The sequence below is a fragment of the Osmerus mordax genome, chromosome 18 (genome assembly GCF_038355195.1).
Source record: "Osmerus mordax isolate fOsmMor3 chromosome 18, fOsmMor3.pri, whole genome shotgun sequence".
Taxonomy (NCBI): domain Eukaryota; kingdom Metazoa; phylum Chordata; class Actinopteri; order Osmeriformes; family Osmeridae; genus Osmerus; species Osmerus mordax.
Window position 1 is genome coordinate 7276328 of NC_090067.1, and position 136338 is coordinate 7412665.

Consider the following 136338-nt stretch of genomic DNA (forward strand, 5'->3'; position numbering starts at 1 on the left):
CCTCCCTTGGCCGTGTCGCTGCGTATAAAACAATCTGTGCGCAGCCAATGCATCCCGCCCCGTAGGCTACTGTCTGTCCCTGTTCACCTCCCTATTTTCACGTCCCTGCTCAAATGCAAACCTCCACAGACCCCTGTTCTCCATATCATGGTTCATTTGCTATCCAGGAGGCCATGGCGTTGACCTGTGGCTTGTTGCCATGGGTGCCATCAGCTTGAGTGATGTGTAAAGCTCCCAGACCGGGAAATAGTAGCCTACATCAGATATGAACGGGAGGCATACCTACACGCACACGCATAGAGTAAAACGCACGCGCGCATACACTCGAACAGGATAAATAAAAAGAGAACAGCAATCTTACCATGAGCGGCGGTTAGAGGGATGAGAAGCATAAAGATGTGTAGCAGCACCTGCCTGATCCCTGACCGGTTACATCCGTGCACTGCCATTCCGGCCTCGAATTCCTCAGACACTGGCAAACACAACCGGTCAATTAAATAGGCTAGACCCCACTACACTCACTCAACTGGATACCGGCTTCGGTAGGCAAGGTTAGGCAGTGTATAATTCAAATGGTCAACGAGTTCAGATATTTCTCGACATGTTCGTTATGGCACCATCAATATAGTCCACCGTTTTCAAATAATGTCCGTTAACAGGTCTACACCGGTCTCATAGTTCCATATGGAGCTTCACTCGCTGTTAGCGCGTTTCTATGTGTCCAGCAGTGCCACCGGGAAGAGCGCGCGGCCGGTGGACGGTGTAGACTGGATTTTAATGAGCCCGGTCACTCTTGCACGAGCGATCCGTTAAGCCGCCGCTGATGCGAGAGGCACGCGCGCTGTGTGAGAGAGAGGCGAAAACGATGAGAACGTGCCAGTGATATACACATAGCTTACTCTCTCTCTTTCGCTCCCTCTCTCCCTCCCTCCCCATGTATATTACTGTAATCATTCCATGTTTGTTGGGGTGGGGGCGGGGGAGAGGGAGAGGGAAGAAAGAGAAAGGGAGAAATAGAGTATGGATTGAACATGTTTTATTTCGATTGGAAGTCAATAAACTCCATTTTAGACAGTAGCATGCCCGACAAGCTCCAGTTCCTAGCATTAAATAATAGCCCAATGGGGTTAAGTCAGCATGTGCATGTGTTGTGGGGGGCAGGTTGTTAGGGTAAACTGGGGTGCAGTTTGGGGTTTTATATAGGATGGGGAGGGTATAGATGGAGGGGTACAGACAGGGGAGGGAGTAGTCTAATCTTCTTAGCATTGGGATGGAACAGGAGGGGGGGTGGGACGGGGGGGGCAGACTGGGCAGCTGCTACCTGACCTACTACTAACCCCTCTCAACTCCCCTTCCCTCATACCCGCCCCTCGGACACTAATACCCCCACATCCTCATAACTCCCCTCCCCAAGAATACTCAATTCCCATTCATCGACCCTAAATGTCAATTTTCCTCTCAAGTACCTTCATTCCATGGTGGGTGTATGTTTTTGGTTGAGAGACCGAGGTTGAAGACAGAGGCGGGGAGGGAGGAAGAGCCAGAGCCAGATAGTGGCAGAGGAAGAGGATGAAGTCGGAGAAGAAGAGAGAGCTTGGGGAAGGCGAGGGAGATAGAAGAGAGATGGTGTTCACTGATGCGTTGCCAAACAGAGCAGAACTAAACTGTGTCTGTGCCCTCACACTGCACCCATCCCCCATCCAAAACACACACACTGGAGCACACACTGAACATTTGTGAAACTTTTGCTAGACGTAGAGTTTTTCATGATCAGCTTTCATGACACCCCTTTAATGTTCAGACACAATGACAAAGATAGAGCTAAAAAAGAGAGAGAGAGAGAGAGAAGAGAGAGAGAGAGAAGGAAGGAAGGAAGTGGTGAGTGGCTGGAGTGTGTGTGAAAGTAAAAGAGATCTGGTAGAACAGATGGATCTCGCTGAGGACCAGAGTGTCTGAATGGCACACCTCAGTGGACATGCTGTGTGTGTGCGTGCGTGTGTGAGTACCTGGGGGCGCATCATCCGCTCAGCACTCAGCGGTCTCTCCTTCTTGTTCCTGTGTTGCTCAGCATGGGGTGCTTGCAACGTCCAAGTACCCCACAAGTCAGCCGTCCACAGATCTGTGTGTGTACACGGATGTGTGTGTGTAATAGTTTGCATGTAAATATGCATTTGTACTTCAGTGTATCCTCTTACACCCTCAAACACAAAGTATGATAAGCTAATTATGAAATAGTTGAACCAGAGAATAATTGTTGTCCCTTCCTTTTCTTTAGTTTCATTGTTTTTCTTTAGTTTCATCCCTTTGTCAGAAGTAGTCTGCTTTAAATTTGTTTGCAGTAGACAATAGAAGTGGCTGAAATCCTAAGTCACTCTATCAAGAGAGAGCCTTTTTATGTGACCCTGAGAATCAAAAGAGGAGGATTTGGAACTTGAATCACAATTTTTTTTGCATTTCCCCCTGCAAAATGCCTCGGTTCTCTTGCAAAATTATGCACTGCATACAAAATATCACAAACACGTCTCAAAAGCATACATTTGTCTCATGTTGCAAACACTTTTGCCATTATATTACATTTTTGTATATATCATATACACACAGTTATTCAAAAACTAAAGCTCTTCTTTCATGAGCTCCTTTGTACATTTCTGTACAAGATTGAAAGTAAATGGCAGAGATGATGAAAAATTCATGGTAAACACGAAAACAAGATTGAAACCAAACTTATTTTCTTACTATAAGCATTTGTGGTTGTGAATACAGTATTACACAGTACAAAAGAAAGAGTGTAGTAGGACAGAAACCAAACCTAATTTTGAAAAAGGTGATTACGGAATGGTGTCTGTGTGTGTGTGTGCCATGAACTGTAGCATACAGTAATATATACTATTTTCTACAATATTGTCAGAATGTCTTCTTACAGTCACTGTACTGTTGCACGGTATGATACAGTAATCCACCAGACTGTGACCAATCATACAATGCACTGCAGTCAATGGATGCATGGGTGCTAAAATATGTTTGTGTATGGTATACTTTTAGTTGTGCTGAAACATCTATTATGTGTACATTAGAACATGTGTATATTACAGTCTATTGTTACATACCTGTTATCTTTTCTACAGTAAAGGTTCAAATTATACCCACCACTGAAAATCAACTCTATTTATAGGTCTATTCTAAAGCCATGATTGGTTGGTGTTGAGTAAAGCAATGAGTGTTTGCACATGTGAGGAGTTAGTGTGAGGCACCGATGAAATAGTGTCATTTTGATTGGTTGTGTTTTAAAAAAGGAAATCAAGATGCCTCCTGTTAGAATTGTGTGTGTTACGTGGAGAATTGTGTGTTGTGTTTTGCAAAAAGTGTTGCTAAACCTGTTCTTCAACCCTTTGAATCTGTCTCTATCCCCAGTCCTAAACGCTTCCTCATTCTCCAACCTCAACCTTTGTACTGCCCTGGTATCAACTACTGTAGACAATATCTCTACGTGGATGTTATTTGCATGTTGAATAAACAAACTTTGATGATACCAGACTTGAACATAACAGCTTCAAAGGGCTACGAATAATTGGAAACAATGGATATGGTCATATAAGTGATTTATAAGTAAGAGAAAAGTATTAACTTACAACAGTGTAAAACTATGAACTTCTGATTTTCCGCTGTACTTGTTACAGTGTCCGCTCTATTTGTACGTCTCTTTGGATTCAAGCATCGGCTTAATGAACAAAATGTAATAGTTTTAGTTTAAATGTATCTAAGTGATCATGAGCTGAAGGTTCACCTTTGAAATGGTAATACCACATTTAATTTCGTTCCAGCACCAATTTAAGGGTTGGCTTCGGGCAAGCATTGTTAACTGCGGCCACTGTGAGCGTATCCACTAACCCTTTAACCGTACTGGGAATTGTGGCAATTGTTGGGGCAGTATACTGTCTTACAAAAAATAATGGTAAGTCATGTCTGTGGAGTGTGAGTGGTGATGTGGGACATGATGATTTACCTGAAGTGTGATTTTGTATCACATCATTACAGAATTGAAGGTACAGATGGCCTGCTAAACTTGTGTTGCTTCTTTTTCAGGACATCATAGACAAGAATGACCACATCCCAAGTTTGTGGCAAGACATTTATGGATGTGTCAGCAGACATGCCCACTTTAACTAAAACATTTAAGTAAATAAAAACAATAAACATCCATGACTCATTCAAATGCTGAATCACCTCTGGGCATGCAGTAAAACCACTCCTACTACTGTAGATAAAGTTCTTTAAAAATAAAACAACTTGTGAAATAAACACAGTGCCACTAATGAAATGAGGTTTACCTCATTTAGAAAGAACAGAGGATTTAAAAAAATATTTTGTTTAATATAAAACAAACTTTATTGAGCAGAGATCAACAACTCTGGACAGAGATATGCAACAGTCATCAAACAGGCGGAGCCACAGACAGTATACACAGAAAGAGTGGGTGTGTTTGGTGAAGACTGCAGTGTCTCATGAGTCTCCTCCTCGGTGTGGAGCTGGAGGACCTGCCTGGGCTGCTGCTATCCCATCAGGCTGTGTGGCGGCAGGGTCTGAGACGGAGAGAGGAGAAGAAGAACACCTTTGTGGTGACTCACAGGGCTGGGCTCAGAGCCTCTACCAGTTAACTCATGCGTGTGCACTGCATCTAGTAGACACCATCTCAGATTAACTAGAAGGGATTGTGATTAAGTGTGTCTAACTTGAAGTCCAGGTCATTTTAAAGAGCTTTTAGCATCTCGCTGGACTCACACATGCCGTTTGGGGCTCCAGGGTGGCGTGGGGCCATGGTCTGGGCATTTCCCCCGCCGGCCATCACCCGAACGGGCATGGACTGGCCTGTAGGGGTGGGTAGGAGTTAAGATCTGACATAACCAAATCTGTGACTGTCTGCAGGTAGGTGTTTTAGTGTCCTATTAATATCTTGAAAGGTGTGATGTTGTTGCTGATGCTGTTTGGGTGTGTGTGGTGAATGTGGAATGGTATGTGCTATTTAGGTATATCTTGAAAGGTGTGGTGTTGTTGCCAACATTGTGTGTGTGTGAGAGTGAGCTGGCAGACCTGAATGTTGGAGTGAGTACGGTGCCTGTCCCTGTTGCTCCCTCTGCTGGCGAATCTTGATCTCTGCATGCTTCAGCTGCTCCGCATGGAAACTCTGCCTCTCTGACAACAGCTGCTGACGCTGCTGCTCCAACTACACACACATACCATGCACACACACACACACACACACACACACAGAGATAGAGCAGGGCCCATCACAACAGATATCACTTTAAGAAGGTTCCATGACAGCATCATACAGGATCCCTGGGAGCAGATGTATTAGTGAGCAGACAACTGGTCAGACTCACAGCCTCCTTCTCGCGGTCCATGATGGTCTCCAGCTCCTCAAAGTGCCTCAGCTTGATCTCCAGCTTCTTCATCTGGGTCTCCACCAGCAGAGCCACCAGGGACTTGATCTTCCTCTCCTCCACGGCAGCCAGGTGCTACAACACAGGAGCCCAGTCAAACCTCTCGCTCTCTCCTGATAGGCCAGTGTACGTGTCGGATGGGGCGGGACTTACCTTGGCCTTGGTGGCGGCCGAGGCCAGAGCTGCTGCTGCTGCCGTGGCGACGGTGGCCTCGGCCAGCTCCACTTCTCCTCCAGTTCTGGTCTCCTCCCCCTCTCCTATCCTTCGCAGCACACCCTCCTCCTCCCCCCTGACTGAAAGATCAGGAGACATTCCGTCAGTATAAACACAACACACACACATTATCTTGTATGTAACGTGAGCAACACACACATACACACACACCTTGTAAGTCTTTCTCTTCCGATACGGTTGACTCAGCGTTCTCTCTCTTCACCCGATCTCCCTCTGACATCTCTCCGACGCTGAGCTCTGGAACATTCTGTCCATCCACTCTCCCTGTGACCTGGTGCACAAACACACAAAACACACTGTACATTCTACGAAGGACTAAACGATAAGTATGGCACAATCACAATCTCAGCACAACCAATCAAAAGGTCTTGGTGTAAGCAGGGGTGTGGCATCACCTGCAGGGGCTGCTGGGAGTTTGTCTCCATTTTGTCCGAATCCATCGATTCTAAGTGAGAAGAGGAGTTTTACGTTGGATATGGATATTGTTTGCAACACAAAAACACCACTTAGCATCACCACACACATACAAACGCCCCACCTGTCTTTTCATGCTGAACTGAGACAGAAATAGATTCTAGATCTCTCTCAACCATCTCTTCCTGCACACGAGAGAACTCCTCTGGAGAAAGAAAGTAAAGGTTACACACACATGGTCACATAAACACTCTTACACAGACAATACACACACACACACACACTAACCAAGCGCTGCTTTGGCGGCGGCGGAAGCAACTCGCGGGTCGACCACGGAAGCCAGGAACGCCACGGTGCTCATAACAGGGTTCTCTGATTGGCTGAAAGGAACAGGCTGGTAGGCCAATGGGCCTAGGGAGGAGGAGGAGTCTTCCAGATAGGGGTCTTCTATTGGCAAACGTAGGAAGTGAAGGATACACTCGTCCTGGGTGCGAGAACCCACATGTTCCGATACCTTGTTCCAGTCATCCCTGTACACCTCCAAGGCCTGAGAGAGAGGAGGAGAGAAAGAGAGATGGAAGGAGAGCGAGAGAGATGGATGGAGATTAGATGGTATTGGTGGGAGTGAATGTTCATAGAATGATACTTCCTTTCCTCATTGGTGGAAGAGGATGATTTCTTGTTTGCTGATTAGCTCACCTCTAGCAGTAGGAGTGTCTCCTGCTCTGTCCACTCCCTACCTGCACTCGCCCCCTTACTCTGAGGACAGAGAGAGAGAGAGCGCGAGAGAGACAGCGCGAGAGAGACAGCACGAGAGAGAGAGAGAGAGATACAAAGACGGGGTGATATGTGTCAGTATTGTGGCATTGCAAGCCTGTGTGTGTGCAAGTGTAAGAGAGTGTGTGTCTGTGCGTCTGTGTGTGTGAGAGTGTCTCACCTTGGGGTGTTTCCTGGCGTAGATGTCGGTGCGCAGGCCAAAGTTCTGAATGTCTGACGGCTTGTCTCTGCTCCGCTCTGGGAAATGCAACATGTGCTGAGAGGCGGAGACCTGGTCGAGATCAGGGCGAGAGACACCGAGATAGAGGATGTTACTGGGTGAAAGGATATTTGGAGTCAAAATACAGAGCTTGGGGAAATGAAACACACATCACCCATGACAGGATTACCATCCCTAAAAGCCTGCTGCTTCAGAGTCAGGAGGTTCAGTGTCAGGAGGACACAGCAGTATGTTACCTGCAGAGGCCTGTGCTGCAGGGGGCCCAGGCCAGAGGGGGTGTCAGCCAGGACGTTGAAGTGGGGGGTGGGAGGGGGGCCCATAGGGAGGGGTCTGCTCTCTGCATCCACCTGGTAGTTCACCAGCCCCCACTGCTCCAGCAGGGCGTGCACTCTAAACACACACACACACTTAGTTCATTGCTCTCTTTCATATACACACAAATGAAGCTTGGCATGACATCTCTCGCTCGCTCACACACACACACACACACACACCTCATGACGGCACACACATCTCCAGTGAGGTTGCGTCTGCAGGATGTGGAGCTGAGGTACTCCTGGGGGTTCAGGCGGTAGGTGTCGATGATGAAGTTACGATATGCCAGGTATCTACAACACAAACCCCCCAAAAAACTTGAAATCACACAATTCCATGATATACTCAGCTATACAGAAATATGTGGAATTGCGTCTGAATAGTTCTGAGGTACAGTGCGTGTGTGTGTACATTAGTCCTGAGGTACTCACATCTCTGGAGATTTGGACTTGTTCTTCCCGTTGAAGAACTCAGGCAGGGCTCGTTTCTCAATCTGGTGAATACTGGAACATAGACACACACACGTAGACACACACACACAACTTAAAGTTGGATCCTCACTGATCATCATGAACTCTTCCTTAAAGGTGTGCACGAGAGAAAGAATGTGTGCGTTTGAGACAGTTTGTGAGTGTGGTTACCTGTTGTAGTTGAACCAGGAGGAGTAGCTTGGAATGATGATGTGATGAGTCTGTTCTGTGATGTTGTCTTCTCCTTCAGACAGACGAGACATCTCCCCCCTGCCCTCCTCCTCTTCCTACACACACACACACACACGCACACACACACGTCTTAGTCTTCATGCCATTGCAGTGTGACACTTGTGATAGGAAGAAGAGGAAGTGATGTCACGGTTACCCTTCCTCCAGGAAGTGGGAAGTCATCTTCCTGTTCATCTGAAAGAAACAAAATAGATGTTGAGAGTGAGTCATACATTTTCTCTCTAACACGCACACACACGCGCACACACACCAACACACCAAGATCAGCCATGGTTCCTCCTTTGACAGGCGTATTCTCACTGTCCTTCTTCAGATTGACTGCAGACAGGAAAAACACAGAGATAAATCAACATTAAGCTGCACACACTCCTATCTGAAGCTGTGTGTGTGTGTGTGTGTGTTGTGGGTGCGTACCATTCTTGGGCAGGATGACCTCTTCCATGTTGGGCACAGGGGTGGGGTCCTCCATGTCTTTGGTCAGGTCCTCATCTTGCTCCCCCTCCTGGTGGCCACGCCTCCTCCTGCAGACGAGAGGCAGGGTCAGAAATGATTAAACATGACCCTTCTCCAACGCTATAGGCTGGTGGGAATGCTCCGCATGAACGGCATGTACATCACTCACCCTTTCTTCCCTCCTTTCTTCTTGCTTTCTGTGGGGGGGGAGGGGGAGCGCCGTCTTTTCTTTGCTGGGGTTGCCTTGCGGTCCTGCGAGGGGGGGGGTCAGAACACTTACTGAATGGTTTAGGTAAGTCTCTTCTGCAGTATCACTCCTTGTTCTCATACAGTGGTCTTACAAAAGTATTTACAACCCCAGACAGGTAGGATGGCGATATACAAACATGCACACACACACACACACACCTGATGGTCTCTGAGATGGACACGCTTGCGGAGCATGAGGGGGGTGCTTCTCTCGTCCACATGGTAGTCTTCCTCGTTCATCCACTCGTTGAAGACATCAGTGTCCAACACCCACCCCGCATGTACCTTAACACACACACACACACAATTGCCGAAAGATATAAGATGCTGACCAACTATGAATGATTAACTCTTTCTATTTCAAGGTTGTGTGTGTGCTCACCCTCCAGGGTCTCTCGGGGAGTGGCTGTTCCTCTACATCTCCCTCCACATCACTGGAGGACAGCCAGGCGTCATAGCTGCAGGACAAGCACATTTAGGAATAGGTAGTGTGCCAGTGTGTGTTTGTGAGTGTGTATTGTGTGTGTCTCACCTGTCAGGATGCATGCCCCAGTGGACCAGGACATGCTTGTCCTTCCGCATGACAGGACGCACCCACTCATCTGAGATACAGGAGAAACATACACAAAGGCAGATAATAAACAGGATTTTATTAATAAACACACAGGGTTGCTAAATATAACTCTCTCTCTCACACACACACACACACACACACACACACACACACACACACACCTTGGTCAGTGGAGGCCAGTGAGGGATAGACATGATGAGAGGCCTGGCTGTGGTCTTCAGTCAGAGAGCCCTGCAAAAGACAACTATATTACCCAGATGCCTTTGCAACTCAAAACCTGGTTGGTGACAAGTGTGCTCGGTGCTACAACAAGACAATGACAAATAAGACAAATTTCCACCCAGTTGTCTACCGTCAGACCCCCCCACGCTCCCCTTCTCCTGTCTCTGTGTGTGGAATCTAGTGTAAGAGTTTACCTGATGCTTTAAGACAATGTCACTCAGTCTGCCGGCCAGGTCTGCATCCATATCTGAATCCAGGTACACTAAGGGTTGGGACAGGCAGTTGTTCTGTGGATGAGCAAGCGCGCGCACACACACTTATGGTTACTTAACTGCATTCACACCTGTGTACCTCGGTTGCCAACTTCATTGATTCATTTTGTCTGCTCATGTTGAAATTTGTGAGTGTGTGGCTGTCAGATACCTGGACTAGAGTCTTCTCCAGGGTGACAAACATCTCGACATTGCGTTCTGTTCTGGACGGGTTCTGCAGATCAAATCTACGCCTAGAGGTTAAGACCAGGCCAGGGGAGAAATGGGGCAACAGAGAAAGCTTGTTGGTCTATAGTAAGCTCAATGAAATCATACCATGCAATTGTCCCTTTTAAACGAGATGCTAATTTTCCTCTGGATTACAGATCAATCGTCACTCACCAGCCTTGCTCTGTTCTGAATTTGTAGGCAGAGCCAAGGATGTGGCAGAGTCCTCCTCCTGCTCCGAGGTCCAGGAAGCAGCGCGCCTGCGGAACAAAAGCACTCGTAGTACACGTACACATTCGGCTTAGAGGTCGCTAGACCCATTTATAACTGCCGTCTGAGGAACATTTTAAATTCCAATCTGCTTGGCAGTGCGGTGCACGTTAGACACTCACGGGTAGTTTTGTGAGTGTGGGGTTGTTAGACCGTCTACCGAAGGTGTCCTCTTGGAACTGCAGAAGTTGCAGAGTCAAAGCAGCCAGGGCTTGACAGGTGGGAGGGTCAACCTGCACATACTGCACAGACAGACACATACACATAACCGTTTGAATGTGGTCGCACGAAATAGTCCTCTACCCAAAGTATCAGAGTCTAGGCCCAAGTTCCCAAGGACCTACTCACGATCATCGCTACGCACAATCACTCAACTGGATCCCGAAAAAGCGTGCTTTGTGGATCCCAACCAACCAGACATGTTTCCATACATGCTAGACTACTGTAGAAATAGCTAGCTAGTTAGCTACCTTTTTGTAGTGTTTGCCAATCCACTGTCGTACCACCTCCAACTGCGCTAGGATCTCTGGGCTTTCCCAGTATTTCGAAGACGGATTGCCGTCCCTTTTCCGGTACATTCCCGTACCACTGCCCGACTGGCTGGGCCCGGGGATCGGTCCACCAGACATTGTTGCCATTATTAACGTTTGCTACTGTATTGGATTTAATAACGGATAAATTATGCAAGCTAGCCAGCCTACCCGCTTGCTAACTGCGCAACCCACGGCGGTTTTGAAATATAAAAGTTATGATTCCCGTGCTGCCCCGCGGTGTACAGATCGTACTCTATTTCACAGTCTGCAACTACAAAGCCATCACCATTTGAGCAAAACGAATGTACCTACAGTGCGGGAACATGATTTCCGGTTATTTGTGATTCAGTCCTTTCAAAATAAATTACTATTAATAAAGTATTATTGAAATACACATAATTTATTTAATGCGTTTGTTCGTTGATGGATTTTACAATGAGTTTCAGTAGTTGCCTTACAATAAAAGGAAAAACTACTCATGGTTGCCCGTCCCTTTAAAGAAAAACATTTGGGGATTTTCTCGTCTGAAATCGGGCTTTTATTTTGAAGCCAACAAGTACAATCCTAACGGAAATATCCGTACACATTGGAGAACCCTTGTCGAAACCGTCGGGTAAGGAACTAGGAAAAATAAAGCTAGAGAAAGTTTGCTTATGTTCTTATCACGCTTGTTAGCCGTAGCTGTTGTAGTTCTGACATACTGTTTAGGTAACCACGTGAAGTGTACATGCTTTTCACGATTCATGTTTTTAAAGAAACATATTTTAAGTCCAGTTTGACTGTTTGACAGTTAGTTACTGTCAAACAGTAACTAGGAGCTGCAGGTGGTTTATTGCTAGCTAACCCTGAAAACACTAAGTGAAGTCACATAAAATTGGCTTAGGCATTTCTACAGTATGCAGGTGCATCTCTTATCGAAAACCAAACCCTTTGATCTAAAGCATTGCACGACGCTCTAAGAGCTAAACTGTAGGCAACGAGCAGCGCATCTAACCTTCCCCTTTGTCCCTCTCCCTGCCTTCAGGTTATCTGGCTGTATGGGGGTGCATGGTCTGACGAGCTATGTGGAGGGCAACAGAGAATTCTTTCAGGACGTGAGGTTCAAGGAGAGTCGGCTGATCATCGACGGATGTAGTCTGTTTTTTCGGCTGTACTTTAATTATGGGTTGGACCAGCAACATGGAGGAGATTATGATGCTTTCTCTGGCCTGCTCTCTGAGTTCCTGTCAGCGCTGTCTGCCTGCAGGATACAGCCCTACGTGGTGCTGGACGGAGGTAAGGACTTTCCACTTTAGCTAACATGAACTGAAATGCATGTATACTGTATTTGTACTTTGTACATATTACAAATTGGCTTATTAAAGTGGTTGAATGAATCCAGTCAAAGTGTGTAAAGTGTGTCTGTGAAATTCTGGTTGTCATTGTGAGGTATGGATGCCAGTGATAAGAAGTTCTCAACCCTGAGGCAGCGCCTGCAGAGCAAGATCAAAGAGGCGGACTCGTTGGCCCACGGTCGCCATGCCTCAGTCCTCCCGCTCCTCACCAGTCGTGTCTTCGTCCAGGTCCTCTCCCAGCAAGGTGTACCATTGGTTCAGTGCCCGGCCGAAGCAGACCTGGAGATTGCTTGTCTGGCCAATGAGTGGGGCTGCCCAGTTCTGACCAATGACAGCGACTTTTTCATTTTTGACCTGCCAGGTAGGTGCTGCTCAGTGTTTCATACCTGATGTACACAAGGCCTTCATGAATAGTTTCTATTCAACCTTCCTTCCTTCTCTCTTTGCCTAGGTGGCTATCTGCCATTCCGTTTCTTCCAGTGGACTAACGTGAATGGAAAAGGCCCCGACCGGTTCATCTCCGCTCGCCGCTACACCGTTAACAGGTTGTGCAAGCGCTTCGGTGGCATGAACCGAGAGCTGCTTCCTCTGTGCGCCGTGCTGGCTGGTAACGACTACGCCACGCCCAAGGGCACAGACACGCTCCTCTCCCTGCTGAACCTGAGCAGGGCGGGGGGGGGCGGGGGACAGAGGAAGACCCCCCCGCCTCTTATTGAGGGCCTCCTCATCTGGCTGTCCTCCTTCAGAGGGGTGGGGGAGGTGCTGGACGAGGTGAGGAGGGTGATGGGGGGAGGGGGGGGAGGTGGGAGGGGTGGAAGGGGAGGTGGAGGAGGGAGCAATGACCTCAGCTCCCTCCTATTGGAGGGTATGAAGGAGTACCACCTGACCCCACACAGCTCTCTGGCTCGGTGGTTCTCAGGAGTTCCAGAGGTACCACCGGGGGGGCCGACTGCTGGCTCTAACCCCACGCCAGAGTGGTTTTCCAGGGCAGCGTGGCGTGGAGCCCTGTCATCAATGTTGCTGGACGTCTTGATGCTCAGAAGGGTCCTGCTTATGCCACAGGTGGAGAACAGCCGACTACCCAGCAGCCACTGCACCGCACAAGCCATACGGCAGGCTCTGTATGGGATCCTCCTTCAGGGGGACCCACCAGAGGGCGCCAAGCAGGGGGAACTAAACAGGAGTAGTGGACAAGGAGGCAACAACAAGGAGGCTCTGAGCCAAGGAAAAAATATAAGGGAAGAAGGGGACTTAGGCTTAGGAAAGAGAGGTGGGAGGGGGCGGGGGGAGAGAGGGAGGGGTGTTGGTCAGGGTGGTGTGGGTCGGGGGCAGGAACAGGGGTGTTGGGGGAAAGAAAACCAGGTGGGACCTCAGGGGTGTGGTGGGGGAGGGGCGGGTAGTGGCGGGAGTGCTCTGCCCCCTGTCTGTGTGGAGGAGTATGACAGGCAGGAGCTGAACCTGAGGCGGAGTCAGGTGAAGTCCGAGCCACCCAGGACCCAGCTGCACTTGGACACTCTTGACAAGGTACCTATGGCAACTGCCAGATGTCCATTTTTCAGTTTTCTCCAGGCAGCTATTCAGGTTTTACTTTCCTTTAAAAATATATATATTTTAAAATGTGTTACTGTAGTTGTGTCTGGTTCCTGTCATAGGCTCCTCTCCCTCAGCGACTGGGGGTCCTGTATGAGGTGTTGAGGGTGAACCCGTCAGCCCTGACCGGGGTGCCTCCTCACCTCAGACTGCCTGTGGCCGTAACAGGCTTCTGGATGAGAGAGGCAAGCTCTGCTCCCTCTCTGCCCCAGCTACAGGCTCTGCTGCTGGGCATGATCCATGGGGAGGTGGCCCGTAACAACCAGCCTGGAGGTATGCATGTTCCTCACAGCATGTGTGCCTTTGTTAAAGTGTGTGTGTGTGTGTGTTTGTCCAAATGCACTGGGAATCAAACACATTTTCTATATTTTTCTATGGAAATGCAAGATGGAACTAATTATCATTGATCATAAGAAAAAAATGGTCAGCCGTTTTCCTTGATATCTTGCCAGTTGGCCAGACAGCAGAGCAAAACATCTGGGCGGGCCTGGAACGACAGCGTATGCGGCAGGGGGAGAGGCGTGGCCTGGATATGGGAGTAGCTCACTGTTTCAGCCAATGGCAAGCCTGCCTCTGGAGCACGCTCTGTCTGAACCAGGTGCTGTTTCTCCCCCTGCCAGAACCCTGCATTGCTTGGTAATATATGGCACACACACACATCATTCAAAAATTAAAGAAATCATGCTGTCCATACAAAAACATTTTTGTGGCCCATTTCTAATGTTTTCACTTTGTGTCTGTCCCACCCCTCTCTCTCCTGTCTCATCTCTCCGTCATCCTCCCAGGTTGTTCAGTGGCACTTTGGTGCATGGGTTAGTTCGTTGTCTCAAGGGGGGTCGCCCTGCTGAGTCTTTCCTGGTCGGGGCTCCTCACTCTTGGCAGCTTTACTGCTCCCTGCTGGCTGCAGTGGGGAACTGCAACACTGGAACCGTACCCGCCTTCTCTTCATCAGAGAGGGGTAGGAGGAGGGGGGGGAGTCAGCAGGGGGGCAGAGGGAGGGGGAGAAGAGGAGGAGGACGAGGAAGAGGAGGAGGACGAGGAGGTGGACGAGGAGGTGGACAGAAAGGTCCTCCCTCACAGGAGATCAACAACCGCTTTGCTCTGCTGATGAGTGAGGAAGAAGAGGATAATTATGAATAATACTCACAATGCACTTTTTTAAATGGATAAACTTAATTCCTGCATTATTTTTAACCTGTCAGTTTCAGCGAGGGGTTTATGTAGCATGTAAAGCTTTTATTGGGGAAAAGCAGATGATGTTCTGCAGAGGAGAGGAGACAGTAAACTGATGCCTTTTTATTGTCTGTGAAGACATGAACTAGCTGCTCAAGTCATCTCAACAACCTTCTATTTTATGCAGCTGCCTTCATATTGTAATGAAATGTATAAATCTATTGAAAATCGCAATTTTAAAAATAATTTATACTTATAGATTTTGTACTTTGTATTGTTTTTTTTTAAGATGCAATCAACTCCAGAATTATTGGCACTCCTGGCAAAGATAAATAAAAAATGTAAGAAATATTTTTTATTTAGATCAATGTCACATTGGAAGAAAAAAGAGAACCGACATTCAATTGAAGTATATTTATTTTGGAGAAAAAAAAGAATCTGTTTGATTCTTTTTAATGAAACCATGTGTGCCACAATTATTGGCACTCCTACATTTCTTGCTTTGTACAACCTCTCTTTGTCAATTAAACAGCACTAAGTCTTCTCCTTATCATTATTAAGGTAGGAGAATACAGAGCTAGGAATCTTGGAGCATTCTTCTGGACAGAATCTCTCCAGGTCATCCAGCTTCCTAGATCCTCACTTATGCACTCTCTTCAGCTCAGCCCACAGGGTTACAATGGTGTTTAGATCAGGGGACTGAGATAGCTATGGCAGCAAACTGTGTTCAGTTAACCATTTTTTTGTTGTTGATTTGGACATGTTTAGGATCACTGTCCTGCTGATAGATCCGACAATAACCCAGTGTTAGTTTCCTGTCAGAGGCAGCCAGAATCACTTGGATTATTTGTATTTCATGGAGTTCATGATGCCATGTACCCTACCAAGGTTCCCAGGGCTGTGGAGGAAAAACAGCCAAACAACATCACATCAACTCCTCCATACTTAACTGGGGGTCAGGTTCTTTTCAATAGCCAGCCTTTTTTAAACGCCAACTTCCAGAGCTGACTGTGTGTGTGTGTGTGTGTGTGTGTGTATATATATATATATATATAAAATTAAAATAAAATATATATACACACATACAGTCAGTGAGACCCTGACACTGTATATATATATATATATACACACACAGTGTCAGGGTCTCAGCCCATGGTCTGCACCCTACCCAGAGAGCTCCGAGCTACAGGATGCTTTGTGTTCTAACTGGCTAATTTGTTCAAACTACAAGCTATTTATCACACACATGCACCCAGACCACATACTGTAAATTAATTTTTGTCTAACCTTTATTCTGCAAGGCTAACCACTGATTAGAACTTTTCGTCCATTCATTTATTGTACCGTTATAAAAACACAGTCCAAAGCTTAGTATCCAGCCACGTTATTGGAGGTTTAGCAGGTGTCACTCATAACACAGATCTGCAGCAGCACAACCTTCACCTTTTAAACCTTCAATTAGTTGAACATTCTGACCCAGCGGTACACACGTCGTAACAAAACCTGCCCCAACATAAAATGAATCACCAAGAAGGTCATTCAAAGCCAGACTGACACACACGTCTAACATCAACCATTTTCACCTGATTACCAGTTAATCCTAACAAATTCCTGAGACTAAAATGTCATCCTTGGCAGTTTCTAAACTTTTCCAGCCACCTCTAACCAAGTTCTATATCCAGGACTCCAAACCCATTTCCCTATTAAAAGAGGATATAAAAGCTGAGGAGTCAGCAAAAATAACAACAGCGCTGCCATCCACCAGCTCTCATTGCATGAGGGTGAGGATCGCGCACACACACACTGACAGGAAGTGCCTGGGTTAGGAGGATGCTGCTGAGGTGGGCGTAGAGGCTGGTGGCCCGGGGGGGGCGTGGCCGTGCGACTGTGTGAGGTCCGTCTCTTCTTCGTTGGCTCCGCACGTGTCGACCACGCAGATGAGACAGCTGGTGACAGGAAACGCCCTCACCTTACTGCAGGTCACCCACCTGGAGCGCACACACACACACACACACACACACATGTAGGTTCGAGAGTGAATCAAAGACGCCAAAAACGAGACGTCAAACAGATCAGGAACTCACACACACACACACATACACACACACCTGTCCGTTTCAGTGTGGTACTCTAGAAGGTGTCCAAGGCGCCCGACGCCCTGGAAGCCCGCCAGGACGTAGATCACCCCGCCCACCGCCGCACACTTCACCGTCACCCCGCGCCACGGCATCGTCGCGGCAACGCGCCACTCATTAGTGGCGATGTCGTAGTACTCGACCGAGTCCAGGCCGCCTGCAAAGACATTACATTTATGCATTTAGCAGACGCTTTTATCCAAAGCGACTTCCAAGAGAGAGCTTTACAAAAGAGCATAGGTCACTGATCATAACAACGAGATAGCCCCAAACATTGCGAGCAGCCAAAACATGAAGCATACATTGTGGAAAACCAAAGACAACACAATAACACCTGCGTTTACATCCACTGTTACACACACACACGCACACACACACAATTACCCAGTGCGCCCTGCCCTCCCACAGCGTAGATTCTGTTGTTGACAAAAACCAGGCCGTGGTTTTTCCTGGCTTCTCTCATTCCACACAGCTCCCTCCATCTGTAGAGAGAGTGGGAGGGGGCACATGTGGGAGAGTGAGAGATGTAGGCAGACAGATTCTGTATGTAGAGTATGTGTGCATGTGTGATGAGTGTGTAAATACTTGATCTTTATATGTTTGTGTCTCTCTGTGGCTTGCCACTACATACATACACACAGTGTGTGTGTGTGTGTGTGCGCGTGCATGTGCTCACAGGGCCGTGCTGGGGTCGTACACCTCACAGTTGTTGAGCACCCTGCCGGAGACGTTGTTCCCCAGAGAGCCCCCGCAGACGTAGATGAGGCCTCCGGCCTCCACGGAGCCGTGGCTGCAGCGCGGCATCAGCATGCTGCCCTTCATCTGCCAGCTCTCTGTCCGCGTGTCGTAGCACTCAAACAGGTCCAGCGCCGAGCTCCCTGCACAGGCCACACGCCGTTATGTCACGGCAGCCCCGGCAACACTGCGTGTGGGGCATCACAAGCCAGCCGGGGGCATCACAGGCCGGCTGTGGGGCATCACAAGCCAGCCGGGGGCATCACAGGCCAGCTGGGGGCATCACAAGCCAGCTGGGGGCATCACAGGCCAGCTGTGGGGCATCACAGGCCAGCTGTGGGGCATCACAGGCCAGCTGTGGGGCATCACAGGCCAGCTGGGGGCATCACAAGCCACCTTTGGGGCATCACAAGCCAGCTGTGGGGCAGGTGATCCAGACCAGACGCTCCACAAGCATGCACGGACATATACACGCACTTACAGTGAACAGTACGCAGCAGGTGACTAAACCATGGAGGCGTGGTAGGCCTCTCCAACTCACCCACTTCCGACCCCCCCGAAGTGTAGATCTTGCCCTGAGCAGCGACGGCAGCCAGGCTGTCTCTGGGGGTGGGCGGGCCCAGCTTGGAGTACCAGCTGTCCTTCACGACGTTGTAGCAGTCCATCCTCTTGATGGGGAAGAGCTGAGAACCTCCCAGGATGTAGACCACGTTGTCCCAGAAGATGGCCGTGGCGTCCCTGCGCTTCTCAAACGGGCAGCGGATGTCCGTCCAGCTGTAGTCCTGGAGACACATGGACGTAGGCACGGCCCCCACACACACGGGATTAGAAGGGTTTTTTCAAAAATGCATTTATTGGGCATTTTCTGCTTTGTTTGAGAGTGACAGTTTGGAAGAGACAGGAAAGACAGGGGGGAGAGAGGGGGTGACATGCAGTCAATGGCCCAGGCTGGAATCAAACCCGGGCCGCTGTGGTAAAGCCAATGTGGCAAGTGTTCTACCTGGTGAGCCACCGGAATGCCCCTGGATTAGAATTTGTGTTGGCTTAGTGTCTTATAGGACTGTTGCCAAGTGGGGAATATTATGTAGAAATACAGTGGGTGTAAATGTGTGTTTGTTCATACGTGTCTGGGAGTGTTTTCATATGTATGCGTGTATGTGTATGTATATATATGTATATATATACTGTATATGTACATACTGTATGTGTGTGTGCACACCTTGGGATTGAAGTATCTGCAGGACTGGGGCTGGGAGCCTCCAAACAGAGCGATCCTGTAGTCGTGCTTCCTGCGCCGTGGCCGGCTGCTCTCTCCCAAGTCCTCCCTGTCCTCTGGAGACAGCAGGTGGTAGCGCATCCCACCTGGCACCCAGCGCAGGGGGAGTTAGCCGAGTCTGCGTGGGTCTGGAAACACCATCGGAAGTGTGCGTGCCCACATGTTTGTTTGTGTGTGTGTGGGTGAGCATGACTGTGTGTGGGGTATTTGTGTGTCTGTGCGTGACTATGTGTGTGTGTGTGTGTCTACTCACTGATGACCATTTTGAGGCACTCTGGGTTGTCCTGTATGAGAGGCTCTGCCTGGACGGTCTTGGAAAGGAAGGCTTTGGAGACCAGAGGAAAGCGGACACGACCCAACACCTCCACCATGAACGTCTGTCTGTTCCCCACATCGTACTTCAGCCAGCGCACTGCCGCATCATAGATCTGGACACACACACGAGAGAGAGATAGGGAACGATAGTAAGACATAGAGAGAGCGAGAGACAAAGAGAGAGAGAAGGGGATATGTGTCTATACATGTGTATAGACCTGGTCCATGACACACACAGAAGAGTGACAGTATGCCTACATGTGTGTGTGTGTGTGTGTGTGTGTGTGTGTGTGTGTGTGTGTGTGTGTGTATGAGCGTGTGTGTGTGAGCGGGAGTGCGGACCTGGTCTTCAGCCCGGACGGTGAGTGTGTCCTGGTGCAGCAGATGTGTGAGCTGGGCGACGTCCAGCTGGAGAAACTCATCCAGCTTGTAGACCTCTGTGAAGTGGAGGTGGATGAAGTGATCAGCAGCTGCCTTCAGCTCGGGACAGTCCAGACACTCGGCAAGGGAGGAGATACCTACGGGAGACAAGCACATAGACATCTACAGCAGCCCCCTCTGCTGGAGAGGAGACCCAGGTGCATACTGACAGGGACAATGTTCTTGGTAGAGGTTACATCATATTTGGATTGTACATCTGCACTATGCTGCTAGACCAGGGTTTTAATCTTCAGCTTCAATCCCGCAACCCTATCTGTCACCCTGCTGTCCTCGCTAAGTGTGAAGTTAACCGACCAGATGACTCCAGGCCTCTGGCAGTGTGGTAGTAGCTGGTTCATTTCTCACCAAGGCAGTTGGTGGCATCAATTTGTCCTTTGAGGAACTCGACACACATCTTCTTGACTGGTTCGATCTGGTACTGGTTGGCGGCATCCAACAGTGACTGGACGTTGCTGCTGTTCACTGAGATCCTGATGCAAACGTACGTACGCACGCACGCACACACACACACACACACATGACTTCTTACAGCTCTATGTTAGATCTGTCTTGGGGGCTAATTTTGATATTTAAACAGGCATGTTTAATTTGGCATATTTCCAAGTAAGGTTACAGGGTAACAGTCAGATGTGTATTGGCCTCTTACTTGGCGGTGTAGACAAACTCAACCAGTAGCTCAATGATCTCTGGCTCAGCACTCCTTAACTCCACCTCATGGGACGTAGATTCCATCATACTGGCTGGAGATGGAAAGAGAAACGGGGAGAAATGTATTGTATTTCCTGATGAGAGACAGTGTACGAGTCGTACGTGTGTGTGCGTGTGTACTCACTAGTGAACATAAGGCTGAAGAAGTGGCTAGCAGCAGCAAGCACCACTCTGTGAGCTGGGAAGTGTTTCCCCTGAACCACCAAGGTCACGTCACACAGGGTGCCCTGCACACACAGTATGTTTTCACATGAAACAAGACAAATGTGACCAAATGTTACTTTCTTGACACAAACATGTTTTTGGCAGACGTGCAAACAGTGCCTCCCTAACCTGTTTCCTCATGTTGTTCATGACGCCCATTATGCTGGACAGCTGTCTGTACTCCTCTTTGGCAGCAAATTTCCTGTCGCTCTTCTTCTTAGACCCTAACGCCTTCTCCCCGGTCGGGGAAGCCATGCTGGTCATACCCCACTGCCCAGAACACACCTGCCAGTGGTTGTTTTGATCTACCAGTTGGCTAGCTAACGTTAGCTAGCTTTGTTTCAAGTAGAAAGTGCCTTGCAAATAAATTATATAGCAAGCAGCGTTCAGCTTTAAGATAGTCCGGTCGTTAAAACACAAACGTTTGAATGTTGGTGCTGCCACTGCAATTTAAATATAGTCTGTAAATTATTTACGTGTGCTGTGTGTGGTTTAGTATTCACTTTCTATTTTCTTCAGATTTCTTTGTTGTTAGTCACAGCAGAGATATGGCGCAGTATTGCCCTCTAGTGGATACTTTGAGGCAATACATTTTCTTCCACTCAAGTAAATTTGAAGGTGTGCTAATTTCTTCCGGATTGTATTAAATTGTATTATATTAATATGTATTTATGTATATATATAATGGTGTTCAATAGCAAAACATGAATTATACAAAAGGATAATCGCTTAAAGATAATCCCCCCCACCCCAAAAAAAACATTTAAGAATACAAACTTCTGCACATTTTTGGCCCACTGGCGACACCAATTGTCTGCTTTCCACACTACACATCTCACCTGGACGTTTTTTTTGTTTCCGCAATTCACCTGTTACTGTACTACGAGGAAAACTTTTCTTTAAATCTCATGATATTGACGTCACCAGGAATGCGGGACCGAGAAGAATTGACCTGGATACTGGAACAGCTACAAGCGACAAAATGTCCATTCTATTCTGTTGCTGTCCCTTTCTCGCTCCTTCTGAGAACAACAATGAGGTATGAGAAATACACTAGAAAACAAGCACATCACAAGACTTGAAACATAATTTTAATAGGCAACTGCATTGGATATTTGTGTCTATGACAAAGGTTTGACGTTGTTTGTGTACTAGAAGAGAAACACTATAAACTGTTGTTACAATGGATGGTATGCAGAGTTGATCGGATTAAGATGACCCTGCAATAAAAATGACACTGTTTCTTATGTGTTTTAAGAGCGGAGAGCTAAAGTGTAATGCGTCAGGGGGGTATTCCAGAAAGCAGGTTATGTGACATACCCGGGTAAGTTAACCCAGCTGACACCCAGCGTTGTAGCAACATTGCCAGTAAATTGTTGCAACATTGTGAATCAGCTGGTGGGATAACTTACCCGGTTATGTTGCATAACCTGCTTTCTGGAATACCCCCCTGGTCTTGTTTTTGTTTGTGTATTGTAGGTACAGTGTGTCAACCCACCCTTTTGCCACATCTCTGATTATGTATAATGTAAATACAGCTGCGGAATGAAAGAATAAACTATAACAGTTTACATTTTGACACTGTTCTCTCACTCTCTCTCTCTCTCTCTCTCTTTACATGTGTTTATATGGACTTTCCTTCTTTTTCTGTGTACGTGTACGTGATGTGTGTGTGTGTGTGTGTGTGCGTGTATGTGTGTTACAGAGGCAGGCCCTGCTTCAGCCCAGCACTACTCCCAGAAATCAAGAAGATGTCAAACCAGAGTCAGCTCGACAGATTCGGCCAGCACACTGCGGTCCGTTTTTAATAACTGTGTTGTTGACAGTACTATGTGTGTCTCTGTGTGTGTGCCTGTGTTGACAATACGTGTGAGTGTTTGTTCTTTACAGACACACAAACCCAGAGTCAGAGCGGTAGGTTGGCGCTACGGCGGGTGTGTGTTCCGGAGCTGGACCAGAGATTCTCTGACACTGCGGAGATCTTTAACGAGCAACAGGAGCGCTTTGAGGTCATGACTCAACACATCATCAAACTGCGACAGGCCTTTGGCTGTAACCATGACAACTCCCTGTCTCTGACAGAATGTGTGAAGAGGATCAGAGAAGAAAATGGTGAGGGACACTTGTGAACACATAGACACATAGACGCACCCACACACACACACACACACACACACACGCATACACACACACTCATACTTGCACAACTCATCAGATGTCAACCACTTCTGCCTACTCATATTGAACTAAGTGGAGGTGGCTCTCTCAGTGTCTTCATCTCTCACTGTGTAAGTGTTGCTCATTTTTCACTTCTCCTTCTTTCTCCATCTCTCTCCATCTCTCTCTATATCTGTCCTGCCCCAGAAGACAGATACAGGATTACTGTACAAATAAAGGGGTATGACTTCTCCCTCACTGTGGTTCCTTTGAGTTCAGAGACTGACCCAGAGTTGTCACTGCCTCCTCGTCTGCGATTGGCTCAGGAGGTGCTGAAGGGGGTATCCCAAGGTGCCAAAGCAACAGTGGCTTCTGGAACCAAACTTCAGGAGCTGACTGGCTGGCTGCTGCGTAGTGAGGACCGATTGGCAGAGCAGGTGAGGCAGGCAGCACCGACCTATCAGGAGCAGTGTCGTCTGGAAGAGAACCTGAAGGAGACCATGCAAGAAGTGAGGAGGGCAAAAGAGCTGTCGCTAGGATACAGAAAACAGGCTGGAGAGGTCCTTTCTGAGGCCGCTCAAATAGCAGGGGTGTGAAACAGATTAAAAAACAGCAATTTTTTTTGATGAATAGCACAGCTGGCACACTGAGTCGCACGTGACACAGGTTTTTACTTTACTACATTTTAATTGTATTGTTATACTATTTTACCTTTTTGTCACTTTTCTATTCATTAGAAATTAAGAACAGTCTTGTTTTTTGTTAACCTTTTAAGATAATTAAGTATGCAGCCCCCTTCCTGTTCAGGAAACCTACTGCATGTGAAGCTGCTGATTTGTCTCTACATGAGTTGAAGGATTAACGTCTGAGTAATAAAGGTTAATTCCGCTCCATTTAACTGGATGGCCGTGCATTTATTTATCCATTTAGAAAGTGCTCTACGATATCTGATATAATTTCATTCACATACATTTTTACTTAAATTAAAGTGATTTCTGTAAACATGTGCAACGTAGTGTACTTTTGGAATGTCTCTCACTCATTCACTACTTATGCAATCACATCAATTATGTTTTTTTGTTGTTGAGCGAGAGCTCAAGGCCTCTTTTGGTGGTCTTCTGCTCTGTCCCTGTTCAGTCAACTGTCAAACAGCAATGACAGCAACAACCTACCACAATCGTGGAAATTATTAAAACACGCCCCAACGGCTAAAGTCATTGGCTATTATTTGTAGGCGATCTTTAAATCTGCTAAACTATTGGCTCATATGTCTGTCACTCTAAACAAGTCCTCGAGTTCAAGGTAGTCTGACTGTAGAAAGTAATGAAGATGGAGGGTTTGATGTTGTTGAAATATTTAGGAGATTTATGGAGTAATTGATAGCCATTTACCTGTCGAGTCGAATCGATATCGGACGCCGAAAGCAAGAAATTGCAAGATAGTATGATAGTAAGTAAACTAAAACTTTCCTCTCTCATGATCTTAATGTGAAGAAAGCGCTTAGTCTGTAACACACTGACAGTTCAAATCAGAGTGTCGGCTTGGGATTATCCAGCACTGGTAAGCAAATTTAGCTGCTGCTCGAGTCTCTACTGTCCGCTAAGAAGCTTGTGGATTGCTGGTAGCCGAATCTGTCTCTGGCGAAGAGAAATGTAACGCATTATAGAAAGCCAACCGGCTGAATTGACAAAAAGCGATCGCTAGCTAGTCAACCTGCCAATCTACTATGGTGTAACGCAACAAAAAATACTAGGAATAACTAGCTAGCTGCTATACAAGGTAGCAAGTCCATATTCGTAAACCAAGGTTGCCAACAAACTATCTAGCTAAAGTAGCTAATATCGTTTATAATGGTATTATAATATGTATGGTCAGCATCAGTACTCTACACTGGAGATTGACACACACATGCATGTCAATGTTCAAGCTGATTGAACTTGTGATAAGCTCTGGCTATACTATGGATAAATACAAGGGACATACAATGAATGAGCATGTGCCTTTTAACCTGTGTGTGTGCTCAAATTGATTCCTCACCTGACTCCATTATTAATGTGCTTGTACATAGTCTATTATTCGAACGACCAGCCACTCTGCAAGTCTGAGTTAGGCTCGAGCTACTTCTCTATTTGTTCAGGAGGCTGATTGAGTAATGCATTGTTAGAATTTTTTCAAAATCTCTCATGTGAGACCGCTTTCCTGTTTCTATAACACTCTGCAAAACCCCTCTTCCGCAAGAGGCTGGTGAGTGTGTGTGACAGTGTGTGCCGCAGTAAGCTGACTTCAGCACCTAGTAGTCGGTTTTCTAAATGAGCTTAATGTATTTGTTTTGTTGGTACACATGTTGTTCAAAATCGAGCATGTGGGTTTAATAAGCTGTGTCCTATCCTAAGCCCCTGCTTCAGACAGGGCTATAGACAACAACTGGGCTTGTCTTATTTATTGTGGAAGCAAGCTGTTCTTTCCACTGTCTTGAGAAGACTGCCTTTACCCCACAGATGTGTGTTATTGTGTGAGAGTATTTAGTGTATGTCTGTGTCTCTGCCTAATTGCCCTCTAGCAATGGATGTCACTTTAAATATGTTATATTTGGTGGAAAGTGTGCCCATATGGGGGGGGGGGGGGGGCGGAGAAGGAGGTGAAGGAGAAAGGGAGAGAGAAGCCTGTTAAATTGAGCTGTCGTGCAGCCAGAGTGTCTGGGGTCTCTTAATGCACTGTGACAGAGTCTTCCTCAGGCAACCAGGATGCAGGGAAGGACCCGGGGTCTTTCTGTCGACAGGAATCCATTCACATGGAGGGACAGAGCAGGGATGCCTCTTGGTGCCGCTCACAGTTCTCCTCTGCTCTCAGAGGTCTGACACATCCTGACCGTTGGAACCCAGTCATCCACTTGACAGAGGCCCAACACAGAGCCTTATATGGAATTTGTCGGAACTGTTTCAGTCAAAACACACATATTGTGCATTTCATGAAAGTAGGGACTTTTCCATTTCTGGGAATCTTCTTTGGAAAATCCAGCTAATCACCACATGCGGAAGTACTAAAATTAGGACTGAAAAATCCAAATAGGAGGATCAGTAAAAGGAACTCTCCGACTAGGACTAAGCCTATTGCTGCCTGGGAGAGTGGAGAGATGGAGGCGAGAGAGACGGGGAGGGAGGCTAAGAAGAGGGAGAGGAGCGGAAGCAGGAGCGATGGTGTTGATAACGAGTAAATCACTGATCCTTTTAGGCATACCAGCTAAAGAAGAGGATGCTAAGGAGAGACAGGAAAGAGAGCAAGGGAGGGAGGGGGAGATGTTGAGAGGAGGACAGAGCGTAGGCTGCTATAAGAGGATTCCACCCTGTCAGATCCCTCTCTCGGAACCCACGGCTCTTAGACCACGCTGTGATTACACACACACACACACACTGATGTACACACCCGCCAGCACACAAACACACCCACGCACAGGTTCACATTTACAAACACAGACAATAAACAGCCTCAAAAAACAAGGGCTGAAGGCAGTGCACTTTATGTGAGAGGAGCTAAGAACCGCAACTAAAATCAGCCACTCTACAGGGAGCACTTAAGAGAAGGAGATGGAGGGAAGGGGAAAGGTGGAGTAGATGAGGTAAAAAAGGATCATTAGATGGGCAAAGGAAGGAGGGAAGGTATGGAGGTGAAAGAGAGACAAGCAGAGATAGAAAGAGAGCCAGGGACTGCCAGAGAGGTAACAATAAATCCAAGAAGTCAGGGGAGTCAGATGGCTGAGCGGTGAGGGAGTCGGGCTAGTAATCAGAAGGTTGCCAGTTCGATTCCCGGCCGTGCAAAATGACGTTGTGTCCTTGGGCAAGGCACTTCACCCTACTTGCCTCGGGGGAATGTCCCTGTACTTACTGTAAGTCGCTCTGGATAAGAGCATCTGCTAAATGACTAAATGTAAATGTAAAATGTAAGAAAGGTGTAAACATCAGCAGGACTGATGGCTGGGGAGCAGTGGAGGTTCGCGGATGCCCAGGGGCCTGTGTTGGTGTGCAGAAGACCAGTCCGACAACTCTTCCTCCTGGGCCAGAATTCCTGGTCTGCCCCCCTCCCGTGCCTGGCTCCCGTGCAGAACTACTGCCCTTCACTTCACACTGCTCTTTAAAGTATTGTTATCATGCACACAGAACCCCTCTTCATGACTCCAGTGGCGTAGTCGTTAGTTTAGTGGAGGCAGTGTAGTTGAGTCGCAGACTGGGCCAGTGAAGCCAAGTGTTGGAGTCCGTTTCGGATTGTGATGTTATTTAAGGACATTTCATCAATGTTTCTGTATGGGGCTGTAGACTTCTCTCTCTTTCTCCCTCTGTCATTTTCACCTTCTTGCTTTCTCACACACAATCTCTCTCACTCCTTCTCTCCACTCCTTTGCCAGTCCTCTGAAACAGAGCTCTCTGATTGGCTTATCCACCCCTCACTTCCTGAAAGAGGAATATATGCTCGTGTGTGCAGAAGGAAGTGTCGTAATTCTCATGAATCAAGGAGGAGTGTGTAGTGTTTCTCTTGTAGACAGGAGAGTCTAAACAGCCCCCCTGGATGTCCATAATACTGTAAGTACTCCCTGCCTCTCCAGACACCTCCGTTTATCCTGGGGTCTTAGACTGTCTGTCTCCGGGACAACTTGTTCCATTCGCCTGCTTGAAACTTATGACTCAGAATGCCTTAATTTGTCTGTGGGTGTGACCTTTCCTTTTGCAGACTGTTGTAGTTGTTATAGAGAGATTTTATCCTGTGGTCAAAAGAAACAGCATTGGATCCCGCCAGCTAAAGTTTTAAGTCTGCCTGAACAGTCTGCCGGGGTGATTTGTGTGTGAAATGTTCGAACCAGAAGATCAAAACGTGTGCTACTGACTGATACACTGCGACTGAGAGCATTTCTTACTGTACATCGGAGCGCTTTCTGCTTTGTGTGGGTCTTTATGGACTTGGACTGTGCACGTGTGTGTTTGCAGTTAGGCTGGGTGTAGCCTGTGTGTGTGTGTGTGTGTGTGTGTACGTGTTTGCAGTGAGGCTGTGTGTGTGTGTGTTTGGCAGCAGTCTGATGAGCTTAGTGTACCACTCAGTCCGAAAAACACTACCATTGTGCTCAATGGACACACACACACAGAGAAGATTAGGAGTGTACCTAACAGAGGGGCAGTGTTGGTGTTTTTGCAGGGTATGTTAAAGGATTCCTCGTCCTTTTCAGGAGAACAGAGAACTCACGATATCCTAAGCTCATTCACGAGGACTTACACTACCAAGCCAACATCTGACTGTGTGTGTGTGTGTGTTTCAGAAACGGAGGAGGAAGTTAACAAAATTGGGCCGGGGTGTGTCTGGGAACTGGTTGACAAGTTGTCTGTTCTACCTGAACAGGTTTTTTGAAACTAGAAAGGGAACATGCACTCACCTGTGATGTTCCTCAATAATCTTGCTCTGTTCTGTCATACGCTTGTCTACAGCCAGGGCCAGGCTGTCCCTTGGGTGCTAGGTGGGCTATTAGGCCTAGAAACAGAACAGAGACATACAACTGAATTAATTATCCTAACTGCTGTGTTTCTGTATGTGTGTCCCCAGATCCAAGGCAGTTTACCTCCTTGAATCCCTTTGTCAGCCAGGTAACCGGGGGCAGCAGAGATAATGAACTACCACTTCTTCTTCTTCCTGCAACTCTGTTCATCACTGTCGCTCTCCTCCTCAATTAGACCCGCCCTCTTGTTTCTGTCCATCTTTCCCTGCCTGCAACTCCACCTCCTGTGTAGATCCATCTTTCAGTGGATCCCCTCATCCATATGCTCACCTCTTCATTCTTCAGATCAGTCAATCAGTCTACCCACCCATCTGTCTAGTTACATTTACATATTTAGCAGACGCTCTTATCCAGAGCGACTTACAGTAAGTACAGGGACATTCTCCCCCCGAGGCAAGTAGGGTGAAGTGCCTTGCCCAAGGACACAACGTCATTTAGCACGGACGGGAATCAAACCAACAACCTTCTGATTAATAGCCAGACTCCCTAACCGCTCAGCCATCTGACCCCCCCCAAGTGTCTAGTCAGCTAGACACTTGGCCAATGGTGCCCTGAATAGTGTATGGTGGTGTATGTGTGTGTGTGCCTCTGTCAGTAAGTCTTAGGAAGGAGGATGGTTGAGTTTGGTAAATTCTTGGCTACTTCACCCAAAGCTATAATCACAGCTTGTCACTGAAGTTACCCTGCAATCACACACACACACACACACTGTAGCCATAATGAGGTTCCTTTTTTTTCTAGGACTTGACAGAAAGACAAAAGGAGAGAGTGAGAGAACTAGAGAGGGCAGGAAAGAGGGAGGCAGGATGCTGATTTCCCTGCAGTGGCCTGAATGTTGCCAGTTTGATGACTCACCCCTCCCCTTAAATTCCCACCATGGTACAGTCTATAAATATACCTTCCAGCAGGGAGGGGCAACTAAGTAGCAATTTGGGGTTGGGGGGTGGCCGTAGTAGATGGTCGTGAAAGGATTCGCTCTTTAAGCGGAACAAGAGAAAATACCTTGATGAAAGAGAACCTGCTACAAATGTTACAGTAGATAAATCCTATACTCCCTTCCAACCTTGTTTGGCTTTGATCCTGCACAAACAGAAACGAGAAGGAGGAGAAATGGAGATAGACAGAAGGGAAAAGGACAGAAGGGAAAGGGACATGGGGGGGTTATGGGGGACATGGAGGGGTTATGGGGGACATGGGGGGGTTATGGGGGACATGGAGGGGTTATGGGGGACATGGAGGGGTTATGGGGGACATGGGGGGGTTATGGGGGGGTTATGGGGGACATGGAGGGGTTATGGGGGACATGGAGGGGTTATGGGGGACATGGGGGGGTTATGGGGGACATGGAGGGGTTATGGGGGACATGGAGGGGTTATGGGGGACATGGAGGGGTTATTGTGGTTGTCCCTAAAGAGGGGTCCCGGGTCACACATTCCCTGATCTCATCACTAAACCTAGATCAGGACTGGGACTATCTTAAACTGAGCCTGGACCTTGAGTGACAAGGAAAGAAAACTGGAGGCTGCACATTTAGACACACCAATCCCTTTTCTCTCTTTACGGGTTCTCCATCTCTCGGTCTCACACTTGCCCCCCCCCCTCCCCAGACACACACACACTCTCTCCCTCCCTCCTTGTTCTTGCGTAACACCATTAGAGTGTAGGAAATGAAGAGGCAACCACACGCCGTCAGAGGAGAGGGAGAGGGCCAGATGAGAGAGGAGGAGGAGCAGGGGGAGGGAGAGTGTGAGATGGAGAGGACTGAGAGTTAGCGCGCAGCAGAGACACGAGGAGACACACACACAGGGAGAGGGGGAGGAAAAAGAGAGGGGAGGGGAATATGATAGACAAGAGGAGGCACACACACCATGACATGTTTTGGAGTATGATCCATTCCGCACTCATGCACAGTTAGTTATTTGTGAGCATTGCAGGTAAGCACAACGCCATCTCTTAGCCCCGCTTTCTTTTCATTTCTGTCTCTGTTGAGAGGTGGTCCACACACACACACACACACACTCATTCTGCAATCCAAGTTCTGTCTGCTGAAAATGTTGTCTGCATCGCCTCACCATTCAGCAGCGTTGTAGTGCTATACTAGGCTAACTAGCGTAATGCTCATGCTTGAATTGTTTCTGAAAGTGTGTGTGTTTGCTTGCCTGTGGTCAAATGCATGATAGCATTACAAACAACAAGCACTGACAACGGAAGGTAACCTTGAAGGTGTGTGGAGTGCGGGGGGGGGGGGGTGGTGAACGCAGTGTCTGATGGCAAGCAGCTGTTTGCAAGCATACGAGAAGAGAGGTGGAGGAAGGAATCATCAGAGGAAAACCTTTAGTGTGTTTTTAGGTCCCCAAACAAACATGTATGCCCTCACAGTAAAGAAAATGTTGTGGATGAATGTGTTTAATAATCAGACGTCCCCCCCATTCTCTCTCTCTCTCTCTCTCTCTCTCTCTCTCTCTCTCTCTCTCTCTCTCTCTCTCTCTCTCTCTCTCTCTCTCTCTCTCTCTCTCTCTCTCTCTCAGGTAGAGGTGGTCCTACATCAGATGAGGGAATATGTTGGCTATGGACCAAGGAGTGGTGGAGGAATGGCTGTCAGAGTTTAAGGTAGTGTGTGTGTGTGTGTGTGTGGTAGAGGGAAAGCCCCACAATGACTTTGCATCATCAATATTCAGCCCACTTCCCTTGTTCAGTACACCATCCGCTGCTTATCACTGTCAGACTACACACACACACAGACTGACTGAAATGATTGCAGGCTAGCTGTCAGCAAATCTAACAGCGGTGAAGGACTTCACCACAAGGAATTGCTTGTTAAAACACATTATCTCTCTCATATGCAGATATACACTCACAGATGCAGAAATTGACAGTAGACTTGATGAGATAGTAAGAAGTAGCAGTATTGCCCGTGTGTAGCTGAACGCAAAATCTACATTATAGATATGCTAATAGTACAAAATGTCAACTCATATTGTTCACATGATGGAAGGCTAGTGATGTGTGTGTGTGTGTGTGTGTGTCAGACCCTCCCAGACAGTGCTGTGTCCAGCTACTCCGCGTCTCTGAAGGAGAAAGGCTCCCTCGTCCCTGCGCTCTACAAAGTCATCAGAGAGAACTACAGTGACGTGAGCCTCCTATCCTCCTCTCGCCCTCTCTCTGACACCCTCACTCTCGGGCTCGTCCTCACGACTACGAATCTCCCTCTCCTCGTCTTTCTCACGGTCTCTCTCTCTCTCATTCGTTCTCTCTGCCACTTACTCTGCCTCTCTTTCCCAGTCTCTCTCTCTCTGTCTAGTTTCTTTGTTTTACTTCAGTCACCTTAGGCCTGCTTTAACTCTCTGTGTGTGTGTGTGTGTGTGTGTGTGGCCGTCTATTGTCCGTGCGTGTGCAGCTGCTGGAGTCTGTGTGTCACCAGCTGTTTGAGTTCTACCGTAGCGGGGAGCCCCGTCTCCAGCGCTTCACCCTGCAGTTCCTCCCCGAGCTGCTGTGGAGCCTGCTGTCCGTCAGCGCCGCCCGCCACCCCCACACCTCCGGCTGCATAGAGGCCCTGCTGCTGGGCATCTACAACCTGGTCAGTCTGGGTGTTTGTGTGGGTGCGTGGGTGGGGTTGAGGGGGTGTAGCACAGTGCTGGGAGTCATCCGCGACGTCTCACCGTCGGCTCGCGTTTGTCTCTTGGAGCTTTCACACGAGTCATTCAGAACAAGCAGCTGCCATTTTGTCTCTTTGACTTGATTTGGCTCTCTCTTCCTCTGCCCCCTCCCTTCCTTCCTCTCTGTCTCTCCGTATCTCTCTCCTCCTCTCTCCCTCCCTCTCTCCCTCCTCGACAGGAGATAGTAGACAAAGATGGACAGAGCAAAGTCCTCTCCTTCGCTATCCCCGCCCTCTCCAAGCCTTCAGTATACCATGAGGTGAGCGCACACACACAAACACCTTTCCCCCACCATTGATAGATGGCCAAGTGGTCTGAATTGTGCCTAACTCCCTACCACCACCATCTATAGCCTTCCACCATTGGCTCTCTGGCCTTGACGGAAGGCGCTCTAGCCAACCATGGTCTTAGCAGGGTGGTGTACAGTGGGCCTCACCTACAGAGAGAGACCTTCACTGCTCAGAACAGGTAAGATATGCCAAGGGCGTGTTCACGCTTGTTCCACCTTTCATGGTAGGTTTTATGGTTGCACTGTGATAAGCTCACTTGTGATAACATTTGTTCCAGTTCAGCTTCTTTACAAGTTCAAACAAGATTGCAGTGGCATTGGGGTCATGTTGCGGTTTGTGTGTGACCATGTGCCCGTGTGTCTGACCGTGTGTGTGTGTGCGTGCGTGTGACTGTGTGATTTAGGTTTGAGGTGCTGACCTTCCTGTTGCTGTGTTACAATGCAGCACTCAGTTACATGACCTCTTCTTCCCTGCAGTCACTCTGCCAGCTCAGCTCCAGGTAGTAACACACACACACACACACACACACAGGTGCATCAAATACTCCCACTGCTCAGGTAGCATCTCCTTATCAGATTAAAGGCTTTATTGTGGAAGAAAACATAGATACCATAGAGAGAGACAGAGAGAGAGAGACAGAGAGAGAGAGAGACAGAGAGAGAGAGACAGAGAGAGAGACAGAGAGAGAGACAGAGAGAGAGACAGAGAGAGACAGACAGAGAGAGAGAGAGAGACACGAGAGAGAGACGAGAGAGAGACACGAGAGAGAGACACGAGAGAGAGACACGAGAGAGACAACAGAGAGAGACACGAGAGAGAGACACGAGAGAGAGACACAAGAGACCTCAGGTCTCAGAGTGAGCAGTGTTCCCATTAGTCCAGACTGAGGAGAGAAGTTTGGTTCAGCTGTATATGAGGCTGTGTCCTTCAGTAGCATCAGCTCGGGTTGTAATGAACTTAGCAACAGATCCAAATTGATTAAGCAAGGTTTCAGTGATCCTCATTGGCTGACTGTATTCTCTTTACCTGATTGGACCGCCATGCAGGGTGTGTATCTGCGGTTACCCTCGGCAACAGCTACGCCGCTACAAAGGCATCAGTGCCCGAATGACTGTGACATCAGAGTTCCTGGTCCAGCTCATCACGGGAATACACTACGCCCTGTGAGTGCACCCCCACACACAACACACACACACATCTCAAACTGAAACTGTAGTTAACTGTAGACACACAACAACAACAACACAAACAAACTCTCTTCCTCTCCACCCTCTCTCTCTCTCTCTCCTGCAGGTGTAATGGGGAGGCTGACGTGGGTTCTAAGGCACTGGATGACGTTCTGTACAGAGCTCAGTTGGAACTGTTCCCTGAGGCACTGCTGGTGGGTGCCATGGTGTCTCTGGTCACATGACTACACCCTCTCTGGAGTGGCCGGAGGATTTGTGTTTGTTTCTAGGAACTGTGTGTGAAAGAGAAAGAGAGAGACATTTTGTGTATGTTTCTTTGGCAATGTAGGCCTATATGTAATCCAAGTAGATTACTTGCATGGTTTAGACTCAGGAACGCTAATCTGTAATCCCATTGGTCCAGGCGCAAAGGGATTGGACAGTATCTCAACGAATTACAGCAGCACAAGAGGGCAAAGGTGTATTCCAGCCAACAGATCAGATCACACATAATAGCAATATTGATGTTGTCATGAAAATGACAATACAGAAATAATTCCAGAGATGTCAGTCTTTCAGTCTACTAATTATGTCTCAAATTGCAACATAATCTATGCACAGAGCTCAGACCCTAGAGCTGAGTTTGAGGATGTGTTTTGGTCCGATTTTTGAGCGTATATAGACTAGTGGCGTATATAGACTAGTGACGTGGCCTGTGTAGCAGTTGCAGCTGACCAACAAAGGGCTTTGTTGTTTTGTGTTTGGTGATTATGGTGCTGAGTCCCTGAGTATCTGAGCTGTGTGACTGGACTTAACTTGAGGCCACCACACACCCTGGGCTAATACAGTTGTATTGGGAGCCTTAAACGTTTCCCGCTGATAGTTTAGAGATGGAGAAAATGTACACAACTGAAAATAAATGGCGCGTGTTCCTCTGTAGGTGGGCAACGCCATCAAGTCATCCCTGCATGGGGCGGCGTTGAAGAGCAACAAGGAGGGGGCTCGCAGCATCCAGGTGGACATCACCCCCACCTCCTCACGCATTTCCCGCAACGCCGTCACCTCGCTGTCCATCAGGGGGCACCGGTGGAAGAGACACGGTGAGACACACACACACACACAGTCAGAGGACTTGCAGTCAAAACACCCCCAGAACATTACCGGTAAGAACAGAATGAGAGATTCACTCACTCACGAAAACACACACAGACACACACTTGTGTCTGTAGAAGTTACCCACACAGACCTGGGTGTGTGTCTGTCGCTGTTGTGTTCAGAGCAGAGCAGAGAAGAGAGACTATCGTTACACCATCGCTTATTCATATCCTCTCCTGTATCCCACCTCCATATCATCCCTCTCTGCTGAATCTATAGATGACAGAATAGTACAGACAGGAGATCCCTCACACCCCACATAGATGTCGAGTTTCTAGATGGTGTTTCATTCCCTGTGGTCAGTCACTACCTTCTAGCTGTTCCAGGGTCCTCTATAGGAAAGGAGACACGGATCTGACGCAGGCAGCTGAGAGGAGAGACAGGCAGCAGAAGAGATGAGACAAGGGGAGGAAGAAGTTGGAAACAGCAGAGGTGCATCCAGAGAGATACCTCCAGAGTCAGAGCAGTGATTGGCTGGTCCGAGGTGTGAAGCTCCTTAAGTGTTCCACACGCAAAAGAGCAGGAAATAGTAGCCCATGGACCATTATCTTCGAATTGAATAGAACCGAAAAGTGAAGTTTCTCCTGCACAGTAAGAAACAGCTATTCATGACCCAGGCGTCTCCTCCGACCCTTCCTGTTTCATGGTCCCATGGTCCAGTCGCACTCATCCCAGACTGACCTGTCGTTCTGGTGAAATAATGAGCTCAAGTGCTTTCATCTCATCTGTCCTCTAGTCCATGTAGAGCTAGCCCCGTCATGTCGACTGTCCTCCAGGTAGAACTAGCCCCCTCGTGTCTACTGTGGGATCACTATGATTTCTGTCTTTGAACTTTTTGTTTTCTTTCAGCCATTACATTTATTTGTATTTTTTTTGTTGTTACATGTGTTGTGTGTTTGTTTTTATCTGTGTGTGTTTGTCCATGGTGCATGTGTGTCCATGTGTCCATGTCTCTGTGTTCATATACGCCCCCCCCCCCCCCCACCCACCAGAATCCCAGGAGGTCAGTATAGACAGTGACCCCGCCCTGGGGGGGGTATCTATCCCAGAGATCAATGTGACGGGGGTGAGCGGCGAGCGCATGCCCAACGGAGACTCCCTGCGACCTCGCTCCGACCTGCGAACACAGCCCGACCCTGAGCCACTGGGCGGAGCCTCCGAGGTCAGCTTGGACACTAGAGGTCACGACCCCCCCAACCCCAAGGGTCAGGAGGTCAGGAGGCAGAAGTCTGTGAGGCGATTGGTGGATGAGGGTACTGGGCCCTCCTCCACAGGGAGGAGCCAGCACTAGGCTCCACCCTCTCCTCTCCCCCGCCCACTCCCAGGGGTAACCTAGGTAACCGTGTGTTGGGACTTGGTCTGGAACTGCATGGTGAAAGCTGACTAATGTTTGTGCTGCCCTCCGCAACTCAACCTGGCCTTTTTCTATAAAGGACAACTACCTTTTTTTCCAAATCCCACTACTCCTCTCATCCTTCTCTTCTGTCCTTTTATCCAGCCTCTTCCCTTCGTTCACTTGCTCACTCTCCATCTCTTCTCCTGTAATAAATAAAGCCCTAGCCGGAATGATGATTTCCTTAACTGGAAGCTCGAATGTTCTAATACTGTTTGTGTGGGGGGAAAAATCTTGATACGAGCACCAGATTCTCCTCAGGTTCCGGTTGAAAACTGAAACACTGTTCCAAGAGTGTGACAGTGTCACCAGCAGCCGTAGGGCATTGTGGGATCAAGGACTGCAACGTTTTTATTTTTATTTTTATTATTTTTTTGTGGTCTCACTCCTGACACATTGTCACCAGGGTTGCCACGGGAGACAGACTGCCCCCTCCTGATTGGTAGCTACAGTAGCTGAGGAGGATAGGCAGCTCTTGATGAATTGGATGCCAGTTTATGTCAAAGCATACAGAATCTGAGTGTAATAGCCACAATGAGAAATCTCAAGCGAATCGGACCTTGAAAGCCCAGCCACACATGGGGCTCTGCTAAGTACAAACCCCTAAGTGGGTAAACTAGAGTCCTTTTATAAACTTCTTATTAGCTATGTGATGGACCTGCCTATCTATCAGCTGGTGACTGGTGTACAGTGATAGAATAATATGTGTGTGTGTGTGTGTGTGTGTGTGTGTGTGTGTGTGTGTGTGTGTGTGTGTGTGTGTGTGTGTGTGTGTGTGTGTGTGTGTGTGTGTGTGTGTGTGTGTGTGTGTGTGTGTGTGTGTGTGTGTGTGTGTGTGTGTGTGTGTGTGTGTGTGTGTGTGTGTGTGTGTGTGTGTGTGTGTGTGTGTGTGTGTGCCTAGTGTTAGTGTTCCTTTGCCTGTCCTTTGGTGACTCGAGCTTTCTGCTAACTACACTTCCCTCACTCCTGCTTCGTGCTTTTGGACTGTGATCATCCCTGATACCTGTAACACAATGTCTCACAATGTGTGTGTGTGTGTGTGACAATCTCACCCCTCTATTTCATAATGTAGTTGAACTCTGTCATACAGCCTGCTTCCCATTCTATCCAATACCTAGCGAAACGTTCTGGTTTTAGTTAGGTGTGAAGTAAAGACCTGAACTAGAGTTACAACTGTAATCTAAGTTCTGTGGTCTAAACCAGTTTCTATGCTCTGGGTTTCAGGATGTGGTGTAAATGACTGCGGCTTCATTTCAATATATAAAACAGGCTGAATGACAGAGATGTGACTTTCCTTCTCTTTCATGTTGTACTTACTTTTCTCTTGGTTAATATATCTCTCTCTTTCTCTCTCTGTCTCTCTGTCTCTCTCCCCCCAGACGCAGTGGATCTGGGTTCCCCGGACGAGCTGATGGAGATTTCTGAAGTGGACGAGGGGGTGTGGCCGGGTGGGGCTGGGCCTGACCTGACTCCATCCACCATCACCGTGAGCAACAGTGTACCCTCGGCAACACCCGGGGGAAAGGCCAATAAGAGAAACCGATTGGGCGGGCGAGCCAGTAAGGATAAGGAGGCGTGTCCCTCCATGGGTTGGGCGGCAAGCGAGAGTGTGGAGCTGTCATTCAAACGTCTGACGCTGACCTCCAGCCAATCGGTGCCCAAGGCAGGGGCTCTCAGTAACCTGACACGTACAGCCAGCGCCGTCTTCTCACGCTCCTTCGAGCACGCTGGCGGCAATGCCCCCCCTCCTGGTAACCACGCCATTGAGACTGGGCGCTACTCATGTAGTTTGCAGGAGGAGGGGCTAGGGTATTTAAGCCCCGTCCCCAACCATGCACAGCGCTCTCCTAGCATCAGTGTGCACCTCGGCAGTGACCTTTGAGTCCCCTCCTCTTGGAACGACATCGCCCCAGACCCTGTACCTGTGACCTGGAACTAGCCTGCCCATAGGACTAGATCACTAACAACACACACCATACACCTTTCCTCGTCCAACTTTTATTCCTCCTCCCCCTTCTCAGTTATACACTCCAGGTCACCATCCACCACTCCCTCTCCAGCCCAGGAGTGCTCTTTACTCCTGTCATCCCCACATTGAGGGTGTCTTCAAGGCCTGCTGGAGAATGGTGACTGGCATGGACAACCTACTCCTGGAACTACAGACTTACTGCCATCTGGTGATGTGTTGACAAAACTGCAGCTCGTTGAATCCCTGCCCAGCCGTCTTTGTGTGTGTGTGTGTCTGTGTGTGCGCATCACTAAAACTGTGTCCGCGAGGATTTGGAAATGTAATATTTTAATTGAATCTTGTTGTCCTGCTTGGCTTTCCATGCATCCCCCCTGACTACGCCCCTTATGATGGGGCAGACACTGTATGTACTGTGTGTGTGTGTGTTTTTAGTGTGCATGGCTGTTTTTAAGAATAAAGGCTGCTGATTGATACAAGATATGATTCTCCTGAACAGAAGTAAACTATTTTAATTACAATAACCTTCCGTGAACTGTGCCCGCCCTCGTCCTCCCATCCCGTGTTCCTGTTGCTATGGCAATTACCTGCTTCTTCATTCAGTGACTCTTAAATGAGCTAAATGAGCAAAGGTCTCATACAAGGATATGTCCTGATTGTTTACAGTAGGAAAAGTTTGATGTTGTTCTGTGAAAGCAATATGTTTCTCTGTCTTTCCCACACCCTCCCCCTGGCACCTTCTGATTGGCTGTCCACCCATAATGACCTTTGGAAGAATTGATTTTTATTTTTTTACTTGATTTGGGATCTATATAATGTTTTGTGTGATGTGTAAACTGTGGACCTTTTTGTATGAAAGAGAGAGACTGGTTGACTTGTGTTTTTTAAATCTGTGGTATTTTGAAAAAGCAAAGAATGCTTTGAGCTGTGATATTTTCCCAGAAATGGAGAGAGCGTTGTGTTTTCTGGCAGTATTAACACTCCCACGTACAGTGTTGAAAGAGCTTAATAGCCTCTGCTTGACACAGCCCTCACGCCAAAGTAGCAAGGCAACACCAAGATCCCAGATCAATCCATATGCTCCTACCCCACCTCCAAAACCACTGCAGATCTCACAGCAGGAGAAAGCAATATGGCTGGTGTTTAGCTGTTCTACAAAAGAACAAGGTGAAGAGTTCACTATATTTCTAACACCAAGCCAACCATTTACAGATCTTTACCTGTTGATTGGGGCCCCCCCCCAATCAACAGGTAAAGATCTGGGGGGGGGGGGGCAGTTTGAGGTTATGCATCCTGATTTCTCCAATCCACTCCTTTTTTAGGTGGTAGTACAATAGTGATATTGTGTTTGTATGTCTGTCAGATCCACCACCTGCTTGGCTCCCCTCCTTATTGACAGAACCGATCTGTAGGACAGACAGAGCACTGTGGAACTCTACTGTAAGACAACTCCTTCAAACATTCAGTGTTCTAAAAGATCTATCTACAGCTCCACAAGCCCACTGTCCCAGAGAAAGTGTGTTCCTTAATTATATAAGTGTTTTTAGAACTGTTTTATATCTAAGAGGAACAAATAACAATCATCATGTTTCTGTATGTTGGTTTACAGAATGTGAAAATAGGCTGGTGAGTTGTACATACTGTTGTACTAAAGTTGTTGGTTTATTGGCCTTTTTGTCTGAAGATCTGAAGATCTCTTGCTAGAACTTCTGGGAATAAAGTGTTTCTATATTTCAGACTGTTCTTATCTGTTACACACATTATAGTCCACCATACTTAAATATCTACATTGCTGGCGTATAGCCTAGCTCTTGGATGTTTGGAGTTTCCCATAATGTACATTAAATTAGCATTGGATGTTGCTGAATGTAACAGTAACTTTACAATTACTAAATGTAAATGACAATGTAAAATGTAAACTTTAGTGAATCATCATTTTGCATATTGTAGCTAATTGAGTCCACTCGGTGGCGCGCGTCGCGTTTGACCTCATATTATCTACTGTCGCAAAACAATGCGCCTCTTTACGGCCATACATCCATTAACTTCCTGTTTTACGTCATTGGCCGCTAACAAGTCGTGAAGTCTTATTTGACCTGCCAAAGCTAAAGCTCTGCTGTTAAACATGGCAAAACTTAGCAAAGAGACAAAACAGCGTCTGCAGCAGGTGTTCCAGTGCGGACAGTTTGTCATTCGATGGGGCTTTATCCCCACGGTTCTCTACTTGGGTGAGTATAGAGGCGGTGAGCAGAACTGACCACGTTCGTTAGCCAGCATGCTAAGTATTAACTAACATTTGGGCTTGGCTGAGCTGTGATGTTCACCCAGTATTAAGAAGCATGCATGGGTGAACGTTACAGCCCAGCCCAAATTGGAGTCACTCAAATTCAACTCCCAGAGCCTGATCATAGCCTAAGCATAACCTAGTTTATGGTAATGCAGCCATGAGAACATGCTTGATAGGGCCGTCAACAGAAGTACCTTAAACCTACACGGCGCAGACATACCACCATATCAGAGGCACCTGAGAGCCACAGTGGTTAGCAGTGTATCAGAGATGTTGGTGTTGTGTTGGTCAAATGGTATTCCTCTCTCTTACTGGGGTGTTCCATTAATGTTAAATACTATTTGAAAATGTACATTTAAAGTGTCAGTAGTGCTAGAAAGGAGGAAGGTGGCAGGTTTGCATCGGGCATCTGCTTACAGCAGTTGATTTGTGTGTAACGCATCCAAGTTTCAATAACTACTGAGTGTTCCTAGTTGACCTATTTAATAGACTAGTCAGAGGAACACAGTTTCCTGAGTTATTTGAGGATGCATTGTGGAAGCCAGAGGCCCTGCAAAACTTCCTTGCGTCAGTCGGAAGGCGTGATCCTTACTGTAAATCAATCTGGATAAGAGCGTCTGCTAAATGACTAAATGTAAATGTAAGTATTTTGGTAGTGAGGTGCGGTGGGACAATTTCTAGAGATGACATCAACTTGTGCCAAGTTGTCTTAGAAGAGGCTAATTGATCCCTCTTCTGTCCTTGATCATCAGGTTTCAAACGAGGGGCGGATCCAGGAATGCCAGAACCCACAGTCTTGAGGTAGCGTGTATTTCTTTCTATGTCAAATTCTTTGCATTAAAGATATGTTTTTATAATATGAGTTTTTAATATATATTTAATCGTTGTCCAGTTTGTTGTGGGGTTAAGGAGGACCTTCGCCTGACCAATCACCTTTTCTCAACATTACCCTCCCCGTCGACCATCAGCAGTTACCAAGGAAACAAAAAACATTTCATCCCCACAAACTGCAGAGCCGGCACCCATCTTACTGTCCAAGTAAACATGTTGGCCATCTTTCCACTCACTTACCTATATGTGTATGGAATATATATGTATGGAATATATATGTGCTGTTAAGGTCCCTATACATCCCCAGTAATATATATCAATATATCCTGGACAAGTGAAGGCTGGCCAATACATCTAATTTGGACTCTTGGAATCACATTGGAGTGATTGTCAGGAGCAAAGACTAGTTGACCAGAGACTCCAGTGTAATAGTGTAGCAGGTTATGCTTCTGTGGAGAAATTGTTATATGCAATGGATTCATGTATGTCTGAATAAAGTACAGGGGAATTATTTTGGTTGGGTGGATAGTGTGTCAAATTCTTTTTTTCTTTTTTATATATATACCTTCGGTGTAAGATTTTGTTTTTGTTATTCAATTTCAATCACTACTGCAACAATTAAACTCCTGTTGAGCCTAGAAAATACTTGTTTTGAGAATAAACTAATAACAAAGTGTAAACAAGCACACATGGTGTTTTGTATTCTACTCACTTTTAATATTCCTCAATGCAAATATGAGTTGCCCAAATGCGTTCAATAATAAAAAGTCAATTTACAAATAAATGATGAAAACGTATGCATTTTTTTTAAATTAATGAACACACTTTGGGTATAAATATGACTTAAATATAAAATCTATAAAAGACAGGTAACTTTTGTACATTAGTAACTGCATTTGAAATAAATACATTTTGACGTGTATTGCAACAAAATACGTTTTAGATAATTTTCTATAACCAATATGCATAAATAAATATGTGCTTCCATAATAAATTATTCTTGTATAACTTTTACATTCCTTATTCAAGTATTGTGCAAATCTGAACTACTATAACATAGGATTCAACTGCAGTGAATGGAAGTCAGTTTAAACTATAAATCACAAAAACAATATATAGACCAATGTGTTAAGTAAAAATGGATGTCTTCAGAAATGTAAATACACGAGTTAAAAAAGCACAGTTCTGTATGGCACCAATATGCTATTACTACCCAGGTCACATCTGTTCCAGAGAAGTCATCTTCTTGTTGCGCCGCTCCAACTTACACAGAGTCCTCTTGGTGTCAGTCAAGAATGCCCGTAAGTCGCGCAGGATTACTAGTTCTGTTATCTTCTTTTGCCACTCTGTGCCTTTGGACAGTTCCTTCAGCAGCTTGTCTTGGTCCTTCATGTTTAACGCTACGACCTTGGAATCCTTCCTCTGGAGAGGAACAGAACATGAACACAGAATTATACCACTGGAATTTGATACTTAAAATAGCATTACTTGAATTGTGTGCATTATTGTAGGAGTTAAAGACCATATTCAGATACAGCTTGTAAATCAATTATAGAGACAAGGTACCTGTGATATAATGTAATCAAAAAATATTAAGAAGCTTTTATCCAAAACAACTTGGTCTGCAATCAAATGCCCTATAGGATATACCCATCCACTAATATAGATATAACAACATGCAAGATTGAAGTAGGGGTCTAAATAAATTAAAACCAATACCTTGTGTTGAAGGAGGTGGAGCAAGTCCTTGGTATGGTTTATGATAGAATGGACGATTTCTGAGCTGTTGGACTCTGTCTCTGCATGCTGGAGCAACACCATGTATTCTGTTAGGCCCTCGGACAGCTTCTTCTGACAAGTCTCCTACAAAATGGAAAAGAGTCAATAATGGCATCAGCAAGACACATGCTCATTCTATTATTTAGTATAATAACATGCGTATCGTTTTTATATCTATGTTATGATTAATGCTACCCATGTCCAAATCCAATGTCTCCACCAGATACAAGGCAAAACCACGAGTGAATGTGTGCTTTATGAGAATACGCAAGAGAAGACACTACACCAGAAACTAAAAACTCTTACCTTGCTTTGGTGGTTGTTCAAACACCCTGCCTTTGGTGTGGACAGCGTGTAGTATTTAAGGGAGTCTGTTATTGAAGCATTAAACTTGTGTTCTTTGATCTAGTTTCAAAAGAACAGCATCAGTTAAATCATCTAGTTCCACCCCACATGTAGGGTGAATACAGGTAAAGACACTGAGATTAATTGAAGAAAACATGAAAGACCAAACACAGGAAGCATGACCCTTCTTTGAACCTCTGCTGACAATATTTAACAACATTTATTTGCTTCATATTGCAATGTCATTTCACATATTCATTATTGAGATCCTGATGTTGAAAAGACGCATGCCACCCCCAAAAGTGACCTCACAAACATAGAACCACGCCAATTTAGCCCTTAACCCTCAAAAGAAATAAAAGCCCTTTACCCTCAAAGGATGAACTCTGTAATGAGTTCTGATAATTTAAGTATTTACACAGAGACATAAAAGATCAAGCTTAAGTGTCCCACTTTACCTGTATTCAGTGGCAGTTCTACATTGAATTACACCCAGGGCGAGACGCCCTTCGCGCCCCCGACGCCCGACGAGATTTTTATTAATTTATTTTATGCTCGTGCGCCCCCCACGTGACATGAAAAAATGCCCAGTCCGCCCGTGCCTAAAACCGCCACTGCCTGTATTCATCCTACATACCTAACTTCAGCTGAAGCTTCAATACTTTTATAAACATTTGAATGAAATTTGCAAGGTTTGACTCTCACCCTCTGTCCTTGAAGTTCCGTGACTTCATGAACGAGAACCTTTATCTTGCTCTCCCAATTAGTCGACGCGCTGAAAGTGCAAGAGCTCGGCACATTTAGCTCGTCTCCAGACGTTTCTTCCGGAGGGACTTCGGAGACTGGAGTCGGGACCGGGCTACCAGTTGCATTTAGCAGTAGCCATGTTATCATTAAGGCGAAATGTGAAGTTTCTGTGAAGAGAAAAACCGATGCAGAGTTAGCCGTTAATGTTTGAGTAGACCACACTGACAAACAAGGAACTAGGACATAGGCGTATAGGCAACTTACTTGTTAAAGAAAACATTTTTTCTTCTATTAACCAGAGAAGGACACTGTAACCAGAGATGATGAAGGTGCATTTCGAATAGTGATGCGCTGGGCATTTATAGTCGAAGATATCCTCATGCGTAACTTGTTCCTATCTATCTGATGTAGGCTATTAACTGATAACAACCTCTTCATTATACATGCGTCACAGGGAATTAGTTGACTCATTATTGAAATTGTTGACCAATATTACCCAATTAATCCAACATTTTGGGCATGAATACAGTGAATGTGAGGTTATGGTGTGGGGTTTTTCATACTGGCCTCTTTGCCTGATTGAAAATGGGTTAACTGGAATGTGTAATAATAGTAACCATGTATGCTGGAATTGTTGTTTCTTTCACTTGCTCAATTGTTAAAGCAGGACAAGAATGCCCAAAGTGAAGTTAATGAAGATGAAATGTAATAACATAGCAAATGAATACAAATCATTAATTTAGCAGAAACTTTTTTCCAAAGCAACGTACAGGAAGAATTTTGTCCTGCAACCTCTTGATCTACAGGAAAACGCTTCCACTAAGCTGACTATCCCTAAACCAATCACAAGGTCTAACAAGGTCACCCACAATATTATACAAAATTAAGGTTTGACACTTATTCTACCATGACCATTGTCAATTGTAAAGAGAAGAAGAAAGAAACAAGGCATAACTCCTGGCCAAAGCCAAATGAGGAGGGCCAGTGGAAGAAGAGAACTGAGAGAAAACAACCAATCAGACCTCATCGTAAACCTTAGGCCGACTTATCAGTATATGGCAACGGCCTTCAGGATTGGGCTATCAACAACAATTACTGCTTGAATTGGCGTTTGCCATATTCGGACCAGTGGCTAGTGGTGCAACGAGCCATTGTTAATCCATGATCCATACAGATCCCCGTAATTTCATGAATCTTGATGCAGGGTTACAGTGAAAAAATACAGATTCAGCCCACTGTCGATTCCCATTGTGTTTGTCATATTGCCCAACTCTACTACCAATGCAACAGGAGTTATGACTCAATGGTCGCTTAACTTTAACTGTGAAGAGGATGGAGGCTTCATCCAAAGAGTCTTTACTGTTGTAATAATGGACTGCTGAAATTGACTTATGCAACTGGGGCATGCATCAGAATGCCCCCTTCCAGGAATGTTTGCAAAGTAGAGTTTAGAGGAAGCAGTTTGGTTTCAGTCAAAAAAGTACAGTGAGATTCACACCATTGATAAAAGGGTTGGTAATCAGGATGTCCTCATTTGTTAATAAAAATTACAATCAATTCATTAAAATAATGAGGTAACTTTAAGTGTAGGGCTGCTTAGTCATTTTTTGATTTTCTTTATCGAATATTTGTGGTATTTCTGGTGAACGCTCTACAACAGCGACATAGTGAACACACCCATATTGTAGACAGAGTTTAGCACCTGTGTGGCACACAGGTCCAAGATTGATAAGAATAAATGGCAAATAAATAGTAAACAAATGAAAACTTTATAAACATAAAACGTGTTAAATTACTGCTTATCCAGTATTTTTTTCTATTTAGGGGGTCAGATGGCTGAGCGGTTAGGGAATTGGGCAATTAATCAGAAGGTTGCCGGTTTGATTCCAGGTCTAAAAATGACGTTGTGTCCTTGGGCAAGGCACGTCACCCTACTTATAGGCTACAGGGAAATGTCCCTGTTCTTACTGTAAGTTGCTCTGGATAAGAGCGTCTGGCAAATGACTAAATGTATGTAGCCTACTCTTGTATTCTGTTTTTTCCTTCTATTTATAGCCTACTCTTGAAATCTAACCATCTAGATTGTTTTGCTTGATTTGGTGTTTCCATGAAACAGATCGCTGACATCTGCAGGGTTGTGAAATGTGCTTCTTTCGAACAGGTTGTAAGTAAGAGAGAGATGCGTGTATTTCTGTGGGACTGGTGACTCAAAATATTGCGGAGCTCTGGAGGAAAACTGATCCACTGCCACCCTGAAACTGTGGTTTATTTGTTTTGGCACTGCCCGTTTGTGAAAACAATTTGGCAGAATGTTTGTGATTTTATTGCAATAAATATTGATGTCCCATTTCTTTTGATGTGGAAACACTTAGTATTCGGTCTTTTAGAGGACTGTAGAGACAATCGTAATCAGGTTTATTTGATAAGTACTATATTCACAAATGTAAGTTTTCATGTAAAAAGCCTTGTTTTATTTCGTTTAAGAAAGAAATTGAGCATTATTTTGTTTCAATAAGATTCTCAATGAAGCAAAACGCAGTGAAAACTTTGAGGACCTGTAAACTTTTCAATCTTTTTATTTAATTCTACATCAAGCACCCTCTCGTGTACGATTGTTGTTATATATTTGTAATATGTGTATTCGAAGATGTGTAATAATTTTCTGTTATAAAAAAAATAATCCACTGCGTCAACAAGTTCAAGTGCTATTTCTTGGGATTTTACAGGGTTCAAAGGTTCAGTTAGGGTTGTGTTGAGGTTAGATTTAGGCTACATTAAGGGTTGGATTGTAGTTTAGGTAGGTTTTGGGGTTGATTAGGGTTAGGGTTAAGGTGAGTGTTATGGGAACTGAACTGTCGGTCCCCACATAAATAGCCACACAAAACGTGGCAATGATTTGCAACTGTGGCAGATACAGTTAGGGTTGCCAACCGTCCCGAATTGTCAGGGACATCAATAATTATGGGTGATTTTGATTTGTCCCATAAGGGACAGCTCCAGTCCCGTATTCCAATCACAGCCTCACCGGACAATAATAAGCTACTGTAAACGCGCCAAAACTCACGCAAACGTTTCTATGGGACACGGTTGTTGCTTGTTGGTGACAGTGTGTGTGAACTGGCCACTGGTGAGGAGCGTATCGTGTTTCAAAAGGAAAAACTTGTAATAATTGTCTTGACTATTACTATAAACAATACATCCAAGCGAGTATCTTACATTTGTGGTTTGCCAAAATTACTCTGAAATGAGTAGGTTTATGGTATGACCAGAGCCTGTTTAAGGACCCATATTAGACATTCTCTGGTATGGCTAATTAAAGCTTGCGATTTCCGTTAGTTGGTCAGCTGTTGGCACGCGCGCATGTGCGCACCTCGTAGAAAGTGTCCCTTATTTGGGGTTGAGAAAGTTGGCAATCCATACAGACAATCCTGAGGCTTGTTGGCTTATTTGTGAAAGTGAGAACCCACTTCTCGGGTTCTTTTTTGTGGAAGTTCCATCAAACGTCACAGATTATTTAAGGCATTACAGGCCTACTGTTTCTTGGTCCATGGGGTTGCCCACACCACATTGGCCCTTCCACGGATGAGAAACAATTTTCTCTTAGGAAACATGAGAACCCCTCGTGTTTCACGTCACCACGCTGAATTGTGGGCAAAAATGCAGACTTAACGGAAAGGGTGCATACATTCTCTGGTGCATATCATGGTGCATATTAGCCCCAAATGTCTGCAAAAGAGCCCTAGCACACTTGCCAATTTTACAGTGGGACGTACAGCCCTAAACCCTTACAGAGTTAGCGAGAACGCTCCTCTAAATCCATGATTCTGTGAGGGTGGAGATTGAGATTGGGGGTATAGGCTATGATGAGAAAGAAGTTTTGGAGAATAAGAACGACCTCCAACTGAACGGTCCGAGACCAATACAAGGAGATGTTGGTGTAGCCTAGTTTCGCAACCCCCACCTTGCAGCCGGTCGTCTGAAACAGCGATGCATTTCCATGTTAATTTTTTTTTGTAAGTAATTAATTAACGTTGCCCTTCCACTGAATGAAAAATCCCCGCCCCCCCCCAAAAAAGAAACCCAAAACAAACCTTCTATCACATAATGATAAATATATTTGTCTGAGTTTAATTATTAAGGACTGTCTTTTGGGTCCAATTGGTAGATTAGAGACATCTCGGCATCTACTGGACGTGAAGGAAACGAAGGCTAATGTGTGTAAAGTATGGTCAGAGGTTAAGGTTAATAAGAATTTAAATAAATATGAAACCATTAACCCATTGTAAACTATTGAGACGCAGCCCTACATTTAAGTAACCACTAGCCAATGACCAAGACTGTTACTGGGAAACATCTCACGATTAACCAATGGAAGCGCTGCTTATTCTTAGATTAGACGACTGGGAATTGTGATATTTTGGTCCACAGCGTAAGTTGGCGAGTTTTTTGTCATCATTGTTATGTGTACATTTTATATAAACACTTTAGTATCAGACCTACCGTTAGCTTATCATTGCATGAAAGTAGTACTCAACACTAACTACCTAGCAAAATACACCACAACAGTCAGACTAGCTAACAAATCGGAGACTAGCACAGCTATTTATCAACGCTAACTAGCTAGTAATGTCTTGTACCCACTAGCTTGCCAATACAATGCGCTGGGTTTGATTGAAATGAGTTAATAAGTGGGATTGTCGATATTCGATAGCTTTGTGTTGTCAGAGCCATAACAACCAATATATACAGCACTAAGACAATCTTATATTTAAATGTATCATTAGTAGCCTAGCTATTTGTTGCTAGTAAGCTAGCTAGCATGAATATTCGTTTGGTTCCAGTAACATTGTTTCTCACAGTCGTGACGAAATGGTTTAAAATGATTAACAACCAGGCTCTGTCATAATGAAGTCATACCCCACATGCTGAGAGGTGTGTATTTTTTTGTTGTTGTCTGTCCTTAATATTTGTTAGGAGACAGTACAGTATAGGTGCAAAGGATTTGGTTTTGAAACAGAGATTAGTTATGTCTACTAGTTTCATCCAGTTTATGACAGAAGGTTGTTTGATTTTAGGTGATGGAGACCCCAGTAACCCCATCCTCTCCCTCTCTATCCCTGTACAGATGGCTGTTTGTTTTGAACCAATGAACAGCATTGTTGTCCTTGATGATGATGATGAAGAAGAAGAGAGGCCTCAGCCATCTTCCTCCTCCTCTCAACCCTCAACAAATCCCATTACACCCCCTAGAGCCCAGATACCTGCCCCAACACACATCACCCAATCACCATTTGCATCTGCGAAGAAGGAGAGCCACGTGCTGCAGGCAGAGAACCAGAGACTATTCACAGAGGTAAATAGGCATAACTGTTGGGTTGATAGCAGCAGGTCTTGATGATGGAGGAGTACACATGATGAGACGAAGCACACCCTCTGCATAGATTGCATGTGCTTGGGATGGAACGGATGTAGCAGCGTCTATAGTTTACTCTAATGTTAATGTCTTCAGATTGCTCTTTTCTTTCCTCCTTATTGGCTCACATGTTTATGCTTTCCCTCACCCGTCTTCCAATCATCCCCCTCTTCCCTGCTGTCCCGCCCCCTATTATCTGCATGCTCTAATCTCTCCCTTCTTCCTCCCCCTTTAATTTCCTTCTTCCCATTCATCCTCCCAGTTTGTAGAACACTGCTCCAACCACACCAAGGACCACCCTGAGGTCATGACCTTTCTCCACGCCAAGCACGCCAAGGCCTCGCCGGACTTCCTGGCTTCGGTGGAGTTCCGGAACACTCTGGGGAGGTGCCTGACCCGGGCACAGGCCAACCGATCGAAGACTTTCGTCTACATCAACGAGCTCTGCACCGTCCTAAAACAGCGCACCGCCAAGAGAAGGCAGACCCTCGCCAAGGCCAAGCTCAAGGCTTCATCAGTCAAGAAGGAGCAGCCGTCCACCTCAGGACAGCCGGAGGAGAAACACAAGCAGGATGAAGGGAAAGAGAAGGTGGATGAAGATAAGGAGAAGAACACAAAAAAAGCTTCCAGAAGACAGGTAGGTTCAGGCTCTAGGTTCAGGCTCTAAGTTCAGGCTCTAAGTTCAGGCTCTAAGTTCAGGCTCTAGGTCCAGGCTCTAGGTCTAGGCTCTAGGTCCAGGCTCTAGGTCCTATAAGGCTGAGGTTCGTGTGTTTCCACGTTTGGCGTGTTCTCTCCTCCAGATAGCGTACCTGGAGAACCTGTTGAAGGTCTACAACGACGAGATTCGGCGGCTGCAGGAGAAGGAGCTGAGCCTCGACGACCTCATGGCCGATGATTCTGGGTACATCCAGGAGCACAAGCTCAAGGGCAAGGTCAGCTTTTCATACGCGCGCGCACAGACACACACACACACCTACAACCCCTCCCCTTATACCCTCTCTCTCTTCTCCAGATGATGAAGATCTATGACAAGCTCTGTGAGCTGAAGGGTTGCAACACTCTGACCGGCAGGGTGATAGAGCAGAGGATCAGCTACAGTGGCACACGCTATCCTGAGATCAACAAAAAGGTAAAGACGCACACTGTCTCATCTTGTATCAAACATGTCAGACCTTTGTAGGATTCCAGGAGGAGCCGTCGCAAGTCAAGATGGACCATTTATTATAATAGTCTGTGACTGTTGACAAACTGTCAACAAAAACAAATTAGTTGGATGTGTTCTTGGGAACAAAAATTGAAATGTCAGCAACAGTGACATTACTCAAATAGCGATCTGTCCCCCCCCCCTTCGTCCCTCAGATAGAGCGTTTCATCAACAGCCCGGAGGCCCAGCTGAACCCCCCCGACTACTCGGACATTCTGCAGCAGGTTCAGCGAGCCAACGAGCGCCACAGCCTGTCGCTGAGTCGGAAGCAGTTGGTGCAGATCGCCCAGATGGCCTTTCAAGAAACAGGCAACCGCCTGCAGGAGAGACGCCACCTCGACATGGTCTATAACTTCGGATCCCACCTCACAGACCCCTACAAACCTGGTAGGGCAGGGGTTAAGGCTACAGGATTACTGTGTGTAAGGGTGTCCATTCCCCCTCTAATCTTCCCCCCTCTCGCGCCACCACCCTAAAGCCACAGACCCTGCAATGCGGGACTCCACCCTCAAGAATAAGCTGCGCTCTAACAGGGAGGCGGCGCTGTCCAGCCTGGAGCAGGTCATCAACAAGTACGCCCTGCAGCAGGACGACACAGAAGAGGAGGAGAGGAAGAAGAGGCTGGAGAAGAAGGTGAGGACCAGGGGAGAGGAGGAGCATGGGAAGGGCTAGGGGAGAGGCATATCCTGACTGTCTGTTTTTGTCTAACAGGCCCAAAAGGCCAATGAAAAGAAGGATGGAGAGGAGGCGGAAATGGAGGTGCCAGCCGGGGCGGAGGGGTCAGCTGTAAGGGAGGGGTCAGCCGAGGGGGAGGAGCTACCTGAGGAAGAGGAGGAGGATGATGATGATGAAGATGTGTCGTCTGACCCAGACATTGAAGAGGAGATCCAGGCCAGCACAGCACAAGCTGGACCTGGTAAGGAATGACGATGATGAAAATGGTGGTTGTGGAGTTTGTGATGATGGCATTGGAGGTTTTATTGATGATGATAAAGATGGTGATAGAGAATACAAATTGTGGTGATGATGATGGTGTGTAAATAGCCATTAAAGGCAGGGTTGGTAATGTTGATATGCACTTTTGTCATTTTTCCTACATAAACTTCACATCCTGATAGCAACCAATAAATCTACAGGTTTGACAGTAAAACAAAATAAATCCAATATCTGTGGGCGTTGCAGGACTGTAATAAACACTACCAATCATTTAGTTCAGACCGATGCAGTGATTAGACAGGCTACTCCCCCTACTGCCCTCCTGGCAGTAGTCAGGCATTCATGTGTTTTGGCGGAGTGGCTTTGAAAGGAGAGGGTGGAATATTTGGGTTTGAATCCTTTCGAACAAAAGCCGAAATTGCTAGGTCCCTGGCTTTAAAATGTCTTCTGTCTTTGAATGAAGAGTTTCCCGGCTGAAGTTGTGTTTTTTCTTAACTCAGAGGACGATGAAGAGGAAGAGGATAACACAGTGCCAGTGAATGAGAACAAACAGAACGGAGTGAGGGAGCCGTCTAGCCAGGATGCTGGAGCGCTACAACTGAAGAAAGAGGGGGACCAACCAGAAACAAACGTAGCAAGTCCTGTGTCCGCACCTGGTTTCTCGCCCCTAATGGAAGACCCCTCCCCCACAGACAGTCCTAGCCAGTCAGAGCCCATGGAACTAGACGAAGGGAACAAGTCAGCGAATCGCAATGCTGAAGACGCCATTTCCTCTAATCATAAATCGATTGTGTCTGTTAGCACTGGCGTAGACACTTCCGACCGGTCCCCTCCTCTTCTAGCCAATCATGTCTCTTTGCCACCCTCCCCAGAACCGCTTTTAACCAAGAAGGAAACGAGTCAGCTAATTTGTGAGACACGGTCAGCAAATTGTAGTCCTCGCCCCCCCAGCCCCATTGCCACAAGAAAGAGAAAGAGAAGTCACCAGAAGGAGTCAACCAGGAAGTCCCAAAATGGCATCCAGACATATGCCAATGAGAGGTAAGATATCTAGTTGTTAGCCATGCATACTATTAGAAGCAATGGATGTATCCAAGAATTACTTGGATAATTTTTAGGCTTTCAGTTTTAGATTTGCCAAATATTCAAAAATGTCAGTCTGTCTTTTTCTGTCCTCCAATCTCTTCCCCAGTGAGGTAGACATCACACTGGACTCGGGTGTGGCCAATAGTCCCCTGCAGGCAGACTCCACCAGGGCAGACACCCCCCAACAGGAAGTGGTCACCAGCTCCCAGTCAACTCCACCCCCTAAAAAGAACAAGGTAGGAAGGGGAGGGGGGAAGGGGGGGCTAAGAGCAAATGGCAAAGCATATTATTTGTATATATGTACGTGTGTTTAATGCGCACTTGTTCCGGGAGTACAACAGCACTTAGGAATCCTTGGCTGGACCTGATGTTTGTTTCCTCCAGGATCACAATGACTCGTATTGAGAGACTTGTTGCTCTTGTTGGTTAGTTGTAACGGTTTCAAATTCTTGTACTCGCTGTGAAATATTTTACTGTTGATGCTCTTTTGTAAAGCTTTCTCTTGGAAGTCGCTTTGGATAAAAGCGTCTGCTAAATGCATAAATGTAAATGTTTACTTTCCAGGTCAATGTGGCGACCCAGTGTGACCCGGACGAGATCATTGTTCTGTCTGACTCGGAAGGACCCTAGACCCCAGCCTCTGCAACCTCCAAACCAGTGCCTCTTAATACCACAGGGTTGACCACCATTTCCCAACACTTAGGATTTACTTGGCCTACTGCAATGCAACCATCAGAACTGTCCCAAGAGGCCAAACTCTGGTGCGGATTAAATGCGCCTCAACTGATTTCAAGTGTGTGATCTGCTTCAGGTCTGCTTCCTAATGTGAACACAAGTAAAGGGACCAGACCAGAGAGAGTGAACTAGCCTTTTCTCATCACACATGGATGAGAAAGTAGAGCTTTAACCCCACTGTGTTTACATTTTCTATTTATAGCCCGTGCATGGGGCATGGGGATTTTTACCTGTCTGTTCCTTCAGAGTAATCAGTTGTTCCTCCCTTGATGAATTCCATTTTTTATTAAATTGGTAATTTTATTTCTGCAGTGGATGGCTGGGGGTACATAAGTACTGTATGGCCTTGCTGTGTGTAGCTGGATGTAAATTAATTTTTGAAATAACAAATGTAACACTTGATTTAAGCCTGTGTACATCCACACAGACTGCAATAATGAGTGATTAGATTATTCAGGCAATGTACCAGCTTGGTAGGGCTATAGTACTATCTGTAGTCTGTCATACTGAGGAACGCGACAGGGTTTCTGGGAATCAGAGCCTGCCTCGAGGACAACAAGGTTCACTGGGACATTTAGGGACTTTGTATTGAAATGAACTAGTAGAGAAGCACAGGGGGATGTGTTCTATGTAGGGGGTGAATGAACCATTTATTTTTGTATTTCTTTTAATATGTTGGGTATGTTACAGAAAGCACCTTTTCTTTCTTGTAAAAACCTTTTGTAATAAAAGTGGATTGCTCAACCATGTGGTCATTTGTCTAAGGCAAATGCACACAGATGACATGCATGTATTCACGCATGCAGTAATGTACATAAGCTGAAAAGGTTGCACCACTTATTTTTACTTGCACTGAAACAAGACAGTAGCTATAGCTCGTCACAATAACTCACCTGTTGCCAATATCGTTACCTCAGATGTAAATGATGCAAGTGGAAAATGACAAAGAATTAGTTGACTGTTAATGACACCAAGGGTGCATTGTAGTCTTAGTTCCCAGGGAACACACACATCAAAAGTTCCTTCTAATCACATATCGGCACGTAAATTAAAAGTCCTTTCTGAAAATCCCTTGTTTTTCAGTCCAGCTTAAAAGTAGTTTTCCTAAACCTTCTCAGAAGGTAAACATAATTCTCTATTGCACATGGTATCTATAAAGCCATGCACACAGATCCTATAGCTGAGAGCGGAGATGAATAAGGATGTTCAGACCGTGTCTATAATGTCCTATGTATGAACAACAAAACACTGCTGAGTTTGAGTTCTAAATACACCGTACTAGTACTGCCTCTGCCAGGCTGTTACATCACAAAGTGTAACTCTATGGAATTACAGTCACCGTATACTTGAAATCTGAATGGCACACAAGAATGAGAATGGTCAAATAGCAGCAGGAATGGTAGAGTTGGAGTTATGTTGTTAAAAGTAGAATTTAGTAGAATTTATCCATATACAGTAAGTGTATGTCTGAAACAAAATGGCAGTACTGACTGACAGGAAATGTAGGCATTATCTTGCTTAGAGAGGCGGTACTGCCGCAATTAATCACATCACTCACATTGACTATTACTTTCACCATATTTCTATCATTTTTCTGACAAAGTTAACAAGGACCTGTTATTTATTGTCTCTTCATATTTGGTTATCTGACAAGACATACACCATGTCCTACCCAACAGTCATTGAGAGAGGTACCTAAGAGTAAGTTTTACTGAACGATCATCTGGGAGGCTCCAGGAGTGACTGTTAGCTTATGGTTATAACTTGCGGTGTCTCTACTTTGGTTGTTATGTGACGCTGTTGTCGTTCGCTCTGACCTTACACACTTCCTCCGCACAACCCCCTCGGCCCGCCCCGACACCAAACATGGAGGAACCCTGCGAACTCTGAGAGCTAACCCCGAGGATGGTCCCTGCGCCGGACATGCTCAGACAGGACACAGCGTTGCTGACCCCCCCGCCGGCGGACATACTGAGGTGGTGAGACGACAGGAGGGACACTCCAGCCCTGCTACCCACAATGCCTTGCCCTGCCTCGCCACCAGGCAGGGGGGGGTGAGAGGGCCGGGGCGGGGACATGACCTCCCCTCCGTCTGACCCCTCCCCTCCTCCTCCTCCCCCTCCCTCCCCCCCGCCTCCTCCTCTCCCTACCCCTCTCCGCTCGCAGTGGGAGCGGTGCCTCATGAAGCTGTCCCGCCACATGAACTTCTTCCCGCAGCTGTGGCAGTTGTAGGGCTTCAGCCCCGTGTGGGTCTTCATGTGCTCCGTCAGGTGGTGTTTCATCTTGAACTTCTTGGCGCAGACGGGGCAGTGGAAGGGACGCAGGTCCAGGTGCATGTTGATGTGTCTGTCACGCATGCTCTTGTGGGTGAAGGTCTTCCCACAGTGGCACATGAACACCTTCCCTGAGAGCCCTCCTCCGCCTCCGGCCCCTCCCTCCATCCCGTCCATGCCGCCACCCAAACCCCCCTGTCCCGACAGGTGGACTGCTCCGTGCTCTAGGTTTGGTCCCTTGTATGACTGGACTATACCAGTTCCCAGGCCCAGTGGGGGTGCTGCTTCCAGAGCGGCTTGGCTGTAGAGCAGGATCTGGTTCCCCTGCATGTCTAAGGGGTAGAGTTGGGCCCTGGCAGCAGCAGACTGGACCTGGCCCAACAGGGATGAGACTGACCTGACCCCCGTGGGACCAGAACTGTCCTGGAGGTTCTGGGATTGGGTCTGGTCCAACAAGCCACTATCAAACTTGAGGTAGTCTTCCGAAGAGTGGCAGTAGTCCACCTGGCATTAAAACAGGTTACGATTAGTGAGAATTCAGACGATGAATTATTCGCCATGATCGTGATCATACCTAGTATGTAAAACATCATGTTATACCTGTGTGTCCATCCCGGTCTCTGCTCTCAGCGCTAGGTCTCCGGCCAAGGTCCTGATGTTGGAGATGTTAAACGTCCTCTCTCTCTCCCTCATCATCTCCAACTCCCTCTCCTCATCATCGTCATCTTCCTCCTCAACCCCCTCCTCCCCGGACACGACGATGAGGTCGTCCTCCTGCGCCTGCTCCGTCTTCACCACCACCCACTGCTTCCGGGGCATGATGCTGGGCTGGCTGTAGGCCGGACGCTTCAGCGAAGGAGAGGAATCTCCGTCCTGATAGGACGAAACCCCGAAGCTGTCGCTGACGCCCACTTCCAGGTCGGACGCCTCCCTCGCTCGCTTCCTCCTCCCACTCCTTCTCTCTCTCTTCCTGGAGTAGAGGAGCTCCTCTTCCTCTTCCTCCTCCTCTTCCTCCTCAATGAGGAAGGCCTCTCCCCCTGATGGATCACAGTAGCTGGGGGTAGTGTTGGAGCCTCCCCCCTCCCCCGGGGCCTCCACCACTGCCGGTCCCCCACCGAAGGGTGCTTCTCTGGGGCTGAAGTAGTTGGTGCTGCTGGGGGACTGGCTCTCACTCAGGGAGGGCCGACTGGTCTGTGGAGGGACTGGCTGGGGGTCTGAGCCTCCACGCTGGACCTCTGGTAACCCTCCTCCACCACCACCACCAGCACTGCTGCTACAGCCAGGGTTCCTAAGGCCTTCCCCCCCTCCAGCCTGCCCCAGCAGGGCCCTGCTTCCAGCTGCCCTCCCCTCCTTCAGCAGCTCGGTGCACTTGTCCACAATGTGCCACATCTGTAGAACACTGCCCACAGTCAGGTAGTTGACGATGTCCTCGCGGAGCATTCGCAGCTGGCCCGTGTAAGCACACGAGAGCACGCTCTCGAAGGCCAGGGGGTCCATGACAGCCGGAATTGAGACGGTTGACATATTCTTCAGCAACACCTGGGGGATAGGGGAACAAACAGACGCTATGCTCATGGGTTGAATCTTACAATATGGTACGGTCTTTTAGACTAGCCACCTACCTGGTCATGGAAGTATGGTGAGGATGCAGCCAGAACACAGCGGTGGGCCTTGAACACCTGTCCCTGCACCTGGATGGACAGATCACAGAGCTGTCCTTCCTCCCTCTGTCTGTTCAAGCTCTCCAGCACAGAAGTCTGAACACTAGGGAAGCACACCTGCACCATGGAGCCAGAAGGGGCACTGGAGCCCACACTGTTACTGCCGGGCACCAGGGAGTGTGATTGAGACTGCATCTGGGCTGGGGAGATCAATCCATCAATTTATTATTTTCAGGGGTGAAGGTTAGGAACTGTGGCCATAATCACAAAGGAAAGCACACAATTATACATCTAAAACCCATTTTGCTTGAAGAGTTGTATGAAGACACCCCGAAGACTATCGTTAACGTATGCATCATAAAGTAGACATTGTCTATGGGCCACGAACCTGAAATGATGGACTGTGGGGTTCCTCTTGCCTGCATTACGAAGCAATCATTAATAGCGTTCCACTAAAACTGTTCAGACATGGAGGGTAGGCTATTCAAGCAAACTCGGATTCGGCTTGTGAATGTAACTTACATATTTACTGTGGAAGCGTAACGTGGCAACCAAGTTATTGTTTTGCATTTAGATTTAGCTAGCCGTTAAGTAGCACATTCTCATTCTACTTCGTTAGCTTGCTAGCTAGCTAACACAAGCTAGCGCACGCAGCTGGGACACAAACAGGTTTGTCTATGGAGGTTGCCAGCTCTATGGCAGGCTGGTGTGATCAAACATCAGCTAGCTAATGTGGCTATTAGTAGCTAGACACCAAACTTACCGTTCAGAAACGTATTCCGAATACCCGATGTCCAATGCCTAACTACCCTGGCCCTAAAGTTTGTGTGTTAGTTTTTGAAGATATGTTGATCTCCATCATGTTCTGCTGTAGACTACCCGTCCACCGTCGCCTTTATGGCATGTCAGACAGCCAGACGCAACACTTGGTCCGATATAAGGAAAAAAAAGAGGCAGGGCTGTCTAGGATCTGGGGCTGTATACCAATAGTCTACAGTAGTCTCCTTATCCAAAGTCTAAGGGAGAAGTAGGTTTTAAATGGACAACTCTGTCTAGTCACATACACTTTTGCGTTTATGTTTAATAAACCAAGCAGACACAGAACCATAAAAACGAACCTTTATTTATTGAAAGGCGCATGTAATGGGTATTAAAAGGAATTATAATAGGTAATAGTAGTTATAAAATGCATTCAATACAATAAAAATTTTATTTTATTATTTGCGGTTGGCAGATGCCGTTCCAATCACGCAGTCGTTTACTTTGCTGGCAAATCGCAGAGAGTTGAGGGTCTCTCCGAAGCTGTCCACTTCTGGGGCAATGTTAACAAACATCAGACTGGAAACAAGTGAGGAGACAAAACAAAGGCACACGTTAGTTTTCATCTGAATCTGGGATGCATGGAAGAACACCTACTTAAACACAAAAAATGCCAACAAGGATTCACTGGAACAAATGCATCCAAACTGATTCTAAAAACAGGACTCCTACTCAGAGCTTTTTAATATTTTGCTCGTAGTCATTTTCCACCTGTTCTCCATTTCCCTCCCACTTACGTTTTGCTGTTTCCTCCCAGGCACCCCTGAAGAAGGTATGTCAGTTTAGAGTTCCTGAAAGGAATGAAGCTATCCTGCAGACAGACAGGGAAAGATAGAAAGCGAGAGACTGGGTTAGAGGCGGCACATAAAATGTCACATTTATGGAGCAGCTCTTTGTTTGGTGTCTGTTACCCACCTTGTTGGCCAGAGCTCCAATCACAATGCCCAGGTTGGTGAGAGAGCCGTTGATGGCTGTCATCTCCTTGAAGCGTTCTCCCTGTGACTGGCTCTTCTGCACACGCTCACTGCCGGCCAGGTCCACCAGACACAGAGATGCTGCAATCAGACACAGTTTAGCCTTAGCCTCCAACTCATCAACAATCACTACACCTTTGAGAGTATTTTTTGGTATATAGAGTATAGTTTGTGATCTATATGTTGTAATTTGGGGTCTTTAGAGTGTAGAAGTTATACTGTGTGCCCTGGACATACACTTGCACTTGACATCTCGCCCAGAGTTCTCGCCCTCAATGTCCAGCTGGAAGACTGAGTGAGAGCGGGAGGAGTGGTCGTTCATGAGGGTCCTGGCAGTGGAGCGATTCTGATTGGCCAGCGCAATCAGGTTGCACACCTGGAGGAGAGAAGGAGGGATAGTAGGAAAGAAAAGATGGTTAACATCCTTAATATTGAATTAGTTCACAACCAATACAAAAAAAAAATACATCTGAAAAGCATCCAGGCTGGTGTTTTAGAGTGGGAATAGAGGCAAGTTAGCATACCTCATCCTCAGTGGTGACCTTCTGGTATGTGAGGTTGGTGACGGTGACCTCATTGTTGTTCACCTTGCGGATCTCATGCTCAGGCCTCTTGTTGGGCTTGCCCGTGTAGAGCAGATCCCGCAGGGTCTCATTGTAAATCTCCACAAAGCTGGCCGTAAAAGTGTACTAGGAGAAACAATTTTTGGTATCCATTACCTCTACTCTACAGTGAGATCTGTATGGCTCTGAAAATAACCCATTTGTTTATATTCATCTAAGAAACCAACCAACCTCCCAGCCCTGCTGTCGGAGACTCTTGGCAGCATTGAAGATCTGCTGGACAGCCCTGGGGATCACGCCCCTGCTGGTCTCTGTCTCATCCCCCTCCATGGTAAAGGTTTTGCCACTGCCGGTCTGGCCGTAGGCAAAGCAGCAGACGTTGTATCCATCCAATGCGGACTGCACCAGCAGATTGATCTCCTCAAACACCTCCTTCTGGCTGGAGGATGGTCCAAACACCCGATCAAAGCTGAAGTTGTAGCTCTTCTGGGTTTCACTGCCACGGCCTGTGTGGGACTGGGGGAGGATAGCAGGTGGGATAGGGGGCAGAATGAGGTTATCTTCCATGACTATCATTCATGAAAAGTCACCTTGAAAAACATTTATTCCATCTATAAAGTGAGCAGGTCTCCCAGTGTTGGAAGAGCACTGGTTCTCACCTCTTCAGTCTTGGCCAGAGTCATGGACTTGTTGTCATGGACTGGGAGTTGGATGTGGTCCATTTGACCTCCAGTCGACGGGGGGCGCACTCTGCAGAACACACGGATGTTCCCCTGCGCAGACCAGAGAGTGGAAAGGCAGACATGCTTAGTATGAGAAAGATTAAATGTTCTTTTCAGATCCAGTCATCGTGATCCAGGGGTTATGTAGCTTAGAAAGTGTAGTTGGGTAGGCTTGCCTTTAGCTCCTGGATGGAATTGTGGAGCTTCCTGCGCTCCATCTCCCCAGCATGGAGCTCATCCGTCTGCCGAGCCACTGTCTCTTCCAGGGTACGCACCATTTCCTGGGCGTCCCTTAGGGTGATCTGGCAGCGAGACAGGCTGGAGCTCTGCACCGAGAACTGGGTCTGAACAACAGAGAAAGAGGGGCGGTAGGACAGGAAGGGGAGTGGGGGGAGGTTGGAAGTGAATAGAGGAGACACCACACAAGGGTATAACAGAAAAGGAATCCATACAAACACACACACTAGTTCACAGGATAGTGGCCATTTAGTGGTCTTTCTAAAACTGTCTGGGAAGGCGTACATCTGTAATATTCTACTCAGCGGGCTACAGTGTGCTCCCTGGAAGCTGTGTGAGCAGGACACGGTTCTGAGCTGTGACCCACCTGCAGGTTGTGGAGCTCTGTCTCCAGGCCGTCCCTGAGGCCCTGCAGGACCTGGTGCTCTGCTCGCAGGCTGCTCAGGCTCTTCTCCAGGGAGCTCTTCTCACTGGTCACCTCCTCCAGCTGCTGTTTGACTCCAGACAGGGCTGACAGCTCGGCCTCATACTGGCTGAAACACACAATCAGGGAAACATGGCCAGGCACACACAGAGATCTAGGGTTATTCTCCGAGTTTGGACACAAGCCCGTACATTTGCTGCATGGGTTGGATCCAGTATAGGCAGCCTTTCTGAGCAATCCTGCCTGCCATTCAACCGGTGGCTTACCTGATCTGTTTGTGTAGTTTACTCAGCTCGGCCACCATCTCAGCCTGCTTCTGCTTGCTCTGTGCAACCGTGTCTTTCAGCCCCTCATTCTCCTGATTCGCCAGCTTCACACGGCTCTGGTAGTTGTTGAGCTTCCCCTCCATATCGCTCACCTTCCCCTTCAGGTCCCATGCTGGCCGTTTGGACCCCCCTGCTGAGACTGTGCGAGAGAGAGGAGAGCCAGACCAGGGTCAGCCACATGCATCCTTAGACATGTCATTGAGCCTAATGGAGGGGATCTTTGGCTGGCTGCAGTACCAACCTCCTTTGGCGACCGAGGCAAGCGGCTGCTTCTGGACACCTGTAGAACAGAACAGAACATTGTGATGTGCCACCAGACCTAGGCTATTACAATTTATTAACCAAACACACAAACCCAAAAAAACTCACCCCTGGAGGGACCAACAGCCACAGTAGCTGCCCCTGTGGGCCTGATAGGTTTGGCTGAAAATCAAGACAAAAGACAATAACTTTGTAATTCATTCCCTTACGTTGGTGTCAATTGGCATCGTTCATCCAAATATAATATATATGAATTAAAAACAACTACAGGCGTTTTGTTAGATTTTACTCACCAATTACTGGTCGCTTAGGTGGAGGGATCCTCTTGGAGCCAATGACACTTACTGCTTGCCGTACCTTGACAGGCTCTGGTTCAACCTTCCTCATCCTTTTCTGAAGAAGAAGCATTTACATCGATGTTAGGATTCATACCATTTCTAGTTAAAAGAATAGGCTAACACAAAATACTTAAAATGTTCTTAAAGCTTACACTAAATTAAAATGTTAACCCTTTTAGCTACATCTTTGGCTTCATAGCCAACTATGTGGCTGGCTAGATATTGTTTAACCAGAAAATACTCACTTGAGCAGGTTGTGACTCAATACTACTCTCGGTGCTGAGGACCCTTTTTCCAGACATGACTGGCAGTTTGGATGTGTTCTGCAAAGTAATATATGCATATGGTGTGTGTATGAATACAAACGGGAGTTGTCCTATCTAAACAATCATAGACGTGAAAGGTGGCAATTTCGTTAGCTACTACTAACGTAGCTCTGGATGTAATGAGACGATGAAAGGTTGATATGAGTGTCTCTCGTTATGTTAGCACTAGCTAGTTGAGTCTAGTACCCCAACTTACCTCCTTGTTCATCTTCCAGCTAGTGACTGTACTGTAACGTGTGTGAGCTCGTTAGGTGGCTACTCTACCTGTATGAGGAAATAGAGTAAACCGTCAGCAATTGTTTAAACTTAAAGCTTAAACGCATGAATGTTTGTTTAGCAAGTGCTACGCTAACTACAGTAATTAGCAAACGAATTGCTAATGGTAGCCTAGTAGTACAGTACGTAGTCTACATAGGCAAGCCAATCTCAACTTAATAAAGAATACATAACAAGCCTTTTTACATTATGGTAAGATTCAGTTCTAGTTTGGTATAGTACAGTACAGTTTATACAGATTTACTAGTCGCAGTGCCACCAATCGCTCGCTACTACTACTACTAGTACAGTAACCTAAAAACAAACAAGCTATTTTACTTCAGCCCAATAAATAACTTGCTTACTGTACTGAATGAACCGTTGGCTCAGTCTTCAAAGTGATCACATTTTGTGCTAGGCTACGTACTACTGTACTGTACGGTAAAAAAAAATGCATTGGATGTGGAATTTCTTATCACTATTGAACAAAGTTATTCTCTGATCAGCCTACCTGTTTTCACCCTTAACTCTGCAGCCGTTTGAATTTGAAATTGAAATGTTTTGCTGCCGCTTCCAGATCGTGCAATGCCATTGGTCGATGTCAATGCATCTTCTTCTTCCGTTTTTTGTTTCGCGGCAGTTGGCATCCATCAGATGTGTTACTGCCATCTTATGGTTTACGACACACAATTCAGCTCTTGCCAAACCTTTGTTTGGGCTTCTTAGCCCGCCCCGCGGTGCAGCTAGTATATAAAAGAGACTAAATATATTAGGATTGTTTGATGAGGGTATTTTACATACTGTAGTGATCTGAATGTGTTGTGTACCTACCTATCTGACTACCTCTAAGTAATAATTTGCATGAATTAGTATTAGCCCATAATATTGATACATTAGTCAAATTAACAATTCATATCAACATACGTTAATAAGCGTATCACTAGAAGTGGAAATTATGTTGAGCCATCATTAGATTAATTAGATTATCAGTATGCCAATGTAGGATTATGTTTTACATTAATAAGAGGATTGTAGGTGTTTGTTCTCTAGTAATAAGACATAAGTCAACCATGTACCATGGCAATAGTGGTAATAGTTAAATACTGAATTATGTTGCATTTATATATTTTTACAATAATTTGACATTAACTAGACCGGATGTCAAAACTCCGGAAGGGTACAGTGGAATCAAGCACACGTACAAGAAGGGGGGGGGGGGGGGGGTAAGAAAAAAAAAAAGAAAAAAAAAAAACGGGGAAAAAAAATCGGTGAATCTGAGGGTTCGGGCGGATTTGGACTGAGTTTCCGAACTGTCCGGCCCAAGGAAGCCCCGGGGCTTGAAAGGGAATCGCCTGCACCGGTAATTAACATCGAGCAATTACTCAATCGTTAATTATTTCAGTGTGTTTAGGGCAACTCGGACGAGCAGCCTCATTCCCCTGTCTCGACCGCCGGAAGTCTGCATAAAGCTGCGTCTCGCACAGGGCATTCCGCGTCGACGTTTTTTTCTGTTCGTTTTTTTTATTCGTGACTTTTTTTTTATTTTTTTATTTTCTCAGTGAGACGAACGGGGAGAGGGATGGAGGCTTAGGGATTTGGACATTTATGTTCTGAAGCGCAAGTTTTATTCTCATGTCATGACATATCAGTGAATATAGGCCGCATTGTAGCAACCTAGCGAACAAAAGCTGAAATTAATGGAGGCAAGTTAGCTTGGTAGCTACGTCCAGTTACTTTCACAGTTCATTTAATGTGTTGTTGACAGTTGTTGGTAAACATCACTATCAGCTGTGTTGTCTATGGCAAGACTGGTATGAATGCGTTTTTAACGGTTTTGGCTAGGTTTCTATTAACGTTCACAGCAGTGTGCTTTCCATCAAAATGGCTATTATGCAACCTTTGCTAGAAACTACCATTGTACAGCGAGCATAATTAAATGCCATTGAACGTTACTCAACTGCTTGGAATCTGTAATGTAACGTAGCATGTTTTCTGGAATCTGAGTCGCACATGTTTTTTAAAGGCTATTTGTGTCGTTTTTACTAGGCTATGAGCCCGCTACCAATAATGGCAGACAATTTTGAGAGAGGGTCGGCTCAATTGCATGGATAATATAGAAAACTAGCATAACAGCTAAATTCATATACCAGCAGAAGTCTAAGCGCGTAACAAATGCCATCTCAATAACTTTGTGCATGTGGGAATAATAAACTAAAAACCTGTACAATGGATCTCGCGCCATTCCTTTAGTGTGCGTTCTAGAACTCCAAGATTGCCCACATTCTATCACAATGATAGCTTCTCTGGCGTAATGCATGTGTTTCTTTCATCCTAATGCGTTACACAATCACATACTATGCTACGCCCCTACCACCACTGAGACAATATACAAATATATGGATAAATGCATGTAAATTATTGAAAGGCATGTATGATATAATCTACAATGAAAGCTAGTCTATTTCCTATGATCTTGGGCTCTGTAACTGGAATATATTGAGCTGTTGATCCAAGCTCAAGAGTCACTTTGTGTCGACTTCACACCAGTTGAGATCTCACCTGGGTACTGTCTAGGACAAAGAAGCCTGCCAAATACTCTGGTTGGTTGAGTCACCCTGGGGGTAGATTTGTTACTTGGGTGATGTGTTCTATTATGTCAGGATACCTCAATCAATCACATATAAAGTCATTTTGCAAAGATTTAAAAAATCCTGTCTGGTTGAAATGGGCACCGTCTTCCCTGATGCCAGATGAGGAGCAAGGGGGTGTTTTCTAAGTGTGTTGCTTTTCAATTACAGAAATAATGGAAGATTCCCATTTCAACTCATCATACTTTTGGTCCCCCGTCCCTACAGTACAAGGACAGGTAGAAACCTTATTATTGGATGTCTCATGAAATACACATGTTGTCATCGCAGTGTAAAGACAACACTACCTGTTTGCTCTAAATCATAAGCTTGTACCTTATAGGCAAAGGAGGGCTAAAACATCACAAACTATGATGCACATGTAAACTTGTAAAAATCCATTGGCTGTATAGTCCACTCAAATAATCACCAGGTCCTCTGCCCACACTCCTCGCCTTTTCAACCAAACTTTTCTCCCCTCATTTTCCTTTGACATCTCACCCATGTTTTGTCTTGCTATTCCTGTTTCCCCCCCCCCCCCCTTTTGTCCATCATCTATCCTCCCTCCCTCTTCCCTCGATCACTTCCTCCAGATAGAGAACGCCATGTTCCTGAACAAGATGAAGGATCAGTTGGGACCAGAGAAGGGCTCTCCCTCCTTCTCCCACTCGTCCTCGTCCTCCCACTACCCTGCCGCCGCACACACCGGCCCTCAGGGTTCCGTTGCCATGGATTCGGGGGCGGGAGTCAGGGTGCCTAAACAAGAGGGGGGAGGTGGACCCTCAATGGGGGGTGGCGGGGGGCACCTGCATCAGCCACACACCTCCCAGAACATCACAGTGGTACCTGTCTCCTCCACTGGAATCATGACCGCAGGTGAGTAAAAAAAACGAAACAAACATGGTTAGTCTGTCAGCCTGCCTGTGTGTGTCGTGTCTCAGCTCTGAGTTAGGCTTTAGACTTAGGAGTTGGCTACATGGTGACATTTGTTTCTTACAGTGTGATTCATGTGCCATAATGTCTGCTACATGTTACATCTCTCTCAAACATTGTTTCCCACATGTCATATGGTTAAGATTGTGTGTTTGTGTGTGTCTGTTCATGACGCGTATGCATTTGACTGTTGACCGTCCTCACGAGGATGGTTATGCGTGTGTGTGTGTTGTGTAGTCAGGTCAGTCATGCCCCTCTCTCTCCCTCCCAGCGGGGCTAGTGATAACCACACCCCAAGGCACGCTGGTCTCCCCTCCTGCCTCCACACAATCTTTCGTATCCGGACCCCACACCACCACCATGATAGTGTCCGCACTGCACCCCACAAACACAGGTAACCACCTCTGACCCTCAACCCCTGGATCCCCCCACCCCTTCCTGACCGACTTTTGACTCCTGGAGCCCTATCATAAACCAACTATGATCTCCTTCGTGTGGTTCCTGGTGTGCCTGAAAGCTGCTTATTAAAATGTGTCATACTCTTACACACACACACACACTCAAAGACACCCACACACTGCAGCACGCGCTAACCCCTGCAGCACGCTGAGAGCAACCATTAACCCCTCATCCACCCCTCGCTGGGATGGCGGAACAGAGAGAGAGGAAAAGAGAGCTAGGTAGCTAGCTCCGTGTGTTGAGTGTGTTCTGCTCTTCTCTCGGTTTCTGTCAGAGAGCAGCCAGCACTCTTCTCTCTACTACTACAGCCACAGTGAGTACCCACCCATCCCTCCATCTACCCATCCCTCCATCCCCACTCTGCTCCACCACTGCCGCACTCAAAAGAACCTAGCTTAGGCTATCTCATCATCTCTCCAGCCTCTATCATCTCATCCAAACCCACTGCGTGCTCAGCCCTTGACTAGTCAGACCTGGAACTAAATCCAAGAACGAAATCAAATGCACTTCATAGGATACTTTCAATATTTGGTGTGTGCTCATTGGACACAGGTCTGCTTGAGTTGTTCGATCAGTCTAATGGTTCTGCTGTGGACTGGTGAGATCTTTAAGACACACTTCGCCCCTCTTGGAAGTATGGTTTCTGGTGTTTTTAACGTTGTCACTCTTTTGTCTCCTTTGTTCCTCTCTCTTCCCCCTCCCCCATCTTTCCTCCCCCTCTTCTCTCTCCCATTTCAGACAAGAAGGATGACGTGGTTATCCCCCAGGTTGTCATGCCGACCCCAGGGAAGCGGGGCAGGAAGAAGAAGTCTATGATGCCCCGCGTGGGGTCTGCCCTGCCACCAGGGAGTGACGCCTTGATCCTGGCACACCTGGCGGCTGGCGGGCAGGTGAGTGACAACGTCACGAGGGATGCATGCGTCACGGTCAACGAACAGGAAATAGGGGGGAAAGCGGGAAAAGAAAATGTAGGAAATGACATTCACGCTACCTACTGTTTCTCTCAGCACCACTCTGCCGACCCCTACGACCTGTCTAATGACGAAGATGACCACGGCAACAAAGATGGGACCAAATCTTACAGGTACGAGCAGAGCGGGCTTCCTCTTCGTCATGGTTACCAGTATCATTACCTGGTAACTGACATCATTTGGGCTCCTTTTCTCTCTTACGTTTTGTGTGTTATCTGCTCCTTCTATTTATCTCTCTCTATCCCTCCATCTCTATCCCTCCCTCTCTATCCCCCATCTCTCCCTCTCCATCCCTCCCTCGCTCGTCCCCGTCTCTCAGGTGTCGGATGTGTGCGGTGACCTTCTTCAGCAAGTCGGACATGCAGATCCACGCCAAGTCACACACAGAGGCCAAGCCCCACAAGTGCCCGCACTGCTCCAAGTCCTTCGCCAACTCCAGCTACCTGGCCCAGCACATCCGCATCCACAGCGGGGCCAAGCCCTACACCTGCTCCTACTGCCAGAAGACCTTCAGGCAGCTCAGTCACCTGCAGCAGCACACACGGTACGAGTCACCCGGAATTCTGCTGGGTGGTGGGGGTTGGGGTTGGAGTGGGTGTCTGTGTGTGAGTGTGTGAGTGAGTGAGTGTGAAAGAGAGAGTGAAAGGGAGAAAAGAGATGGAGGGTGTTTGTGTTTTTTCATCTGTGTGTGTAGATGTTGGAGTGTGTGGTCGCAGCATTCAGGCAGTTCCACAGATGAGAACCCAGGAGCTGACATACTGAGCAAAATAGGGTTAGGGTTAGATGTGTTATCTCTTTCTGCTTACTGTGTTGAAATGCTGTTGTCGTGTCTGTCTTCAAATGTCTGTGTTTGTCGGAATCCGTCCTCTTTCGGTCTTGAACATCTTTTATTTTTCTCATGTTTGTTGTTCTCTACTTGTCTGCCTGCCCATCTGCTTGATTGGGAATGTATTTCTCCCTCCTTTCTCATCCCTCGATTCTCTCCTCTAATCCTTCCGTACTCTCATCTTATTCTTTCTTCGGTCATCGCTCCATGTCCTCATCCCTTTCATTGTTTCTCTCTCATCCCACTGAATATATTCCATATGGGGTCCTTCAGGTGTAGGCTGTTAGATTCAGCTCCAGGACAAATGCTCACTCATTGACTGACTCACACACTACCTCATCAGTAGGACTACAATAGGCCACCCAGGACCACTAGTAGGCACCCTCAGATGGATAAGAGAGAGAGAGAGAGAGAGAGAGAGAGAGAGAGAGAGAGAGAGAGAGAGAGAGAGAGAGAGAGAGAAGAAAGGGTGACTGTGCCTGCTGCTGTATGTTTTCTGTTCTGTGTTTCTCAACTCAGACACAGCAACAAAAAGAGCACACACTACCTCAATCAGTCAGATTGTCATCGACCATAAGAACAAATATATAAACAAATCTCTCTCTTTCTCTCTCTGTCTCTACCCCCCTGTTAGAAACCACACTGAGGGCAAGCCCCACAAGTGCCCCCACTGCTCCAAGTCCTTCGCCAACTCCAGCTACCTGGCCCAGCACATCCGCATCCACAGCGGGGCCAAGCCCTACACCTGCTCCTACTGCCAGAAGACCTTCAGGCAGCTCAGTCACCTACAGCAGCACCACAGGTAACAGCAGTGAGCCCCACACCTCCTGAGCTCTGTAGAGCAGTGAGACAGCTCTGTAGAGCAGTGAGACAGCCCTGTAGAGCAGTGAGACAGCCCTGTAGAGCAGTGAGACAGCTCTGTAGAGCAGTGAGACAGCCCTGTAGAGCAGTGAGACAGCTCTGTAGAGCAGTGAGACAGATCTGTAGAGCAGTGAGAAAGCTCTGTAGAGCAGTAAGACAGCTCTGTAGAGCAGTGAGACAGCCCTGTAGAGCAGTGAGACAGCTCTGTAGAGCAGTGAGACAGATCTGTAGAGCAGTGAGAAAGCTCTGTAGAGCAGTGAGAAAGCTCTGTAGAGCAGTGAGACAGCTCTGTAACACAGTGAGACAGCCCTGTAGAGCAGTGAGACAGCCCTGTCCTCACGTCACCACCACCTTCCTTTGTCCAGTCTGCTCCATTTTGATTTGTTTCCCTTCATTGCTTCCTCCGTCTTGTCTATCGCTCTGTAGTGAAGAAAATGGCCTTACTATGAGGAAGACTTTTGGTCACACGTGGTTTCTGGGAAATGTAGTTAATAGGGTACCGTCTGTCATCTTTCCAGGATCCACACTGGTGACCGACCGTACAAGTGTGTCCACCCAGGCTGTGAGAAGGCTTTCACCCAGCTCTCCAACCTGCAGGTACTGCAGCACAGTACCACAGAACATCTTCACAGTCCTTCCAGATGCATCCAAATCCTTGTTACAGTCCAAAACCTAGATCTGGTTATCATCCCCTCTTTGAGTCTAAATGGTATCAAGATGATAACATATCAACTAAAGGTAACATATGAAAGAAATAACCTATTGCTGTCCACCCTCCACCAGTCTCACCGCCGGCAGCACAACAAAGATAAGCCGTACAAGTGCCACAACTGTAACCGTGGTTACACGGACGCGGCCAGCCTTGAGGTGCACCTGTCCACTCACACGGTCAAACATGCCAAGCTGTACTCCTGTGGCCTCTGCAACCGCTCCTATACCTCGGTAAGCCAATCAGCCGCCACAGACCCACTCACTGCCAGCCAATCAGCCGCCACAGACCCACTCACAGCCAGCCAATCAGCCGCCACAGACCCACTCACAGCCTGTCAGCCACTCACAGGGCCTCCCTACACCTGTTACAAAGACCAGCACATCCACTCTTTTTGGTGTTTCATTTTCTACGACTACACTTGCCCACTCACCTACACCGTTTTCTGTTTATGTTTTCCATGTATGGAAGTAGATAAGGTCACTCCTCAGAGGAAGGGGGGTTTAGGAAGTGTCACATTATGGGATGAAGAGATCATGTTAGGTTTTGAAGACTAATCTTTCATGTGTACTTCTTCCAGTAGCTGCATTAGTAGTTAACCTCAAGGTGACTACAGAGCTTCATGAAGCTACTGTCTCTGTAAGTGGTTGTGTTAGTTGTTAGATGCTAGAATGTTAGTCAGAAGTCCCTACTGATGTTTGAAGTTGATGGTAAAAGCTTTTAGTGGACGAATAGGTTGCAGTTTCCTTGTGTAACTGACAGCTGTGGATTGTATATTCACATGTGCATTTTTGACCATAGCCTTGATGTAGATGTGTGTCTGTCTGCCCCTCCAATGTCTTTAAAGCTGAACCCTAGTAATGTTTTTCATCGTACTGAGTGCAGGCTGCAATACATATCCCAGTGTAGCCTGAATGAATCATAGCGTCTCTTTTTCCTCTACCTTGCAGGAGACGTACCTGATGAAGCACATGAGGAAGCACAACCCAGACCCCCTGACAGTGGCGGCAGCCGTGGCGGCACAGCAGGCCCAGGGCCAAACCCCTGGAGGCGGGCGGGGCAGGGGCCGCGGCCGGGGTGGAGGCAGGGGCGGAGGAGGAGGCCACGGAGGGGCGAGTCAGGTGCCGAATCAAGCTAACCCCAACCCACCTCCAGTCAGCTACCAACAGACGGAAGGCGTGTCCTGTCCGTTTGATTTGCACCAGTACAAGACGGTGTCTGCGGGGGAGATCCAGTACAAACCAGTTAGCGTGGCGGAGCTGGTGGCACACAAGGACCTCTGTCTCACTGTCTCCACCTCGGCCATTCAGGTGGAGCACATGAACTCCTAGACGTTGAGATGGAAGGCGGAAGGGTGGTGAGGTGGACGGACAGACCGAAGAGGAGAGCAGGAGAGAGGGATGAACAGATCAGAATGGAGGGGTGCAGGAGAAGGACAGAATGAAGGAGAGACAGAAAGGATCACTGAGGTGGAGGAGATAGGACTAAAGTAAATGAAAAAGCGACACTGCCTTGGAGAAGAGAAATGGACAATGGAGGTCCTAATCATGTAATCAAGACGAGCCAAACAAAGGGCGGGGGGGGGGGGGGTCAAAGAGACAAAGAAAAGGATCATGGGCTCTGGTTTAACGTCTAGTATTGAACGAATGAGACAGACTGTTCTAGAATGCACTAAAGGAAGCAGAGGGAAGGGATTGGCTGAATCAAACGGGAAGGGAGAATGGACAGAAAGCACTTGAGGATGCCTGTATTTTATCTTTGGTTTTTCATCATTGTCATGTTGAGTTGTATATCTTCATATGTATGTATTTTTCTACCAATAGTGTCATGTGTGAGCGATGAAGGGGAGCGGCAAGAGAGAGTGAGTGAGAGAGGTCAAGTGCTGGAGAACATCTTAAAAAAATAGGCTTTTGTATTAAAAGAACATTCATTTTCATCATTTTCTATCTTCCACCTAAAAGAATGGTTGCTGTATTGCAGAAGGCCACAGGAAGATGGTAGATGAAATGACTGTCAGGTACTCTTTAACAAGTTGTTTTTTTAAGCCTTTCATACAAACTATTACTACCTTCGTTATAATAATTGTATGCAACTGTCAATGTAATCCCATTGTTATCGCTGCAAGGTTCCTGTAAGTAAGCTATCATATATATATATATATATATATATATAGATAGATGACTTTTTTCACTCATAAAAGGGAAGACTGGTCTCTGTAAACAAAAAAGAGATATTCAAATACGTATGAAAAGAAACAAAAACAGTTCATAAAATGTCATGGTTGTGTTCCAGGTCCAGTGCATAACGGTCACGTTTCACAGATTGCTGCATCATTAAATCGTATGGATGAGGTTCAAACTGGGTCCAGCATTAGAATGGATTTGATGCTGATCTGGGCTGAAATGACCAAGTGCCTTGTGTATGTGAGATACAATTTGTCCATTGAATCAATGGCTTTAGTGAGGTCTTACCAGCACAAAGCATTTGGGAAACTCCAGATCTCCACAAATCTGGACACCGTGTTGGTCTCTGCAGAACTCTGTCTAAATGAGGTATACTTTTGATGTTGGAATCTATGCAACATGACTGCAGTGCAGGCAGGTTACAACTTGGCCATTTTCCACGTGGGCTATCTCTACACTGCTATCTAATCATGGAGCTGCATTTGGCCCAGCAGGCTCCTGAGTGGCTGGTTGTCTTTATGTATTGTATTTCATGATGTGTCTTTTGAAATAACACATTTCTCAATATTCTTATTAATGTTGTTACTATTGCTCCTAATACAGTCCTTCTAATTATTAACTACCCCAGGTATGCTACACTTGCTGTATATGCACAGTACACATGTTCATCTGAAGAGACAGTTTCTTCCTGTATGAATAATAAAGTTTGAGACAGTTGCTTCCTGCTACTCCTTCCACCCAGCGCTTGACATTAACATTTTTGCTCACCAGCCACTGTGGCTAGTGGTTTTCCAAAGTTACTAGCCACTCAGTAATTTCATTAGCCACAATTTTGTTGTTGGGAAATTAAGTTTTATTTGATTAAAGTTGACTACGGTTTGCTACAATTGACTTGAATAACTATAGTTTTACAATCCTTTCACATGTAAATGACCATTGTCAACACCCAAATAAAGATTATAAAATGTATATGTACAAAATATATGAACTAAACTGAAAAAACCCACAAGCAAAAACGTTGTCAACTTAAATATTTATAAACATAATTATTTTTGTCTAATCAATTCCGATTCCCAAATGTCCTACAAACAAATGTTTATCTTATATTGTATGTTTGTGTATGTGTGAAAGCGAGAATGAATGTTGAAATGCGTGTCTCACGGTCAATGCGTGAGGCTTGAGAACCCTGCAATGAGTTTATTATTTTAGATGTTTTGAGAAGACCTACAACAGGGTTGCAAACTTTTCAAAAAACCTTGGAGTGAGATTTGGTGGGGCTGTCACAGTTACAGTGAACCCGGCTCCACCCGTGCAGGGTTTAGATCTCGGCACAAGGAAACACAGAAGACTAGTAGAGGCCGACGTACAAAAATATAGAGATATAGAATTCCACCTGCCAAAGTGGCTAGTAAGACTGACTGCTTTACCCGCCACAGACGAATTCTTCCCGCATTTGGCGGATGCTAATGTCGTGCCCTGCTTCCACCACACGCAAAGATGCCTTTTGTTTCACACACACCGAATGAGACAGTACATGTTTTTTGACTTGTGTTTTTATTTAATATACTTCAACAATACACATTTCCTACAAATCTTTCCGAGTCTGACTGGAGGGCTAAAACACAAACAGAAAGAAGCACTGAACCATCTTCATATGTGGCCTGTACTTCTTGTGAAAAGAAACAAACAGCACAGTTTATTATCTGGACAGCCATCTGAGAAAAATATATCACAGAAGAAGAATCTAACAAGGGTACAAAACACCTGCCTTAAAGTATTTGTCCTATTCCTCACGGAAACTATTATGCATTTATAGCATTCAAACTTGGTTGATCGATCAACAATAAGATCAGTATCAAACGTGACAACGAGTATGAACTAAGAAAGAATGGTGGGGGCATAGCACAGAAACAAACCCAGTGGCAGACTGTACCCTGGTCAGATACAGTTAAACATGCATACACAAACTGTTAGGAAGAGTTAGTCAAGAGATGGGTCACAAACCCAAAGAGGCCTTTAACAGTACACTAGTCTGTCTCCCTTCCTGTGATAACTGCTGCCCCAGAAAACGTTTAAGATAAAGTACTGGGGGAAACAAGTCTTTAGGAAGATCTAATAGAAAGACAAAACACTGAGAGCTGCTACATTGTGGATCAAATATTTTCATCTTCAAGTTAAATATTTAGTGTTAAACAGATCATGTTAGTATTCATAGAGTTAATATTTAAAATAATTCCTGAAATTTCGAGGACGACATTTCAACAGTACATTAACTGCACTTCATAAAGCCCACAGCTGCTGGGCTAAAGCACAATAGCCCCCCTGGCAAAGTTTGAGCCTTTGGCCGTACTAGGTTACTAACCTAGAACAACATGAGCATAACAATAACATAAAACATTGCACTTGTACATCAAACAGCAGAAAACATGCCAAATGTTGTGTTAACATCAGAATATCTCATTCAAAATACAGAACAACAGAGTCCTGGCTGCAGCAGAGGGCAGGAGTGCAGAACATAAGATGTGTTGAGTCAGTGGATGGTGGTGAGGTAGAGGGGGGATGGTGTGTATGGAGGGATAAGGCAAGTTTGGACACTTTATAGATACACTGGCTTCAAGTCATTTCCTAAACCATGGTTAACCTGACTCGGTACTGAACAGCCATGAGCCACTCATAGCTGGTAGACTATTGAGGCTCTCTTTTCTCAACTTTCCAAATGGCAGAGGAGTGGAAAGGTGTGATAAACAAGGAACATATTTTACAATGAGCTAATCCTTTCTCGAAGTGAAATGGAAAACTGCATATGAGTGCATATGCACCAGATTTGCAAAGATTCTCTCTACGTGAAATCCTGCATTGACGATATACTGTAAACTTGCATGAATTGGCAGCCTGGTTTATACAATTAACTTGGGAGCCAAAAAAGAAGCATCCTGAAGGCTCTTTTTCAACACCCTGTACCTCTTCAGAGGACCTCGTCATCCATGGACCTCCACAGATCCATGAAAGACAAGGCCATATAACGCTGCTTAACACTCCCTTGTATGCTCTCATTATATCAGTAGTGCAATTGTCCTGATTGCATCAAACAGTGGTGTAGTATGCTGTGTCTACGTTGTTAGAAGTGCAAGGATGTCATGATTACAAGAACATACAGCATCTCCCTTTTAACAGCTCATACAGAGAAGTCAACTGGTCGCATTGTCCCCTAATGTAAAGGTAATACAAATCACATCTGTGAGAATGGTTACAGTACATGATCTCTGTGAGAAAATCAGTTCCTTATAACACTAATAAAACGACTTTGTTTTTACATAGAATAAGGATAAATAGAACAATTCTGTGAAAACAGCAGAAAATGTGTACATTAAAACCAAATAAAATCCTGTGTATTCATGAGAAAGCACATGTTGTATACAGAAATTTTAAAAGCATATTCAATAACTGAACCACTTGCTTAGGGGCATTGGTCAAAAAGCACTCATTCTCCCAAGAGACAATGCAACTGTCAAAAATTATTTCACACTTTGATCGGTTGATTTCACATACATTCCTTTTTGATTACATGTCATCACTGACAACTCTTAATAGCTACAGGATGAAACTGTTCAAAATCCCATACTGTGATGAGATAAAAAATATTTTAACTTAAAAGCTATAAATCTGGCTAAAACATGTGAAAACTAGATGGATCTTAGGTTATGGATTTGGTCCGGTCAGACATTTGACCCTCTGGAGCAACCTCGCTATGACAGAAAGACTGAGGGATGAACTTGCAAACTATGCTAGCATTCTAAACTAGCATACTGGATAATAGGTCTGAACTGCTCGTTTGCATGAAACTCGCATGTTAAGAAGCACTTTGGGTTTGGCAGCAAGGCAGTGGACACAGGCAGTACTGGAGGAAGAGAGGATGGACTGATAGGGAGAGGGCCAGAAACAAGGAAAGGAGGAGGTAGGAAGAAGGGAGAGACAGAGGGGAGACAGAGGGAAGAGAAGAAAGATATAAAAAGACAAGGGAGGGCTAAAGACACATGAGAACAAAGGTTCCAACAGGGCCATGTAAAGATGATATAGATGTGTTGATGATGTGTTAATGTCAGAACAAGAAATATCCGGTCCGGGCAGAAATGGGCGGGGCTGCCTGAGACCCTCTTCCCTACTCCTTTTTCCTCTTTAGCCCATGCGAGTGGTCACCTACATAAAGGAGGGACAGAGAGTCAGACAGAGTGAGGGGAGGGTTCGGGTGGAGGGATGGAGAGAGAGAGATTTTATTGTGGGTTTATTGTTGTGCCAAATATTTGGATTTAAATTCCACTGCACCACCACATCCCATTTTCAAACTCATGTCATTGGCTAGAGTGCGTTACCTGGGAGATGCTGACACCAGTCAGTTTCTCCACCGTCTCTGGGAGGCGGGTCATGATTTCGAGCACCTCCCCTGTAAGCTTGGCCACGCCCACCTCCCCTTCCCCACTTGAAATCATGGTGATCTTCTGTGCAGCCAACAGGGGCTTGCTGATCTCCTCGGCCATCTGCACAGATGAGGTGGAACACAAAGCCAGAAGATAAAAGGTAGCTCAGGGCATCAGGACACTGGATGACGACCAGAGTTCAGTTCAGTATGTGGTCGTGCTAAGACAGTGTAAGGAGGACGGTAATGTGTGTGGTTTAGGATTTTACGAAAAGTATGATGTTCACAAACATATTAGAATGTGTGTCCCAATGCCTAGGTATTGATTAGGACAAGTCTCCCCAACCACCCCATGGCCCAGTGGCCTCACCATAGGGATCTTCTCTAGCAGCATGTCCACCATGGCCCCCTCCTTGTACTGCTGGAAGGCCTCGGCCTTCTTTGCCATCTGCTCTGCCTCTGCACGGCCCTTAGCCTCCACTGCAAACGCCTCGGCCTCGCCCTTTATCTGAGGCAGGACGAGAGAGGGGAACAGGGGGGAGGAGAGAAAATGGCGGGGGGAGTGGGTTGGTATGTAGGACACTGGCAGGTGGTATGTTGGAGCCTCGCAGAAGGAAACGCTCCACACACGGCATTACGGATTGCTCTTATCCTACCTTGATGGACTCAGCCTCTGCCTCCGCTTCCATGATGAGCTGCAGACTGGGGAGGGACAGATGTTGACATTTGACATTCTCATTTGGCATTCTCCGACAAGAACTTGGCTAGGCTAGGCTGACCTAAGGTAGGCAGCAATGTATTGTCCTGCCTGTCCGGGGGTGTTCCTCACCGTGTGGCCTCGGCCAGCCTCTCCAGGCGGTATTTCTCAGCCTCTGCAGGCTTCTTGACCTGGGCCTCCAGCTCCATCTCCTTGCGGGAGATCTCCTGCTCCTGCAGCAGGATCTGCTGGCTGCGCTCCACCACCTTCACCTGCATCGTCTCCTCCTCGATGCGCTGCTTGGTCTTAGCCACCTGGGGAGGAGAGAGCGGGGATTAAGAGTCGGGGTGCAGGAGAAAAGAGGAGCTGTTCAGGGTAGATGATGGGATGATGGTCTGTCTCGGTATACCTGGAGCTGGTAGGCCATCTCCGACTCTGCTTTCTTGGTGTTGACTTCGATGTCGTAGGCAGCCTTCTTCAGCTCGTAGTCTCGCTGCGCCTTGGCCATCTGGATCTCGTTGACATACTGGGCAGAAATCTTCTCCTGCATGGCGTGGGCCTCCTAGAGGGGTGCAGGGAGGGAGACGAAGAGGGAGGATGAGGAGTACTGACATATTTAAGGTAGAGAGAAAGAGAGAGAGAGATCTCACCCTGATGACAGCGTCTCGTTTGAACTGGGCCTCTCCGATCCGAGCGTCCTTCTGGACCTGAGCAGTGCGAGCCTTGCCCAGGGAGTGGAGGTAGTCCTGAACACCACAGAAGAGAGACAGGCGCCCTGCAGGTTACGTCTGATAGTACATCAATCTATCTCCTCGTCTAGATTTCCATTCATCCATTCTGCCACCCATTTATTTATCCATCCACTCACAAATCTATCCAACCCTCCATCCATCAACTATCTAATGATGTATTTATCCATTACGGACGGATGATGCTGGCCACTATGTCAGCACCGCAATGAAGGCTCAACAGCACATCGAGCAGCTCCTCCACCAGGCGGCCTATCCACTCATCTGTTCATCCATCTCCCCTTACCTTAGCAACAAGACTGAGAAAATTAGTAATAGAGAGGGAGGGACGGGATGTGAACAGTACCTGGTCGTCGTGGACATCTTTGAGCGTATAGCTGACCACGCTGATGCCCATGTTGACCAGATCTGAGGAGGCCACCTTAAACACCTGCTCAGAGAACTTCTTGCGGTCTTTGTAGATCTCCTGGAGAAAGGTAGGGTGGAGAAAAGAGCGGTCTGTTGGGGGCCGGGGAGAAGCCCTAGATCATCCATGCAAACACATGGGACACATGCCCAGGCGCATGCACAAACTGTTTATTTTTACCTCCACAGTCAGGTGTGCTATGATAGCCCTCTGGTGTCCCTCCAGTGTTTCCAGGGCGATGTGGGAGATCTCACCTTCTGACTTCCCCATGAACATCTGACAGGCAGCGGCCAGCATCTGCTTGTTCTGCCCCTGTATCTTCATCTGGATGTGAGAAGGCGTGTGTGTGTGTGTGGGGGGGGGAGGGACTCATTAGCAGGTAGTAGTGGCTAAACAAACAAGCTATCTACTGTAATAAATAACCATTGTCTCATGAGTTAGTGAGGGAGAGATTCAGAGTTTGTCATTTGGAGAGAGAGATGGAGAGACTGACCAATAAGAAAGGGACCAAGTGACAGACCTGAGCGATCCCAGTGACTGAGATGGGAACTCCGTGGCGTGTGTACACTTTATCACTCTTCACGTTTAGAGTCAGGGTGTTCAGAGAGATCCTGGAGGAAAGAAAGACAGCGTGAGTGGGGGAGGGGTGGAGAGCGGAGAGGTAAGTGGGTATGAAGAAAGTGGGTATTGATGGGATGAGTGTGGTAACCCCAGCGATTGTGCTGAAAGCAGACCTCTGGATCTGTTGGATGCAAGGAATGACAAACACTCGACCTCCAGCGATCATCAGAGGGGGTGAGCGGCAAATTCCTGAAAGATAGAGAGAAAGGGAACTAAATATTTGTCCTTCCAGTTTCTAAACTGGACTGTTTGATTGCTCACCAAGAGGTATTTTACCTGACACCACCATTGCTTCGTTGGGGCCACAGGTGTAGAACATGGTGCCTTTTAATAGTAAACTGGAAAAAGAGAGTATATCTCTATTATTGGCGAGAGAGAAAGATTTCTCACCCATTCCTTCACTCTGACCACCAAAATGGTGTTAGAAATAGATTCTTGATCTTCTGCAGTACTATCTATATGCACTATTTATATGTCGTTTTAAATAAAAAGCGCCTGCCAAATGAAAAATAGTTCTTAAAATTGTTAATGGTAAACGTGGCCAGTAAAGGAATAATGAAGGATACTTTGTCTCAAGCTTTAATGATTGTCTGTGGGAAATCAATTCAATTAATGGTCCTTCAACGTCACCGAATGGCACAAGACGTAGCTACAATTGGAAATGACATAGGATTTGGAGAGAATCCTATGTCTTTTCCACTCCTGAATCAGGAGTTCAAACGGACCAATAGAACGCAATTCAATTGGCATTCCTCCATAACCACTTTCCATCCTTGCGCATTAATAATGCTTTTACACGGTGGCCAGTTCTGTAAACAGGGACACGGGCAGACGCCCACATCAGTCCTTACAAATGCCCTCTCATAATACAATGTATCTACATTGAAGAATAGCAATAGCTTCTTTTAGTATTACTGTTGCTGTTGTAAACACATTAGTTTACATTTTATAGTCTCAATAGCTTTACAAATGTTCCATCGTGCATGCAAACTTAATTTCAGAGGCTGATCTAATCAGCCTAGATATTGCGCAGCATTTTGAGCTAGCTTACATGAGCTGGCTAGCTAGACACTATACTGTCTGATTCTGAGCCCAGTCATAGCCCACCCATTAATAAACATTGTGGACCCAGTAGCAACATATGCAGCATTTTATTCGAGATAAGTAGTGTAAATATTAAAAGATGTTTCTCACCGGTTAGTGACTCGCTTTTTTTCTGCAAACAATCAAATGTTGAAATGCTCATCAATTGGATGAGTAATCTTTGAAATACGGTCTTGTTTTGTCGTCCCGTTAGCTACCTATATGATGGTACTAGGCTAACAGCATTGTGGAAACTGCTACCCACCCCAGTACCCACCCATCTTAGGCAGGTTTGGGCGCCACCTCGTGGTGGGGATTATTAAAAATATATTTCTTAAAAGTGCGCACTAATGACGGGAAACACGGCACTCCCTCTCTTCTTCCGGTCCGTGCCACAATCGCAAAGAAACCCTTTGCAACATTTTCGTTAAGCCAATCATTACAGGGGTTCTAAATACCATAGCCAATCAACAAGCACTTGCCTCACTTGTCCCTCCTCCCAGAACTATAAAGTCTTTGTCCCGCCTTGTGAAAGTGCATCCGCAGATTGGCACACACTGAATTCGCAACTGTAGGTCAGCTGCATTGGCATATACAACACCGTACTTCCTACTTGCATTCTGTTATAATAACTGATAATCATGAGGGAGATCGTTCACCTCCAGGCCGGACAATGCGGTAACCAGATCGGCGCCAAGGTAAGAATTTGGAAGAAAGATGGATGGAAGAAGTCATGCACCAGGCCTAGAAATAGCCTGCGGTCTTATTAGATCAGATTCAAAAAATCGGTCTCACATTTTGTATTTGGACACTAACATTAGAAAGACAATGAAATATAGGATACCTTAAATTTCAAGATGGCAATCGAGTTTTTGAATAGACGTAAAAGAACCGCATGATCTCATTGAAATCCAAATGGTAGGGGCGTGTGAGCGACATTTTACCATGCTCATTGTTCGCGCCATTGTCTTTGTGAAATGTAGTATAGTCGAAATGCAAACATTAACTATAAAAATGGACGTCGACGTAAAACTTAACTGTCATCGTTATGTACGCATTAATCTTCAAATCAAATAGCCGAGTTTGTGGCCTATATTACCTAAGTATGTCCTGTTGCGCATGACATGGCTAACTGCGCACAATAAATCCGTTGTAGACTACGCCCGTGTTTGGCGCGGCCTTTTTGTCTCGGCACAGTCTGATGGAATCTCGGTCAATAAATTGTGGGGGTTGGCGACGATTTGTTGTTCCAAATTTTGCCAAATTTAACTCCCAATTGCGTGATCAAGCTAATTGATCTCAAGACATCAGAGCCATGCGGCTTTAGATGCGAGTGATGACGCAGCTCTGCATTTGTTTCTAGTTGCAGCCAGCTAGATCAAGTATTTTGGGGTGGAACCGGGGGGATGGGAGGGGGGGTGGGGGGGGTGGCGCAGACCCACAAATGTAAAGTACTGTAGCCAGAAAGCAGTTTTTTAATATTCGAGGAAAATTAAGCATTTCGCCATTATGACCTACTTGCAAACCAGCAGCATATTATTAGCGATACCGGTTCTCACTACTTGCAAACCAACATATTATTAGCTTAGCGATATCGGTTCTCACTAATTACCAAGTATACCCTATGAAAGTATAGGTTTCCTTTTGGTGAGGCATGAGATAGAAATGCAAGTCACTGCGGAGGTGGTGGAGGCAGGGATGAGAAAAGGGCGGGGGGGAAGGGGGGGCGCATTTCGGATGAGGTCATCTTTTTTTTTTATTATTATTATAAATTGCAATGTCCATTTACTTATTTTCAAAAAATACTTAAGTTGCCTACCATATAAAGGCATTATTTCTAATGCGTTTAAAAAAATAAAATATCAATGGATTAACTTATGAATAATTTATAGACTTACTCAGGATATGCAATGCGGGACTTGGTTCTTCTAATAAACACATTTCATTTGAAGATAGGCAGGCATGCATGGGCTGGTCATCTGCAAACCCAATCCTGGTAATAAGGGTGTTATATTATTGGATAGCCATTGTGTAGTGCCTGACTGGCTATGGGAGTAAAAAAAAAAAAAAAAGACATTCCCCCTCCCCCTCTCAGATTGGGGTAGGTTATTGAGTTTGTGTGACCGTCTGTGCCAAGCCCTTAACACAGTTTGGGCCAAATGTCTCACCCCATCATTGTGTGGCCTGGTGCACAGTGAGCTGCCAGTGCGCTATGGTGGCTGGATATGTTTATTCCATAGAGGTGTGCCCTAGTGCGTCCTGCTGCAGAGCATAGCGCAATTTACATGGGTTCAGTGTGACTTAGTCTGACCCATGATTACCGTGTATCATGGCGCTTATGCCATAGCACAAGGGCAGTGATTATGCTACGTTCACTCCTTCTTGAAGAGGTATTTAAGGAAGGGAGGGTCAATCTCTTGCAGATGTGATTTAAATCATGCTGCTCGGGGTCTTGTGACACCATATAGACTGAGGGCCAATTGTGTGACTGCAGCATCACTGAGCAAAAAATAAATGAACGTCTACCAACATGCACTGGCACAAGTAATTGTTAATGATATTATATCTTTCAGTCTGCTTTTTACATGCTGGATTTTTCTAACCGAATTTGTCTTGTTGCAGTTTTGGGAGGTGATCAGTGATGAGCATGGCATCGATCCCACAGGAAGTTATCATGGAGACAGCGACCTGCAGCTGGACAGGATTAGCGTCTACTACAATGAGGCTTCAGGTACCTCACACCTTCTAGAATGCACAGGATCAGTGTTTTACTGTGGCAGGCTTCGGTCACCCTATTGGTATTGGCCTGCAGTACTGAGCGTGTCTTTTCTGTAGGTGGGAAGTACGTCCCAAGAGCCATCCTGGTGGACCTGGAGCCTGGTACCATGGACTCGGTCCGCTCCGGGCCCTTCGGACAGATCTTCAGACCTGACAACTTTGTCTTTGGTAAGAATGGGCATCAAGCGCACAAATGGTCTTAAACGGGCACATTGTGATCCCTGAAGGCCTGGCTAGTGCAAGTTACAATTACATTTTCTCCCTTCCCCTTCCCATAGGCCAGAGTGGAGCAGGTAACAACTGGGCCAAGGGCCACTACACAGAGGGGGCTGAGCTGGTAGACTCAGTCCTGGATGTGGTGAGGAAGGAGGCTGAGGGCTGCGACTGTCTCCAGGGCTTCCAGCTCACCCACTCCCTTGGCGGGGGCACCGGCTCTGGCATGGGCACCCTGCTCATCAGCAAGATCCGCGAGGAGTACCCCGACCGCATCATGAACACCTTCAGTGTGGTGCCCTCCCCCAAGGTAAGCTCAATTTGCTGTCACTTCTTGGATGAGGCAAAGCAAACTCTTTGACTACATTTAAGAGAATTATTTCATCTACTCATGCCCTTCATACTTGATGATACACCTTATTTCCCCCTCAGGTGTCTGACACAGTGGTGGAGCCCTACAACGCCACCCTGTCTGTCCACCAGCTGGTAGAGAACACAGACGAGACCTTCTGTATTGACAATGAGGCTCTCTATGACATCTGCTTCCGCACACTCAAACTTAGCACGCCAACCTACGGTGACCTCAACCACCTAGTCTCTGCTACCATGAGCGGCGTCACCACCTGCCTGCGTTTCCCCGGCCAGCTCAACGCCGACCTCCGCAAGCTGGCCGTCAACATGGTGCCCTTCCCCCGCCTGCACTTCTTCATGCCCGGTTTCGCCCCACTCACAGCCAGGGGGAGCCAGCAGTACCGCGCCCTCACCGTGCCCGAGCTCACCCAGCAAGTGTTCGATGCCAAGAACATGATGGCAGCCTGTGACCCTCGCCACGGGCGCTACCTCACCGTGGCGGCCATCTTCAGAGGCCGCATGTCCATGAAGGAGGTGGACGAGCAGATGCTGAACGTGCAGAACAAGAACAGCAGCTACTTCGTGGAATGGATCCCCAACAACGTGAAGACCGCCGTCTGCGACATCCCGCCACGTGGCCTCAAGATGGCAGTCACCTTCATCGGCAACAGCACGGCCATCCAGGAGCTGTTCAAGCGTATCTCCGAGCAGTTCACCGCCATGTTCCGCCGCAAGGCCTTCCTCCACTGGTACACCGGCGAGGGCATGGATGAGATGGAGTTCACTGAGGCCGAGAGCAACATGAACGACCTGGTGTCCGAGTACCAGCAGTACCAAGATGCCACTGCAGAGGAGGAAGGCGAGTTTGAGGAGGAAGAGGTTGAGGATGCTTAGAGACTGGAACACAAGCAGGAGAAGAGGGTGAAGAAAATGAGAAAATAAGAAAATCAAGTAACAAAAATGGCAAAACGGACAAAATGACCAAAAAATCATTAAGAATGTAGAAAATGAGTAAGGCGAGGCCCAAATGCATTCCCTGATATGAAGGTTTGAATCCTTAAAATGGCTGGATTGGTTTATGGAAGAGCAGACTGGTAGAATGTGCATGTGATGAAGGGTTGGGAGGATGAAGGGATGGGAGGATGAATGTACAGGACAGGAGGAGGGGGATCAACTTTACATGACCAAATAAATCTTGCCACAGTATTCATCTTACTGACTGTGATGTGTCATGTATTGTTCTGTCTTAACTTATTGATTTGATTAAATTGGAGGGGGGGGGGCGCGGTCTTTAAGAAGGTTCAAGACCCCAATGATGGCAACCAGCGTATAACTTTATCATATTATCCAATGTTAATTGTTTTTTTTCATTGACTCATGTCCCATATAACTTAGTGTGCAACTTACAAAATAACACTACATCATAGGACCTCTTATTCCTCAACTTGTGGCTCACTGATCTTGAGTTGCACTTGATTTAACTTCTCAACAAGTGCGTACACCATGTTAGGCAATTTAAATCAAGGGCACCTTAAGGTTTCTCAGTAATGCGTATCTCACTTGCCAATCTTGACATGGGGAAATTGTGACTGGATGAAGGGTCTGTTTCCGACTGGAGGGATATGTGGAGCTGTCGGTCCTCTGCGTGAGACTGGGGAAGGCCTCACTCAGACGCCAAACATCGTCTTGAAGGCGGCGAACCTCAGATGGAATGATCAAATTCAGACTTGGGTTTAGTTTGATGGTGCCAACAATATTTGTAGAACGGTCGACAGGTCCTGCAGTGTGGTGAATCATGGTAAATGGGTGGTGTTACAGTAGTACATGCAAACATCTCCACAGTGGATTCAGTCACTATTAGGGGAATATGGGAGAGCTTTCTGTTTCATACAATTAAACTGCAGAAGATGTTTTACAGCTGAATGAATCTCTGCAAATTGATGTTTACGTTGTTGAACCACTAGTATTCATTTGTTCAGGCTACAGAAGCGATTAGGTGCATCTGTTGCATCCACGCCAGCTTGTTGGCAGTAGAACAGTTAATAGGTCACGTCTTTTATTGCACTATGAAAGGCTAAGTTCAAACCTTGTGTATGTGAGTGTGCGTGTTCTATACATTTGAGTTTTGTCATTTATGATCACTGTGAAAGTCTTAAGTAAGGTGCCTCTTGAAAGTGATTAAAAGGCGTTTAGAAATGTGTCTCATGTATGGTCATTCGTTGTAAAAACGCTGTAGCTTACACATAAAGCTTAGTTGGATGTGTGAACTATATTCAAGCATAATGAAACGGGTCATTAAAGGAGGTCCTCAACAACAATGCAGCCACGATAGCTCTTTCAGTCGGAACACGTCACACTGAACTGTAGTCTAATAGCGCAGTGTGTTCACGGCGGTCAAAAAACGTGCAGTAGGCTACGTGCGATTCTGTTATTGAGAGTAGCATGCCCAATAGCCCAATCATTTATAGGATAAATATCATACCAGTCGACTTATTTGGGGGAATAAAACTACTGGCGGTCTTAGGTGGTGGCACAGACCTGTAAATCTCCGGTTTCCAACGACGTTGTCCGAGAACCACCGATCTTCAGTGGTCCTCAAGCCGACAGCTACCGAAGCTCTCCAGATAATCCCGATTTGTAACACAATCGAAGTCTCTCTTTTTCTTGTTTGGGGCGAGGGAGAGAGTGCAGGCTATTATAAAGAGAAAAACCCCCAAGATATTACAGAAAATTGTAGTGCCTGTGCCCCGCCCGCTCCCGTTGCTGGTAAAGGATATCCCTGTGTTTAAAAGGTAGGCTAATGACAACCATTTCATAATGATATAGCCTGATGTGCTTTGACAGATTTTTATAACAGGGACGTTTATGGGTGGAATGTTGCTGTTCTATAACGTTCGTCTTTTACGTTATTTAGTTGTTTGAATGAATCCCAGCAAATAAGATGGATGATTTGGGGCGTGTAATTGATAATCAACAACATATGCGCATAACATTTAGTCATTTAGCAGACGCTCTTATCCAGAGCATAACATGAAACATTGTATTTTAAATTAATATTAAGTTTCCATAGAGCCGGTTAAATTACTTAAAGCCATCTGTAGACCTACTGGTCTGGAAGCATAGGCTATTGGCTGTTATTCTTTACACTTGATTTTACAAAATGAATAAGCTAAATGGCTTCTCGCCAACAGAATTACAAAGGGGTTCTCTTCTGTTTCTACGGTGGGTCTCTGCACTGCAGTTTGGTAAAAAAAAAAAAAAAAAAAAACCTGCCAGACGTTTTTATATGACAATGTTCTGGGCTTAGATGCTGGCCATTTCTTAACGCTTCTGAGAAGGTATAGCCTACTATCAGAATGTGTTTTAGCTTCAGTCGTCATTTGATTTCTCTATCTGACAGCAGGCTACAAGGTTTATCCGTCTTTCGGCACGAACCAGTAAACTAGCCTACATTGAATCAGCTCGGACACATATGGCTCTTACACAATTGATGGGCCGGGCAGCAGATGGTAAAATCTTTTTCTTGCCACCACACTAAAGACAATATGACAAAGGCTATATGGAATGGGACTGTTTTTTTTTATGTTAGGCGACAGGGAGCGTGTGTGTGTGTGGTGCGTGCGTGCGCGGGACAAACTGAGAACGAGTGCTAAGGAGAGTGAACGCAAGCGAGCCCATCGAGAATTATACAAAATCCACAAGGTGGATCTTTTGCAGTTTTGCAGTCACAGAGAAGATCGGTCCACTCCCCGGGACGTCCGACTCATTACCGTACTTTTGTTCCCTCTTCAGTATTCTATTGTACCGACAGCCCATGCAGCAAGCGTGACACACCCTATTTGCGCCACCACTAAGGGGGAAGCTATGACAAGAAAGAGACAGAAATAGGTTGTTTCCAGACCCCATATGCATCCAGAGAACGTGAGGATGATGATTAAAAAGGAAACTGAGCTAGTGACAATCAATAGTTTGCCGAATTGCCTGGTTAAGCGCGAGATGTTAAAATCTATGATACCGAATGTATGTATCTGGTTAGTTCTGACACCCTCCTAATCTAATTTCTTTCATTAGTTAGGCGACCCTCGAGTTGCATGACCTCGGCATCTCGCTGGGGCTTTCTTGCAAGCTGTGGTCCTACTTCGTATCAGATCGGTTTTCCTGACGCCCCTTTAATGAATGCCATAAACAATTTTGGGAGTAAACTGCTGATACGTGTCTGTTCATTTACAAAACATGTGTAAGAGCTACGATGTCATTGACCTGGGAATCTCCAGTTTCACATTGATTAGAGTCTGTATGTCGTGACTATGAACAAGACAGAGAATGGAATACTCTATAGCTGTAAGTGTCAGTTAATGCCTTATCTCAAGTAGTTGACTTGAAGTTTATGTTTATCGAACCTATTCTTTCCGTTAGGCCCATGGAGATTTTTCCTACCTCTTCATTTGGCAGAACCTATGGTCAATATTGCTGACTGATTATTCTTTTAATAGGTCCTAAAGGATTACTTGGGGTTCTTTAGAGCATCTCTTTTGGAGAATCCTTCTCCAAGTGGATCGTTCTTTCACACATTCTATCACACAGCTAGAAGTTATGTATGATAGAATGCTTCCACATATAATCCAAAGGGTTCTGAAAGTTCCAACAGAATGTGTGACAAATATACTGCAGCGTAACCTAGTTTGACTTGTCTTGACTTGTTTCCAGTGCAAGGTGGGTTTCAGTGTCTGTCTGTCTGCCCATGCACCCTCACATCCTGTCACTCTGGACAGGATAGAGACCTAAATCCCGGGTGCTTGTCCAGTCTGTCTAGACCCGCCCCAAACCTATCCTGAGTACCTATCACTCCTGGACAGGAAGAGATCTGAGCAGAGGACTTATCACCACAGAGGCCATTCCAACCTGCCACTCAAAAGGCTATTTTGGTACACTGTGCAGAAAAGAGAATCCATGTTAATTAAAATCAAGATTAAATGTTGGCCCTTTGGATGACACCTGTCAAAACCCCCTAGACCTGAATAAGGTTGTGGCTTCGAAAAGTTTGTTGGGGACAAGTCCTATCACTTTAGACTAATGACAGTGAAGAGCTGACTCCACCATAGGGAAATGAAATGTAACCCCTCCTCCCTCAACCTCGGGAAGTGATGCAATCTCAATTTCAGCCACCCTCCCCCCGTCAATGTCTTTTATTCATCGCCACTTGCTCATTCTGCCATTTGCCTTTTATAAGCAATTCACTTGGATTGTTTTTGTTCCGTTTTGTAAGTCGTTTGCAGTCATTTGCACACAGCAGTGTACAATAATACCAAGTCGTATTAGATAATGTGTTTGCTGTTAAACCAATACCTTTTTGTGTTGCTTTGTTTTTCAAAGATTCAGTCAAGATGAAACTAACTGCTGTAGCAGTGTTTGGCACCCTTTTCTGCACTGGTAAGCATGAGTTAAATTTCCATTCACCTGGGATTGATTTTGGGCGGCAGGAAATGCACAAAGCCTAGTTTGACCCAGCCAAGTCATTAGGAAAGATTCTATCCAGCTTTGTACAAAATTGGAATAGTATGTTATTCTCTGAATTCTGATTGGTTTATTTTTTTTAATTGATTGGCGAAAGCTTTCATTTAGTTAATATAGCCTACATTCTATTTTTGGCACTGCGTTTGTGGGTTATTTGCATTTCAAACACTGACATTTTTGGCACGTTTCTTTTTTTGCCAAACAAAGGATCTAAGACTTACTCAAAGATCTTCGTTAACATCAGCAGATCACAGACAAAATGCTCAAATTAACCTATCTCTCTCTCTTTGTCTCTCGTTCATTCTTTTCCTTTCTATTTCACAGTTCTGTCAGTGCCTTTAAAAGGTAAAATCAAAAATGGAGATGTCTGTAAATCATTGAGGTTTAAGAGTCAATATCCTGATATCCAGTGTGTTTGTCTCTGTTTGTTTATACTTCTGTATTGAAGGTCCTTAACTGCAACCAACATCTTTCATATCAACGATCTATCTGCCTTCTCTCTTTGTCTTTTATACGCCGTCCTCTTTTCTCAGTCAATGAGGAGAAAACTGCCTTCTTCGGTGAGGACATCCATATTGTGGTTCCGTTGCTAGATGGCGCTGATGTTCTGTTCAAGCCCAGCAGTGACCCGCATTCGGTGGTGTTTCTGATGCGCGAGGGGCGTGTGGTGAGCTCGCGTGCCCAGCTAAATGCTCTGAACCACCTCATACTGGAGGACGTGGGCGAGGAGGACGAGGGGACCTACGTCGTCAAAAACATCCAGAACCCCGCTGATGTCAGACACATGGTCCTCATAGTCAGAGGTACGGAGCTTCTGTTTCCATCCCCTCCTCTGCTTCTTCAAGCAATCAGAGAGAAGTTTTGAGAAGTCTTTTTCACACCTGTGGGGTGTAGAGAGAGAAACTGCAGCAATTTTGGTACTTTGGGCCTTCGTCAGGCAACAATCTGAGTTCCTTTTAAGTAATATGTAAGCTGACATTGATTCCGTGTTTCATCTGTCACCAGACCACCTCACAGACTTTATTTGAAGAACACGGTTACAAACCATCATGACTCAGTGATACATGGCTCAGTGATGCCCCTGTTTGTGTTGTCCCTCAGACTGCTCCTTGGAGCAGGTGGTGAAGTACGGAGACATCTACTCTGTCCCAGTGAATGGCATTGAAAGCCCAATCACCCTGGAGTTCAGGCCCAGCCATACCCAGGCTAACCAGACCACCGAGCCCCCGGTCGTGGTCCTGTTGAACCAGAGCGTGACCCCCGCAGAGAACTACCAGAGCCGGCTGAGTGTGACAGACAAGAAGGTGACCCTCAACCATGTCCGTGGTAGTGATGAGGGCAGCTTCACTATTCTGGACAAGGATGGCAAGGTCCGGAAGAGGACGTGCCTCAACGTCAGAGGTGAGAGGTCAAAGGTAAACCTGTAATGGTAGAGGTGGGCCTATAATGAAAGGGGAAGAAGAGATCTGAACTGGGGCATGGAAAAGTATTTTTCTCTCAGTCTTGTCTGTGTGTTCTGGCTCCCAAACACCACCATTGTCCCTTCCCTGTCCAACCTCTCTTTCTCTTTCTCCAACAGAGCACCAGACCTTCGTCCATCTATCATATGCAACCACTTTCAAGATGAACCTGTACCTGGACCACACCAAGGTTACTCTTAAGTACACGCCAGAGTCGGACCATGAGGAGCGGACCATTGTGGACCAGGGGCTGGTGGTGGATCCAGTGGACCCAGGCTTGGATGGCAGGCTCACGGTGGAGGGGTCCATGATCATCCTGGAGCGGGTCCGGGCTGGAGACAGCGGCTGGTTCACCGTCACAGACCTGACAGGTTTCCCCGTGGCCACAATCCATCTGACAGTGGAGGGTAAGAGAGGGGGAGGTGGTCAGGAAAGAATCGAATAGAAATTGAACATTGATATCATCCTGTGTATCACCCTCTCTTGTCACTGTCCTCCTCTCTTCTTTACTATCATACTGCTGTTGAATTTCTTTGTCCCCAACCCTCACTAACATTACCTCTCTTTCTCTCCCTCTTTGTTTCCTTCCCCTCCCCCTTCCTTCAACCTATGTCCCTCCCTCCCCATACTCATCACCAACTTCCTCCCCCTCCTCGTCCCATCCTTGGGCCCCAGCCTACAAGCTCCCCACCCTCTACGTAGCCATCCTGTCCCTGCTGGGGCTGCTGGCCTTCCTGCTTCTCGTGTGCCTCCTGTCCTGCCTGTTCAAGGTGCGGCAGCGGACGGAGAAGGCCCGCAAGATTTCCCTCATCGCCCAGCAGGCTGGCAAAGGAGACGGGGACGCCTTCAGACATGTGAGGGAGGGAGGGAGGGGAGGCCTTCAGACATGTGAGGGAGGGAGGGAGGGGAGGCCTTCAGACATGTGAGGGAGGGAGGGAGGGGAGGCCTTCAGACATGTGAGGGAGGGAGGGAGGGGAGGCCTTCAGACATGTGAGGGAGGGAGGGAGGAGGGAGGGAGGGGAGAGAGGTCTTCAGACAGGTGAGGGAGGGTGGGAGGAAAGGGAGGCCTTCTGAGAGGTGAGGGAGGGAGGGACACCTTCAGACAGGGGAGGGGGGAGGGAGGCAGGGAGGCAGGGAGGCAGGGAGGCAAGGAGGGACACTTTCAGACAGGTTTATGGGTTTTCCTATGTTCAGTCTATAGATAAGGTATTGAAGATTATGTTCAACATAATGAAACACCTTCAAACATAACCTATTGAAATACTGATGATCTGACTCGTCTAAAGCTATGTCAAAGTAATGTGTGTTTGTCTCTGCTGTTTTGTGTCCTTTCCTGTCGGATGTGTGTTTGATTCTTTTATCTGGACCCCTCAATAGAATGGACCCTTTCATATAGAAGTTATCTAAACAACTATGATTTCTATCTTCCTGCGTTACACACAACCAATCGCATTTTAAATTGTTACCAATATGAACTGTTTCCTCCAGAGTAGGATTTTGTGCTCCTGTTCACGTCTGTGTTTTATCTGTAGGACATACAGGCCATTGATCACTTGCCATCCTTACATCACACCCTGTGTTTTCTGCCACCCCATTAGTCAGTGTAGGCCTTTTGTTGATAACAGTCAACTAAAGATTCTGTGTGTGTGAGTGTGTGAACATGCAGTACATTGAAAAAAAGGTTCCTAGGTTTTAGAAAACCTTCTTCTCTGGAGAGAGAAAAAAGCAATCCCTTTTTTTATGAGTGTATCTGCCTCCCCGAGTCTGAGAACCTGTGATGTAAGGATGCGTGCTGAGTTAAGCTCGCTAGCTAATGACGCTAATGCGTTTCTCTGCGTTGTTGCGTTTCTCCCTCTTAAAGGACCCTCAGACGGAGCCTTTCATTGGTGAGAGAACAGTTCTGGCTTCCTGTGTTTGTTCCTCTAGTGTTTCAGTATAAGTGGTCTAATCTGTATGGGTGTTTGTACTAAGGCTATCAGCCATAGACTCACTATGCTGTGTGGGGGGGCAGGCCAGGGTCCTGCTGCCACCATCAGTTCAGTAATGACCCCCCCCCCCCCTCCCCCGCTCCCCGCCCCTCCACCAACTGTGGCATCCAACCATACCTCGCCCCCTGCACCAGCCGTGCCCCCTACCCCCGCTCCTCCCTCTTCTTCTAACCTCCTGACTCTGAAACAGACCAAATTATACAACTGCAGTTACTTCTTCATGGCGACATGAACATGACGTGAGGACCCCCCCTCCTCCGTCGTCATGGTAACGGCAGACATAGCTTCAGTGCAAATATGAAGCATACAGATGTTGCCGTCCATGTTGCTCTGACGCAGCAGTAATGTCCGGCAGAACACACATGCACATACATGACACCGGTGTCACTGGGTGGGTCAGTTACCCAGAGGTAAAGATAAGAGCTATGTGTATGTGTGGGTTACTGTCACTGTGTGTACTCATTTATCTGTTTCTGTGTCTAGTATTGCCATGTGTGTGTACTTTTAATGATGTGTTTGTGTGTAATTTGTGTGTGAGCGTGTTTGTGGTAAGCGGGGCAGTAGCAATTAACGTGATGTTGATGTGTATGTCTGTGTTTCTGTGGGTGTTTCTCTGTGTGTGTGTGTGTGTGTGTGTGTTAGTGTGTGTGTTCCTGTGTGTTTTTGTGTATTTGATTCCAGTCCCCTCCATTCCAGCTGTTCTGTACGCCCCCTGCGTCTCAGCTTGTGTACAGTAGGTGATTTAAAAGCCATGTAATGTGACACGCAGTGAGAGCCTTTATGGTTTATCTGTCTCCCTGGGAGAGGCCACCCGCTCCAGAGTTCTGCAGAGGAGGGGGAGGGGGGGATGGTCGTGATGCAGCAGTGACTTGATGTCTGATAGCTTTATGGATCCTGAGACCAGGAGAGGGAACACACTCCCACAGCTTTACTGATTGGCCCTATCGTTCCCTCAGCAGTTTCCGGACGTGTCTGACACCAAAGTCGATTGATCTGCCTCATCCCTCTCTCGCTCCCCTCCCTCCCTCTCTCATACCCTCTCTCATACCCCTTTTTTTATACTCTCAGGCTCTCTCTCACTCTCCGTTGCCTTCGCTCTCTATCTATGCATCGCCCACTCCAATGACTCAGGCTAGAATGCGGTCCCTCTGTCCATTAAGACATATAATTAGATAACCCCTCCCTCCTATGTCTTCTCATTCGTCCACTCTGAAGCATTTGCTTCCGCTCAACCTCCCAAGTGTGTGATCAGCTCAGATATCTTGCTACGTGTCACACTACAGGCTCTCCTTTAGAGTGTATACATAAGGGGGGCTGCCCGCCCCTGGACAGAGCTGCTGCCGCCCTGTCGCCCAAACCTAGCACACCCGAGTTCACCCATCAGCTATACCTATTCACCTGGTGCTATGACTGGCTGAACCAGGTGTGCTCCATTTGGGTCAGGAAGGGGACTGGGGGTTGGTCACCCCAGTCACATGTGTGTGTGTGTGTGTATATAAGAGCTTTCTGTGTTGTAGCTACAGTCCACGTGCTTTCTGTGTGCCTTCTCCTCTCCACCCTCTCTCTGTGCGTCGTTTGCCCACCGCGTGGTAGTGTGGTGGTGTGACGCGCTGGAGTTTGCCTCCCGTGTCCAAGGTGGTGGTGAGACCCCCCCCATAATCCCATCCATCTGTGCTGTTGTTGCCAGGTGGTCCAGGAAGCCTACAACAAGTTCACTGAGGAGTCCACCTCACAATCCACCTGGGACAACCCTACGGAGAGCACCGAGGTCACCATCAAGGTGAGCTGCTGTAACAGAGGTGGTTTGAGGACTGTGATGAGTGCTTCCCTTTCATTTTTTTTGCCCACGGCAGGAGCTCGGTCTGAATCTGTAGGAGCACAAAGTGTTTCACATGAAATATTCATGTTCCTGCCCGCTGACGTGGATCTCTCTCCCCCTCCCCCAAAACACACACATGGACACACTGTCTCAACACACACACACATATACATGCACGCACAAACACAAACTCTCTCTCTGCCTCTCAGGGTCTGGAGGTGTCCAAAGGCGGGCGCTACCACACCTTCTCCGACAAGAACTTCCTTGAGATGAGTGACTCAGGGGTGGAGTTTAACTCTGCTGCCCTGCCATTGGACAGCGACACAGATGTCCCCCACACCTACGCTTCCCACAACTTCCACCTTGACTCTGACAGCATTGCCGCTACCGTTGTTGCCGAGGGTGACCTGAGTGCCAACCAGAACAATGACTCCGCCACGAGTACCATTGGGAGCCCCGCGGCGCAGCCCGACGCCACCCCCGACGGAGACCTGATGGGGAACGCCACGCCGGAGAACACACCCAGGAGAGGTGACCTGGAAGCAGGCTCCCCGAAAGCAACGGAGCTGGTCGATGAAACTCCAGCTCCAGAGGCTGGAGACAAAGCAGCTGCTGAGAGCACCTGAGAGCCACAAGGAACCCCAGAGGTGTCTTCATCCTCCACATTCACACCACACACATTCTGACAATCTGCCACTCAGTCCAAACACTCTGCTTAGCTCCCACCATCCATCCCCTTAACCTCTGGTTACTGCTCATCAGTGTAAACACATGATCATCCATGACAGTTACCATATACTGTAATCAAATATAAATCACTGACACACAAACACACAGATACAAGGAGCTTGCCTCTGATGCAAGATAAAGTATCCGTTTGTGGCATAGCTGCATAACAGTTCTAACACGGTTCTGACAAAGAAATAAAGCAAACAAAATTTAACAGATTAATTCTGTGTATAATGGATAAATGCATGCATCACCTTGACAATAGAAGCAGACATTTCCTCCACAGTAGAGTAAAAAGAGGCCACTCTTAATTATAATGAATGCACAGATTGCATGTAAGCCACTCACAGAAGACTTATTGGCGCCAAGTTGTCAGAGGGAATATTCCTGACACAGTAGAGCTTAGAGAACCATACAGTGCAGGAGAAAGAGTAAACCAGGGCCATATGGTCCCCTTAGTCATTCACTACGCCCTGCAACACATCAGCTCCTGCAGCCAGTCACAGGAAGCGCTTGTCTCAGCAGCTACAGAATGGGGGATGACCCCCCCCCCCTCTTCCACCACTACCCTGCCTCTTCTTCCATTCAATTTATAAAAGCACACAGATTGAATAACCACACCATTCAAGAGGCATCTTAGCTGGTGGTGGGGTCATCTGTACCCCTGTCAGACCTTTACAAGGTGTGAAAACGTCAACCTTGAGCATGGATGTCCATGACATCACCACTGTACGACTCATCTTCTGCACCACAGAAGATATTGAAAATATCTAATCTGATTCTGAATTTCATATCGTTACTTATCATATCGTACTTTTTGAAAACAAGCCCTGAAAATCCTTGTTCTAGAACTTTCGTTGGAAACCAGAATGTATTTGATGGACATGAATCTGGCAGAGAATTCCTGAACTGACCTTCCCTTCGCTGACTACACCCTGAATTATGCTTGAGATGAGTTATTGAGACAAATTACTTGCATGAATTGAATCCTGCATTTTTCACTCTCTTTCAAAATCCTTTCCCAAAACAAACTGAGCTTTGAGTCGATAACTTTGAACAACGAAGCCCACCCTCCTTTAAACGACTCAGAAGACATCAAAAGGAGATGGATTAGGTGCTCACAGAGCCAGTGGACTGAACACACAGACAGCTATACCCGTCTCACACATACAGACTCTAAACAAACCCTCAAGGGGAAGGGGAACAGAAAGATCCAGATTTTTTAAGAATGCTAAATATTACAGGTCAGACTCAATCAACTAGCTTTTCAACAAGAAGTTTCAACTGAAAACCATCAAACGGAAATGATAGAACTGACGCTGCTCCCGAGTCCATTGCCTTCAGCATCCAGGTCAATAGTTGGCCCTCACATTAATAGCCCTACACTGATCATAGTCTGCTTACCTTCTGTGATAATGCTCAGATGTCATGTTGTAACAAACTGAAGATGTCCATGATGGCCAGTGAGGTCAGGAAGAAAAGCAGGCCGTCACTGGCTGTTTCAGGGGGAAAAAGCACAAACTGTTCATTATAGCAGCTTATATAGGCCCTATATATAAATATATATGAACACATTCAGCAAAAAATGATTATTTCCACTATGTTTCATATTTCGATGAGTTTAATTTAATGTTAAAATAATCTGAAAAGGCTACATGAGAAGGTAAACATATTGTGTGAAAGTTAGACAACCACAAGTCTACAGTACATGACTTGATTATAATGTCAATGGTTTTTAGTATCCTGATTTTGTAGAAGGATGAATTGAATAATATGAAAGATTATATGAATTTGTAATGCTATAGACCTAAAAGACTGATTGGGATTCATAAAGGGTGAATATGATGGTGGTGATGAAAAGTCCCGTAGATCTTTTTTGTACACTTCTGTACATCAGGTAACAATCAAGGCTGCACTCCAATACAGAAATGCTTCTCCCTTCAAGCACCTGTCCTACTTACTTTCCACAGATCTGTCCTAAACATTCATGTTGGACCAATGAGGAGCAATAAACACTTACCTCAGGTCTGTTTAGGGAACATGGAAAGAAATTGACTTTCTTGAATGGTATGCAACCCTATTTTATATTATGGAATGTAGCCTACATTATATTTCTCCACGCCTACAGTTTAGCCAATTGAAGAAATTATTATTGAATATAGCAATATCAGTGCTGTATGAGACTTCATGCAAACACAGGGTAAAAAATATAGAAAAGTTAACATATTTAAGCCCAAACTATACTGACCTCCCTTTCACACTCATGTACATAAATATATACTGCATGCATATTGCCCCCAAACAATTCTTACTGCAAGGCTTATGCTAGATTTTATATCCCACAACTGCAGCATCTTTCTATCACTATCTCATCATCTATTGCAACATCCACCACCACTACTATTGGCCCTCTATTGCTAATCTTGAGCTTTTTTCCTCGTGTGATATCCTGTCATTCTCTAGCTTTAGTGTAGCTCTACCAGTTACTACTGCATGCATGACCCATAGATTGCCTGTGAGGCAGCACGGGGTAACTATATTTGAATTGCACTGTAGATCTTGACATTGTCTGTCCAGGAGGTATTTTCATTGTCAATATTTACCATTGAGAAAGACTGGGATGATGTACCCCGCTTAAATACACACACCATGTTGTTTTTTAAATTTTACATAAGAAAGCGATTGGAGAAGTCGGTAACAAAAGGTTTAAGACATGGAGAGGTTGGGGTGTGGGTTATGGAGTAATAAATAAAGTATTCTAAATGGGTTCTTAATCCCTGTGCTGCAGGCAGTATCTTCACCTTCACTAATGTAATGTTCATTTGTGTTTTGTTAATTAATCAATGATATCTATCTTCCATTTATTTAAACCTGCTGGTTCATTGGGTGAGTGGGCTTTGTGTGCCGTGCCAAGAATGAGTATATTTTGATGTCAGCCATGTCAGTCTTGTCAATAATGGTTGCTACATTATTGAATCCTGCACTCATTGGTCAATAATGTTGGTTGATAAGAAACCTTTAAATAGTGACAGAACGAACATTGAAAGTATATACTACTTCATTTACTTCATGATTGTCTTTGCGTTGGCCGTTAATAAACATTGAACGGACAGGTTTGTTTGATTGACTGCAGTGGAAAAATATTAATCTGTTCAGGACTCACTGTCTCACGCTCAGCTAATAAATCACGTTATGGGTGAAGGCTTCTCCATTTGGTTTCATTTAGATTTTTTTAAGATATCATGGAATGGAACCAAGTATTTGACCTGTTTTATGATTTTGTCTGACTTTTGAAGTTCACAGCAGATAATCTGCAAATTGGTAATGATTGACTTTTATAATACTTCTCTACATGAACAAGCAATGCCTTTGAATGCTAGAAATATCTCAAGATTAACTATTTACTCTGTTCTACTTTTTCGCATCATGCACAGACTTTTTGTAACGTTTTTCTTTCCTTTCTGTGAACCAAAAAAAAGATAATAAAATAATTTTGAAGAGACAGCGTGACAAGTGATCCAGTGCCATGTGTTTTGTTTGTGGGCTATTACAAACCAAAAAGTTATATCATGCTCAAGTGTTTCAAGCTTTTATTGTCAGGTGCTCAGAACAACCCAAGGTCAGACTGGGCACTGAAATTCTTGGGACAAGACAACGCAAAGCAACCTGGCATAATATAACATATAAGTACTAAGAACATATATTACATCTATGATAAGCTAAAATTAAATAAAAAATATAATGATAATAATAAACCTCCTAATATACAAATAGTATGCAATATACAATAGACCTCTAATACACATAATGGCCTATACTAACCTTATAGACCTATACTAACCTAAGACAAGACCTATACTAACCTAGTTCAAGTGTATGGAAGCCAATGTTTTCATTCTTTAAACACGAAATAATCATGGTTTACTACACTACACCAGATACTTGGCAACTACTGCTGACTGCGTTTAGATCCTACCGCCTGAGTTGTCAGCCAACCGGCGTGAGGAGGAAGTGGCGTGGATTCTCGCGCAAGGAAGCACAGACTGGCGCGCCAATTTTCAAAGAACTTCCTGGGAGAAAAGGACGCGAAAACTGCCGGGAGCTCGCAAACAATTAAGTACGATCCATTCTTTTTCAGATTGCAAATTATCTCACTACTCAAATCATGCTCAAGAGATGCACTGTCAATAACAGTTAACGTCGTGTTTTAGGCAGTAAATGATCATGAAAATGAACGGAATTAAACTCTTGCCTTATTGTCAAGCCTATGACTCACTGCCACAATGCACTGTGGAACTTGTTAGCTAGCTGTCCGCGCTACATCTTTATGGGACTGGTTTATCCAGATGTTAAGAGTGATTTATATACGTATCACCTCAACAGAAAAAGTACTATTTTCTGGTTTACAGTAAGTGTAATATTAGGGATAACATTGTCTGTGTTCCGGTAGCAAAATCAGTCTGGAGGAATACGTTTATTTTAACAAGCGTCGTCGTCATTGCGTGAGTTTACACTGACGTGTGAGACATTGAGCACATGCCAGCCAGTTGCACAATGGACATAACTGGAAGTACTACAGTTGTTTACTAATGTGATTAACTTGATGACAGTCCAGATAACATCCAGATGAGTCCGTTTGTAAATACAAGAGAACATGTTGCCGCAAACAGTAGGCCTACTAGTATATTCTCAATGTTCTCAATGTAATGTAGCTTTGCTATGTAATCTAAAATATATCAGTATTGTAATGAACGCTCTAAATATCCATTGTATTATAGAAACACTGTACAGCTTATAATTTGCTTGTGTCTTTCAGGTCACTACAAAATCCTTCCGGATTGTCATTTAGTGGCTCTGCAAGTTACAGCAAACAGTTAGCAGACATATAGTACTTAAATTGGCAAGTTGATAGATTGTCAAAGATCATTTCTTATAATATTTTACACAATAGAACAAGTTTTAATGTCCACATATGCTGTCTAGGACACTCATTACCCCCTGTTCGTCAGCCACTTCGCACATACACTGACCGAGACAGAGAACAACCATGACTGTTTAAGTCTACCTGAGACCATACCTAGTCAATTATTGGCGGTGACGGGGGAGGACGTTGCTGGTTGGTCACCATGTTGTCAGGAGCCCAACCGTGTTTCCAGCTGCTGAGGATAGGCTCCTCCTTCACCGACTCGGCCCGTGACCTGTACACGTTCCGGCCGGTGCTCACGCACTCTGTGTTCCGGCTGGGCCGTGCGCCGGAACTGTGTGATGTCACGCTGGAATCTGCCACCGTATCCAGGATCCACGCGGAGCTGCATGCAGAAAGGGAGTGGGTGGGTGGAGGAGAGGATGAGGAGGACGGCTGGAAGGTGCAGATTAAAGACCGCAGTAGTCATGGTAAGCAGAACACACACACGCAGAATTTGTGCCTGCATGAGCACTGGTGGGTGACTAGTGCCTTGTAATAGTCTAGTCTTAAAATCTGACAAGGGAAAGATATTATCTTGACCCAGATCAGTGCTTTAAAGTAACATCCTTACCCCCCACTACCATGCCAGGTACCTGGGTGAACGATGTCCGCCTTCAGGCGAGTGTCCAATGGGAGCTCTCGGATGGGGACACGCTCACCTTTGGCAGCCAATCGAAGTGCGGGAGACCAGAGTTCTACTTCCTGTTCCAGAAGGTGCGTGTGCGCCCGCTAGACTTCGATGCTATCACCATCCCGAAGGCGGGCTCCTTCTCTTCGGACATCCAGAACCGGATCAGGACCAGTTTGGACCGGAAGGCGGCGGCCAACCTAGACCTGTCCACCCTCTCTATAAACCGAGCCACCGTCATCCTCAACTCCATCGGCAGCCTGAGCAAGATGAAGGGCAGTCCCTGGACCTTCAAGAGGAGTGACAGCAACACCTCTGACCCCAGCTCCAACTCCCCTCCTCCCTTCTCCCTCCTCCCTCCGTCTACCCCTCCTCCCTTCTCCCATGGGACCTCCTCGGCGATGACCTCTTCTAAGTCGGTCCCGCCTTCGTCGAAGAGCCGGCGTAAGTCGGCCCACACGGTGCTGCTGGAGGACGACAGCTCTGACGAGCCCCGGAACCCTGGGGGTGGGCTGGGTGAGGGGCTCAGGCCCAGGGGCAAGAAGAGGAGGCGGCTCTACAAGTCAGAGTCTGAAGGCTTCAACCCCATGCCTCCACCATCCAGTAAGATGTTTGAAGATGGACGTTTTTTTCCGGAAGTCCGACAGCCATTCGACTTCAAAAACCGACCCACCATCGGGAACAAACCAAACAGAAACTGCCATGGCGCGGTAGCCAACGTCAAGCAGAACCATGTGACTTTCAGCTCCAATAAGAGACGAGATATGATAGATTCTCGCCACAGGATTGGCTCACACACTGGTATAACAGTATCAACATTGCACCAGCAGAAAGCCTTCTCTACCTCAGCTTCGCGTGGAAGGCGGAGGGCCCACAGCTCCCCTGCATACTCCCCCCTGGTGGTGGGAGGAGAGAACTACACTCTGGCCTCGCCCTCCCTGAGGATCTGTAAAGAGGAGAGGGGGAGGGCCCAGTTCGCCAGGTTCCACGTAGCTTCTGGGTAAATTTAAATATACTTACTATACAGTATGTCATAGATTATTTAGTACATAGGCCATTTTCACTGTTTGTGTAATAAGGAAGTACATATGAACTCTGTTCCTCCATCAACAGGAAGCGACGAGGCAGGCCCAGGAAACACCTTCCTCCCCCGCGGCCCTCCCTCCCCTCTCCCTCCTCCTCTTCCTCCTCCTCCTCTTCTTCCTCCTCGTCCTCGTCGTCCTCCAGCTCCTCGTCCTCCTCCTCCGAGGGCGAGGACGAGGAGGAGGAAGGCGGGGCCCCGGGGGTGGAGGCGTGCGCGGCGCCGCGCTGCCTGCTGCCCCAGCAGGAGACGGTCCAGTGGATCCAGTGTGACGTGTGCGACGCCTGGTACCACATAGACTGCCTGCACTGCGACCGCAAGAGCCTGCTGCTCGACCCCAACGCCGACTTTCACTGCGGTTGCCGCTGACACCCCCCCCCCCCAAGAACCAAGAATGACCACTCTGGCCCCTCCCCCACCTCTCCCATTACCAGAACTGGCCCTGACCTATCCAGGTTGTGGTTTTTACCCATCACATGTTCGTACAGTTCTTTAGCTGTAGGGATATTTTTGAATAGGAAGTTTGTGGAAAGATCTGATTGGAGATCATCTTGGAGGGGACGATGTTTGGGGAGACTTCCTACGTCTCTGGGAAGATCAGAGCACACAATCAGAGCATGCTAAGAATGTTTGGATTGTACCACAATGACAGCATGACATAGGGTGGGCAGCAAAAAGAATGGGGAACATTTTGAATACAAATATACATGATTATTGAATGATGGGGTGCAGCTTCCAGCTTTCTTAGAGGGGTTCCTAGTCCCTCCGATATAGTCTCAACATGGGGGGTGGGGTCGTGTCAAAACATAAACACCTCCAGCTCCTGTTTTCTATCTCCAGTTAATCACCTGCCACTGAGGTTATCTGAGGGTGTACATATGAAGTTGATCCTGACAACATAAACATCTGGCCTACAAAATGGATTCTTGCATGCCTAATGTCTGCTTGGGTTTCTACTAGGCAATGTTGACACTCATCTTCACTGTTTTAAACAAGACTATTCACTGATGCTGATTATGGGGGTGGGCAGTAAAGATGTGTTGACCTTGGGGGTGTGCCCAAAAGACAGGTGAGATTCAGACATGCTCGTGATTGGGGTTAGTAGTGTGGAAAGCGATGTAGGGGGAAATGCATTGTGATGGTTCCTAGAATCCTCCGTTACAAAAGAGGGTTTCCAGGGTGGGGTGTCTGGTTTTTCAGTGTGCATTTTCCCCCCCATGCACATATCTGTATATAAAGTTGCTTTTTTTGTTGGATAAATGAACAAGCTTTATGACTGATATGCAACATCCCTAACTCTCAAAAGCCACAGGTTCATACAACACACAAGTCTTTCGGGGTATAAAACCAGGCAAATCTATGAGTTCCACTGCCTTTGTTTGAACAATATTCAGGTCAGCTGCCTTTATCAGCATGTTATATTCCAGGTTGGCTATTAATCCCAGATAAAATTAACCTGTGTCGATTTGTCAGGGACAAATTAAAGATTCAATTGTCTTTCAATTTGACTTTGTCATGTGTTTTGAGTCGATCACTCTTTAATACATTCACTCAAATTATTCATTCCTGTCCACCTGACTCTTGACTCACAAGTCCTAATTCAAGATAAAAACAGGTGACCTGGACAGACAATGAGATGGCTGGACATTACAATAAAAGTGCAGAAAATGGTAGGAACAAACAAGGACATACTAAGCAGTTATATAGTGACAAAGGTAGAAAGGGGGTGATAAAATTGACTTAACGAAAATGTCGATTTGATCCTGAACGACCCTACCTCCAAGTATCAGAAAGATGCTCTCTTGTTTCCATGGCAATGTGCTTATTTGGGAGTGGTAGAGCCGCAGCCGCTGTGACAAATCTCTGCCCAAGTACTCCAGGCAACAGGGAGGCAGACTGCAGGGAGGGAGGGAGATGACAATTTGTCTGCTATTTCGAGACAGGATGGAAAATGGGATGGTTTTCCTGTCTGTCAGCGCTTTAATGCCGTTTTTCAGCTCAGGGTGAATGCAATTCCTAGTTCCGACCAGCAGAGAGCAGTGTTTATCCAAATCTGCTTCAGCGTGAGTAAACTGAAATCTTTAGTAAGGTGTGTGAATCCTTGTTCAACATCACCCTATATCTTAAATTATTCCATCAGAAATGATATATTTTATATGAATGTGTGTGTATGTGCATAAATGTGTACGAATTTGCCTTAAGGACTGAATAGGCCAATTAAGGTATTGACTGGTGCATGGATTGAATTCATAGCATTTACTTTTTCTAAACGCCCCAACCCATGTTAGCCATGCCAAATCCACAAACCCAGACCCAGCATGGCAGTGTTCGAGCCTCATGTTAGTTCTGGCCTTGGGCTACACTGTACTAGTGTACTAAGCTGTGGAAGTGGGGCTTATACTCCTAATGGGATCACACTAATGGGAGTAGATGTCATTTCCTGTAAGAAGCTCTCAGCTCTCATCTCAGGACAAAGAACAGGTTATGAGAACAGAACTGTTTCCTTCTCACCCAGGCATGACCCCTCGATGGTTAGCTTTGAGTGGTGTACTTCCAGGAAGTAACCAGAAAAGTGGAAAACATATAGAAGACATCCAGGCACTAGTCTTTATCCCAGAATACCCTGAGGAGGATATGAGTAAACAGTCTATTCCTGTAGGCCTGCTGTTGTGCACACCATTGGGGTTGTGTTACAGTTCAACCAAATGTGTACGAGTTAACGAGTCCTCCCGTAGCACGTAGCACTAGAGAACCCTCGTTTCCCTGTGACCCCCCTTGTCTACAGTGAAGCAGAAACAGCCTGGAAGGAGCAAACATTTGCCAGGTGTGTGGGGGTGGGGGGTGGAAGGTTTGAGGAAATTCTAGAGTGAGGTGTAAGTAAAAGTTTTAATGGGACAGAGACTCTCTCTGTTGATGACAAACCCCCAAGGCTGGTTATGTAGTTTAACTCTGGGTTGAGCTCGGGAACTCATTAAAAGTTTATGATTCGCCAGACGTTGGGGTGTGGAAAAGCCATTTCAAATTAACAGGCGTTAGATTGAAGTTAACCATGGGCAATGGATGACCCTGTGTGTGTGTAAAGACATAGAAAGAGATGGTGACAGAAAAAGAGTAGCCTATGTACAGTGTGTCAGAGAAAGAGGGATTGGAGGAGACAGTATTTTTTGTAAAGGTAGGTTGTGTAACACAACCAAGGCATCTGCGCTGGAGATCTGCTCCAAAGGAGGTAAAAATGGTGATGCATAACAACAGTTTTCATCCTGATGTTATCCAAAGTCCCCCCACCACCCACACCACTATGTGAATACACAGAACATGGATTCAAATGTCAGGTGTGTCTTTGTGGAGCCAGCTGGAGAGAAAAGAGCACTCTTCATTTCCTGCAACTCTTCAAACCACTGTACAATTACCAATTATGTGATCAACTCATTCATGCGTGGCTGCACTACAGGTGTCAATTAGCTTCATTCTCCACCCAACGCTCCCTCCCCCCGCTATTACCTCTCACTCTCTCCGCCTCTCCTTTTACCTCTTTTCCTCCTTTCTACCTCTCACCATGTCTGTAATTGGTATTCAGTATTTCTTATGCTTATTTTTAAGTAAGTACATATCACGGCATTGGGGCTGCAGAAAAGACATGAGTCCTTAAACTAACTATGTTTAAGATATCTCCTCTTCCTCTCCCTATCTCTCTCAATCTCTACCTTTTCCTCTTTCTCTGTAAAAGGAGACAATAGTAAGAAATGAAACCAATTGGCAATTTTGCCAGCCATACATCTAGAGCCATTGCAGCACCACCTCCTCCCCACTCCCTCAACCAGCCCCCCCACTCCCCCCGCCATTCCTCCCTCCTTTAATCTCTCCTCCAAATGTTGTTTCTCCCCCTGGGGTGTTGAGTCTGTTTTCTATTTATGGAGAGGAGTGTTGATCTGATGTGAGGCGATCAGAAACAGCCTAGGCTGCCCATTGTGTAGACGTGTTTGTGTATGTGTGTGTATTGTGGCTGAGGAAGGGACACAGAACAATTTCCAGTGCGCAGCGACAAGCAAATAAAACAATTAAAATCTGTGAATGGTAGACATGCTGAAATACAAGCCAGACCAGATGCACAAGGACTCTTAGATAACCTAAAGTGACAAAAGCATGTGTGTGTTTGTGTGCACAATTGTGTGTGTGTGTTAAGTTAGCTGGTAGGCCTATGTTTTGTTCGTTTTGGGTTGTGACTGGATTTTTGCTACCACACAGAATTTGTAAGCACATACACACACATGAGCACATACACACACATACACACAGGTTAACCAAATAGCCCATCTCAACACCTTTACTCAGTGAACCTCAAGCCCACACACTTTCTCTGATCGGGTAACAAGAGCGGAGAAAATAAATGCAGGGAAAACACTCATTAGCTGTAAACAAAGTCCACGCAAGTTAACTAATGAATACAGTCGAAGAGGAGGCACAGGAGAGAGACAGCGAGGAGGGTGCAGGGCGCGAGAGGAAGCAAGCTGATAGAGGCGTGGAAGGCAAAGAGTGGGAGAGAGAGAGATGGAGAGAACGAGGAGAGGAAGAAAGAGGGGGTATTTCAGGAGGTGTGAGGAACACTCACTCCCTGGGGCTCGGCGTCTCTCTGGCTCTTTAATGTCTTTAATTAAAGCCAACAGTATTATCTGCTTTTCCCTCAGAGTGCTTTCACCAACGCTACTCTTCGCTCCAAACCCGCCAAGAAGGGAGGGCTAAGGAGAGGGGAACACTAATGACACTGTGAAAAATGATAGGAGGAAGGAACGGATGGAGGAGATAGAAGAGTAGTAGGGAAGGGGTATGCGTGATCACATAACACTTCAGGGAGGGGGGGGGGCAGATTACAATGCTAAACATGTCACCAGGGCAACTGATACGTGATCATGTTACCAGGCAGCAGCTTGTTTAATCAATCTGACTCCTCTGAGCTGATCCTTCCTGGTTAGAGGCTGGTGGATGTTTCTACAGAGAGGAGAAGAGGGGAGGAGAGGGATGGCAACAAGGTGAGCTGGAGAAAACAATGACCAGAATGTCCACCGGTCACCTACTCACATTCATGGACAATACCCAGGAAATGGGATGAAGAGAGAATGTGGTCAAAGGACACACAGAAAACACACACACACACACACTCACAAAGCTCTGGGTCACGTCATGATTCTCCGCACCATGATTGACAGCCACCTTTTGCCCTCTACCCCCCATGTTTGCAGATTGAAAGATTATCTGGCCACCTGCAGGGCCCCTAGTCTCCCCTCCCCTTCTAAGAAAAACATACCAATCCAAATTCTCACAAATCACACACGCATGCACACGCGCAAAACCACAGTTGTGCCTGGAGGGAGTTTGTCAGAAATGGGAAAAAGAGAGAGAGCTGAACAGAGCTATATACAGCACATATAAAATTCATGGGCTCCTGGATAAAGGAAAAACAATAAGGCAGAAAGCTCTCAGCTGGCTCGGGGTCTGGTGGTGTACGGACCCCAAAGCAGCCTGGGTAAATAACACAATAGGTGTCCGGGCTGACAGCCTGTCAGGCAGAGGTGGGGGAGTTGATTTATAGAGCTGTACATAGCTGCATGTAGAGATACTGGAGGGCCAAGGCCAGAAGTATGACCCTCAATACTGAAGAGGAAGGTGATGGATGCAAATGAACCCCGTTTCAAAACTGTCACGGCTCATCCTTGCTCCCCCCTTCCTTTGGATAAATGAAGAGATCCAAATGGGTGAATGAAGAAAAGCTATGTTTGAGAACACAAGCTTTCAGCCATTAAATTGTGTTTGATTAGAGATTCCAAAGAAAGGAAGGCAGGAAGGAAAAAGGGAAGAAGGATCATAGTATTTAAACCAGTGGACCAGTGACAGCAGTATCACTGAACTAACAACAGATGGCAGACTATGCAGCTGATTTGTATGCTGTACGTGCACACACACACACATGCGGGCACCCACATGCAACCAGGGACACACACGTAGCTCGTGAGAGAGAGGCTGGAAACAACGTTGGAGGCCAGCCGGTTTGTGCAGCTCCTCTCTGTAGAGGGTGGTGCTGGGTAATTGTTTGATTGAGGGGTCTGCCAAGACAGGGCCAGTCAGATGGTGCTCCACTAGGCTTTAATGAGCCTCTAATGGAGGAGAGACTGATCCCACAGCACACAGTGACTCCATGCTCCGACCTCCGTCTCACAGCCTCACGAAACTGTTCGAGGCAGGGGCTGGTGGTGGCATGTGCTTGAGGCTGACACTACTGAACCCCATCAGTGTTGGTCCATAAAGACATTAGCCTAATGAAAGACATGTCATGTCTACTGGAACACATTCAATTATCATTATAAAGTTTCTTTCTTCCATGTCCTGTCTTAGTGGTCTGAACCTTCGTGTCGCCAACCGTCTCTGGAAGAGGGTTCCCTCACTGAATTGCTCCTCTTAAGGTTTTTCTGTGAGTTTTTTATTGTCTGCTTGGGGGGGCTTATGGCTTGTCAGGGGCATTTCTATGGGCATATGTGAAGCCCTCTGTGACGGCTATGCAAATACAAATTTAATTGAGACTTTACAGTAGCTTGATCTACTGTGTCAGCGAAATTCCTTGTGTCTGTAAAAAAAGATTGATGAAGTGTATTACGAGCTAACATAGGTCTAATCCTGTTGTGGAGTTGGATGGTGTAGCCTACTGCATAAACATTAAGGAATGTTATCATAATTTGCAGTTGCCAATTTCCGCATTGAGTACTACAACTTCGCCTATGACGTTCTCGTGACATCACAATAAGTCCCCCAGGCGGAGTTGAGAGTGCAGGCTCTTCGCAGAAACTGATCTGCGCGGCGAACGTGATCGTTACTTTTCTCTGGTTCGGTGTAGGCTGCGGAAGATCCTAAACTACACACGTAGAAGACATACCTGTGCGCGCCGCGTCCCTTCCACTTTGGGAGGGGTTATACATGTTTTTGTTTCGATTCGACATCGAGGAACTGCGTAGGATTGAAGGGCAAATCTATAGTCCAACTCACCGGTCCGTTTAAATTATAACTAAGAGAAGTTGTTGGCGAACGACTATTTCAGAAGCTTTTAGAGTCCGGATTTTATGTCAACCTTCCCTTCACAACAGGATGGCTAGAGACTACGGGAAACATTCCTCCGTTTCATCGGCGAATAACAATTTACTGGTGGCTGCGGTGATACTTCTGACCATTCAAGGTAGGAACAACAGAATATAAACATGACCGATGTTTACTTGATCCCAGATGCTCATGTTCACCCCTTCGATTGAGTTGATTTAATTGCCTGCGAGTGTCGGTAATGTAGGCTAACTATTGTATCGGTGTCATAACTGTCCCATGAGACACGCGTGCTCACATAGGATAGCCTACAACTGAGCTTTCCTAACCAAGCTTTTATAGGGTCCGTGATAACAACGGTGGGCGGCGAACCTGTTGTTGAAGTTGACGCTGTATCAGTTTTCCTTCTGAATGACCGAGTTTCGGTTCGCCATGTTACTCTCGGTGTTTTTGTCGGGGCTGTAGACTTACAAATAGGCTACGCTAGGTGTGGCCTCACGGGGTATTTATTTCTCGTAGCGCAAAACAGCAGGTGTGATTGTTCGGGAATAAGTCACTGTAATCCCTGCGACGTGCGCCTCGGATTCGCTCACGCTTTACAGGTTCCAAGTTAATTTGAATTCCAAACGTCTCCCTGCTGTGACGAAATATTCGACTGTGGAATACCTAGGAGAAAAGTGTAGAATAATCAGAAAAGCAACAGGGTGCGTTGGTGCAATGGCAACAATGCACCCAAGAGCTGGGCGTTGTGGAGTTTGGCATCGGGAATAACCGATGATTGGGTGCATTTTTCCTTCACCATTGTTTTGGTCTTTGGTTAATTTAGTCTCCCATACTGTCATAAACGTAAACAAAGACATCCCAGTAGAACAGCTTTTCTAACTTAAACCCTTTTCAATTCATGACATTTATCTTCGAAATCCGAACAGGGACAAGTCATTTTTTGGGAATTATTTTACTAGTAATAATGACATTGGGACTCGATTTACTTAAAACAATCAGGGGGATGTTCTAGATTTTTAAGATATGATCACTTGTTGCTCACAATTGCGTTTGTAGCTGTGTTGCTATGTACCTTGTCTTGGATGCCATTAATCTTATTTGGAGTTGCTGGAAAAACAGAGAACTCTGGTTTAGGCGGTCAGGTATATTGTGGGCTAGACTGGGTGTCATGGAGACCACTTTGCTTCAGCACAAAAATTGGGGTCTTTGTCCCGCATGTCTTGTAGGCATGAGGTGTCGGAAGAGAGGTGTATGCTGCGAGTGTCAGTCCAAGGCAAATTCCAGTCTTTTAGGTAGACAGGCCTGGCCTGCATGCCTTTGGCATCCCCTCATAGAGCCATACTCATGACCAAAGCAGGCGTTAGATATAATGCATACTAGTACTGCCACAGTGTATGAAACACAGTCACCATACTGCACTGCTAACAAGGTGCACGGACACGTTCACAATCAAGAACGTTTAACTCTTTAGTGTCCTGCTCTATCCTCTGGTTATAAGCCTCTACCCCACCACATCAACCCCTACTTCCAACATCCATCCCACTCAAGCCCTGCTCACCCCCTTCCCCAACAAAGAAGCTGCACTACCACACACACGAAAGGGAACAAATTCAGTCCCTTTCTGTCTTTTCTCTATCTCCTATTCTCTCACTTTCTCTGGCCTGTTATCAATGCTCGCTGCTCTGCTTCCAGCCAGCCAGGGTCTTTGTTGGACTGGCTTTAGTCAGCGGTGAATTAGAATAGACTCACCAACCCCCTCTCCCTCCCTCCTTTCCTCTTTCTCTCCCTCTCTCTGCCCCTGGCCCTCCCTCCCTCTCACCATGAGTTTCTGTGGGCTCCATTGTTTATGAATGTGCGGCGGCTAGTGTGTGAACGAGATAGAGGCAGGGAAAAATTGATGGATGGAAATGAAGAGAAAAAGTGTGCCAGAGATGGAGGAGGGAATGGGGAGAGGGAGGAAGCTTAAGACAGTAAGTGTATTTCAGGACTTGGGGGAAGTGTAAATAAATCTAAGTGCTGAAATGTCCTGAGCTCACCCAAGCCCAGAGCCTGGCATAGCAGCCTGGCGGGGGGGTGGGGTTGGGGGGAATGTCGGGGGGGGGGGGGGGGGGGGGGGTACACCTCTCTTTCTCTCTCCCTGGAGACATAAAGAACATAGCTGCTCAAGGTAGGCCCAGAAGAGAGACAATTGGGGGACTGCAGGAGCCCTAGCCTCGAAATAGAGCTGCTAGTATCCTGATAAAAACAGTCAGCCCTTTATAACCAGTTAGTAAATAGGGTGGATTTGTTTTCTGTCAAGCTGTAATCCCTGTGAAAAAATGTGGACTTTGCACCCTAGTCAGTGAATGAATGAAAGGACTAAAAATGTGGAAAAATGAGAACTGATTGTGGGATTTTTGCTGTTCTCCTCTCCTTCCTCTTGGACTGATCTGCAACAAGTGGTGGAGGTCAGGGAGAGGGAGGTATTGGGGAGAGACAGAGAGGCCTGTAGCTTGTGTCTCACAGTCCACCCACCTGCAGTTCCAGTCAGCTGGTATGTGGACTAAACAGATGGGCGTTTGTGTTTGTGTCTCTGCTGCTGCATGTGTGTATGTTCTAGAGTGTGTGGGCTGGGTGCGCTCACCCTTCCCGATGCCCTCTGCCAGAGCCTTCTCCTCCTCCCTCAAGTCCTTCCCCTCCCCTCCCCTCCCCTCCCCAGCCCCCACCCACCCCCTCCCTCATCTGCATAATGTGAACTACACCTTTCCTCTAACCCCCTCATTCATCCACCAAGCTGCCAGTCAGTTGATAGAATTACCCTGCTTGAAGTAGTAGCAGCACACGTCAGCCCTGCCCTCTTCACTGTGGCAGTCTCATACCCCCAGCCCACTCCTCACACACGCACGCACACACACATGCACACACACACACACACACACACACACACACACACACACACACACACACACACACACACACACACACACACACACACACACACACACACACACACACACACACACACCCTCTCTCTCTCGGTACCCCTGGCAGGGCGCTCGCCGCTAGCATTTCTCCCTCATTGTCAGGCGTGACACACACACGCACGCGTTTGTTTTATTAAATTCAAAGTCAAGGAGTGACATTCAGACCCAGGTTCCCTTGCAGACGTGTGATATTGACAGCGTTCCCTATCAGAAGTGTGTCTTCAGGCTCGTTGAACAGTCTGTTTCCAAAGCAGTGTTGTTTGATAGTGGATATAGAGACGGTCTCTGCACTAACACGGTGTCATGGCCCAGTACGCTGAAACTGGGGTTCTCTTTCGTTGAGTTTTCAACGTGATGTTTAAATAGAACTTCTCCCGGACGGTCCTCCTGATCCGGGCCTGTGCAGCTCTCCTCAAAGCATCAAAGAGGCAGAGGACAGGATGAGAGAACCCTCACAGCAGAGGACAGCCAGAACCCAGGGAGACCAGTCAGAACCCCACCCATCTGCTAGAGACCGGGGCTTGTAGCACGTTTGACTTGACACATCAAACAGCCCCTAGAGAAAATAAGTAAATAATAAAATAAGGAAGTAAGCTCCAACCAAAGGACTTCAATGTCAGAGAGGGAGAGAGACAAACAAACAACATTATCTCCTCTGTTCTGTGAGGGGATTGGTTAATGGCTGTGGCAGGCATGTCGGGGTTCTGACAGTAAGACCTAGGGTGTGTATCTCTCTCCCTGTCTCTCTCCCTGTCTCTCCATAGTGTTGTAGTCTTAGGGTGGGTGTGAGTGTGCGACTTTTGTGTTTTTGCGATTTTTCACACTCCCAAGAGTTTTTTTCCTCCTGGCTGAGGAGGTTTGCTAATAAGATGCAGCTTCTTTCATGTGTGCTGCTGCGCCCCACGTCTGTCAGTCTGTCTGTCTGTCCTATAGCCTGTACAGTAGCTCCCCCCCCCGAATAACCTAGAGGCGAACAGGGGCGTCCATAGCATGCAGAGAAGACGCTTAGGAATGTTAAATATGTATGTGCAGGAACACACCCTGACACTCACACGCCAATGCTAATGAAACGGAAGCGTGCAAGCGTTAACACCTTCACAGTGCATCACATTCGCACAGCGACAGGTCGGTTTATGAAGCTTCCAGAACTGAGAGAGAGAGAGAACTCAATCACACTCACAGAAAGATGTACAAACAAGTAGGAAGCAAATATCACAGGAATCCAAGCAAGACAAACTCAATCTTAACTGAAAACAGGATGCAAAGATGAGAGTTCTCCAGACAACAGAGCTACAGGACGCTGACATGATCCAGACACTAGGGGAGAGTCATAGAACAAGGCACTCGTAGATAACACCATTCTCATTGGGATACGCTTCTGCAGTACTGTAACCTGCAGTACTGTAACCTGCAGTACTGCAACCTGCAGTACTGTAACCTGCAGTACTGCAACCTGGCCTCTGGAGATCAGCTGTTACAGCCCAGACCTGGACACTGGCCATTTTTCTGTGCTCGAGTTACAGCAAGACTTGCACACACACACGCACACACACACACAGATTAATAGTCTTATAGCTCAGTAAAAGTTTGTCCTTTATGTTCACCAAGAGTTGTGTATGATGCCAGCTGTGGTCCTGGAAGCTAGCTGAAATGACGTGTATGTGTGTGTGAGGGAGAGAGAGAGAGATGCCACAACCAGCCAAGGTGACTGCTCGCTATGAAAGGCATGGTAGAGATGCAGACATGGCATGTCGGGACCCAGACAGCAGACACAGCGTCATACTTCCACACACACACACGCACACACACACACACACACACACACACACACTGAGGATTATGCTGTTGGTCTCTCCAAAGCTTTATCTGTGTGACTCAGATGATGCTGGACGTTGCCAACAGGGAGGTATAGCAGGGCTCCCTCATTACACCCTCACACACACACACACAAACAGAGGATGATGCTGTTCCAGTTGCCCGTGGTGATGGAAGTGCTCGAGGTCATCTTCATCTCAACTGAATTTGAAGAAGTTCCAAACTGAGTTCACAAGTTCACACAGTACCTCACTCTGCCCATGTTTGTATGTGTGCTGTGTATGAGACAAAGAGAGAGATAGAAGGAAGCCGAGTGGTGGTGGTGAGGATCTGTGTGTTTGTGTGTGTTTGTGTGTGTTTGTGTGTGCCTGTGTGTGTCTGTGTATGTTCGTGTATCCCTGTGTGTGTTTTGCTCTGCCTGCATCAGTCTGTGTGCAGTCGACAGACCTGTAGGCTATATGTTGGTCTGGGAGCGCTAGCAGAACCATTGCTTCAAATCAATACAGGTTACCCCCCCCCCCCACACTCTTTCTCACTCACACATTCCATCGCCATATAAGGGCAGCGGAGCACGACGGCACGATTACCCTGGGCTGGAGGGTTGTTTAACATAATCACTTCTGCTCTGTCTCTTTGTCTCTCCTCCCTCTTGTCTCTCACTCTCTTTTTCTGTTTTTCCCTTCTCCCCTCTCTCTCTCTCTCTCTCTCTCCTCTCTCTCTCGTTTCTCTCTGTCCTTGCACTTGTTTGTTTCTCTCTTTCCTCCCTTCTCTTTTTCTCTCTCTCTTTTTCTCTCTCTCTTTCTCTCTCGCTCTCTCCATGTGCTCTTTCCTTTCTCTATCTCCAACGTCTGCTCATCCTCTCAGTGTGTCTCCTTGTCTTTCCACCTCTCTTCTCGCCGTTCACTGATGTCAATCTCTCTCTTTCTCCCTCTCTCCCTCCATCTCAAGATCTTTCTTGTATTCATCCTTCTTCTTCCCCTCCTCGCTCCGTCTCTCAGCGTGATCAGATAGGCGTGTTGCTAGGGTCCGTGTGTGTGTGTGAATGCATGCGTTATCTAGGGACTCTACTATCCCTGGACAGGAACCAGTCTCATGTCATTAATAAATGTCTCATTGAACACTTCAAACTCAGATTTATATTCCGTCTCCCGCTCCACCACCACCAGCCTCTCAGTTGGCTGTCAGAGCGATCGCTCGCTATCGATTGGCTTATTGTGGATATTCCGCAGTGAGCCAGGCGAGGAACGTATGTGTCATAAAAAGAGGCCCCCATCTCGCCAGCTTCCCTGTGAACGGCTCAGCCCAGTGATTACTGGTGAAAGCTAAATTGGCTTGCTGCCCCCATGTCTTTTCACGACGACCATTTCCTCTTTCTCTCACTCGTCGATCTTCTCTCCTCACTCTTGCTTTTTCTCACTCAGACATTAAAGGCGAGTGTGCCAACAGTAATCCCTCCACGGCACACGGCCTCTCTCTCTCCCTCGCCCCCCCCAGCCTCTCCCTCTCCTCCGCTTCTCTCACTCCATCTCCCAGTGTGACCCGGTGTCAGCCGGGCCGTGTTTGTTTTGCCGCCTCTCTGTAGAGCTGACCCCCCCCCCCCCCGACCCTGCCTTTATCCACCTTCCTCTCTCGCCTCCCCCTCTCTCCCCTCCTCCGTCTCCCGCTCCCGCTCTCTCATCTTGGCCTCTCCGATCCGCCCCCTGCCTCTCTCCCTCCATCTCTCCACCTTCACAGGTCTTCTTTTGTGTTCGACCTCTCTTTAGCGGTCCGTCTTCCCTCTCTCCGACCGTCCGTCTCCCCCCTCTCCTCCTCTGCGTTCTTCTTTCCTCTCTTCTCAATCCAGTCCTGTGCACGTACACACAACCCCACACACACACGGCAAGATTACAGTAGTTTGACTTTCACTCTTTCTTTCTGTCTGTCTCACCCAGTCTTGCTGAGCTCAGCTCTGTTTCATCTTGTCAGGAGGGGGAAATTGCCTTATTTTGCAGAAACGTGTAAATATTTGAGTAAACTCAGAGATAAGCCTCCGAACATGTCTCTCCTTTTTACCTCTAATCCGTTACCAAAGCAGACAAATCTCTCTCTTCATTTTGTTTCTTTCTCTCTCTCTCTCTCTCTCTCTCTCTCTCTCTCTCTCTCTCTCTCTCTCTCTCTCTCTCTCTCTCTCTCTCTCTCTCTCTCTCTCTCTCTCTCTCTCTCTCTCTCTCTCTCTCTCTCCTAACACCCCCCCCACACACACACACCCACACACACACACCCACTGTGTGCACACACGAGGATCCAGATAGCATGGTGTTATATCAAACACAGAAGCCCAGGAACAGAGGCCTGTTATAAGTCTCCTCCCTCCATCGCTCCGTCTCCCTATTCCTCCCATCCCGCCTTTCATCCCTTCACCTCTGAAGTTCCAGCTGCCTCGAACGTACGCGTCTGTGTGTTGTAGCCACACGAGGGCACAGCAGAAACAGATAGGGCTTTTCCTCTCAGAGAGATGTGCCGTGTGTGTGTCATCCCCCCTGGCCTGGTGGGATGCGGCTGGCGCTCATCACTGCTCTGTTGGAAACGCAGGCGTGTTGCTTCGTGTATCGAGCCTTTGTCATGCAAATGACAGCATGTTTTTTGGGATGGGACATGGCTTAGACTTTCTGTTTTCTGTTTTTCAGTTTTTTTGTGACATGCATATTTTAATAAAGAAGCATCACCGCACTTGTTGAGGAGGATGTCTCTGACTGAAAGGAAAGATTTCCTTTTCATTCCTGGAAACCGAGACATCCTAGCGCGGCTCAAACAGCCGTCTCTGTCACGGTGTCTGTCTCTGAGCCGTTAGATCACAGGCACAGTGGAGCACAGACTAATTACAGCTGCTGTTGAGACACTGATGGTTATGTTATGGACATGGTGTAGCATAACCTGCATGCTGGCCCCTGGAACCAGAGACACCTGTGGTTTTAGACTGGAGACTTCCGGCTGTTGTTGTCAGGTACAGCACGAGGTGTTGTCTGTTTTTAGATGGTGTTTGTTTCATCTCAACTGGCCCACAAGACAACTTGGGCTTTCTAGGGGCTTTCTACTTTTTTAATTGTTTAAAGTATGTAAGTCCAGCCTAGTTGGTGTTGAGAGGTGAATTTCTTTTATACTCCCAGTGACAAGGGGGTGACCCTTGCGTGTCTAGACAGACATATCCCAGGAGGTGTGACATCCCATAATATCCCCTGCTGCCCCCGTCTCTGCAGAGCCTGACAGCTGCCCTCTGGGCTGTGCTTTAATTGCCACCATAATCGAGCAGCGACGGTTGTCAGGTCATTGGCGCCAGGAGGGGTGTGACGGTTTTGCCAGCCCTGACGGTGCCCTGGTGGCCTGGCCGGGTGGGCAGTGTGGTGGGGTGTGAGTAATGTCACACGCAGGTCCATTCATCTTGCGTCAGGACAGAAGCCCTAGCAGCAGCCTTAGACTGCTCTGGCAGATTCGGTCTGGGGCTTTGACGGTCTTTTCTGCCTGACCAGACCGACTGATATTCACCAGAACAGACTAGAATGTGTGTGTGTGTGTGTGTCCTTTGAACGGAGGAACGTTTTGCTGCATGCACCTCCAACCAACATCTTGTTCATCTTCCGTAGAGGAAGGACACAGAGCTTTCGTGAAGATGGCAGCTTTTCAGGATGGCAAGTTTATTCAAGGACGCTCTCTGTGTGTGCTTACTTTGTGTTGGCCTGAAGGACAAGTGATGCTCCGCCATGTTCAGATGGAGGGTCTTGTATACTCACAAGTTCTTCAGGCAGGATCTTAATGCTGTGTGTGTACAAAGACCTAGATTGCACTCTACACAGCAGGGAGAATTTGCCTTGAAACAGACTGAGCTGACTGGTGAATCAGCTATGAAGGTGTCGTTGTCAGTGGTGACGGATGTAAGACATGTAAGACAAGCTTTTTTCATATGAAAAAAGTGTTCTTGGCTACGTGGGCTTCTTAATGGTATTCCTCAAGGTCAGTTTGAACGCCCCAAAAAAACGCCTTAAGGATTCTCATGAGGGAAGGAGAAGAAAATATGAATGTTTATGTTCACTTTGCCTTTTACAATGATGATAAAAGGCCGAGCTGAAAATAACTACACAGATCACTCAGCATAACCCGGATCGTAACCTTGCCTATTTTAGCTCAACATAGCGTTGTTTTTTGCAAGTCTAGCATAAAGCCCACCATATCTTTGATAATAGCCTAGCTTAGCACTGCCTGAAAATAATTGTCTGTTTTTTCTTTTATCTCATCACGAAAAGACTCCTGAATGACCTTTTCCACCCTGTAGCTACTTATAAACACAGGACCAGGAAGTGGTACAGCAAAATCTGAGTTTTCCTAGCAAATAACAATGAATGGCAAACACTCTATCCCCTTTTAGAAAACTCATGTAATAACAAGGAAGTAACTCAATTGAGCTGGCTAGCTACAGCTTTTGACATTTAATTGCTCTTTGACAACAACACAATGTAGACCTGGACTTCGCTCATGTTTTTTTCGACAATAGGGTTGGTCAGAGTGCATGGTGAACTGATGGAAATAACCTAAATTACTTCTGTAGTTGTGTAGATACTGAAACTGAAAGTATTCATAGATACTTAGGGCCTGAGCCATTAAGACGAGAGGGTTGAGTGTGAGAATGAAGCATGAACCCAAAGGCTGGAGAAAGTAGGAGTCAGTGACACTGAGCAGATCGACAGTGGCTCAGAAGTCATGATAAGTCAATAGTTTTCGGTGGTGGTGGGGGTGGGCCCAGCGGAGAACCTGAGATGAGGAGATACAGTGGGAGGACAGAGCGAGGGGTAGGAGGCAGGGATTGTGGAAAGGTCAGAGGGATGATGTAAGTGTAGGGAGAGTAGCGGGCAAGGAAACAGATCCTTCAGTCCGAGCGGCATGTTAGAACATGGCCGTCCTGGGTTTTCCCAGATTGATTTGCCGTCTCAGTGAGCAGCCTAGGGCAGTGGTGCGTGTGGCCACAGAACTCAAACCACACACACTCCCCCGCCTCACATTGGGGATCTACCATCCCAATCCTTACCTCCCCCCCCCACCCCCCCCCCTCCCAGCCGCTCCCCCCCATTCTCTTTTCTCCCTTCCCGAGTCTTTATCTGTGGCTGCTTAGTGTATGTAGGCATAGCACATGCCCTATGTTTTTGGGGAGAAAAAAGGGGAGAGGGGAGTAAAAAAGGGGGGGGGGGAAGGATGATAGCGGGAGGGATATTCTGGGCGTGAATCCATGTTCTGGTTTTGGCGTTGTCTCCCTGGCAAACTCTCCCCCCCCCCGGCAACGTCCCATTGGCTGAAACCCTCGTCTTCATACTGTACTGGACCCATTACATATTTCCTCATGGTGGGTCGTATTGTGTGTGCTTCTTTGAGGAAGAGTAAGTGTGTTTTTGTTGATGATGCGGATGACTGTGTGTATGTGTGTGTATGTGTGTGTGTGTGTGTGTGTGTGTGTGCTTTCCTCCAGTTTGGGTTTGTCAGCAATTCATTAATTCATCATCATCACTGTTGAGGCCTTGTGCTTAGGGGCCCAGGGATTGCTGTAGTCCCATCTCTCCACCCCACCCTCTCTGTTTCTCGCTCTCTCTGTTTCCTTTATTTCTCTCTCTCTCTCTCGTTCTTTTTCCTCCCTCTTTCCCCGCTTCTCGCAGTGGAAAATAGCTTCGGGCTGTGAGCAGACAGAGATTTGAAGTCGGACGTAGAACTAAAAAGGGGTGATGTAGAAGGGGGTAGCGACAGGGGGAGGGGATGGTAGAAGAGAGCGTGACATCAGCACTAATGATTGGACTTATGACACCCTACGATTAAACGCACATTAAAATAGAACCTGCCTTATGAGATGAGGACTGGGAGAAGTGAGAAAGAGGAGGGGAAGTCTTCAGGAGATGTGAAAGTGAGACATGGGGGGGAGGATAGGAGGAGGAAAAGGGGATTGCAGAGTGGGTGATCACAGAGGGAACAAGACGAGGGGTTTGAGTGGAGGGAGAGGAGGAGGGGGCTCTGGCTTTACGTCAAAACCTCAGGAGCGTATTCCTTCTTTAAAATGGCATTGATTATTAATACCTTCTTGTGGAGAGTTGTGGCCTTTCTTTTACCCTCTGCTCTCTCTCTCTCTCTCTCTCTCTCTCTCTCTTTTTCCTCCTCCTCCCTCCATCTTTCCCCCCTCTCTTCTTCAGCTCAGGCCACCTCTCTACTTCAGTGACGGTCAGCTTGGCTCGTAAGCCTGAGATCTTTCTCTCTACCCTTCTCTCTCCTGCTCCCTCATGCATAGCCTAGCGGTCCATTTACCTTTTTTTCAGACTGTTTTATCCTCTCTCTTTCTCTCCGTCTCTCCTCTTCTTTCTCCATCTACTGGCTGTCTCCCCTCCGTCTCAGTAGAGTTGTGAGGACGGTGCATCCAGGTTGGAGTGGCCTACTTTCCTTCTCTCCCTCTCTCCCTCTTTTCCTTCCCTCCTCTTTGCCCACCCTCCCGATGTTTATTTATTCAGATGGGAACAGAAGGAAGGAGCGCAGACGAGGGGAGAAGAGGGAGGAGGAATCATAGGCGAGGGGAGGGCGGGGAGAGAGAGAGAGACACACACTTGATGGTGCTAACATGAAGTGAACATTTCTGGCATTCCTTCCCTGTGGGAGTGTGGAGCTGGCCTGTAGATGAAAGGGTTAACAGATAACAGATTAGCCCCAGAGTGAACCGACCAGCGGGAAGGGGAGGGGCCTCGGACAACAGCAGCTACTAAGCAGCTCGTTACTGTGTGTTTGTGCTTGTGTGTGGCGCTAAAGATTGCTCCAGGGGTGATTGCTGTATTTGTTGTGATTCTTCCTGGAGGGATAATGGTGAGGGAACTATGGCAGAGCGTAGCTACATGACTGTAGACGCTCAGCTTTCACAGAGTTGGTGTGTGGACTTAACTGCCACCCTCAGAAGTCAAATATTTATAATCCGGTTCTCTCTCTCTCTCTCTCTCTCTCTCTCTCTCTCTCTCTCTCTCTCTCTCTCTCTCTCTCTCTCTCTCTCTCTCTCTCTCTCTCTCTCTCTCTCTCTCTCTCTGTCTCTGTCTCTGTCTCTCTCTCTCTGTCTCTCTTTCTCTCTAACAAGTGGGCTAATGTGTCATCACATCACACAGATCTACAGTGACATTGCTGCCATTGACCCTGACTCACTTTCACACACACACACACACACACACACACACACACACACACACACACACACACACACACACACACCACACACACACACAGACACACACACACACACACAGAGACAGACTGTCCTTCTTGATCTATGTTATTCCAACCAGCCAGAAGATAAACGGTTGTGTGGTGAAGAGGAAAGTCAGAAGAGAAGACAGACAGGGACGCTTGGGATGAGGCTGGAGGAGGCTTGAAGAGGCTTTGGGGAGGCTTGAAGGGAGGTTGGGGAGGAGGCTGGATGAGGCTTAAGGAGAGGCTCGGGGAGAGGCTGGGGAGAGGCTATAGAAAAGAGGCTTGAGTAGAAGCAGGGGTGTCAGCTCCTGTGCTGTAATACTAAACATTATGATGGCTTCATTAGCTTTGACGGCTCCACAACTACATTAGCCTCCTCTGTACCCGGAGGAAAGAAGAGGGGAGAGGAGGGGAGAGGAGGGGAGGAAGAGAGGGATGAGAGCATGGGCCCTGGGGAGGACAGGGTGGAGAAGAGAGGAGGGGAAAGAGGAGGAAAAGGCTGATGGTGACAAGCACCTAATTAGGCAAAACAACAGGAGGTTGGGGAGAAGTGGAAGGAATGAGGGACTGAGAGAGGGAGGTGAGGGAATTGAGAGAAGTAAATATAGCACATTCTGGCATTGTCAGTTTTTCCTCTGATACTTTGATACTCTAATACTGTTTACTGTTACTAGAATACACAAACGTATAAGATATACTTTCTACATCTGAGTAACAAACACATAGAGGATGGCCTTGGACAGGAAACAAAAAGTGCAGCAGAAAGTAGATGTGAGATGGATTGCAGAGAGGAGAGGTGTGGCTCCCTATTATCAGTAATGGAAGCTGAAAACGGGAGAGAAGCCGAGGAAGAAGTGTGTGTGTGTGTGTGTGTCTCACTGACAGGGTATATCTCCACAGTTCTCCTTAATGAGCTGAAGTGATGAAGGTCCTGCCTGCATGAGCAACCTCTCATCAAAGGTGTGTGTGTGAGGTTGTTTGCGTGCGTGTGAGTGTGTGTGCGTGAGAGAGAGAGAGAAGGAGAGAGAGTGTGTGGGTGTGTGTGCGTGTGTGCATGTGTGTGTGTGTGTGTGTGTGCTTGTGTGATAATTACTAAGGAGGTTTCAGTCTAGTGTGGGAGAATCCTCTCACACCACCACTCTGTGGGAACAGTCAGCTAGACAGACGGATTCCTCACGTCTCCTTCTCCTCCTCACAGATCTAACATCAGAGGATAGGTGTAGGACTCACTGCTTACACCCCACACTTATGCTTTTTGAAGCAAGGGAGAATCGGCCTCAGTTTATTCTGTGCCGACCTAATCACACGCCCGCACACAAATACATGCACAGTGATCTGAGAATGAGATGGACTCCCCAGCCAATAGAAAAGGCAATTTGCCAATTCACATGGTGTAGCCTATGGGCTCAGCCTCAAGCTTTCATTGGCCAGTGGGTTGTCCATCTGTCTCTGTGCAGATCAGCTGATCTGAAAGTGAAATGGATAGGCTTCATCACACCAGCTGTCTGTCAACGCACCTGCTATAGGGACTGTGTCTAGGCCCATGTGGATGTGATTAAAGATGTGTGTGTGCATATGCAGGCTGAGAGATGGTTCGATCGATGGCTCCATTGTTCAGGGCGTTGGACCTGAGGGAGGATGTGGAGACCCTAAACAAACACACCCTGATAAGATCATGGCTTCCACAAGTGGCCAACAGTCACATCACATCGCCCATGACCACTTCCTGTGGCACAACCCCCGCATAAGGCTGCTCTCCCTGTCTTTCACTCTCTCTCTCCCATTTTCTCTCTCTCTCTCTCTCTCTCTCTCTCTCTCTCTCTCTCTCTCTCTCTCTCTCTCTCTCTCTCTCTCTTTCTTTCTCTCTTCTTGATCTCTGTCACTCTCTTTACCTCTCTCTAATTCATCTTTTTCTCTTTCCTGTGCAGATGGTAGCGATAAGACTTCAGGGAAACAAGACTGGCGTGTGAATGTGTCTGTGTGCATGTGGTGCCCTAGTTGAATATGAACATCAAGCTAAGTGGTCATGGTGGTGAACATACTTGTACAAAACAGAGGAAGAGAGAGTCAGGTTCCCCAGAAAGAGTAAGATGATACGACACAGAACACACACACACACTCAGGAAACGCACACAAACACACACACACACACACTCAGGAAACGCAAACAGTTTTTTTCAACCACAGGAAAGGTGAGCCGGCAGGGTCTGTAATAACTGTATTGGTTGCCTTGTTAGTTGTTACCTGCTGGCTGGCCGACCCTTGTGGAACCTTTGCTTCCACTCATACTGTGCTGGCCTTACTCAGGATGGGAGGGGGGGGGGTGTATGAGAGGGCAGACTCTGGAAGAGTAAAGATTTTCTGCTGAGATATGACGCCTGTGTTAAAGTGGCCTGTAACTAGCAGATAGCTGCCACTCAATAACCCTGTTTCTGTAACACACACACACACACACACACACACACACACACACACACACACACACACACACACACACACATGCAGCTGCAGTCCATTATTCTGCATCACTCCATGTTGACACTAAGTACAGAACGTCATTCTTTAAATGCTGCCATTTCTCCTCCTCTCTCTGTAATATGGGAGTTCATTTATGTTTGATTGTCGTGAAAGTGTTTTTGGATGAAGGGCATGTGTTTAGGAATAAAGAGTGATGATCTAGTCAATTCTTATGTTCTTTCCAGCCTCGTTCTTGTTAGCGAAAACTGTATGAATGCTGTGTATGTTTGTGTATGTGTGAGAGTCCGTTGTGTTTATGTTTGCGTGTGTGTGTGTATTTAAGTTGACATGTCTGCTGTGTGTGTGTGTGTCTGCTGTGTGTGTGTGTGTGTGGTGAGTCGAGGGGGTTCTATCCTTCACCAGATGTGACTGAGACGGAACAGCTGTTCCTGTGTTTTACAGCTGCCTCTCATTTTAGCACACACACACCCTTCCCACTGCGTTGACCACTGACTGCATTTGAACAGATTCCCGTTCCTGGAAGTGTGAGTTCTTTGTTTTGATTGGAACAGAGACAGCAGATTCTCGCCTTCAGGACTACCGCTGTCCAGAAAGGTTGCAGTACAGGGTTACACATTCTAAGGGTCATCATAATTATTACAATACACACACACACACACACTCCTGATCTGGGACAAGCCAGTAAATTAAAGTTTGACCGTCTGGTGTTCGTTGACTCTGTGAACTCGGCTAAACCAACAAAGGTTGTGCAATTGAAAAAATATGCGATTGGTGTTATTGAGAAAGATATAGTATAAGGTTGGGTTCGGATGTGTGTCTGTTTTCATGTGTGTGTGATAGGCAAAGATTGGGAAAAAAGTGGGGGAGAGAGTGAGTTGGTGAGGTGGGGCAGATTTGGACAGTGTGTATGTTTTTCAGATTAATCTCCCTCAAGGACATGAAGATGTTTTGTTGTGATTGGATCCCTGGTAGAAGGTGTTAGCGATAGTCCGGGATTAGCATAGGAGAGAGATCAGAGAGAGAGAGTGGGTAGAGGGAAAGAGCGGGAGAGGGAAATAATAGAAGTGAAAACACAGAGACAGAGAGAGAGACAGACAGAGAGACAGACAGAGAGACAGACCAGACAGAGAGACAGAGAGAGAGACAGAGAGAGAGACAGAGAGAGAGAGAGACAGATAGGGAGACAGAGAGGGAGACAGAGAGGGAGACAGAGAGGGAGACAGAGAGAGAGAGAGAGAGAGAGAGAGAGTGCTCATTCTGAAAAGCATTTTGTAAATGCTTAACTGCACAATCACTCACGACTTGAATATGCACACCACGGACTCGCAAAAATATTTCTGTTGATTTATACTCTTCAGAAATTCTTCAAACATTCATTTGAAAGACAGGAAAACATCTGCTCTTCAAACACTAGTTAATTAAGAATAGTGGTGTGTTCTCGACACCGATGTGAGCCTGTCCACATGCTCCAGCACACATGCAGTGTGAGATGAACCGAGCCTTCAGACACTTATTGGAAAAACAAGATTGAAAATAAGAGATAAATGTCCCATATTTCAGGCCAGGATTTATTGATCACAGGTCTGTCTTGTCTGAGTTTGATACTCGACAACCACAAAACCTTGGCCTTGTGATCCAACCAATCCTGGGTCTCCTTTACGGCGCAAGGGGTGGCGTTGTGTTTACAACGGACCAATCACATGTGTTTTTATGGAGGTGGAGGTGAAGAGAACCTCCATCCCTCATTCTCTTCATCCCTCCATCCCTCCTGCCCTTGGGAAGCTGAGGCTTTCTGGGTGAACTGCCTCCGCTAAGCCAATCCTGTAATTAGTTTTACCTCCTGTTACGCTTCTCTCTCTCTTTCCCTCTCTCTCTCCACCCCCCCCCCCCCCCCCCCCCCCCTCACACACACACCTTTTTCTCCGCCATGACAGATGTGTGACGGTGATCCTAGAAATCCAGCAAATCTGGTACTGGAGGTACACCACACACATATGATGAGAGTGCAAAGAGGAGAGATTTGGCTCTTTTTAATCAGTGTGTGTATCCTGGTGGGAAGCAGCAAGCCACCTAATTTGGAAGGCTTAGTGCCTCAAAGCCGTATGATTTCATGATCTTCACTACCTGTGTGTGTGTGTGTGTGTGTTTGTGTGTGAGTACTGGGCCGCAGGATGATAACACCTAACACAGATAAGTGGAGGCAGGTCTTCTCCTGTGCCTCTTCTCTCTCTCGCCCTGACTGCAAGACATTCCCTTGCCAGCGTCTCTTGTGTGTTTGTGTTTGCCCTTGCAGGCTGAGCAGATCTCTCTGTCTCCATGGTAAAACCCCTGATGTCACCCAGATATGTTAGTTTCCAATCTTTATGCCTGACATGGTTAGCTGTGGACAGAGCATACAGGTAAAAAGAAATGACCTTTTAACAAGGGTTGAGATTTCCCTGAGGTTGCTGTTAGGTAATCAGATGTGTCTCTTTTAATGGAGGTGGGTTAAAACCCCCCCAATGTCATTATTAACAGCTATCTTTTCTAGGCAACAGCTAACTTGGCAATTGCAATTTGCTAATAGCAATTGCAAATGCATAACCAGGCTCAGAGTCAACTACTAACTAAGATAATAGCTAAGCTAATTGCTAACCTAATAGCTGCATGCTATTTATTTATTTATTAGTTTATTTGACAGGGACAATGCAGTTAAACATAGCTACAGAGCAAAGTTTGCAGATGATGTGATGCACATAGAGTTTCTAGCAAGAGCTAATTTTCAACTCCCGTCCCTGGATGAGCCTTTCTACAATAGCACATAATAAAAACAATATACAATTTTATAAAATACAGAATAAAAAAATACACATTCAGAACACACGCATTCTAGGAACTAATTCGAAGGGTACACAATGCAATTGTACTAATTGAAAACTCATTCACGCTCAGACGATTTACATGGGTACAGTTTTTGGTTTGCTTTCAGCCATGCCTTAAGCCTAAAGGTGAACATTTTAAACTCAGAAATGATCTTAATCTCTGTGGGCAGTGAGTTCCACAGTTTACAAGCCCTGTAAGAAAAGGCTGATGTACCAAAAGATGTCCTGCGCTGTGGGATTTTACAATTTTGGTTTAGGGAGCCCCTTGTCACTCTACCGCTATTTAGTCTCTGAATAAATGTACTCAGGGGTTCAGGAGCCAATTTATTGGTACACTTAAATAACAATTTGAGAAAACATAAATCGCTGAAGCTTTCAAAACTTAATAAATTAAATTTCTTAAGAATGTAGCAGTGATGAAAGCAAATTGGTTTTCTATCCATAATTTTCATTGCTTGGTTGTAAAGTGAACCAATGTGCTTTGTTGCTAAACTGGCCGAAAGCTATTTGCGGAGACCGAGGACGTCAACTGGCGCTGTTTGTCCATCCACCATTTCACTCTCCGCCTCACGCTGCTCAGGGTTTGCAGGAGCAAATCGGGTGGAGCAACATGCTCCAGAGGGAGCGAGGGCTGGAGCGAGGGCTGGAGTGCTGGAGCGAGGGCCTGGAGGGCTGGAGGGAGGGCTGGAGGGATGAGTGGCTGAAGGAATGGGGTGAGGGGGGGGGGGAGGGGTTGGGGGGGGGGGAGGGTTGGGGGTGGGGGTGGTGGGTGCTTAAGTGCCTGGAGTGATTCACCTGCTGTTTGAATCATCGTCTGATTCCTCCCTCCGCTCTTTAGCTTCACTCTAGTCTGTGTGGGAAGACGGGGATCGCATATACTGGCCTGTTGGCCTAAGTAATGGGCCCATGTGTTCAAGGAAGGGGATTGCGTAATCTCAGAGCAGTTCTTTGTTCTTCACTGAAATCCTGCTTTTACAATAAAGAGAGAAAACACCCATTCTTCTTGTCATCCAACCTGTGTGATTAATGCTCTCTCTCCTCCCCTCTTTCTCTCTCACTCTCCCCCTAGCTCACCCCCTACAGTTTTACTGAACTGCATAATCTCCATGTTTTACAATAACATGGTTAACCAAACCACTCTACCATCAGAGGATACTCCACAGGCACGCACACACAGTAATACCGTAAGCAATGGAGTCAGGAAGTGAAGTAGGAGTCGTGGAAGGAGCACCTGTTTGAAAAGGAATCAGGCCCTGAGAGCATCTGGAGAGTGTGAATGAACAGGAATGGAATCAGCCTCTTGTTCTCTCTGGCGACAGAGAGAACTAGGGAGAAAGACTGGGAGGGGACGTAAGAAAGAGATAAAGTCAGTGTGGACTGGGAGGAGATGAGAGAGATAAATAGAGGTAAAGAAAACGGGAGGAGGAGCAGTAGAGCAGAGAGGGTGGCAGAAAGACAGAGAGAAACGGATTGAATGTGTGGAGAGGCGGCAGGAGTGGATGGCTGGGCTTTGAGTAATTGTGGTGGTGTGTCTCCAGTGGGGCTGTGACATGGCATAATAGGTAAGCCTGGGTTTCCTCCACCGCAGACAAAAGCCTTTGTCCCAATAATGTCAAATGTCAACAGACCATTTCTCATCGGTGCTCTTCTCTCCTTTTTTCTCATTTTCTCTCTGCCCATGTCTTGTTTCTCCCTGATCTTGTTTCTCTCACATCTTGTTTTTGGTCATGAATATGTTCCTCATCCCTTAGTTCTGGCCTCTGTCTCTCTTTCTTCTCTCTTCTTTCTCTCTGTCTCTCTCTGTTTCTTTCTCTCTGTCTCTGTCTCTTCATCTTTCTCTCTGTCTCTTCATCTTTCTCTCTGTCTCTGTCTCTTCATCTTTCTCTCTGTCTCTGTCTGTCTCTTTCTTTCTCTTTCTCTCTCCCCCTCTCTCTCTCTTTGTCTCCCTCTTTGTTAAAGTGTATACTGAGCCATGTACATCCACCCCCAGCTAGACATTAAGGATGTGGTGTGTTTGCGTTGGATGTGTGCGAGTTGCAGAAGTCTAGCTTTTAATGGGGCTCAATGAACATTGTGCGGCCCATTATGGAATAACTGGAGGCCATGGCAACACGACGACCATACTATTAAATAAACTGTGGCAATGCTGTGTACTTACCATCTCTCTTTCTCTCTCTCTTTTTCTCTCTCTCTCCCTCTCTCTCTCCTCCCTTCCCCACCTTTCCCCTTCCCTCCTCCTCCCTCCTCTCTCCTCCCTTCTCCTCCCCCCATCCTGTGATAGGTCAGGTGCTGTGATAGATGTGTTGCTTGTCAATAATTTAATAAGAGGAGAGCTGTCCTGTTACTATTCCCTGTCCCTGCTCATTCTTATCCTTATTCTCTCATTCTTATCCTTATTCTTATTTTTATATATATATTTTAAAAACAAAATTTATTCTTAGATTGTTTAGTTCTTAGGAATAGTTAAACTTCTGTACCTTTACTTAATTTAAGATTCGTATATGTTTAGTGTTTGCACCTCCCTGCACAGTAAATTCCGTGTTTGTATAACATACATGGCGAATAAACCGAATTCTGATTCTGATTAAACAGAATGATGAATGATTAACCCGAGTGGAAGGAGGGACTGGGGAAGAGAGAGGAAACTGAAAAGAAGGGAGGGCAGATGGAAAGTGTACACTGACAGCTTTTGTATATATGGAGGAATGATCAAATAATTGCACATCGAGACACGCACACATTCACCCGCTCTCACCCAGAGTACAGGCAGGGAACGCAGGTTTTTGTAGATGGCATTTACCATAACGTTTGCCGTCTGCAGGCTAATGAGGTGTGTGTGTGTGTTTTGGCATTAATTATAGCTGTGTGGGGTACATCAAGGAAAAAAAGGATGGAACTGAGAGAGGAAGTGATTGTGTGTGTTTGTGGGAAATAGCTATAGAGATCGTGAATCTGATTGCAGAATCACCTCTTCTCATTAAGGACGAGGACTCACTTAATGAGACGCTATGCGAAAATAGTAATCAAGTACACACAACACCAACACACACACAGTCAATGATGAGCTAGATGGTCGTACAATAATTGATCAATGTTCATGTTTTCTCCTGGTCTCTTCCTCCCTGCCAACACAAAGTAAACACCCCTTCATTCTCTCATGATAAACAGATTGCCAGACAGGTGTGCTGAGTCGAACAACACAGAAGGAGATGGGAGAAGAATTGGAGGGGGACATAGAGAGAGAGAGAGAGAGAGGGGAAGTTGAGGTGGAGAGAGATAGAGAGTGGTGGAGAGAGAGGGAGGGAGATGAAACGGGAAGTGGAGGTAGAGATGGAGAGTTCCGCCAGAAGCGAGGTCATCGAGGAGGTGAGAGATTGCGAAGGGACATGAAATGGAGACGGAGTGAGAGAGGTGCAGAGGAGGTAAAAGGAGAGAGAGAGAGAGAGAAGAGGGTCAGGAGTAGGGGAGATGGGGAGGAGTGCTGATGAGGAGAGGAGGGAGATGAAAGAGAGGGAGATGGGGACAGAGATGTGGGTGGGAGAAGATAGCTTTGACTGAGGAGAGAGGAAAAATGAATGGAAAGGGTTTAGAGAAGACAGTGTGTGTGTGTGCGCGCTTTTGCCAGTATTGTGTTAGGCCTATATGTTTGTGTAAGAGGTGGAGGACAGAGAGTGAATGACAGAGGGGGAGGTAGAAAGAGGGTTAGAGACCCTCTCTCTGTCTCTCTCTCTCTCTCTCTCTCTCTGTATCTGTGTGTTTGTCACTAATCCTGCTATGTGCCTCAACCTCATTAGTCAGGCACTCTTATTGTTTAATTATGGGCTGTCTGGCTATCTGGCTGACTGGACAGCTCAGATTATTTTGCTCACACCCACCTTTTACATTTACATTACATTTAGTCATTAGCAGACGCTCTTATTCAGAGCGACTTACAGTAAGTACAGGGACATTACCCCCGAGGCAAGTAGGGTGAAGTGCCTTGCCCAAGGACACAACGTCAGTTGGCATGACCGGGAATCGAACTGGCAACCTTCGGATTACTAGCCCGATTCCCTCACCGCTCAGCCACCTGACTCTCCCTCACTCTTTTAAACGAGTGAAACATTACACACACACCATTTGACCGATTGTTTCTTTGATGAAGTTGTTAGGCCCCTGTCACACTGCTGGGGAACACACACACATGCATGTAATCAGTTATTTCTCTCCGCCCCTGTGGTGAGCATGGATGATTATGAAGACAGTGATAATGACTGCTCCCTAGCTCTGTGTCGGCACGCATGCACACACACACACTCCATTGTCTCTCTCTCTAGGGTATGTATGCTCATCTCTGATGAGACAATGCAAGCTAGGTTTCCTTACGCACACACACACACACACACACACACACACTCACACACACACACCCACACACACACACACACACACCATCTCGTTCCTGTGATCCTGCTGAAACATTCTCTCTCCTCTTTCTGGATCTCTGGTTCCTTTATATCTGCTGTCTTTCGACCAACCTGGAGAAAGGAGGGGAAGAGGGTGTCTGAGAGGAGAGAGGAAGGGAAGAAGACCCGATATGAAGTAAAAAGACATGGTAGTGAAGGAGGGATAGAGATTGTAAGGTGGTCCCCCCCAGTCCCACCCTCCTCATTCCATCACACTTCTCCAGAAGAGCGGTGCACTGTGAAGAGCGCTCTGATTGGGTGACTCACACATGTGCGTCACACCCTGTCACGAGGGGAGGCAAATCTCTCTTTGAGAAAAAGAAATGGGAGAGGTGATGAGGTTTCAGTAACCAGTGTGAGTAGGCCTAATGGACTACCAACAGGAAAGGACAATCTGAACACCAGTGAGTCATGCTGATGGTTGTGGGGTTGGGGGTAAGGGGCAGGGGGGTGACAGAGAAAGAGTGTCTTAACAGTGGAGGTAAGCCTGGTTGGACAGCCCACTGTGTGCCTGCAGGGGGAATTCAGCTACAATGGCTGACTCACTCACATGTATCCCTTTAGAGAGGAGCTCTGACACACACACACACACACACTCACTCCTGTGTTTTAGTCCACCATGCTGAACAGTTCAGTGCACTCACACTCACACTCTGTCTATTAGCTGAATATTACTCTGCCCTGAGTGACTTGCAGCGTGTTACGCTTATCAAATCTGCTCTCTCTCTCTCTCTCTCTCTCTCTCTCTCTCTCTCTCTCTCTCTCTCTCTCTCTCTCTCTCTCTTCTCTCTCTCTCTTCTCCTCTCTCTCTCTCTCCACTCACTCACTCACTCACTCACACACACAGACACACACACACACACACACACACACACACCACAGTGCGTCTGCATGTCTGGTTTGGGATGAACTGACCTCCATGCCAATTTAGCCACAGGCATCACATTACAGCCTGATGCTGCTGATATTTCTCTCTCTCTCTCTCTCTCTCTCTCTCTCTCTCTCTCTCTCTCTCTCTCTGTCTCTCTGTCTCTCTCTCTCTCTCTCTGTCTCTCTCCTTCTCTCGTCTCTCCTCTCTCTTCTCTCTCTCTCTCTCCCTCTCTTCTCTCTCTCTCCGTGTCCTCGTCTCTCTCTCTCTCTCTCTCTCCTCGTCCGTCTCTCTCTCTCTGTCTCTCTCTCTCTCTCTCTCTGTCAGACATCTTTTCAGCCAGTGCCTCAGCCCCCAGGTTACAAAGCCATATTCAGGTGCTGCAGGTGTACGAGGCTTGGGTAGGCGTTCTCCTTGCTGCTGTTCATCAGGGGCCCAGGTACACCGGACAGACAAAGAGGAGGTGATGCCTATTAAACTGGGTGGATGGACCCAGCAATGTTGCTGGGGGCTGCTGGTAGCAAGCTGGCACATTGCATTTTCATATTGTTAGCTTGTTGGAAAGCACCCATTGCTGTGTGTGGGGGAGATGGCTGCTTTGTGCACAAGCTGATAGGAAGGCGTCTCTAGTACTTAATTTGTTGCCAGGTGCATATTTAGAAGTAGCTGATAGAACATCTTAATATCAGTGTTATCAAGCGATGTCCACCGTGGTGTAATTGGCTGGGATCAGGCAGTTTTGACGGCTCATTTATAGATTGCTTTTAGAAATCGAAATCTTTCTGTCTGTCTCTTTCCCTGAAATACAGAAAAAATAAGAACATCACCAAGGCATGTCTACAACCCCCCTAACCCCTCTCCTCTCTCTTTCCTCCCCCCAGCGGCGTGGGTCCCAGCGTGTGAGGGTGGTGCCAGAGGTGGAAGCGTACCCCAATGAGTCTGTGGACCTCAGGTGCCAGTTCGCCCAAGGAGTATCCTCGACGACCAAGCTCACCCAGGTACCAGCAAGGGGAGGGGCAGCCTGTCAGCAAGACTCTGCAAGGGGGGGGAAGCCAGTCGGGATGAAATGTCAACATGGCAAACCGCTGGGGCTGAGGGAATCTGGCGTAAACAGAGCGTGTGAAACCAGCTAGAGGATACTGAGTGCATAGGTCCATCACGTCCCTCACCCCCTCCAGATGCTGTCTGCTCTGTCAAACCCAAGGCTACAGTGGGGGTCAGATGGCTGAGTGGTGAGGGAGTCGGGCTAGTAATCTGAAGGTTGCCAGTTCGATTCCCAGCCGTGCCAATTGACGCTGTGCCCTTGGGCAAGGCACTTCACCCTACTTGCCTCGGGGAATGTCCCTGTACTTACTGTAAGTCGCTCTGGATAAGAGCGTCTGCTAAATGACTAAATGTAGATGTAATGTAATGTACATGGTGTTGTTGTCAAGCTGTTTATTTGTTTTGGCGGAGAATGAGCTGAATTATTTTAGTTGGGGATTGATTTCTCGTTGACTTAGGCTTTGTGTGTGTGTGTTTGTCTGTGTGAGGGAAAGCAGAGGGAGGCTATTAATTTTCTGGGGGTGTTTTTCTTTGTATTTTGTTTTATGCATTGTGTAGTGGCCAACATTGTGGAATTAAAAAGTCTAAAATCGGCTGCATATTGAATACCCCCCCCTCCTCCTCCAGGTATCATGGATATGGGAGCCGATGGAGGGAGAGAAAAGGGAGAACATAGCTGTCTACCACCCCATCTATGGGAAATCCTTCCCAGAATCTCCATTCAGCAACCGTGTGGAGTTCTTGCCCGGGGCCTCTGGAAAGCCCCTCCATCCAAGTCAAACAGCTCAAGATGGCTGACGCTGGCCGCTACACCTGCGAGTTCGCTACCTACCCCAGCGGCAATGAGCAAGGCACCACCACCCTGATCATGCTGTGTAAGTGTGCTCAGTCAGTCGGTCAGCATTTCAGTCAGTCAGTCAGGACAGGTATGTGGGTCTAATTCTGCTCTCAGAGAGACCCGGAGGATCTATGTAATAAAGTGCTCAACATGCACAGTCACGAAACACATCAGGGCGCCACTCCTCCTCCCCACCCCTCCATCTCTATCCTCTTCTCCTTCCTCCCTCTCCACCCCTCCATCTCTATCTTCTTCTCTCCTTCCTCCTCTCCAACCCTCCATCTCTATCCTCTTCTCCTTCCTCATCTCCACCCCCTCCATCTCTATCCTCTTCTCCTTCCTCCTCTCCACCCCTCCATCTCTATCCCTTCTTCTCCTTCCTCCCCCCACTTCTCCTCTCCCTGTCTCTCTCCGTCCCCCTCACCTGTCCTCCTCCACACCTCTCCAGACCGGTCATGGTCTCCATTAACCATGCTGATCTCTGGAGGCCATGAGCCATGGTATGCACAGCAACACACTCATTTGCTTCCTCTCTGTCCTCTGTCTCTGTCTCTGTCTCCTGTCTCTGTCTCTGTCTCTGTCTCTGTCTCTGTCTCTGTCTCTGTCTCTGTCTCTCTCTCTCTCTCTCTCTCTCTCTCTCTCTCTCTCTCTCTCTCTCTCTCCTCTCTCTCTCTCTCTCTCTCTCTCTCTCTCTCTCTCTCTCGTCTCCTCTCTCTCTCTCTCTCTGTCTCTCTCTGTCTCTCTCTGTTTCTCTCTGTCTCTCTCTGTCTCTCTCTGTCTCTCAGCCAAGCCCTAAGAACTCAGCGTCCCCCGGGTGACGGTGCAAGCCGGTACTAAACCGGTGGTGGTGGCCCAGTGTGCCGCGGTGGACGGTAAGCCAGCGGCGGACATCTTGTGGCAGACAACGGTGCCTGGTAACCACAGCATCACGTCCAAGGAGGCGGCCGACGGCACGGTGACCGTGAGGAGCGAGTTCCGGATGGTTCCCACCGCCGCCGACCACGGCAAGGAGCTCACCTGCGTGGTGACGCAGCGCACGCAGGACGTGCCGCAGAGCTTCCCCATGAAGCTGTCTGTGGAGTGTAAGACAACCGCACACACACACACACACAGATATACACACACAACACTCACATGTACACACACACATATATACACACACACACACATACACCCACACACGTACACACCCTCACACACACTCAGATAAACACACACAACAGCCACATATACACACACACACCAACAAACATGCACATCAACACACTCACACACACAACCAAACTAACTGTGCCATAATAACATGCCCCCCCAGACCCTCCCACTGCATCCATCCAGGGCTATGATGAGAACTGGTACAGAGGCCGCAGTGAAGCCACCCTCGTCTGTGAGACAAACTCCAACCCTCCGGCCTCTGTCACCTGGACATCGTGAGTATCCCTCTGTGCATACGCTAGGGATGGGAATCTTTTGGTACCTCACGATTAGACTCGAATCAATTCTTGGGGTCACGAATCGATTAAAAATCGATTCACAATATTTGTTTTCGATTTTTTAATCCCACATTTGTATTTTCATTTGAATTAAAAAATAAATACATAACATTACAAAAACACATTTTTATCAATGTGAAGCGCCAGAAGACTGAATCGCAATTCAAATGTGAATCGATTTTTCCCCTCACCCCTTATACACGCACACACACATACACTTGCACACAGAGACACACACTCCATTACCTTTTGTCTCGCTACCTCTCCAACACACGCATACACATGAACGCACACACGTACACACACACCCATTCATGTGGTTCACACACCCTGTCGCTTCCGTCCCCCCCCTCCAGCCTGTCCGGGCCCATGCCCGACACGGTGCGGATCGAAGGGAACCGGTTAATTGTGCGGACGGTGGATGAGACAGTCAACACCACCTTTGTTTGCGAGGTGAAGAACCGGTTGGGCGTGGGCAAACACCAGTTAACCACTATTGTCATTGGTGAGTTACACACAGACACCAACATGCACACATGCGCACACACACACACACACACACACACACACACTGGGATCAGGGCTCGACTCTCAGTCTGTCAGCTGTCTGCTATGCTGGGTGCTGCAATGTCAATCAGTCAATTAGTCTGTGCCACAAGTACCACAATGGGAGTAGAACTCTGTTGGTGTGAGCCAGGTTGCCGGGAGTTTTCCTTCCTTCCTTCCTTCCTTCCTTCCTTCCTTCCTTCCTTCCTTCCTTCCTTCCTTCCTTCCTTCCTTCCTTCCTTCCTTCCTTCCTTCCTTCCTTCCTTTCTTGCTTCCTTCCTTCCTTCCTTCCTTCCTTTCTTGCTTGCTTGCTTGCTTGCTTCCTTTCCTTCCTTCCTCCTTTCTTCATATGTAACATCTTTAGCATTGCTCCGTGCCTCTTCTATTCCCCTTACTCTTGGTTTCTAATAAAAGTCTGCTTCGTCCGCATGCACTGTCAGCTGGTTTAGTGGTGTTCAGTCGTTTCTAGTGCTTTGCTTTGTGTGCTGGATGATAATGTTGGGAGAAAATATAATTTGGGGTAAGAGTGATCATCCCTGCTGGGTTGGGGGATAATGCATGCAGTGGTACTTTCTCCTCCTCTGGTGTCGTGCTCCCTCACACTGATCCAGTCCTTCACTACTCGCTGGCCTGCTAAGGCCCCACCTCATCTTCACTACACAGTCAGGAAGTACAGTATACTACTCTGTCTACCTCACTTGGAGGAAGCGTACTACTCTGTCTACTGCACTTAACAGGGAGTGTACTGTTCAGGGGACCTCACCTACCAGGAAGTGTACTGTTCAGGGGGCCTCACTTAACACTAAGTGTTGTACTCTTGTGTCTACCTGTGGGGACTACAGCAGTGTTAGTGAGAGAGTGGAGGTGTGTAGAGGCGTTCCTCACGAGGTAGTGCAAACAAGGGTGATCCGAGGCATCACTACTTTTAGAATC

General features: G+C 46.8%; 16 protein-coding genes and 1 long non-coding RNA gene across 24 annotated transcripts in view; 11 read left to right on the forward strand and 6 right to left on the reverse strand.

Annotated features, from left to right (window-relative positions):
- The first annotated feature begins 3451 nt into the window (after nt 1–3451).
- Nucleotides 3452–4213, forward strand: LOC136962628 (uncharacterized). Its single transcript, XR_010878914.1, has 3 exons — nt 3452–3606; nt 3822–3952; nt 4084–4213. It is a non-coding gene; the product is annotated as an uncharacterized lncRNA (long non-coding RNA).
- Nucleotides 4214–4349: 136 nt separating this feature from the next.
- On the reverse strand, nt 4350–11168 carry smarcc1b (SWI/SNF related, matrix associated, actin dependent regulator of chromatin, subfamily c, member 1b). The gene is made up of 28 exons (XM_067255314.1): nt 10841–11168; nt 10493–10612; nt 10275–10360; nt 10045–10126; nt 9816–9908; nt 9561–9630; nt 9358–9427; nt 9208–9283; nt 8985–9110; nt 8746–8828; nt 8538–8644; nt 8382–8441; nt 8260–8297; nt 8043–8158; nt 7833–7904; nt 7581–7694; nt 7323–7476; nt 7027–7137; nt 6789–6848; nt 6378–6636; nt 6214–6294; nt 6071–6120; nt 5826–5946; nt 5595–5734; nt 5382–5516; nt 5089–5221; nt 4780–4866; nt 4350–4580 (listed from the first exon to the last, which is right to left on the reverse strand). The coding sequence occupies exons 1-28, from the start codon at nt 11006–11008 to the stop codon at nt 4501–4503; spliced, it is 2892 nt and encodes a 963-aa protein (XP_067111415.1). The 5' UTR covers nt 11009–11168; the 3' UTR covers nt 4350–4500.
- A 769-nt stretch (nt 11169–11937) lies between these two features.
- aste1b (asteroid homolog 1b) lies at nt 11938–15533 on the forward strand. The gene is made up of 6 exons (XM_067255815.1): nt 11938–12178; nt 12332–12598; nt 12689–13761; nt 13890–14100; nt 14280–14463; nt 14613–15533. The coding sequence occupies exons 1-6, from the start codon at nt 11941–11943 to the stop codon at nt 14965–14967; spliced, it is 2328 nt and encodes a 775-aa protein (XP_067111916.1). The 5' UTR covers nt 11938–11940; the 3' UTR covers nt 14968–15533.
- Nucleotides 15534–16083: 550 nt separating this feature from the next.
- klhl7 (kelch-like family member 7) lies at nt 16084–21343 on the reverse strand. Its single transcript, XM_067255816.1, has 12 exons — nt 20944–21343; nt 20735–20837; nt 20549–20642; nt 20248–20372; nt 19804–19979; nt 19400–19574; nt 19090–19232; nt 18412–18652; nt 17812–18013; nt 17520–17617; nt 17109–17292; nt 16084–16988 (listed from the first exon to the last, which is right to left on the reverse strand). The coding sequence occupies exons 1-12, from the start codon at nt 21076–21078 to the stop codon at nt 16823–16825; spliced, it is 1842 nt and encodes a 613-aa protein (XP_067111917.1). The 5' UTR covers nt 21079–21343; the 3' UTR covers nt 16084–16822.
- Nucleotides 21344–21696: 353 nt separating this feature from the next.
- si:ch73-345f18.3 (uncharacterized) lies at nt 21697–23858 on the forward strand. Of its 2 annotated transcripts, none has more exons than XM_067256195.1 (4): nt 21697–21853; nt 22520–22610; nt 22705–22926; nt 23179–23858. In XM_067256195.1, the coding sequence occupies exons 1-4, from the start codon at nt 21797–21799 to the stop codon at nt 23565–23567; spliced, it is 759 nt and encodes a 252-aa protein (XP_067112296.1). In that variant the 5' UTR covers nt 21697–21796; the 3' UTR covers nt 23568–23858. The 2 variants fall into 2 exon arrangements, with proteins under 2 accessions (XP_067112296.1, XP_067112297.1); XM_067256196.1 differs by having other exon boundaries at nt 23182–23858.
- Nucleotides 23859–24295: 437 nt separating this feature from the next.
- hycc1 (hyccin PI4KA lipid kinase complex subunit 1) lies at nt 24296–39869 on the forward strand. 3 transcript variants are annotated; one of them, XM_067256060.1, is made up of 13 exons: nt 27471–27545; nt 28274–28353; nt 31036–31117; nt 31537–31638; nt 31905–32084; nt 32342–32422; nt 32516–32631; nt 32857–32952; nt 33500–33616; nt 33747–33834; nt 34560–34719; nt 35767–36110; nt 37547–39869. In XM_067256060.1, exons 3-12 carry the CDS (start codon nt 31067–31069, stop codon nt 36063–36065), a joined length of 1290 nt encoding a protein of 429 aa, XP_067112161.1. In that variant the 5' UTR covers nt 27471–27545; nt 28274–28353; nt 31036–31066; the 3' UTR covers nt 36066–36110; nt 37547–39869. The 3 variants fall into 3 exon arrangements, with proteins under 3 accessions (XP_067112160.1, XP_067112162.1, XP_067112161.1); XM_067256059.1 differs by lacking the exons at nt 27471–27545; nt 28274–28353 and adding an exon at nt 24296–24420; XM_067256061.1 differs by lacking the exon at nt 28274–28353 and having other exon boundaries at nt 27454–27545.
- Nucleotides 39870–40184: 315 nt separating this feature from the next.
- tomm7 (translocase of outer mitochondrial membrane 7 homolog (yeast)) lies at nt 40185–41767 on the forward strand. Its single transcript, XM_067255901.1, has 3 exons — nt 40185–40361; nt 41173–41221; nt 41313–41767. The coding sequence occupies exons 1-3, from the start codon at nt 40259–40261 to the stop codon at nt 41326–41328; spliced, it is 168 nt and encodes a 55-aa protein (XP_067112002.1). The 5' UTR covers nt 40185–40258; the 3' UTR covers nt 41329–41767.
- A 702-nt stretch (nt 41768–42469) lies between these two features.
- Nucleotides 42470–44503, reverse strand: LOC136962658 (interleukin-6-like). Its single transcript, XM_067256513.1, is given in 6 exon segments — nt 42470–42673; nt 42971–43114; nt 43337–43435; nt 44081–44289; nt 44387–44464; nt 44467–44503. Coding segments are annotated over 6 exon segments (771 nt in total).
- A 4025-nt stretch (nt 44504–48528) lies between these two features.
- On the forward strand, nt 48529–54240 carry daxx (death-domain associated protein). Its single transcript, XM_067255201.1, has 11 exons — nt 48529–48551; nt 49248–49475; nt 49798–50172; nt 50336–50467; nt 50548–50664; nt 50895–51126; nt 51218–51372; nt 51451–51655; nt 52176–52716; nt 52868–52997; nt 53326–54240. The coding sequence occupies exons 2-11, from the start codon at nt 49248–49250 to the stop codon at nt 53389–53391; spliced, it is 2181 nt and encodes a 726-aa protein (XP_067111302.1). The 5' UTR covers nt 48529–48551; the 3' UTR covers nt 53392–54240.
- A 110-nt stretch (nt 54241–54350) lies between these two features.
- zbtb22b (zinc finger and BTB domain containing 22b) lies at nt 54351–58330 on the reverse strand. 3 transcript variants are annotated; one of them, XM_067255202.1, is made up of 5 exons: nt 58194–58317; nt 57819–57849; nt 57392–57630; nt 56370–57308; nt 54351–56273 (listed from the first exon to the last, which is right to left on the reverse strand). In XM_067255202.1, the coding sequence occupies exons 3-5, from the start codon at nt 57623–57625 to the stop codon at nt 55284–55286; spliced, it is 2163 nt and encodes a 720-aa protein (XP_067111303.1). In that variant the 5' UTR covers nt 57626–57630; nt 57819–57849; nt 58194–58317; the 3' UTR covers nt 54351–55283. The 3 variants fall into 3 exon arrangements, with proteins under 3 accessions (XP_067111303.1, XP_067111305.1, XP_067111304.1); XM_067255204.1 differs by lacking the exon at nt 57819–57849 and having other exon boundaries at nt 57392–57625; nt 58194–58330; XM_067255203.1 differs by lacking the exon at nt 57819–57849 and having other exon boundaries at nt 58194–58330.
- A 239-nt stretch (nt 58331–58569) lies between these two features.
- Nucleotides 58570–63208, reverse strand: kifc1 (kinesin family member C1). Its single transcript, XM_067255206.1, has 16 exons — nt 63187–63208; nt 62617–62684; nt 62340–62417; nt 62050–62149; nt 61865–61918; nt 61737–61775; nt 61436–61634; nt 61113–61278; nt 60685–60852; nt 60446–60559; nt 60018–60302; nt 59748–59912; nt 59461–59599; nt 59165–59304; nt 58987–59060; nt 58570–58768 (listed from the first exon to the last, which is right to left on the reverse strand). Exons 2-16 carry the CDS (start codon nt 62626–62628, stop codon nt 58648–58650), a joined length of 1854 nt encoding a protein of 617 aa, XP_067111307.1. The 5' UTR covers nt 62629–62684; nt 63187–63208; the 3' UTR covers nt 58570–58647.
- A 717-nt stretch (nt 63209–63925) lies between these two features.
- znf384a (zinc finger protein 384 a) lies at nt 63926–73123 on the forward strand. Of its 3 annotated transcripts, none has more exons than XM_067255207.1 (12): nt 63926–64035; nt 65474–65541; nt 65896–66178; nt 66507–66629; nt 66969–67007; nt 67433–67584; nt 67702–67778; nt 67985–68209; nt 69126–69293; nt 69871–69949; nt 70136–70294; nt 71012–73123. In XM_067255207.1, the coding sequence occupies exons 2-12, from the start codon at nt 65479–65481 to the stop codon at nt 71390–71392; spliced, it is 1749 nt and encodes a 582-aa protein (XP_067111308.1). In that variant the 5' UTR covers nt 63926–64035; nt 65474–65478; the 3' UTR covers nt 71393–73123. The 3 variants fall into 3 exon arrangements, with proteins under 3 accessions (XP_067111308.1, XP_067111310.1, XP_067111309.1); XM_067255208.1 differs by lacking the exon at nt 63926–64035 and adding an exon at nt 65164–65275; XM_067255209.1 differs by lacking the exon at nt 66969–67007.
- A 665-nt stretch (nt 73124–73788) lies between these two features.
- flot1a (flotillin 1a) lies at nt 73789–80453 on the reverse strand. Its single transcript, XM_067255956.1, has 13 exons — nt 80326–80453; nt 79408–79469; nt 79245–79320; nt 79031–79121; nt 78691–78834; nt 78451–78570; nt 78006–78101; nt 77765–77917; nt 77488–77669; nt 77315–77360; nt 77029–77166; nt 76615–76779; nt 73789–76441 (listed from the first exon to the last, which is right to left on the reverse strand). Exons 2-13 carry the CDS (start codon nt 79448–79450, stop codon nt 76421–76423), a joined length of 1275 nt encoding a protein of 424 aa, XP_067112057.1. The 5' UTR covers nt 79451–79469; nt 80326–80453; the 3' UTR covers nt 73789–76420.
- A 309-nt stretch (nt 80454–80762) lies between these two features.
- On the forward strand, nt 80763–84771 carry LOC136961783 (tubulin beta chain-like). The gene is made up of 5 exons (XM_067255211.1): nt 80763–80912; nt 82837–82945; nt 83050–83160; nt 83271–83515; nt 83638–84771. Exons 1-5 carry the CDS (start codon nt 80856–80858, stop codon nt 84448–84450), a joined length of 1335 nt encoding a protein of 444 aa, XP_067111312.1. The 5' UTR covers nt 80763–80855; the 3' UTR covers nt 84451–84771.
- Nucleotides 84772–88940: 4169 nt separating this feature from the next.
- LOC136962480 (uncharacterized) lies at nt 88941–95752 on the forward strand. The gene is made up of 7 exons (XM_067256267.1): nt 88941–88986; nt 89604–89873; nt 90172–90471; nt 90650–90937; nt 91206–91384; nt 94206–94298; nt 94547–95752. The coding sequence occupies exons 1-7, from the start codon at nt 88941–88943 to the stop codon at nt 94961–94963; spliced, it is 1593 nt and encodes a 530-aa protein (XP_067112368.1). The 3' UTR covers nt 94964–95752.
- A 4440-nt stretch (nt 95753–100192) lies between these two features.
- On the forward strand, nt 100193–102110 carry tcf19l (transcription factor 19 (SC1), like). The gene is made up of 3 exons (XM_067256453.1): nt 100193–100460; nt 100622–101660; nt 101774–102110. Exons 1-3 carry the CDS (start codon nt 100193–100195, stop codon nt 102108–102110), a joined length of 1644 nt encoding a protein of 547 aa, XP_067112554.1.
- A 27391-nt stretch (nt 102111–129501) lies between these two features.
- Nucleotides 129502–136338, forward strand: part of pvrl2l (PVR cell adhesion molecule related 2 like) — a 12768-nt gene continuing 5931 nt past the window's right edge. Inside the window, 8 exon segments of the mRNA XM_067256268.1 lie at nt 129502–129537; nt 132366–132482; nt 133156–133272; nt 133274–133407; nt 134157–134178; nt 134181–134448; nt 134682–134796; nt 135216–135364. Of these exon segments, the coding sequence (XP_067112369.1) occupies nt 129502–129537; nt 132366–132482; nt 133156–133272; nt 133274–133407; nt 134157–134178; nt 134181–134448; nt 134682–134796; nt 135216–135364 (958 nt within the window).

Coding starts and splice junctions, on each gene's coding strand:
- LOC136962480 (XM_067256267.1), top strand. CDS start 88,941: ATGAAACTAACTGCTGTAGCAGTGTTTGGCACCCTTTTCTGCACTG. Junction 88,987..89,603: donor TGGCACCCTTTTCTGCACTG/GTAAGCATGAGT, acceptor CTCTTTTCTCAG/TCAATGAGGAGAAAACTGCC. Junction 89,874..90,171: donor CATGGTCCTCATAGTCAGAG/GTACGGAGCTTC, acceptor GTTGTCCCTCAG/ACTGCTCCTTGGAGCAGGTG.
- kifc1 (XM_067255206.1), bottom strand. Junction 61,635..61,736: donor TGCCTCGGTCGCCAAAGGAG/GTTGGTACTGCA, acceptor TCTCTCGCACAG/TCTCAGCAGGGGGGTCCAAA. Junction 59,305..59,460: donor GCGAGATGTCAAGTGCAAGT/GTATGTCCAGGG, acceptor GTCTGATTGCAG/CATCTCTGTGTCTGGTGGAC.
- flot1a (XM_067255956.1), bottom strand. CDS start 79,450: ATGTTCTACACCTGTGGCCCCAACGAAGCAATGGTGGTGTCAG. Junction 78,571..78,690: donor TAGCACACCTGACTGTGGAG/GTAAAAATAAAC, acceptor ACCTTTCTCCAG/GAGATCTACAAAGACCGCAA. Junction 76,780..77,028: donor TGCTAGAGAAGATCCCTATG/GTGAGGCCACTG, acceptor TCATCTGTGCAG/ATGGCCGAGGAGATCAGCAA.
- LOC136961783 (XM_067255211.1), top strand. CDS start 80,856: ATGAGGGAGATCGTTCACCTCCAGGCCGGACAATGCGGTAACCAGATC. Junction 82,946..83,049: donor CTACTACAATGAGGCTTCAG/GTACCTCACACC, acceptor TCTTTTCTGTAG/GTGGGAAGTACGTCCCAAGA. Junction 83,161..83,270: donor ACCTGACAACTTTGTCTTTG/GTAAGAATGGGC, acceptor CCCTTCCCATAG/GCCAGAGTGGAGCAGGTAAC.
- hycc1 (XM_067256059.1), top strand. CDS start 31,067: ATGTTGGCTATGGACCAAGGAGTGGTGGAGGAATGGCTGTCAGAGTTT. Junction 32,085..32,341: donor TGCTGGGCATCTACAACCTG/GTCAGTCTGGGT, acceptor CCTCCTCGACAG/GAGATAGTAGACAAAGATGG. Junction 32,632..32,856: donor ACCTTCACTGCTCAGAACAG/GTAAGATATGCC, acceptor TGTGTGATTTAG/GTTTGAGGTGCTGACCTTCC.
- si:ch73-345f18.3 (XM_067256195.1), top strand. CDS start 21,797: ATGTCCATTCTATTCTGTTGCTGTCCCTTTCTCGCTCCTTCTGAGAAC. Junction 21,854..22,519: donor CTTCTGAGAACAACAATGAG/GTATGAGAAATA, acceptor TGTGTGTTACAG/AGGCAGGCCCTGCTTCAGCC. Junction 22,611..22,704: donor GATTCGGCCAGCACACTGCG/GTCCGTTTTTAA, acceptor TGTTCTTTACAG/ACACACAAACCCAGAGTCAG.
- tcf19l (XM_067256453.1), top strand. CDS start 100,193: ATGTTGTCAGGAGCCCAACCGTGTTTCCAGCTGCTGAGGATAGGCTCC. Junction 100,461..100,621: donor TAAAGACCGCAGTAGTCATG/GTAAGCAGAACA, acceptor CTACCATGCCAG/GTACCTGGGTGAACGATGTC. Junction 101,661..101,773: donor AGGTTCCACGTAGCTTCTGG/GTAAATTTAAAT, acceptor CTCCATCAACAG/GAAGCGACGAGGCAGGCCCA.
- klhl7 (XM_067255816.1), bottom strand. CDS start 21,078: ATGACCAGCATGGCTTCCCCGACCGGGGAGAAGGCGTTAGGGTCTAAG. Junction 19,980..20,247: donor TGATGCCACCAACTGCCTTG/GTGAGAAATGAA, acceptor TGTCTCCCGTAG/GTATCTCCTCCCTTGCCGAG. Junction 19,233..19,399: donor GTGCCTCAAAATGGTCATCA/GTGAGTAGACAC, acceptor GCTGGGTGCCAG/GTGGGATGCGCTACCACCTG.
- tomm7 (XM_067255901.1), top strand. CDS start 40,259: ATGGCAAAACTTAGCAAAGAGACAAAACAGCGTCTGCAGCAGGTGTTC. Junction 40,362..41,172: donor CCCCACGGTTCTCTACTTGG/GTGAGTATAGAG, acceptor CTTGATCATCAG/GTTTCAAACGAGGGGCGGAT.
- daxx (XM_067255201.1), top strand. CDS start 49,248: ATGGCTGTTTGTTTTGAACCAATGAACAGCATTGTTGTCCTTGATGAT. Junction 51,656..52,175: donor CACAGCACAAGCTGGACCTG/GTAAGGAATGAC, acceptor TTCTTAACTCAG/AGGACGATGAAGAGGAAGAG. Junction 52,717..52,867: donor CAGACATATGCCAATGAGAG/GTAAGATATCTA, acceptor TCTCTTCCCCAG/TGAGGTAGACATCACACTGG.
- znf384a (XM_067255207.1), top strand. CDS start 65,479: ATGGAAGATTCCCATTTCAACTCATCATACTTTTGGTCCCCCGTCCCT. Junction 65,542..65,895: donor TCCCTACAGTACAAGGACAG/GTAGAAACCTTA, acceptor CACTTCCTCCAG/ATAGAGAACGCCATGTTCCT. Junction 67,779..67,984: donor GATGGGACCAAATCTTACAG/GTACGAGCAGAG, acceptor CCCGTCTCTCAG/GTGTCGGATGTGTGCGGTGA.
- zbtb22b (XM_067255204.1), bottom strand. CDS start 57,625: ATGCAGTCTCAATCACACTCCCTGGTGCCCGGCAGTAACAGTGTGGGC. Junction 57,309..57,391: donor CACCATACTTCCATGACCAG/GTAGGTGGCTAG, acceptor CCTATCCCCCAG/GTGTTGCTGAAGAATATGTC. Junction 56,274..56,369: donor AGACCGGGATGGACACACAG/GTATAACATGAT, acceptor TTTTAATGCCAG/GTGGACTACTGCCACTCTTC.
- aste1b (XM_067255815.1), top strand. CDS start 11,941: ATGGGGGTGCATGGTCTGACGAGCTATGTGGAGGGCAACAGAGAATTC. Junction 12,179..12,331: donor CTACGTGGTGCTGGACGGAG/GTAAGGACTTTC, acceptor TGTCATTGTGAG/GTATGGATGCCAGTGATAAG. Junction 14,464..14,612: donor CCAGAACCCTGCATTGCTTG/GTAATATATGGC, acceptor TCATCCTCCCAG/GTTGTTCAGTGGCACTTTGG.
- smarcc1b (XM_067255314.1), bottom strand. CDS start 11,008: ATGGCAACAATGTCTGGTGGACCGATCCCCGGGCCCAGCCAGTCGGGC. Junction 9,284..9,357: donor TGGGGCATGCATCCTGACAG/GTGAGACACACA, acceptor CTTGTCCTGCAG/CTATGACGCCTGGCTGTCCT. Junction 8,442..8,537: donor GGTCATCCTGCCCAAGAATG/GTACGCACCCAC, acceptor TCCTGTCTGCAG/TCAATCTGAAGAAGGACAGT.